The sequence below is a fragment of the Cibotium barometz genome, chromosome 21 (assembly GCF_041138505.1).
Source record: "Cibotium barometz isolate CiBa-2024 chromosome 21, ASM4113850v1, whole genome shotgun sequence".
NCBI lineage: Eukaryota > Viridiplantae > Streptophyta > Polypodiopsida > Cyatheales > Cibotiaceae > Cibotium > Cibotium barometz.
In genome coordinates this window covers 38,095,681-38,239,859 of record NC_141066.1, presented here as the reverse complement: position 1 = coordinate 38,239,859, position 144,179 = coordinate 38,095,681, and the positions used below count along the sequence as shown (strand labels likewise).

General features: G+C 44.3%; 1 protein-coding gene across 4 annotated transcripts; it reads left to right on the top strand.

Moving 5' to 3' along the window:
• The first annotated feature begins 37,527 nt into the window (after positions 1 to 37,527).
• LOC147627158 (uncharacterized) lies at positions 37,528 to 134,412 on the top strand. 4 transcript variants are annotated; one of them, XR_015268448.1, is made up of 3 exons: positions 37,528 to 38,149; positions 38,253 to 38,496; positions 134,052 to 134,412. XR_015268448.1 is itself a non-coding variant. In XM_086815780.1 (3 exons), exon 3 carries the CDS (start codon positions 41,711 to 41,713, stop codon positions 42,347 to 42,349), a length of 639 nt encoding a protein of 212 aa, XP_086671906.1. In that variant the 5' UTR covers positions 37,528 to 38,149; positions 38,253 to 38,496; positions 38,793 to 41,710; the 3' UTR covers positions 42,350 to 47,143. The 4 variants fall into 4 exon arrangements, 1 of the variants encoding a protein (XP_086671906.1); XR_015268447.1 differs by lacking the exon at positions 134,052 to 134,412 and adding an exon at positions 97,253 to 97,668; XR_015268449.1 differs by lacking the exon at positions 134,052 to 134,412 and adding an exon at positions 89,214 to 89,602.
• Positions 134,413 to 144,179: the final 9,767 nt, after the last annotated feature.

Here is a 144,179-nt window from a genome sequence, read left to right as displayed (position 1 = left end):
TGGTAGAAAGTCCTCTTTTTATGCTTTGAATGAATTTATTTTATGCGTAATTTCTATAAAAATTTTGCCATAGCTCCGCTACTATGACTGATAAATCTCAATTTTTTTCTAAGGGATAAAGCTCTTTATTAAAGAAATAATTAGAATGGTCTCTAATTGGATCATCAATCCATAATGGTCTCTAATTGGATCATTAAGAAAACAATTAGAATGGTCTCTAATTGGATCATCAATCCATAATGGTCTCTAATTGGATCATTAAGAAAACAATTAGAATGGTCTCTAATTGGATCATCAATCCATAATGGTCTCTAATTGGATCATTAAGAAAACAATTAGAATGGTCTCTAATTGGGTCATCAATCCATAATGGATTGAATCATCAATGTGCATAAACTAAAAGCATAGCAAAAAGCCATTAATTTGGCCTCAAGCATAGCTTAATCTTGGATTAAGGAAAGGCTTTATGAAAAGCTTCATTTGGATTGAGAATGGGTCATGAGCATGACCATTTCTTGAGTGAGAGAGAGAAATTACATAAAAACCATTAGAATTTAAACATAAATGAAAATTAACTTCAATAGCAATTAAAAAACCATACCAATTAAACTTCTCAAGCTTGAGAGGGGTTGAGAAGAGAGAATCATTGAGAAATCATAGAAAAGATCGAAATTCAATATACTTACCTTATGATTTGCTTGATTCTTTATTCACGGTAGAGGCCCCCAACCAATCAATTGGTTTAGTGTGTTGATGGAGCCACCAATGGGGATTGAAGAAAGAGAGAAGTATCAAAAACTAGTGAATTATTAAAGAATTCACAGTTCTTGGCTTAGGTAGAGTAGAGTGACAATGCCTAAGACACTCTATATTTTGGCTTAGGTGGAGTAGAGTAATAAAGCATAAGAGACTATATATTTTGGCTTAGGTGGAGTAGAGTAACAAAGCATAAGAGACTATATTTTGGCTTAGGTGGAGTAGAGTAACAAAGCATAAGAGACTATATATTTTGGCTTAGGTGGAGTAGAGTAACAAAGCATAAGAGACTATATATTTTGGCTTAGGTGGAGTAGAGTAACAAAGCATAAGAGTATATATTTTGGCTTAGGTGGAGTAGAGTAACAAAGCATAAGAGACTATATATTTTGTAGTAGAGTAACAAAGCATAAGAGACTATGTATTTTGTAGTAGAGTAACAAAGCATAAGAGACTATGTTTTTTTTCAACAAGGGGAGGCTTCTATTTATAGGAAAATTTGAGCTCCTAACCAAACAAACTGATTCTAGAATTTTCCAAGTCGGTTTGGTCACTTTTTGACCATTTTAAGGTCAGTTAAGCTAACTTTTTGGAACTAGACTTGAATGAGGAGAGAGGAGAGATAAAATATCTCAATTTTTATGAGTTTAAAACTCATTCAAGCATGTGAAATATGCACCTCCTTTAAAGAATTCCCCTTCCTTACATATGTGTCAAAATTGTATTGCTCATAGTTTTTTACTAATAAACCTTGTACATTTTCAACTCTTCATCTTATGTGAAATATGCACCTCCTTTAAAGAACTCCTCTTCCTTACATATGTGTCATAGTTTTTTTACTAATAAGCCTTGTACATTTTCAACTCTTCATCTTATGTGAAATATGCACCTCCTTTAAAGAACTCCCCTTCCTTACATATGTGTTTATTTACTAATAAACCTTGTACATTTTCAACTCTTCATCTTATGTGAAATATGCACCTCCTTTAAAGAACTCCTCTTCCTTACATATGAGTTTATTTACTAATAAACCTTGTACATTTTCAACTCTTCATCTTATGTGAGCATTTACTCATTTTTGGGTATCTTCTTTTACAATTTGGATTTATCTCCTCCCTACACATGGATTGATGCTATTGGCCCATAGAAACCTTAATTGGACCATAGTCTAAAGATTTCTGAAAATCTAGGTCCTTAGACTAAGGTTCTTTATACCTATTTCCAATTAATTCCAATTGCACATTGGAAAATTCTTTTTAAATTTCTGTTTCAGGGGAACTCATCTGAATTATAAGAGATATTTTTCTATCCAAAAATATTCAAAATCTAAATATTCTCTCTCTAGAATATTTTTCTCTCTCTAAGCTAAAACAGTTAGAAACAAGATCTTTATATTTCTGAAGAGGGATTGATTACAGGGGAAGATACTAGACATCAAAAAGGGGTTGGGAGAGGAATCTTACAAAGCAAGACAAGGATGGTGTTAAAGGTGACAGGTTGAGAAGGTGATCTACGAGGGCTGGTGTGGACCGCGTAGGTGAAGCCGACAGTGGACAGCGTAGGTGAAGCCGACAGTGGACAGCGTGAGCGGGTGCCAAGTGAAGCAAAGAGACAGGTGTTGTTGCTTGGCTGGTGTGGGCCGCGTAGGTGAAGCCGACAGTGGACAGCGTGAGCAGGTGCCAAGTGAAGCAAAGAGACAGGTGTTGCTGCTTGGCTGGTGGGGCCGCTAGCATTGCAGAGGAAGTGGGTTTGTTGTGAGGCTGACAGAGGATCAGCACAGATAGAGTGAGAGAGAGAGATTTGGGTAGCTGCTGTGCTGGCGACACATATAGAAGTGATGGGCTGCAGAGAGTTGAGGGTTAGCTGGTGGGGCGCCCTCTGAAGAGTGAGTGGCCGGGTTCTTTTTGGTGTGATTTATCTTGGTCTATGGTGCCCCTGTTTTGTGCTGTCTTTCTGGCATGGGTGGTGTGGTGAAGTGTGAGAAGCGTTCCAGTCGGTGGGGGCTGGTGGTGCCTCCGTTGTGTTGAGTTTCCAAGTTTGGGAGGTGAAGGGCTATAGAGGCAGTGGGTCTTTCTTTCTTTTTTTCACCTCACATTCTTCTGGTGCCCCCACCACTGAGGATAGCTCAGGGATTTCTCTTACGAGGGTGTATGCCCCAGAGTAAGAGATTGAAGGAAGGTGTTTTTGTTTTTTCTTGGGATTTGAAGGTGAAGCTTGGGGATTAAAATGATGTCGTATCCAGAGTTTTTTGGTGGGCCTAATGAAGATGTAGCTGATTTTCTGGAAAGGATGGAGGTTGCATGCATAAGCAACCACATCAATGAGTCAGCACAGGTGTTGCGATTGCTGAGCATATGTTTGAAGGGAGATGCAAGGATTTGGTACAGAGCTTATGAGGAGTCGTTAAAGGATGCTGAGCCACGCATTTCTATGACTGAGGATGATTGAAGACTGCACTTTTGAACAGGTTCAAGAAGGTTGAGGATCCAGATAGAGTTTGGCATGAGGTGCAGGGGTTGACACAGGGTGAGTTGGAGCCAATTGATGATTATGTGAAGAAATTCTCTTTGATGTGGGAGACTTTGTGCAGGGCTTTGGGAGATGATCAGGTACCTCCGGACATGATGAAGAAGGATCGTTTTATTGCAGGATTGAAAGGAGGCATTCGCTGGAAGGTTGAATTAAAGAAGCCCAGGTCTTATGAGGATGCAGTGGAGATAGCCAAATCAAAGGATTGGAAATTGCAACGAATGAACCAACTGGGGATGGTTCCAGTGGCAATGAGGCCTGAAATGAGAAGGGTGGAAGCGGTACCGATGAGAACCGTGCTGGAAAGAGTGCAACCAACAGAAGTTCAGGTGATAATGTCATACCACAGGGGACACAGGTGGCACCTACAGCTGTTACAGCTTCTGATGAAAGGCTTCAACAGGACATGAGGCAATGGTGGATTGTATGAAGAATCTGAGTTTGAAGATGATGGAGAACACAGGTGGTGGACGTGGCCGAGGCAGAGGTTATAATCAGGAAGGGGTTGAAGGTCAGACAGGCTATGGAAGTGGCCGTGGTTTTGGCAGGGGTAGACGGTTCATTCCTACATGCTGGAATTGTCACCAATGAATTGAAAACCACATGTTTGAGATGAATCAATGGAATGAATTGAAAACCACATGTTTGAGATGCATCAATGGAATGAATAACCCCGCGTGCCTTCCTTGCAAAACCATCAATGAGAAACACTGAAGCACCTTGTTTTAGACCCTGCAATCCCTGAGAAAATCAAAATCTCAATAAGAAAGACTGAAGCGATGTTTTTGCAGTATTACACAAAACTATAAATGTAACTCAATCTCAACATGAGTTCAGGCTCCAACCAAAGTTTGAATCTCACCTATCAATGCTAATTTGCTAGGAGGCTAGGCTCCATCTAAAGCTTGAGCCTTTGCCTGCATATGCTAGCTTGTTAGTAGGAGGCTCCATGAGGCTCACCATCATATGTTAGTTTGCTAGGAGGCTCCAGTTAAAGTTATTATCCTCACTTGCATCATATATGGCCATTTGATGATGCTTCCAACTGCTTGAGACATTGTTCTTGCATCCATTGTGGCAAATGGAATGAGAAATGTGTCATCAAAGCTTTGTTGAACATGTATTGAAGTACAGATTGTGATAAGCCTCAGCGAATGGGGGGTGATATGTATCCTTTACCCTCTCAGATTCCTAACAGGGCAAATGATTATAGAATTGAAATTAGAGGTGAAGCAGGGACCAGTGGATTGACAAATGAGGAGAAAGGTAAAACTAAGGTGATAGATGTGGTCACCCTTGAGAAGACGAAGGAAACAGAAGCTGATGTGATGCCTTTGGGAAAACGGATGCCACAGGAAAGGGAAAGAAGGGATGTTGCAGGGCCTAGCAAGAAGAAAGGTAAAGTGAAGGAAGGAGGGGATGTAAAGATCAAGCAGAAGCAGAAGTCTCGTAGGAAGTTTCAGGTGACTGATTTTCCACTGGGGGTTGGGCAGGATAGCAACAATTTGCAGGAGGACATGGCTGGAAGGAAAGCTAATATTACTTTTGGGCAATTGATAGAGTTAGCTCCCAAATTGAAGCGTCAGTGGAAAACACTTGAAAACCCGAGAGAGAAGGAGCCTGCCAAAGGGATAGTGACTGTTTTATCTGTTCAGGAGTTGCCTGATATATGTCCTGTGGTGAATGTATGGTACAAAGGGAAGAATCTGGGAGAGGCATACATAGATGGTGGAGCACAAATTTGTGTAATCACATTAGCAGCTGTGGAGAGGCTTGGTCTTAATTTTACTGAAGCGTCTGGATTCCGTATTCGGCTGGCCAATCACCAGAAGGTCAAATGCTTAGGTATGATTAAAGAGTTAGATCTGCAGGCTTTTGATGTAAAGGTGCTTGTGGATTGTCACGTTATGCCTGCAGGAATGGGTGCATTTCCCATCATTTTGGGAAGACCATGGCTGAGAGCGGTGAAGGCTGTTCAAGACTGGAGGAAAGGAGTCATTACTCTGTATGACAGGAGAGGGGATAAAAAGCAGTTTAACATGGATAATCAGAAGCTTGTTCATGTTGAAGAGGAAAGTGAAGCTGATTCGAGTGTTGATGATACGACCAGTAGCACCACTACTAGTGAGGGAACAGAAGACACTTCATCCAGTGAGGAGGATGCAGAGATGGATGCCTTGGTTATTGATGAGGAAGTGCTTAGTGATGAGGTTGCCCAACAAGAAGAGGCCATACAGGAAGAATGCGAGGAGGTACAAGTGAATCATGAGCAAAGGTATGCATGTGATGTGAAAGAGTCTGCTTTAAAGTCTTTGGATAATGAACCTGCGTGGGATGAGTGGGATATAGAAAGTCTGCAGGATGATGAACCTGAGTTGGTGGAGCTGGATGATCTGATGTGCATTAATGTTAAGAAAGCCATGATGAGAATTGATGCTATGAAGGAAGAGAAACACAAGCAGACTATGAATGATGTTGATGCTATGGATGCTGTGATAGATGAATTTCTTATTGGCCTTGATAAAGATGAGTATACAGGGACTGAGGTGGATGCTTTGGCAATGGTGCCTTTTGAAGGGGAGCTTGTTTTGCCTATAGTGGCTAGCTTTGATGGTGATGTTTCTCATGTTAATGGACGAGAAAATGTTATAACACAGCAGGTTTTTCTTGATGAAGCTTTCATCAGTTATTACCCTCAGCAGGAGTTGCTGCACTGGTTTTCAAATATTGGTGTTGACCATATCAGTGATTTTGGGATTGAAATGAGGCAGGATGGTGTGTATGTCAGAAGCTTTGTTTCCAGAAGATCTTATGTTATGATGTGGGATGTGGGATGGCAAACTAAGTCTGTGGAAGATGACGGTGTTTCTTTGATCACATGGAATAGAGATGTGTTGGTTACACTGTATGATGCTCAAAGGATTGATGGAGGGAAACGTGGTCATATGCTTTCTGCTGATCATAAATGATTCAGCAGGCTAGGGGTTGGGCAAAGTATGTCAAGCTAAAATCTGAAAGATGTTTGGGGTCTGTGTACATATGGGATGCGTGGTTTGCGAATAAACTTTGCCCTGAATGCCCTGGCAAATGTACAGAGTGGGTGGTTTTATGGTTGTTTTTACGAGCTGATGGTGATGCTTGCACGTGAAAGTGTTATGGGAACTCCGAATGTGATGATGGTTGGTCAATCTGGGGCTGGTTCTGGATGCGGAGATGGCACTCCATTTTTAGCAAGCATGTGGTGATGATCGGTAGTGCATGGCACCGATGGAATTGGTCATGTTTGGTAAGTGATGATGCTGATGATTATGGTTGTGGGCAGCATTGTTTAGGAAAAGTTGTGGGCGCGGCGTGATGATCCAAAGCATAAGGAAGGAGGGGCTCTTTTAGCATTAGTTGTGGCCATTAGTGAGGCTTTGGGAAAAAAAAATAAAAAATATATATACAATAAATGGTGTGGCCAACTTGAAATAGCCACGTGGGGGTTTTGTGTAGCTGCCAGCACAGAGATCCAGAAAGTTGCGAAGGTCTAGAAGGTGGTGGAGCAAACGAAAGGGAGACCGAGCGAAGGAAGTGACGGCCTCTCTGAAAAAGGGCGCCTGGCGGGTAAGCGTGGAGAGCTGGCTAGAAGATTGCCTTGCAGAGGTGCCTGGATGATCGTGAGTTTGCAGAGGCTGCTGGGTGTGAGGCGCGAAGACAGCTGGCGTGAAGACGTAGGTTGCCGCCTGTGAGATGCAGAGGCTCTCTGTTGGCGCTAGCTAGAGGCGCCCAGGTGATCGAGGGAAGGGAGAGGCGAGCAGAGGAGCCGCCTTGTGAGCAATGGCCTGGAGCGAAGGCAGTGCAGGGTGAGAAGGCTGACGTGGTGAGTAGTCGCCTGGCTGGGCGCTTGTGCAGACAGACACAGAGAGAAGAAGGCCGCCTTGGGTCGAGCTGCTGGGGCTCTAGAGTGCAGCTGCAAGTGCAAGGAGAGGCCACCTTGAAGTGGTAACTGCAGACTGGCGCAAGGGGGTGACTTTGGCGAGAGGAGAGCGTGAAGAGAGCTGGCCGTCGTGTGTACAAGGAAGCAGAGGCTGGCGAGTTTGAGGCTGCTGGTGTAGCGACGGGGAGCTGACTGGAGACGCCGACGTGTTGGTGAAGAGCAAAGAAAGCATGGGTGAGTGCCTTTGAGGTGTTGGCTGCCAGAGTGTGGTCTTGGTGCCTTTAGCAAATCACTATGAGATTAGTGGATTGTGTTGATAGATTGCTACTGTTAACTCTTGACCCAGTGTGGTGGATCAGGTTAATGGATGACAAATTAAAAATCTATAAAATTAAAATCCCCCATGGAGTACTGTTCTCAAAAGGAAATTTCGGTCTAATAGACCATTATTGTGTTAAAGATATGAATGATATGTTCTGAATGAATTGTTATCTGATAATGCAAGTATCTTTATCCCACGATTCTGTGGGGAGCCCACCTATCTAAAGAACCCCAAAATCAGATGAATCAAAAATCGGATTTCAATCATAAATAAAGGGACTTAACAAGATTTTTTGTATTGATAGGAACATGAATCGAGGTCGTCGTGGTAGAAATGATAACCCCCAACTCGATGAGGAAGAGCTCGACTTGGATGTTCGTAAAACTCTTCATAGTTCATAGCCTGGACCTTTCAAGGGTGAAGGGGAAAACTTGGGTGAGGCTGTGGAGAAGTGGATCGAAGCAATGGAAGAGTACTTTGATGTCACCGGGTACAATGAGAAGAGCAAAATGGCTCTTGTAAGGCTGAAGATAGTAGAAACACCCAAAGTGGCATGGAATTCAACTTTAGAAATTCCACCCTTGAACAAGGGAGTGAAATGCTATAACTATCAAGGATTTGGACATCGCAGTATAAATTGTCCAACTCCTTTTGGATAAAGGTTTTCACGATAGGGAAATCAGGGATCAAGATTCCAGACTCCAGCTCCTTCCTTCCAGAGTAATCAGGTTTCTATCCGCCAAAATCAGGGAAATCCCAGAGATAGACCCTCTAACCAACCCGCAGTTTCAAACCAAAGTAATGCAAGACCTCTGCCTCAGAATAGGGGAAGTCAAAGAGAGTTGTTCCCAAATCGATCGTCCACTTTCAAGGCAGTAACACTGGAAAGGATTGAAGAAGAAGAAGATGATGAAAGAGATCATACTCCACCAGTGAGATGAGGACATCTCGCATTTTTTAAGTAGGGTAGGATGTAAGATTCCTCCCCCAGCCCCTCAAGATGTCCAGTTTCTCCCCCTATAATCTATCCCCTTTCCAGAATAATAACAGATCTTGTTTCTATCTGTTTTGGCCTAGAGAGAGAAAATAATCTAGAGAGAGATAATTCAGTTTCTTGATATCTTTGGATGGAAAATATCCCTTCTTATTAAAATGATTTTCCCTGAAACAGAAATTCAAAAAGAACATTCCAGTGTGCAATTGAAATAAATTGAAAATAGGTACAAAGGACCTTAGCCTGAGGGTCCAGATTTTTTGAAAATTTTGGGTTAGGGTTCCTATGGACCAATAAGTAATCCAAATTTAGGGAGGAGATAAATTGAAGAATAAAAGAAAAATCTCCCAAAAATGAGTAAATACTCACATAAGATGAAGAGTAGACTAAGGACAAGGTTTATTAGTTTTAAAAGAATGTATATTTAGAGGAAATGATGTATTTTTGACACCTCAGTGTGGGGAATTCCCCTCATGAAGGAGGCGCCTATTTCACGTGTGGATGAGTTTTAAACTCACAAATAATGAGATATTTTCATCTCTCCTCTCTCCTATTTCAACTAGATCCAAAAAGTGAGCTAAACTGACCCAAAAATGGTAAAGAATTGACCAAATTGATTTGGAAAATTCTAGAATCAGTTTGCTTGGTTAGAGGCTCATTTTTTCCTATAAATAGAAGCCTCCCCCTTTGTAAAATGTCAATAGTGTTTATGCACTGTTACTCGACTCCTCCCCAAAGTCAAATACATTGAATTCAATTGATAATTCAATTGTTTTTGACTAAATGCTCTCCAAAAGAACTGGTGGCCACTCTTGTTGCAAACAAGAGTAGAACCCTCAATCCCTCAAGCCAAAGGAAAGCTTACAAGTTCCCTATAAGCTTAATTCTTACTTATTGTGAATTTTAAATCTATGGTTTTCTTAAATTTTATGGTTTGTAAATGTTTGAATTAAAATCTGATGCTATGCCTTAATGGAAAGGCCACCCCCTTCTCTTCTTTACAGTTCAGCCCTTCTTAATCCTAGAAATTTTAATTAAAAGATTGATTAAACTCTTTTCATTGTTTACTCTCTTGATTTTTAGAAAATGGAGTAGATTAGAGATATTAGATTTCAAATTGGATTAATTCAAGTCATAAATTGAATGTTAAAAAATGGTCAACCATACAAAGGAGGTTATGGCAAATTTTTTTTAAATTTTGTGGAACTAAATTTTATCATTAGGTTATTCTAAAAGAGTAATTCCTTCCGTTTGTGCATTCTAAAAGATTTGTTTTTATTTCAAAAGTGTCATTCCCATTAAAATTGAATTTATGCATAAAAAGATGCATAAAAGACTTATTTTTTTATTTCAAAAGAGTTATTCTCATTAATTTTGATTTTATGCATAGAAAGATGCATAAGGAAATTTATTTTTATTTCAAAAGAGTTATTCTCATTAATTTTGATTTTATGCATAGAAAGATGCATAAAGGAATTTATTTTTATTTCAAAAGAGTTATTCTCATTAATTTTGATTTTTTGCATAGAAAGATACATAAGGAAATTTATTTTTATTCCAAAAGTATTAATTTCATTAAAATTGATTTTATGCATAGAAAAATGCATAAAGGACTTATTTTTATTTTAAAAGTGTTATTCCCACTGAAGTTGATTTTATGCATAAATAGATGCGTAGGCATACCAGCCTAAGTGTATGCCCGTACCAACCTTAGCCATGGGTGTACTAACCTAAGTGTATGGCCGTACCAACCTTAGCCATGGGTGTACTAACCTAAGTGTATGGCCGCACCAACCTAAGCATATGGCCGTACCATTCTTGGGGAAAAAAAGTTACTTTTTTTTTTGCCACGGGCGTACCAACCTAAGCATACACTCATACAAACCTTAGCCATGAGCGTACCATCCTAAGCATATGGCCATACCAACCTAAGCGTATAGATATACCATTCTCGAAAAAAAAATTTAAAAACAAATCTTTAGAGGTGCTTTTGGTCTACCTCCCCGACTCACTAGGGTCATTTTTACACGCATAAAATGCCTCAAAAAGACCACTTTTAACCTTAAGGGTGCATTCACTCGTAAGGCAAAAGTGAGCTAAAACTCCTATTTCAAGCCCACGTGCATGCTTTTCTAAGCTTCCCCGCACACCATGGACACCTTTTGGTCATGGTTTTATGCCCCCAATGCCTCCATTCCATTCGGCAGCACCTCGATCTCAATTACACATTCACATGTGGTCACCATGCCACATATGTTTGGCCGTGTGAGGGCGAAAAGATTTATGAAGAGCCCTCATCTAGTGGGGCCCCTCCATACTTGCACCCCAACGTGGATAGACGCCCCGAGCACACTCACGTACCCTCTTCTTTATCCACCACGAATCTATTCCCACCTCCACCCTTGCATCACCTCCCCTTGTGCCACAACTTAATATTTTGCGCTTAGCACAAGCTCTAGGAAGGGGAGTGTCACAACACTTGCACCCACAAACATCACATACAAAACCTATATGGGTAAAAATTTTCAAACTTCTTTTGAAATTCCTTGGAGTTAAAGACCCCATATACCACATCGAGGTCTTTAACCAAATTTGTCAGGCATTTGAAATTTTTGACAATGAAACCAAAGTCTATCTCCTTGGACTCAGCCTTGAAGGCAAGGCAGTGCAATGGTTCCAATCCTTGGACCCTCAGCACAAACACAATTTCAAAGCAGTGAGAGGCCTTCATACTTGGCTTTGCACCCTACGGGTCTAAATGGAGCCCCATCATGCAGGTGTTCCAATTGGAACAAAAACCCGAGGAAACATTATGCGTCTACATCGCACACATCAAGTACCTTGATTTGCATTGTGAAGAGAGGGAAAAATTGAGTGACAAGCACTTAATGGATCGTTTCCTCTTGGGGTTGAACAATCCAAGGCTACACAGCCACATGTTGGTCAAGGACCCCTCCCTCCACCTTTGATCAGGCTTGCAAATGGACGATCTTTCTCGATGACAACATGCAAGAAAGTTATTCCATGCAATTGGCTACCATGCCAATGACCACCCAAAGCTCGTTTATAACATTACCTTCCTCTCCTCTTGGCCCCCAAACCTTACTGGTGACACCACCCCACACTAACTACTCACACACAGCGCCACCACAACCTTCTCCAGTACCAATCTTTCCATTCCAACCGTTGCCTCTTCAGGCAAACCCTATTTCTCATAGAAAGATCCCAACTAGGTCCATTGCTAAACCTACGGAGCCCATGTGCTTTGCCATCCCCAAGGCACCCCCAACACCTCATCTCCCTTTGTCGGTGCCTCACATGGATCCTAAACCACTTGTGCACACTATAGGTGCACCCACAGAGAAACCACCTCTTCTATGTTTGCTCTGCCATGGACCCCATATAGTGGTTGAATGCCCTCAAAAGAAAAATATACCAATGAAACCACAATGTCATGGTTGTGGACCATTACTTCAAAGATTTCCCTTTGCAATCAATTTCTCACTCCACAGTCGAAGGCATGCCATCCTCAACGTGTTGAGCATTCAACATGGGAAGATTTCAACTCTCCCATTGAATGTCGTCACACGGTTGCAGGCCAAACTGAAGAAGGCCACATCCCAAAAGAAACAACGCTCTAAGAACATTGGCTATGGTGAAGATCGGGTTAGCATCTGCACTGGCTCAACAAAGACCACATCCTCCTCCTCCGAGAGTGATGATCAAGCCAAATTGCCACTCCCCCATGTAGCCCACCACAAACTCACCAAACAAGAAAAACGGCTGGCCACATATCCCAATGCCATCCTTGAGAAGCAACGTCTTCAGGAGGTCCAAGCCCTAGTAGAGCAATATCAGGCTCAACTAGAGCCGCCGCCCGTTTTTTAACCTTTGACCCAATGTCTAAGTGTGCGTCATACCCCATTGCACCTCTAAACTTCCACACCAGGTAAGGCCAATGCCCCCGCTTACACTCAAGGATGAGGAAGATTCATTCACCAACATGATGTTGACAAATGAAAATTTTGTCCCAGATGCGCCTCCTAATCCTCCAGTGCCTATTCCACAAACGGCCCAACCCAAATTCCACGGTCACATTGAACAACTTGATGAGAATAGTGACATAGAGTCTGACAAAGACTCACGTGGTGCCCACACATGAGTTGATGAGGTCTTTTACCCTCCTACCTACGGCACCCAAATCTCGACCTCCACCACTCTCAAATCAAGACCAAATTGAACTTCCCTGTACAATTGTTGGTCCCCCTTACGAATCAAGTCCCCACACCTCAGGAAGCGCCTTCTCATCAATGTGACCTGGCCGGCCACTCAGCCTTTCTTTCCTCCCAAATCCAAATGCCCATTGGCACCTTATTAAAAGATAGTCCAAATTTATGGAATGACATTTGGGATTGTCTCCCTCACCCAAGTGCAAGATGCCAACAAAGCCAACCAAAACCAACCCTAAGTCAAAGCTTCCATGTTGGCTAGTCCCCGACCGCCTATTATGAGCACAAGGCTTCTACGAAGGTAACACTCACCTTTGGCTACCCAAGAACTCCTCTTGTGGTCATCCACCACAACAACTCCCCAGGAAGCCGTGACAAAAGGTCCCACAGCCACGGGTTTGGCAACCCCAAGCACACCAAAGCCAACAACGCTGGGTGCCTACCAATGTGCTCAAATCATAAGGCTTCCATGAAGGTAACACACACTTGTGGGTCTCCCAAAGCCACAATCAAAAGCCTATCCTCCGCGTCGACAACCCAATCATAGCTTAAAGCCTCATCGACAAAAAAGCCAGAAGCCTCAACAACCATGGACATTCACTCGACAGCGTTGGGTGCCCAAATGTCTCTTAGAAGCCCAAGGCTTCCATGATGGCAATTCATCATTTGGCACCCAAGGCATACCCCTTCGTTGTTCACCCAAACCACACCCACCACTCCGATACTACCTGTCCAATTGACAAAGATGGTTTGGCAACCAATGGGCAGGCAAGTCCCCTCCTCCTTGACAAATCCTACGAACTTGCCCACACCCAACCCATGGGCACTCAAAAGCTCAATTTTCCCACCCTTTTCCCCAATGAAGCCTTTCACGAAGCTCCACCCCGCCCTTCAACTTTGTCACCAAACCAAGGCAGTGCTACAAATGGCTGACCTTATCCACCCACTCAAAGATAAACTCAATTTAGGGGTTCTGATCACTAACCACATATATTAAAAAAAACATCTCTTGGTGATTAGGATCTAGGTGATTAGGACCACGGGCACACATTTTTCCCTCGTCCATGCACAACACCTGCAAATCTCACTGGGCTCTATCTTATGCGCACACATGCGCACACACCGCACACATCTTCATCATCAACATCCATCCAAGTACGTCTCTGGATGGGGGGACCATGGTGGGCGCGCAAGCTTGGTCAATGGTACAACCCCCATTGCTTGGATCTTCTTAATCACCCCCATTTCACCCAAATAATTGTGCTTCTCATGACTAATCAATCCTACCCTTAACTTCTTCTTTGGCTCCACCTGTTTGGATTCTCGCCATCATCGACTACCACTTCTATCAACACAGGATCTCAGAGCTCCAATGACAGAAGAAGACAAAGCACAAAAAGAAACAAACAGAACACTGCAACTTGATGACTCAACATCCATGGGAGCCAAGATACCCATCACGATGTCTTGACAAAGATGCTCGAGCTTCATGTACATCGCCATCGACATACATCATCTTGGAGTGCAAACAATCTCCATGCGTGTTGCCTCCTTGTCCCTCCGGAATTCCCCCCTTGCCACTTGCTTACTAACACCATTGTTTTACTAACCCCTCCTTAATAATACCACCTCCCACTTGGATACTGGTCATTAAGTATTCCGTCCTAGTCTACTCATTCAAGTTCTCTGACTCCTCTAATGAGGGTGTCTTGTCTCGCAAAGGCGACAAAAGTAAGAAACCCAAAACATAAAATAAAGAGTACTACTAGGCACATACAAAAAAGCAAACTCATAAGAGCCCATACGACTAGCTAGATATTTAATCACCAGTACTTCACTAACTTCTTTCCATCTTACTAACTCCCCCACCCCCTCTCATTTTCGGAGAGACAAACCAAGTGCGACACTTCCCTGCATGCCTCACCAACCTCTTACCGATCATGAGTTTGCGATCGACTTTAGAAAGGGGAGTATCTTAACCACATATTGGTTAACACATTCCTACAATAACTATATTCGTACACTTATGTAATGGGTGCCAGTACTATATATTGTAAATCCCATTATTTAATGAGGGAAATGCCCTAAATACACTCCCAAGTATTGAGCTTCAATGGAAAGACAAGAGGATCTTGGTTAGTTGGCCAAACCATAGAGAAAATCCTTGTAACTATGTTTGGGCGCCCTAGGTCACTTACTCCCGGGTAGCCTAGTGGGAAAAGACTTGGAACTATACAAGCCAATTCCTCTTGTTTATAACTCATTTTCTCATTTGTGCAATAGAAGTGGAGTGTTCTCTCTCTCCCCCTCTCTTGCAACTCTAATCTAGCATGTATGGTGTGCTTAGGGTTAGGGTTTAGGAGTGATTAGTGCTAATCACTTGTTTTCTCATGCTTCCATCTTGTTTCCTCTCTCCCTCTTGTGTGAGTGATTAGGCTACCAATGATGCGATCCTCTTTTGTGGAGATCCCACACATGATCTTCGCCGAGAGAGCTTGCATCACCCATTGGATTAGAGCAACCCCCTCGGTGTGACAATGAGTGTGGGAGGCCGGTGTGGCGAGCGGCTACGGTGGAGCTCTTGAGCCTTAAGCTCGGCAGATAGGCAACTTCCCACGACTCGTTAGGGTAGGGTTTCATTAACAATTGGTTAGAGGTGGTCGCTTGTTCCATGGATCCTTCCACTTTTCTTAGCACTGGCAACTGTTTGTCGTTGCTTTCCCATATTCAAGGGACTCCATAATGGAATGGTCATGGTGTCAATGCCATCGTTGAGTTGTGCTATCCATTTATCCCATCAGATGATGCATTTGGTGGCGTAAATCCATGATCTTACCAGAATATTTTCCTCTTCCATTGTTCCTGCATGCATAACAAATACCTTCCCCACTAAGGTATTATTTCTAATGGAGATGTTAACATCAAAAAAAATTTCTACCCATTGATGGTCTCTATTCTGATTGACCCTTGAGGGGTGATCTCGGACACTCTAAAAGATCCTAACCCTCGATACTTCAATTTCTTTTTTTTCGGTGCTTCCAACACCATACATGTGAGGACAAGCTTTCCCTTTTCCAGTTCTTTATGTTTTCGGTTATGTTCAAAGCAATGTTTTCTCTATAGTTTCTCGACCATAAGCCCAGGTGATGCAATTAGCCGGGTTTCATCAAGTTTATCTAAGTCAATCAATCTCTCGGCAAGCTAATGCATTTTTTGTGAGCCTTTCTTGTACCGCAATACGTAGCTTGGAACTAAGAATTCCATAGACATTACCGCATTGATGCCATAAGTTAAACAATATTTTTCCACCTTACTACTATTGATATATCCCTCCATTTCTACCCCATCGATCTCTATTTTGACGACCCTTGAGAGGTGATCTCGGACACTCTAAAAGGTCCTAACCCTCGATACTTCAATTTCTTTTTCTTGATGCTTCCAACACCATACATGAGGACAAGCTTCCCCTTTTCCAGTTTTTTATGTTTTAGGTTATGGTCAAACCAATGTTTTCTCCGTAGTTTCTTGACCATAAGCCCATGCGATGCAATTAGCTGGGTTTCATCAAGTTTCTCTCTAAGTCAATCAATCTCTCGGCTAATGCATTTTCTGTGAGCCTTTCTTATACCACAATACGTAGGCTTGGAACTAGGAATTCCATAGGCATTACCGCATCGATGCCATAAGTTAGACGAAAGGTTTATCAATTTTCTCCTTTACACAATAGCTACATAACAATAGCTACATACTCAGGATTCATTTGATACGGTTTTTTCCTGGATGGTCTCGATCCTTTCCTGATCGGGATTGTGTGTTAAACCACGGGTGGTACACCTTTCATTTCCATATACTTCTAAGCAAAACAATCCTTGAACTCTTTTAGGATAGCAATGAGCTCTTCTTATTCAGCAGTCGTTAACAATGTAGACAGGTTTTGGATCCTCCCCTAGCTCTGCAATATCTACCTCCTTAACTTCTACTACTGGCCCATCATAAGACCTAGATTGGCTATCCTCCTTGACTCTTTTGGCCGTCAGTTGGGCCACTTTCCGCTCATCGATGGTGTAGGTTTTGAAATGATCTAACACTGGGTGCAAATCTGGCTCTCGTCATCTTCATCCTCTTTTTGAGTCATCGCCCTCTCGCCAGAGCCTTATTTCATTTTCTTCTTCCTGGCTTAGTGAGTTTAGGTAGATCAGGCTGCTTGAAGAGTAGTTTTCTCTTCTTGTTTTTCTTCCAAGGTGGTCTTACTCAACTCCTCACCCTAGTTTTTAGAGAACTCATCATGCGCCTTAGTGACTTCAAGATATCTTAGCCACTGGGCATTCGTGGGTTTACTTCGGCATTGCATCAAATGATATACCTCTTTTGTTTTTGCCACTTCCTAAGGCGTTAAGTGTTGTTGTTGCGACCATGCGGTCCAAGAACTTCTATGCTTGAGGCTTTATCCTCAATTTCCTCTTCCATGAGTTACATATCCACCATGCGCAATGAGGTAGTGGGAATTGTTCTCGGTTCCACCTACTTTTTTCCTTTGGGAGGCAACACATCTATAGTGGCAACCAAGCACATTCATCCAGTTTTCACTAAAGTCCGAAGGTGGAAGTGATGCATACATCTTGTTCTCTTCCTCTTTCCATGAGTGTTGTTTTGGCAAACTTGTAAGGATGTGGCTCGTTCAGTTGTAACCGAATCATTTCCAAACAATTGCCCTTTCATGGGGTGTACCTTCCATGTATGGAGATCAATCTTCAGAATTTGCGGATCCTTTCTTATATACACTTGGTCTAATGCCCAATCGTGCACCACCTTGGCTTCCCTCATGAAGGGTCTACCCAAGATAATATCATATGAATTTGGTTGGCGTAGAAAGTCCATTATAACAAATGTATGATGGTATCAAAACAAAAAGACCTTAAGCTTAACGTTTTTCACTAACACCATTGGCCTTGAGGATGTTCCATCTACCATCTTAACGATTAAGTCCACTCTTTCTAACTCCTCCCTAGTTTTTCCAACATTGCTTGTAATAATTCTCACACCTGCACCGCCATCTAGGATATAGCAAGTGCTTGTTGGTAGCCGTTATGGTGGATTGGAATTGTGGCATTCATGCCATCGCTCTCATAATACCTCCCCAATTGGGTGATCGATATTTGGATGAATTTGGTTGCTCCCTTTCCTTAGGTTTTTGGTTTTTCCTTGCTAGAGGTGTCTGACTCTCCTCTGTGACGGTCATTGGGTTTATTCTTCCTTCTACCCACTTCTCTCAGGAAGCTAGGCAATAACTGATCATCAATTATCCTTTCCCCCCTGAGTTTGCATCTTGAGTTTAGGTGCTTGAGTCGAGAAACATAATCCCGCATGGATTCATTTTCTTTTTGCTTGATGTTATGGAGTTGAGCGACAAGACTCTATCTATCACCACTTTGAGCAAAGCTTAATATGAACACATTCTTAAGCCGCGTGAAATTGAGCTTATCTTCAGGCTTTAAGGTTCGATACCATTGGTGGGCTTTCCCTTCTAAAGTTAGAGAAAAGGCATGTATCATGTCACATCATTCATCAGCCCACATGTTTCAGCAAAGCTCAATATGAACACATTCTTTAAGTCGCGTGAAATTGAGTTTATCTTTAGGCTTTAAGGTTCGATACCATTGGTGGGCTTTCCCTTCTAAAGTTAGAGAAAAGGCATGTATCATGTCACATCATTCATCAGCCCACATGTTTCACATGTTGACTCAAAGACCTCTATGTGTTGGATTGGGTCCCCATCTCCTAAGAACTTCTGCAAAGTTTTAAAATAACGTGTGGCTTCATCTGAGATGGTCTGGATTCAAGGGTCGTGCCTAGTTCCCTAACCATGCATCTACCCATTTTTGCACCATATTCAACAAATCTGCCCTTGTGGTTGTATTTAGATCTGTGTGGGGATCTGCTCTATAGGTCTCTGAGGAGCTATTCCCCCCTACCTAGACCTTGTCCTCTACCTATGTAAGTCCATCTATCCCCAGTCCGGGTCTATGGCTAGGTCTGGTTAATTCCTCATCAACAAGCTCATCACATTAGCAGCCTTAGCCCGCCATTGTTGAATTAAGAGTTCCACGCTCTGCAAGAATGTGGGATTATTGATCATTTCATTTATCTCCTCTCTTGTGTAGAGCCGATCCTCTCCTCTGGCAGATGCTCTAGGTAAATTGTTCACTACTTCTTGTAATTCAAGGTCTTCCTCAACCTTGGGCTTCTCATTTATGGCTTCTAGGGCTGGTATCCCTCCTTCTGTCATTCCCATCCCCATGTTATCCATGGCTTCTCTAGATGTTTCTATTTCCTTATAACATGGCCATAAAACATATTCAAATGATCAATTCTCCTCTATTCCGCCATCATTCTTCACGTATCGAGCTTTTGCCTTTGTAAGCTCAGAAGCTACAATTGATACTCTACTTCTGCCATCTTTATGTCAACTTCTAATTCCTCAAATGTGGGAAAGAAGATTTAACCCCTCTTGGCAGCATTTTCCTTGTCCTGCCTATCCCTAGGAGTCATTCCACTAACTCTCAAAGGGTTAGTGTTCCTGGGTCCAGACGTTAGGGTTGTATGTGTTAGTAAGTTTGGTTTTGGACCGTGTCCTATGCTCGTTGAATGAACCCTTGCCCATAGATTGAATCTCATCCTCTATACCTGTTTGGAGACCACAGAATCCCCTAGCCATATCGAAGATTCCGCTGGACTTTGTAGGAGAAGCGAGATTCGCTTCCTCTCCAATATTGGAGAACCCTTGCCCACAAATTGAGTCTCATCCTCTATACCGGTTTGGAGACCACAGAATCCCCTGGCCATATCGAAGATTCCGCTGGACTTTGTAGGAGAAGCGAGATTCGCTTCCTCTCCAATATTGGAGAACCCTTGCCCACAGATTGAGTCTCATCCTCTATACCGGTTTGGAGACCACAAAATCCACTGGCCATATCGAAGATTCCGCTGGACTTTTGTAGGAGAAGCGAGATTCGCTTCCTCTCCAATATTGGAGAACCATATCCCTTCTTCCATGGATTCTTCACTACTGGTCTCTGCAGTGGTCAAATTTCTCCAAGCTGTAACACTCAATTGAGTGCTTACCAAGTGACCTGAACCAACAGTTTTCTGGTAGCAAGATCCTGGGTGGTTAGATACAATGTCTTCAAGGGTAGGATCATGTGCAAATAAGTTTTCCTGACCTCAAGTGCATGAGAGAAAAACGTTCAGCAGGTGAACTCACTACAACTCTTTTGCTCGAGTTTTTGTCGGACTAATGTTTCACGTCATGAAACAATAGATTGGGTTTCATGTCGTGACATACTAGACCATGTCTCACATCATGAAATGTATTTCATGCCATGAACAACTTGTGTTTCACGCTTTGAAATTCCTGTTTAGAATTGCATCAACCCGAGTCAGGATAACGACTATAGTGCACTTAAGGCCATCTCTTACCTTTCAACAACCCTTTTCATGTCATGAAATAGCACACTGTGTTTCACATCTTGAAAATACTTTCCCACACTTTTACGAGTTAAGACTTTTTTTTCCTTAAGTCAATTTTGTTAGGATAGGTTGCACTAACTTTAGCAAGGCAATCCCCAGATTTCTAGCGCTAATGGCGGGTAGGATTTCACGTCGTGAAATTCAATAAGTTTCACGTCGTGAAATGCCTTCCTCAACTTCACACATAGTGAAAAGGTGAGAGGTATCTACTGATGAGAGAATCAAGGGTAGCATGAGTGAATATAGGGGTGTGGAAAGATTCTAGGAAAAGGTGCCCCTAGATGTAGGGAGGTGGCACAAATCAAGGAGAAATTAGTGGGATTAGATGCTTGGCATCTTGTGGATGTACAACCTATAAATTGAGGCATTGGCCTAATGAGATATTGCTGGTTTTTGAGTACCCATGCCTACATTATTGTATTAGATTAATTGCTCACTAATCTCATCTTAATCTCATCTTAATCACATGCTAATTATGTTGATTCTTGCATTTGATCCACCATAGCTCATCACATGATTGCAATTTTAAATGGTATCAGAGCCAAGCTTAGAATTTATCCAATTTTTGAGCCTAATTATCTTGCTAATCACCCTATTAATCATAATTAGGAGATAATCATATTTTTAGTATATTTTCAACTATTCTGTGCACCCTCGGCTGGTGGAGGAGCTCCCTCTCCTATCCAACCTTAATAATAGGCTAAAAGCTCCTAGCCTCATCTAGCTACAAGCCCCATGCTCCAGCCCACCTACTCAGCTCGTGGAATCGCCACCTGAAGTCGTCGATTTTCGGTGATTAAGAAGCGTCATTTTTCTAAAGGAGATCTCAGATCTACACTCACTCAAGGTGAATTAGCCTAATTCCTCTTAGCCCCAAGAGTTTTCAAGGGTACTCTACATGCTGGTGATCTCAGATTTGTGAAATTCCTCAAGGAGAAGCGGCATCAAGCTCTGCATCAAATCTGCAAGTGACTTTGGTAAAAGCATGCAATGTTTAGTCAAATCTTTTCTTTCTTGGCTTGATCCTCTACTAGACTAACTGCTATTGATGCCTTTGAAAGGATTTGAGCTCATTTGAACTCTAAGGCACCAGATCTGGCCTCTCCACACACTCTATTTTTTGCACACAAAACAGGGGATTATTTCACAAACGAGTGATTAATCAAAACTAATCATTGCAGTTTGGTGCAATTGATAGTTCAAACTTACCATTGGGTGTCGGATACAGATCCCTATCACTTCAGATTGCAATTCAAAGATGGTTTGATATCCCAACCATTCTCAGTATAGATCAATTACCCTTGGCTTTATGTATTTTTGGTGAATTCATGCTGATAAACTTGTTGTAATCATTAAATATCAGATTGGAGTTGTAAAAGGGTAGACACTGCCCTTGAATTTTGAATTGGATCAAGAGGTAAGACCCCCTTCACATCATTGAGAGATCCCTGCCCCCTCCGCACAACGGATTCGGGGTTACTAGTAGCGGAAGTAGCACTCCTTGCGCGGTGCAGGGTCCTCTCACTTGGGGCCTCGCCCACGGATATCCGGGCAGGAGACTTATCCCTCGGTTCTTCCAAAACCGAACTCGAAAAAACTTCCCTTGCCTGGAAAGCACGTGCGATTCCTCCACGATATTTTTACTCTAATGTAGTCAAGGTCATTACTGACCAAACTGATCAACCGAACCTAAAGTCACTTGGTCAGATCAAGGAAGAAACTTGCACATGGATCATAGAGATCAACGCTTTTTTCCCCATCGAGAGGCACAGCCATTGATTCCTTTTTCCATAGAACAATTACTATCCGGGATTTACTTCATCTAGCGTACTACAACAGAAATTGAGTCTCATTTTATGGATCCATCAGTCCAGCCTAACCCCATCCAGTCCCATGGGTTAGCCAACCGCCTAGCCATTGTAGTGATGGGACCCAATTAAGAATTTGGTTAGGTTTTGTCCCGGGTACCAGGGAAAAGAGTTCCCAGGCCCCCTAGCCAGATGTTCATGCAAACTTAAAGCTAGTCACACCACTTACACACCCAATATGAAATTGCTTTCTTTACAGATTCAGCTATCTTTAAAACAATCATTTAATGAAGCCATAGTATCACTGATCACAATCCTCCAAAATATCCGGTTAAATCTTAATTTCCAATCATTCCTTCATCGGAGTATCTATAGCATCATTGGCAACCAGAACGCTCACCACCTGTCCACTCAGGGGCCTTTTCGATAGTTCCTAACTCATAGTACCCGGCAATATATTCACTTATAAAAAAATTCAAGATGGAATCTCCGTTGAAGATTAGCAAGATCAACCAACAGATCCATATAAAAGAGCCATGGACTCATCCGTTGAGGACTAGCAAAGTCAATCAACCAGATCCATGCCCGGTTTCAGAAAACAACTCTTACTCCTTGTTCCAATATCTTCCATGACGCACGTGTGGGTATCTTCGGTAACCCAGAGCATCCTCCAGGATCCTTCGCAGGTCACCTAGCGCTTCACTCATAGGCCACTTCCAAGCACTGTATGGTCAGCATCCTCTAGGATCCTTCGCAGGTCACCTAGCGCTTCACTCATAGGCCGCTTCCTTGGTCCCTCATCCACCGTACCGGAAGCTCACCATTTAAATCAAACTGAGGCTGGTCAAGACCTCAGTTGGACCTTGCTACGCGAGACGTCCTCCGTTGGCTCTCCGTCAACTATTGCAACTTTATCAGTTAGGTCTCCATGACCTTATTCACAAGACGGTCAAAATGCTTCCCCAGCATTCTTGACATAAAACAGTCATTTACAAACAGGTCACAAATACAGTTTCTATAATGAACTCTCGTCTTTCCACATTGTTCCACATCAATCCATATTACTTAATCCACGTCTAATTCATATGTGTACCTATTCTCATCCAGTCACATCATTTTCCATCTCATCACATCAGATTCATTCACATCACATATCATCCATTCACATCCCATAACATTCATTCACATTCTGATTCACATGACATCACATCTCATTCATTCTCATCCCAATTCACATCACATTACATCTCATCCATTCACTCACATCGACATCACATCCTCACAACACATCCTCATTCATTCTTCCACATACACATCCATATCCACTCTTCCACGTACACATTCACATCCATATCCATTCTTCACATACACATCCGCATTCATACATCCACATCCATTCTTCCACATACACATCCACATTCATTCTTCCACATACACATCTACATTCATTCTTCCACATCCATACATCCACATCCACATCCATACATCTACATCCATATCCACATACACATCCACATCCATACATCTACATCCATATCCACATGCACATCTACATCCATATCCACATCCATACATCCATATCAATATCCACATCCATACATCTACATCCATATCCACATACACATCCACATCCATACATCCACATCCATATCCACATCTATACATCTACATCCATATCCACATACACATCCACATCCATACATGTACATCCACATCCACATCCACATCCATACATCTACATCCATATCCACATACACATCCACATCCATACATCCACATCCATATCCACATCTATACATCCACATCCACATCCATACATCCATATCCATATCCACATCCATACATCTATATCCATATCCATATACACATCCACATCCACATCCATACATCCACATCCACATTCATATCCACATCCATACATCTACATCCATATCCACATACACATCCACATCCATATCCACATCCATACATCTACATCCATATCCACATACACATCCACATCCATATCCACATCCATACATCTACATCCATATCCACATACACATCCACATCCATACATCTACATCCATATCCACATACACATCCACATTCATACATCCACATCCACATCCATACATCCATATCCATATCCACATCCATACATCTACATCCATACATTCACACACATCTACATCCATATCCACATTTATTCATTCTCATACACATGCATACTCTTTCTTTCACATATACATCCGCATTCACATCCAATCACATCCCATACTCATCTTATCGCATCCGTTCTCATTCTATCACATCCCATACACATCTTATCGCATCCCATTTACATATTATCACATCCCATACACATCTTCTCACATCCATTCACATGCTATTCCCATTTAATAGCTTTTTCTAGATTGATACCGATAATAAGACTTTTTCTAAATTTTTGCCAATTGCTTGACCTAATTAAAGATTCTTTTTCTGACAACTATTTCCATATTCCTTCTCAATTCCTCAATTGAATTATATTCAATATTCTTCTTTTGAATAAAAGAATTCATGGGATTTGTAGAAATCAATTCTACCCATATTTTCACTTTTGGTAAATAATCATAAATCGAATTATACTAAAAATTTCTCTTCTTCCCATTTAATTTCTTGGATCCCAGTTACCATGGGAATTCCTCTTTTTGCATTTAATTATTTATATTCCAACGTCACATCCCACCATATATTTATGCAACTCCACTTTAATCTTCATGCATCCATTGCTTTTCTCATGCACTTAATCACCCATACATCTAGTTAACTAACACATCCATGCATGGCTCGAGTCTTCTATTAGTTATTTTAAGCTCAAAAAAGAGGAATAAAATATATTGGCATAAAATTCAAAAATAGAACAATATCAGGCCTGAAAACCACCTTCCAAAATGTATATCAAAAGGCATATCAGGGAAAAGAGGCCATACTAATTGATAGCTAGTTTGATTGAAAGCTAATCTGATTGGTAGCTAGTCTAATTCAAAGCTAATCTAATTGATAGCTAGTCTGATTGAAAGCTAATCTGATTGATAGCTAGTCTGATTGAAATCTAGTCTAATTGAAGTCTAGTCTAATTGAAGTCTTTCTCCGCAATTTGAACTTAGTTCTCTTCATTTTTTGCATCTCTTATAGCATCACTTATTTCCGCCATATTTGCTTCATCTCTTCTTCTTCTTCTCTCGGTCTCTTTTTTCTTCCATCTTAATATTCTGGTAAACTTTGTTAAGCCATGTTTGCTAATCATCGTGATTTCGTTTTGTTTGTTATGTTCTTTAATCTTCCTAACCATGATGTCATTGTTATGGGACTCTACATCTAATGATCTCCGTTGCCTCTAAAATCTCCTTCTGGGTAAAGTGCCTAGCCAGACGGACACATCGTAAGAGAACATACGTGTTACCTCACGATGATGATGATGTTGGCCTACTCTAAATAGAAAGGACAATTTCTCTTGAGGAGTCTCTACAACTTCATCTAGAAGTTGCTCCTCAATCTTGAACAAATCCATCTACAAGAAAGTATTGATGTCATGACTACATAGATGTGTAAAAAAATAGTCAACAAAACAAGACAACTACTCTATAAGGACCCCGAGGCTTGAGGAATTCAATACAATGCGATATGAGGCCAGACTTGTAGTCGCATTGTGTTGATTTCTTAACAAAAGGGCCAATAGTGTATAAATAATCAACATTTAAGAGAAACTAACCTTCAAGAACAATAATAGGACCATGTAGCTTGAGGGATTCAATACAACACGATGTAGGGTCAAAGTTAAAGAGAAATACCACATATCGTGTTGTGCTAATTTCCTATATCAAAAGGGTCAATGATATACAAATAATCAATGATTACAAGAAACTAGCCTTGAAGAACCTAATACCATGTCAAGACGACGGAAGGAATTCAATACAATGCGATGTGAGGCTAGATTGAGAAAGGAATGGCACCTATCGCGTTGCATTGATTTGGACCTGAAACTGTCAATTGTTTTCAAAAAACCAACAGCACACAAGATTTGGATTTGTATGAACACTAGTTGTGCTCATCATCATGCCTCACATGTCTACCATATGTATGCATGCAAAATCATTATTGCTCATGTCATCATCACCTGCTCTCTGTCATCAAGGTCTTCTTTGTGCGTCTTGCCCGTGACATCGTCTTCTCTTTGTCATCAAGGTGGAAGTGACACTGCCTTGGGTAAGTGCTGTCATTGCCTCAAAATGCCTTTTCTCACTGCTCTAATGTGGCATCAATCACTATAGCGTAAGCAGGCATGCTAGCTCAAGAGGTTCCCCTCCTCTTTGAATTGTATTGAATTAATGCACTACAACACGATAGCAGGCCTAGCGCATGAAGGACCCCCCCTTCTCGCGTTGTGTTAAATCCAACAGAAGGACCGATTGATGGTGGACTTTGGGGAGAGCACCATCAAAAGGGTGGCACACGTGGACTCGAGCGCTTAAGCAACAGTTTAGCACAATGCAATGCCATGTGGAATAGAGCCTAGATTTCTATGGAGTAGCCATAGATTCTCTACAAAATGAATGATAGAGTTGGTTAAATGGTCACTCTGCCGAGTTTGTTGTTGTGAACTAGTCGAGCTAGTAAGGTGACTAAATCTCTAAGTGGATGGCTGAGTTTCAAAAACCAAACTGGCTACAGCCGTGTAAGCAATGGATTAAGAAAAACATAGTTAAGTTGGTGTTTAGCACTTGGACCAGACAAGCTCACCATCCTGCGATCAACCGTAAGGTAGGGAAGGTGTTGAAGGTGTTGAAGCCTTCAGAGAGGCAAAGGTTGAGGACGAGGTGAATGCCACGTTGGCATGTCGGCTCAAAGCGCATCAAAGATAGCATCATTGCAGGTCTGGAGAGGCACCAACACCCAAAACAAAAGCACAGCTAGGGCAAGCACATGACGTGGAGCAAGAGCAACCAAAGCAAAGAGATGACGTCGAGGTTTGGAGAGGCGCCGACAGCAAAGAGTAGTGATATCAAGTTACCCTTGGTAACTTGATATCACTTGCCTTAATTTTGATAGATGAGCATAAACAAACTAAATCATTTTGCATACTTACAACTATTTCAAGAAAATTCAATTAAGGCTAAACATCTTTGCCAATCAGTTTGCTTATGTGAGAAGTATGCTTGAAGCAAAGACTCCTTGGTTTGGTTAGTTCTCTCCATTTGTCCATCCATTTGTGAATGATCTCTGCAACTAAACTTTAAGCTTGTGCTCACCTTCAGTGAACCTCTTGTCACAATCACTAATGATATTTTTAGGAAAACCATATAACCTAAATAGTCATTCCACAAACCATCTAGGTTCTTGCATTGGGGTTTGCTAGAAGTGCATGCAACAAATAAGGGTTAGCATTTTTGCATTTACACCCAAATCAAGGTCTGTGTTATTGCATCTCCAACCACTTTTGTGGCAGATTAGGTAGGCAAGACAGCCTCTTCTCATCTCATGGACTCAACATATGAAAAGAACCAAGAACAAAGAGATCAAAGCCTCATGTGAGGATGGCAAAGATCAAAGCCTCCTACCAACAGAGGATGGCAAAGATCGAAGCCTCGTACCAACGAGCATGGCAGAGATCGAAGCATCATCCTGACAAAGGATGGCAAAGATCAAAGCCTAATTCCAAAGCCTAATTCCAACAAAAGATGGAAGGGCAAACTGAAGGAGAAAACAACCAAGGAACTAGAAGTATTGGATACTATGGTTTACGTGGCAACATCGGCCAAGATTACTGCGAAGAGTTCACTTGAAGTGGAAGCTAAGCAGGAGCTAAGCAGGAGGGAGTTTCCAAAGGTGCCAATGAGCTTCCAAGAATAGAAGTGGCTTAAGAGATAGTTTATCCAAGTAAGGAGTCTAGACTAGCAGAGAATCTTGGAATCACCACGGGTTGAAGAACAACCCAAGACCCAAAACCCTTCCCCTCCCCCTTAATTTGTACCTATACATATTATTTACAGGGCACGAGACTCCACCGTCGTCACCCTATCTTGGTTAATATACTGTGTGTGCAACCACCCACATGATGCAGACATGGTATTTGAAGAGACTGTGGGTGTAGGTGGGTTCAGTCGATATTAAGAAGGCACAAAAAACAAAGGTGCAAAAGCGGCGGTCCTAGAGCTGCAGGTCTGAAGGCGACGTGCAACTCATCACATTCACCGAAGGCCATCTCGGGGCTTATACTGATCAAGACCTACAAGATGCCATTTTGAATTTTGTGATCACGGGGCCATGACTCAATCGTCTCCCACCCGGCCTTCTCCCTGCCATGCCCTCATGATCATATGTCACGGGTTATCTTTTGTCGACTTCACCCCTCAATTTGTACTAATTTGTTGCAAGTTACATAGTATAAGATTATTTTAAGTGTAAAATCACTACAATGCGAGGAGGGTACCCCTAACAACTACATGCCAACCTCCTCGTGTTGTGGTGATTTCACACTTAAATAATCTTATAGTATGTAACTTGCAAATTAGTACAAATCGAAGGGGGGGTGCCTCATGTGCTCAATGCATTACAACACGAGTAGGGATAGGGTCACATCAGAGGGAGCCCTTCCTCGCGTTGTAATGCATTGAGCACATAAGGCTTCCCCCCTCGATTTGTACTAATTTGTCGCAAGTTACACGATATAAGATTGTTTTTGGGGTAAAATGACTACAACGAGAGGAGGTTGGCATGCAGTTGTTAGGGGTTCCCTTCTAGCGTTGTATTGATTTTGATTCAATAATATTACAAAGGGATCTGACAATGGCTGGATTGGTAGCCTTAGAATGGCACTTTGCATGTGATTGAGCACCCTATGTAGTTCATCAAGGAGGACAAACGTATGTTGTTTATACCTGTGATACCTCATTGCTCGTATGGTGGGCAGGCAATACTCAAGACCATAGATTTACATGAGGTTCGTATTCGGCCTCGGTAGTGCAGCTATCATGTGGTCAAAGAAGCAACATATCGTTGCTTTATATCTTCTCAAAGAGGTTGGGTGCAGCGGGTGGCTATGTAAACCCATGTCCCCAGCAATACTGCATAGTAGATTTTAAACTTGTATAACGCAGGTCAGTACAATGCAATTTAGGGTGGACGTTCTCGAGTGAAGCCCTACATCGCGTTGTACTGAAGCTCAAAATCCTTTTTCAATTATACATGATTTGCATAGGTAAAGAAGGAAGGAATGACACTCACAATCATTTTTAAAGCATGAAAATGAACATTTTAAGACTAATAAGATTTGAGAACTCATCTTAAAATTGCCTTAGGGTTGGAGACTGTCAATAGATCAGTATCAAGAACTGACAGAGGTTCGATCCCTCTTTGCCAAAATCAACAATTCAACTACCGAGTGTACAGGCACGGGTTGGGTGGAAACTCAAAGGAATTAACAGGGGTTGCACAAGCAGTGGAGCATGTGGTATAATTTGATACAATGCGCAAAACCTTACCAACCCTTGACATATGAACAAGTATGCTTGTCCTTCACAGGAATGGGAACCGATAATCAAACACGGCTGACAAACTGGAAAGACTGCTATAGCTATTGATAAGTTGCACCATTGCAGAGGAGCAAGGAAGAGCAAGAAAATAGTTGTACGAAAAAAAAAGCCAAGAGTGTTTGAAACTCACGCTATAAATAATGCATGTGGGAGTGCATGCATTATCCCACGATGTTTACACATGGCAAGATTACATTGGCAATCACCCACGTTCTTTCACATGAGAGACTCATGTCACTCATGTATTTGATCATCATCATTACATGCCACGTGCACTTAACGCCATTACTTCCGACGTCATCATACGATGTCACACCTACTTAAGGTGGGACCCTTCTATTAAACCCTTAATTGTTGAATTAAGCAGCAAGCTCTTCGTAAACAATAGCTTCTTTTCATTGATTTTCATCGGTGTGATCTGCTCTCCGTCGTCTATGCCATCTCATCTCCTCATGGATGGCATCCTGTTGACGAGTAAGTGTTCATTTCTCAATCTAATGTTTATTTGCACCATGTCTACTTCTTCCTTTTCTATGTGGATTGTCGAGAGATTCCTAACAAAAAACACAGCACTCCAACATCGCTCTCCCTGTAGTATGATCATTATTACAACACGAGGATAGCACACTTGGGCTCTTGTCTTGCGTTGTATTAATTGGTACTAGTACCTGTAAAATAGGTATTTAACATGTGTAGAGTTTCTTTTATTATGAAGTCAGTATAACGTGATATGGCTCAATGTGTTGGAAGTCTTCCCATCACGTTTTAGTGAATTCAATCCAAAATTATTTCCTTGTTGATCGTTTGAGCCTATTTTGCGTTTCTTTAATTATGAATGCAGTACAACAACATAATTTACTGGTTTGAATATGCTATTTTTTTGCATATCGCATTGTATTTGGGCAGATTTTTCATGTTGGAGTTTCCTTTATTGTGACTTCAATACAACGCGATATGGGGGATTCAATGTGTTGGATGTCCTCTTATCGCGTTGCAGTGAATTTTATCCAAAATGTTTTCTTTGTTTGTCGCTTGAGCCTATTTTGTGTGTTGGAGTTCCTTTGATTGTGAATGCAGTATAATGCAATATGGGGGATTCAATGTGTTGGATGTCCTCTTATCGCACTATAGAGAGAATAACAACTACATAGTGTGCTACACTATAGTATAAAGTGGCCGACCACTAGATGGGGGGGGGAACCCGTAGGAAAAAAATGCCCCCGCATAAGCTCATATATACTAGCACTACATAGAGAGATAGCTAACAAATCCCCCATGGAGTGATAGTGTAACAGGGTATGTGGAGACTAGCCCTGTATCAAGCCTAAAGCTTTGTGAAAAGCTTCAAACTTGGGTCGAGGTAGAGCCTTCGTGGTGAAAATGTCTACCACATTGTCCTGAGTAGGACAATATGCAAGATGGACATCCCCTGTTGCAATCCGCTCTCGCACATAATGATAGTGTACCACCTCAATATGCTTCGTGGGAGCATGAAAGACTGGATTGCATGCTACAGCAATAGCAGCTTGAGTGTTAGAAAAGATAGTCGTAGCACCATCCTGAGGTATCATGAGATCATGCAATAATCTGCGTGTCCAAATGCAATCCACTATTGTCGTGAAAGCTGCCCTGTACTCAGCCTCACATGTAGATGTAGCCACAGTGGTTGGGTTGTTTCTTGCTAAGCCAAGAAACACAAGCATCTCCAAGATAAAGGCAATTCCCACTGGTAGAGTGTCATGTGTCATAGTCACCGGCCCAATCCGAATCATTGAAAGCATGCAACTAAAGAAGTCCTACCCCCCTAGAGAAGAACAACCCATGATCCAAGGTATACTTAAGATACTGCATAATCCTCTTCACTGCTTTTTCCAATGCTGCATACTAGTCCGATGCATAAATCTTCTAGTGGCTGAAACTGCACACTGTATGTCTGGGTGTGAAGTTATTGCCAAAAAGATAAGGCAACCAACTGCTGCACAATAGGTATGCACATCAAAAGCATCTGCACCATCATGAAGTGAAAGATGTAAACCCGGCTCCATAGGAGTAGCAATAGGTTTACATGTGTCCATGCCAAAATGCTGAAGAACCTTACGTGCATAAGATCCTTGCGACATGAAAATGCCATCACTAGATTGCTTGAATTGCGTACCCAAGTATGTCTCCAAAAGCCCCATATCTGACATCTCAAAATCAGCATGCAATGTCTCTTTGAACTCTTGTAATGCATCATCATTATTACTAGTCAATAGCAAATCATCCACATAAAGCAAAAATGATGATACTTGCATCCTCAGTATGCCGTACATACAAAGTACTTTCAATTGAAGACTGCACAAAACCTTGCGAAATCAGCCATGAATGGATCTTCTCATACCACACACGAGGAGCTTGCTTCAGCCCATAAAGTGATTTCCTCAAATAGCATACCATGTGCTCCTTTCCTGGTAGCTCAAAACCCACAGGCTGTGTTACATAGATTTCCTCATGCAAGTCACCATTGAGAAATGCAGTCTTTATGTCCAAGTGATGCACTTTCCAACCATTGTGAGCAACCATAGCAACAATACATCGAATGGCAGCATGCCTACTAGTGGGTGCAAAGGTCTCCTTATAGTCTATGCCTTTCTTTTGTGCATAACCCTTTGCGACAAGACGTGCCTTGTATCTATCAACAAAACCATCAAGCTTTCTTTTTGTTTTGAAAACCCACTTCGTGCCAATGGGCTTCTTTCTTGGTGGCAAGTCAACAAGATCCCACGTATGATTCTTATGAATAGAATCAATCTCAAGTTGCATGGCTTCTTTCCAATGCTCACTATTCAAAGCATCTGATACATCATCAGGCTCACAAGGATCCTCAAACTCACATGCATACGCACTAAAGTTTATAAACATCACGACCAAAAGTAGTCCCAGCACGAGTCTTCCTCTCCATAGGAGCATCAAGCTTAGCATCCGCTAAAGTCTTCTGGACCCACTTAGGTAGTCTACGTGCCTCAAGATTCTCTTGCTGCTCCTCACGAACAACATCTTGCACATCCTAAGTAGATGATCTTGAGTAGATGGCACTTGCTGAGACATACTCAAATCATCTTGCCTTGCCTCGCTTGCCATAGGCAAGACAAGCCTTCAAATACATTTGTATCCATAGTATGCTTATGTACATCAAAATCCACAAGAGGATAATGATCATCCTCAACAAAAAAAACATCTCTACTCTCAATGATTTTATGCATCAAAGGATTAAAGAAATGATACCCTTTACTGCCATAAGATAACCAACAAAAATGCACTTGATTGCTTTATCATCAAGCTTTGTACGAAGCTGTGCAGGCATATGTACATAGGCACAAGAGAACCAAAAACTTTCAAATAGTCAACATTTGGCTTATGACCATAATATGCCTCAAAAGGTGTTACAACCTTCAACGCCTTTGTAGGACAACGATTCAAAACATGCGTAGCACAAGCAATGGCTTCCATCCAAAATTGATGCGGAAGATGTTTCCCTTTCAACATACATTCAGCCATTTCCATCAAAGAGCGATTTTTGCGCTCGGCAACACCATTCTGTTGTGGTGTGTATGGCAATGTAACTTGATGCTTTATGCCTTTCAAGTGACAGAAATCTTGCAAAGCATGAGACATATACTCCCCCCCTCTGTCACTTCGTAAGGTGTCAATCTTACATCCACTTTCTAATTCCACACGTGCCACAAATGCTTTAAATACATGCAAGACATCAAATTTCTCTTTCAAAGCATATAACCAAGCAAAGTGTGTGAAATCATCAATGAAAGTACAAAAATATCTAAAGCCTGAGTACGAAGATGTGGTCATTGGCCCACATACATCACTATGAATCAATTGTAGCTTACGAGAAGCTCTCACAGTCCCATCCTTAGGAAACGCAAAGCGATGCATTTTCCCCAAAATACAAGCTTCACATACATATGACTTTGGAGGAGTAATCAAAGGCAAATTAAGCACCATGTCAATCTTTTGCAAAAACTACAAAGCATGAAAACCACAATGTCCAAATTGCTCATGCCATAACTGTGTAATAGTATCCACATGAGAAGAACTAAAAGCCTCATTCTCATCAACAGTATGAGCAACAATGTCATAATGATCCAAAACATACAAACCCTTTTGCATAGAACCTGTTAACAAAAGAGTAGAATCATGATCTTTACGCTGCACAATGCATCTATCATCTTGAAAAGATACATCATAACCTCGAAGTGCAAACATAGAGACCGATAAGAGATTCTTTTTGATTCTCGGCACATAAAGTACATCACCAATCTTAACTTGCAAACCATTAACAGGCAAGAAAGGTCATGAATGAAAATGTGCTTCATTTGATTGGTGAGCCTAGACATCTTTCTATAAGAATATGGCACATTGGAAAGAGATAGCAAGACAAAGCACAATAGAAAATGAAATAGATACACAATGGAGAGAATTTGAAATTCTGATTATACCAAAGAGGTACAAGTGATGATGTTGTCCACCCATGCGCTCTCAAGTAGGCTTAGATAGCGATCTAGATAGACTCTAGATGGAATATGTACGAAGTAGAGAAGGGGATGGATACTAACAAGCATTAGATGCCTTAGCTCATGGCAACCATGTCCATATATATTACTGTAGGTGGTGTGGTAGACACGTATACAATGAGGGCGATTACACTAGATAGACATGGTCACCGCCCACGTATCAAAAACGCGACCCACCGGCCACTGAGACCACCGCCCGGTATCCGAGAGAATATTATAAGAATATTCCTCATACCATCGCCTCGGAGGCTCCCACCTCTGATGAACCCCCACCAAGGGGGTTGCTAGGCCCCTTGGGCCCACCTAGCTAGGGCGATGCCCCGGACCCCAACTAACGCTCGTACCCCTGATCATCTCCTAACCATCATCAATGGTCACAAATAATGACCACATCGGCGTCTAAGTCGGGGTTCCCACTAAAGACATATGCACCATGGCTACTCCTCACAATGGAGGCCTAACAAATGTGCATTATACATCAAAGTGAGATACATGCTGAGAGGCAGGCATTGAGTGTATACTAACACTCCCCCTAAATGTCCACCCAAATATGAACTAGGTTTTTGGCCCAACGCCAAGTCGATGAAGATGCCGAGTGGGCTGGTCCTTCCTAAGAGCCTTGGTGAAGATGTCGGCACAGTTTTGCTTTGTAGAGCAATACTCCAGCTCCACTATCTCATCCTCTATTAGCTCCCACACATAACGATACTGAATCTAAATGTGCTCCATGCGAGCATGAAACATACGGTTCTTGGAGATAGCCATGCAACTTTGATTGTCGCACACCTGAAGACTGTAGTCTCCCTGATCTGAACTCCCATGTCAACCGAGATTCTCCTCAGCCACACTACCTCACATGCAGCAAAGCAAGCTGCCTTCCTTATACTCAGCCTTTGTGGAAGAAAGTGCCATTGTAGGTTGCTTTTTGTTGGTCCAAGAGAAAGCACTGGAACCAAGCGAAAAACAATATCCAAAAACTGATTTCCTAGAATCACAATCTCTTGCCCAATTTGAGTCACAATAACCTGTCAAAGTGTCACCTATGCTATAAGTGATGCCATACTCAAGAGTACCTCTGATGTACCTAAGTACCCTCATCCCTTCCTTCCAATGACTCCCTCGTGGCTTGTTGGAAAACCTGCTCAACACACCAATTGTGAAGCTGATATCAGGTCTAGTGTTAGTGAGAAAAATCAAACTCCCCACCAACTTCCTGTACTTCCTGATGTAAACAAGTGATGAAGAATCCTCTATAGAAAGCTTCATGTTCACTTCCATTGGCGTAGACATAGGCTTGCAGTTTGTCATCCCAAATGCTTTGAGAATCTCCCAAGCATACTTTTGCTGCGAGATGAAGATTTTACCTGACTCTTGCCAGACCTCAATCCCCAAATAGAAATGCATAAGACCCAAGTTTGTTATCTCAAACTCATGGCTCAGCATATCCATTGTCTTCTAGATCATCTCTTCATTCTCACCTGGAATGTTTAAGTCATCTACATACAAGACAACTAAAATAATCTTGCCAAGCGTTTTTAGAACATACAAGTTAGCATCAGAAGCACTTCTTATTATAAACCCAATCTTATTGTAAATTTGTGAGATTGCTACCAGTTGATAATGGATCTGGGGAGGCAATCTACAATGCTGTCCATGCCATGCTCTTAGAGAGTAATCTGGATTTGAAGAAACTAGTTGCATTTGTAACGGATGGTGCCTCAGCAATGACAGGTCATATGACAGGTGTAGTGGCACGGTTTCAAGCATCGGCTTCACGAATTATGGGCGTGCATTGTATTGCCCACCGTGAGGCACTTGCAGCAAAGGATGGTTTTGCATCGAATCCTCATGTGTTTGCTTTTGTTGATAAGGTTGCAAACAAGGTATATGCATGGCTAGGGAAATCAACAAATCGACATGTCGAACTTCGAAACTTGATGCATGAGTATCATATTGCAGACTTGAAAGTTTTACAAATCCATGCAATTCGATGGCTATCTAGAGGCCAAGTAATGGAAAGATTGGTTTCCTTAATGCCTGCTATTTTGGAGCAATGGAGAATGCATGAGAAAAAATGGTACAATTATGCCACAATCTTTCAAGTCCAGTTTATGATGCATTTGCTGGCTGATGTTTTGGTTGAATTGAATAAATTAAATGTAAAATTTCAGAGGGAGAACATGGATGTTACTATGATTGGAGTCTACTTGGATTTGACATTTGAGAAGCTCACTAAAAGGTATATATCTTATGAGGGCCAATTTGGTGCTGGTTCAAAACAACTTACAAAGTTTTTGAACATGTCAAAAGATGGGAATATGTTATATGTTGATTCTAATGGGTTTACTCATAAGCATGTGCTACACTTTGTGCCAGTTCCAAAATTAGCTCCAAAAAAGAAACGAGACAGAGCAGTAAGTGATTCAGAAGAGGAGGATGCAACTCTTGATCTCAATGTACTGCCTCATGATGCTGGAAGTGCAAGTGGTTCCCTCGCTGAATGTATTTGCATTGGAAGGACATTTGTACAAGATGTTTTGAATGCTCTAAATAATAGGTTTCTTGATCTTGGGGTTTTCAACTCGGTCAAGCTATTTAATCCCTCTGCCTATCCTTCAGATGTAATTGAAAGGGATAAAAGGACTGAAGAATGGTTAGAGAGGCTTATTGGCAAGCTTAATGTTGATGATTCAATAATTGACATTAGGAAATGTTTGGGTGAACGGGAGGATTTTGTTGGCATGCTGTACAGGGTTGCTAGGAGTAGAGGTATGCATGATGCTTGGGCAATTTGCAGCAACACAAAGACTTGGTGGGACACATTTCTAGGACTGATGCATTTATGGCAAGCAAGCATAGTAATTCTAGCGACCGAGTACAGCATCATGTGAGCGAGGTTTCTCTCGACAAAATGACATAAAGAGTAGCTTGAGAAGTAGCACGTGTCTGGAGACGCTTGATGCATTGATGTTGTTATCACTTAATGCAAGTGATGCATCACAAGTTTGTTGGAAAGATGTTTTTGATATTTGGTTACAAGGAAAAAAGAGGAGGGCGATGCCATTAGAGTGATTTGTTCACTCAATAGTCAAAGGCCTAATTTTGGCAAGTTGGACATGCAAGGCATCTTGACTGGACAGCATGTAGATTGATTGTTTAATTACATACAGTTTTTTAGTTTTTAAAAAAGCTTTTCATTTTGATAAATTGCTTGCCATTTGAATAACATGATTTTGAAAATTCATGTCATATGAAAAGCAGTTTGAAAAAGTGTATGTCACTTGAAATTTTAAGTAACCCGTCAAATTTAGGCCCTGGTTGTGAATGTTGCAAGGTGTACGAATCCGGAGGATGGCGCGATGGGCGACGTGCGTACCTTAATAAAAGCTGCAGGCTTTTCCAGCATAAAGGGCCAAGATGATTGGAGTTCGATATTGACGCAGGTCAATTTGTCAAGGTCATCGCTCAGCTTTCTCCGTGATTTCTCACACCCAAGCTCGCATTACTCACAGGTCACACCCTAGGAAGGTATTCCAAGAAAAAACAGCCTTGTGAAAGCAAATAGAACCTTGAGTATTGCCGTAGTTAGCGTGCTTGTTTATATAACTTCGTTGCTCGTAGCCCCGCCCACCCTCATCCTCACCTGTCATCATCTGTTAATTATCGAAACCCTCTTGCTGCTCTGCAACTCGACATGGAGCTGACCTCCTCTCTAGTGCCCCCCGAATCATGGCAGGATCGCTTACTCCCATGGCTTCTCCGCAGCCCAAATGCAGTGCCTTGAAGCCATCTTCGACACCTTCATTCCTTCCATCTGCTGTGTCGAAGCCTCTGATACTGACGCTCTGCGAGAGAACAGCGAGGCGTGCTGTAAGAGAAACCAAGATGAACCGCGTGTCTTCTACGAGCTTTCAGCCTCTCAAGCGGGGGTTCCCTCCTATGTAATGCGTTTTATGTGCCCAACTAAGCCGTTTTTTTTCCCCTTTTGCGAAGTAATTAGTGTGACGGGACACATTTTTGTGGGTGTGCTGGCCTCATGTACAGTAAATTGAAGCCTAATCTCCTCCGAGTAGCAAAAGCTGGGTCTTGTGGTTGCTGTCTTCTCGTGTTGGAACATATCTTCCGTGTGGTCGAGGCAGTTTCTGCGGTAAGGCTCCTTTTCTGAGAAGCTTCACTGAGATCCCGTTACCAGAAAGGGAGAAGCTGCTGGTGACAGCCTGGTCGCATAGCCCTTACTCGGGTGTTCAATGCCTTTAAGGTCTTCGCAATTTACAGCTATTACACTAAGGTAAGACTGCAGCTCAGTACCGATGTTCGTTTTTGCAGTTGTTGTTGGGTTATTCTTACTTAACAACTTACGTTGTCGGTGTAGTTGTTGTATATGTTTGTTTGCTAAGTTTGGTAAAATAGGAGACTTTGTACATTAATTTTGTTACCGTAAGAATTGAGATCATTGCAGTACAATTATGTGACCTGAAAACTAAAGAAAGCACCACTTTGTAGAATATTTCTTTACTTTGAAAGCTATCATATATAGGTCCTCTTGTGCTTACTTATCTAGGTGCGATTCTACTAACTTTTTAGTGGACGGAGAGCAAGTGGACAAGCATGGCCTCAACTTGGCATGGAATGCAATTGGGTATTGCAGACCAGATCCATCAACACTTGAGCACAGGAGAGAGACTGAGACAGCAGCAACAAGAAGGCCATTGAAAGGAAGAGTGTTTGATGCGGAATGCAATTGGGTATTGCAGACCAGATCCATCAACACTTGAGCACAGGAGAGAGGCTGAGACAGCAGCAACAAGAAGGCCATTGAAAGGAAGAGTGTTTGATGCGGAATTATTAAGGGCAGGCTTGTTGAGATATCGAGCTCATCTAGTGAGGCGGTGAACACTGATGATCCGCCTTACACCAATGGCATGGTTGGTGAGATCATGTGACAGCCATTCTAGAGACTGGCATAGTTATAGCGCCAGCTCATTTAGTTGGGTTCACACTATAGAGAACCCTAGTATGTATTTGGTTGAGTACCTTTTCATATTGTGTGCACTCTTATCTTTGTATATGGTGTGTTGAGTGTTGTGTGAAGAAGAAGAAGTTTTTCAGCCTCTCACCTTGTGTGCTCTTTTAGGGTTTTGTGAGTGTGTGTGCTTGCAAGAACTCAAGCTCTCTTCTCCCCTGTATCTTTTCATGGTATCAGAGCTTGGTTCATGCTAAGGGCTGAGCTGCAAGCAAGAGAAGCACAGGAAGAAGCGGTACGAGGGTAAGAGCTTCAACTACTCTTCCCTATTTGTATTGGCGACTACACCCTTGTCGGGAGCTCTACGGGAGGCACCGACAAATGATCTCTGATTGAGGAGCTTTCTTTACGGGAGTAAAGCTATAGGACAAGTATACTGTCTTATCGGACTAAATTTTTCGGGTCAAAAACGCGTTTCGGGTGCGTTAGGACCTCTGTTTTTCAGAAAGTAGGTAATTTCGAGCACTGCGACGAGTAAGTCATTGATTCTCTGCAGAACTCTGTTTTAAGAATTGCAAGAAGACAGATTGGTTGTACAGACATTGTGTGTGCTGCAAGGAGGTCAACAGTTGCCATTGGGTGTATGTATGCACATTGAGATCACTGGTTGTGACATTTGAGTGTAGTACAGTACCGTTGCAAAAAATACAGCAGTTTGTGCAGGACAAACCAGAGTGCTGTTCTGGTAATTTTGTGTGTCTGGCAAGATGTCAAATGATGGCATAAACCAGATTGTTGCTGAGAAGCTTAATAAGAATAACTTCCATGCTTGGAGGTTCGGGTTGACAAATTTTCGGATGGGAAACGGTTATTGGGACTACATAGAAGGTGAGCATGAAGAGGCATCGGAGATACCGGAGATCAATCCGATTGATGCAGATGTGAAAGAGTTCAAGGGTTGGAACCAAGGAGCCAGAAAAGTTATGTATTGGCTCTCTATCAGTATACATGACACCATGATTGGGCACATACAGGATGCCAAGTCTCCCAAGGAGACGTGGGACACCTTGGTAAAACTCTATGAAACGAATACCAAGGCTCGAAAGATACAGTTGAAGAATGAACTTCATATTGTGGAGAAAAAGAGTATGTCTGTGAATGACTATGCATTGAAGATCAAGGGTATTGTGTGTGGAATCCCTTGCATCTATTGGCGTTTCAGTAGATGATGATGATAAGGTGGAAGTCTGTTTACGTGGTCTCGGGCCACAATACAAGGTGTTCAAGACGTCTATTCAGACTTCGGAAAACATTCCCAATTTCACAGATTTGGTGTCTATGTTGATTATAGAAGAGAAGAGCTTGGGTGAAGATCAACAGTCTTCACAAAACAAAAACAGTTTAGAGCAACAGGCCTTCTACACAAGTTCAGGAAGAGGATGAGGTAGAGGAAGTCGTGGATGCGGCCAAGGAGGTGGCTGAACAGGTAATCAGAATTATGGCCAGCGGCGGCAGCAACAACAACAATCCCAGAATTCACAACAACAATAACACGCAGGTGGAAGAGGTCAATTTAGAGGCAGGGGGAGTCAAAGAGGTCATGGAAATAGACAAAGGCAGTATAATGATACACGTGGATGCTTTTATTGTGGTAAGCTTGGACATGTGCAGGCAGATTGTTATAAGAAGCAGGCTGACATGCAAAATGGGAAATTGCAGCAAAACAACTATGCATCGTCGAGTAGAAACAATGAGGATAATGAAAGGTTGTTTGTTATGCAGCATTTGAACCCCTTAGTATGCCTGACATTTCTGCAGGGCATTCTCATGTTGATGGAGAGTCTAGTGGCTCAGAGATGAGCTTTGATGAGGATATTGGGATACCAGCTTGAAAACACCTGGTGTAAAGAAGGCTATGGAAGCCATGAATGCAAAGCTGCGAAGATCTGGGAGAGTGAAGAATCCTGTGTAGAGGTTTACCTATGATGGTTATGTGGCACATCACTATGCATACATGGCAAAAGTTGTACAGGTTATAGAGCCCACATGCATTGATGAGGCTGTTGGAAATGTGTGTTGGGAGAAAGCTATGGATGAGGAGATGGATGCACTATATGGAAATGAGACTTGGGATTTAGTGCAATTGCCTAAAGGCAAGAAAGCCATTAGATGCAAGTGGGTGTACAAAGTAAAACATAACAGTGATGGAAGCATAAGCAAGTACAAGGCTAGATTAGTAGCCAAAGGATATGCGCAGACATATGGCATTGATTATGAGGAAACTTTGCCAAGATGGCAACAGTGAGAGTTGTGATAGTAGTGGCTGCGTCAAAGCAGTGGTCTTTAGATCAGTTGGATGTAAAGAATGCATTCTTGCATGGGGATTTACAGGAAGAGGTGTATATGTTACAGCCACCTGGTTATGAGGATGTGAGTAACCCCGAGCATGTTTGCAGGTTGAAGAAAGCTGCAGGTGCTGAATTAGGGTTTTCAGGTGCTGAATTAGGTTTGAGAGAACGGGTTTTCTTTGCTTTTGTACATGGATTTAGATGACCCGGCTGCGGCTGTTGATGGCATGGCTACCAATAGCCTTAACATGGATCTTATTGAGGAGATGATTGAGAAGGATGTGGGTTATGCTTCACATGCCTTGAAGCAACAAAAACGTCAAAGGCTTGATGTTGATGCAAGCTATACTCCGGTGAATGTTGGAGAGAATGCAGAGGAAAGCTCTCAGGTACCTTCTCCGGAGTTTGCACGTTTGCTGCAGATCACTGGTGAGCTTCTGCAAGAATATGTGAAGGTAAATAGCGTGCAAATGGCTGCAATAGATAATGGTGGTGTGGTTGATGTATGCATGGAGACTCCTTTGTTGCTACAACAGCTAGCAGATTTTCATGATCGTGTTGCTATCTTCTTCTTTACTGGGCAATTCCGTTGTTGCCTCGTCTTAGAGCATGGTTGGGCCGCTTGGAATCGCCTGAGGCACTTGAGGAGATTTATGATGGTCCGAGAGGCTTTTATGAAATACTTTTTCGCACTTCGTAAGCCCGTAGGGCAGTCTTGGAGCAGGTGCCACTCTTTTTGGATGGGCAGTTGGTTCATGTGGTTCCGTGGAAGCCTATGGCAGAGTACCAAGATATGGTGCGCCAAGCTTGCCCAGTTTGGGTTGAAGTGAAACAATTCCCACCAATGTTTTGGCGTGTTTTACCAGGTCTCATGTGAGATATCGGTGATGTCTTGGTGGTGCCTCGAATGACATCTAGAAACCGAAATCGTCTATGCATGTTGTGGGATACTAGGAGACCTAGGCCAACACATTTGCGTGTCAATATGGCTGGGCTGCAACCTTTAATGTATGAATTGAGGTGGGATACATTTGCTGGCCACTGTTTCAAATGTGGTGAGATGGGCCACTTTGTCTCCGAATGTCCTAAGAAAGAACAAGTTGTTGCTACCAAGGATATCGTTGATGGGCAGTTGCCCGTGGAAGATGAGCATGATGCTCCTTTACATGATGCCCAGCACATGGATGTACATGTGGATGTTTAGAATGAGGTTGAGTAGTCATGGGTGGAAATACGTGGTAAAAAGACACGATTTGTTGCCTCGCGGGAGGATTTCTCAGATGCTGTTTGGCGGGGGCCTTTGCGTACTCATCAGGGGCCCTTACATACATATGCTCGTCGCCCTTTGGGTTCAGGTGCCCAGCAACAGACCAGGATTGGGAGGCCAACTTTCTCAGGGTACAGGGCCTCTTGGGGTGGATAGAGTAGAACACTATCCTATTAGAAGTCGCCTAACAAAAGAAGCACAACAACAATTGTCTCGTGTTTGGTTCGAAGGGTGAGGTCATCTCGCCATGGGATGGTCATTACTCTTTGGCACGTGCTCGGGAACTCCAAGGGCAGTCTGAGATCACAAATACCATGTCTAAAATGCAATGCTTCAAAAGGTTCGTGATTTGGCAGATTGTCCTGGGCCTAGTACACGGCCTTGTTGATTCCTTTTCTGGGAAGGCTTATGAAAATTGTACAATGGAATGTAAAGGGTATTTCTTCGCGCCAAAAGCAGTTTAGGCTTTGGCGTACAACTTTTTGTCATGGTTGGGATGTTTTGTGTGCAGTTGAACATAAGCAGCATAAGTTGGCTGGCAAAGCCTATGTATATAAGGGGTTTCATGTTTTCTACAACGGACATTCTGCTTCGCAGTCAGGTGTTATGTTTGCTGTTCGTTCGCAGTTTCAGCCTTCTCTTGTGATTCAAGATGTTCATGGGAGATTTCTAGTGATACAGACTTCGCCTACTTCTTTGGCTCAATGGCGCCCGATCTCACTTATGGGTATTATGTATAAAATCTTTACAAAGATTTTTGCCAATCACTTTTGCAGAAGGTGCTTCCTACTCTTATTCATCCATATCAATATGGATTTGTGCATGGCAAGAATATTTTGCATAATATTCTTAATGTTCAAATTGGCATGGATTATGCCAAGGCAAAGAAGCAAGAGATTGTGATGGTGCAGTTGGATCTTGAAAAAGCTTTTGATCATGTGAGCTGGTTTTTCCTTTCTCAGTTAATGACAGCCATGGGCTTTGGTCCCAAAATGGCTAATTTGGTGCATTTACTTGGCTCTGGCTCTATCACGCGGATTATGCTCAATGGAGGACTTTCGGATGGTATTTTTCTCACCCGTTCTCTCCGGCAGGGCTGTCCTCTTAGCCCTCTTTTCTTTGCCATTGCCACTCATTCTATGTTATCTCGCCTAGATGCTATGGCATCGCATGGTGAAGTGGTTGGTTTGCATCTCCCTCATGGCAAGCAATTGGTTGCTCAAGCCCTTGCGGATGACACTTTTATGTTTCTCAGGGCCGAAAAAGCCAATATAGATCGAGCAATGGAAGCTTGGAATAATTTTGCATTGGCTTCTGGGTTGAAAATAAATTCAACAAAATCAGCCCTCATTGTATGCACAGAATTTGATCTTGAGGCATTAGGGTGGCAAGGCCGTGTGGTGCATACAGGAGACATTGTTCGTCATCTTGCGTATCCGGTGGGTGTGGATGTGGACCCCCAAGCACTTCTTGCTTGGATTTCTGCTCGGATCTCGGATAAATTTGTGTATTGGAAAGCTCAAGGGTGGCCTATGCACGTGAGGGTTAAGGTAGCTCAGGTTATTATGCTTAGCATGATTTCCTATTTTTTGCCTTTGCTACCTTGGACGCACAAATCTCTTCTCCGTTTGGTTGCTTCCATTCGGTTTATGCTGTGAAAGAGGCAAGGAAATATTATGGGTCAAACATGGATAGCTTGGAATCACATTACGACGCCCAAAAGAATGGGTGGGGCTGCTTTACTGGATGTCCGCTTGCATATGGTGGCGCGTAGGTGGGCGCTTTTTCAGGATATGTGTTTGCAGGAGCAGCCTTGGGTATTCATGGCTCGTGACTTGATTGAGTTGGAGGGATTGTCACATGGACGGACACGTGTGTAGGCTTCATGGTGGGACATTGTGAATACGGCTCATCCTGTCCGTATTCGCTCATCTCACATTTTATCTCATATTCTCCTTTCTTGGCATGAAGTTCTACTAGTGGCTCGGTGGGATCCTGGTCATGAAAGACTACTTTTGAACTCTTTGCAGTTCGAAACATTTGTGGAGTCGCGTGTCATTGTTTGGCCAGACAGAGATGCTTCACGCATACGACTCAACCGCATGGTCAGGTTAGGCTTGGTTAGAATCCGAGATGCTGTGATACGTGGTCGTGACAGGCCATATTCGTTTCGTCGTATTCGGCAGCACTTTAGGGTTCCTCGGACATTTCAGCCTCTATGGGTTGACATCATGCATGCAGTTGAGCCTTTTACTCCATTGCCTCGGCCATCTGCAGATCAGCCTTGGCTTGATTGGGCACTATGTAAATCTGGTGACTCGATATCACTTTCAGCTAACCAGGTCTATCATAAGCTCGTATCAGAGAAAGATTGGGTTTCAGCCAAGGCCAATAAGGTGTGGGGATTGCACAAGTCTAAATCATGGTGGTAGAAAACTCTTATGCGTGGTTGGCAGTCTAAACTCCCTTACCAAGGTAAGGTTTTCATTTGGAGGATGTTGGTGGGAGGGTTACCTACACGGGATCAGCTCAGCCGTCGTAAAATTACATTGGCTTCTTGCTTCTTCTGTACGACATGCACTAAAACAGTTATGCATCTGTTCATGAGTTGTCCAGTGGCCCGTCAGATTTGGTCTTTTGTCTCTCGCGTTTGGAAGGCAGTAGAGACGTCTACTGTTTCTGCTCATCAGTGGATATTTGGGATTTGTCCTCAAGTCATTACTTCGGACAGTCACCTTGTGATATTCCATTTCCTTAGATGGACAAGACTTTGGCATATTTGGACTACACGGAATGGGTTCATCTTTGATTCCTTGTTTGGAATACATGGGCACATTCTACGTATCCGCGGTTTGCTGCTTTGGCAGTTTTCTTCTCTTCTCTCAGCCCAGCTACTGGATGCAGATGTTATTTTGTTATGGTCTACGGCGGCTCGACTGGCTAATCTTTGATGCTTTTATCTGGGATGCTTATTTGGCTAGGAGGCTTTCTTATTAGTGTATAGGTTTGCATGGTCATGATCCTTTAGAGGATCTTTTGTGGGGTTTTTTTTTTTTTGGGGGCCATAGGTTCTGTGTGAGCCATGTGGCTGATGTACATTTTTACATATAATATAAAACACCATTTCACGAAAAAAAAGAGAGGTGGAGTCAGGTTACAGAGGAAGAGAGAGAGAGAGAGAGTATGTGTCTTATGATAAAATAGGTGCAAATCATATAAAAGCTAAATCAACTAACGTTACATGTTTTATGGACAATGCTACGATGCTGGGGCACTCGATCTACATTTATGAGGGAGTGATCAAGCACTATTTGTACGAGGTACTTCCTTGAGCATATTGTTTAAAGTCTTTAGTTAAATACTTGAGAGTTTGAGACAAATAATCTTTTGGTTCTAGTTTTTGTTCATTTTATAATGTACTTAATAAGCTTTTTGTTACCATGTAAAGCATAAAAGTAACCAATCCAGAAAATTCCCAAATGGTAACTCAAGTTTTGGACTTAGTTTTTTTTTTTTCCGAGAAAAGATCCTTTCATTAGTTATATAAAAAACACCCGTTGGGCTACAAAAAACCCTCTCCTGCTCATAAGAAAGCAGAGCAGAGATCCAATTAAGGCAGCTAGGGAGACTCTCCCTAGGTGCAAAAAAGTACAAATATCAGTACAAAGAACTGAGAGGCTATATCATACACTAGGAGGGGGGAAAAGCCAAACAGGTGGCCTGTAGTGCCAGCGGGGGGAACCCGCGTGTAGGCTATAGAAGGGGCCGCTGCGCCAAGTGGTGTGAAAGGCCTGGCACCGCAAGATCGCCTCATCCGAGTCGCCCCGGATGCGGTCATACTGTCCTCGCAGGGTGTGGATCAACTCCTCCCAAATCCCCCGAACAGTCTCTGCTGGTGGCTCTAGTCTCCCCTCAAAGGCCTCGAAACACCGGGCTCTCCAGGTGAACCAGATGGTGAGGCTGCTGAGGAGCTCCCATCGTAGATCCCTCTCGTGTGTCCAGCCGGCGGATGAGAAATCCGGTGAAGGAACAAGGCGAGGCTGGCCCCCTAATGAATCTGATGGCCTGGCTGTCCTGCTCCGTCTCATATCCCAGAGCAGGCCCTGACGAAGTCGACCAAGCAGCGGCACCCCATGTATACATGCCCTCTGGAGAGAAGGGGGCCAGAATGCGTAGCATCTGCAGCCAAATCTGCTGCGCTTGTGGACAGTCCCATAGGCAGTGTCTCTGTGTCTCCAAAGGGTGGCCGCATCGGACGCAGGCCGCCGGAAGACCACTGTAGACAAGCCAGGTGCCAACTGCAGAGCCCCTGTGGGCGACCAGCCACTGGAAAGTCGAGATCCTGCGTGCCTGTCGATTAGCCCAGAGCCTGGTCCAAATCCTCCAGGAACTCATGTGAGAGTCCTTGTAGCTGCCAATGCTCCGATGCAGCTGGAGAGACCATCCTCCTCGTCGTCAAAATATGTCTCCCCAACCGAACAGTGTACTGGAAAAAGGTGATCTCTGTGGCCTCGGGGGATGCATAAGGATCATGCCACTCGTACTCGCCAGGGTCCCACTGGAGCCGGGCCAAGGGGCGCGCAGCATATGCCCATATGCGCCAATCAGAGTCCACATCTGCAGGGTCTGGATCAATATGCCACTTCCGGGAAGCGGCGGCCACTATCCGTATCCTCTGAAAGATGCTCTCTGCAACCAAAGGCGACTCCGCCTCCACTCTTTGAAGTCTGCCCTCATCCTGGATCTCATAGTAGAGGCATCTACCATCCTCAGTGCAAGCTCTGACAGCAATCAGGATCTCCAATTGTGTAAAGGCTCCCATCCACCGTGGGGCCGCTGGCTCGAGAGGCGTGAACCACTCCTCTGTGAGTGCCTCCTGAATGTCATCCCTCATAATCAGCCCCCCTCTGAAGTGACTCAGCCTCTCCACCTGGATCAGGCCGAGAACCCAGCATATGACCTTGCTCTGTGCGTACCGCTGGGCTCCAGATGAGCGGCTGTCTGGCCCGCTCCTCATCACAAGTAGGAGGTCTTTGAGAAAGCCCCGGTCTCAGCAACTCCCAAGCTCGCAGGATGCTCAAGGCAAATCTGTCCTCCCATCTTCTACTGAGGCGTGTCCTCCTCATCTCTATGAAGATCCATCGTATCTCTGGTGCCCAAGTGCCCCCTGCTGGGGGAGCCCTAGCCTGCAGTCGCTGAAAAAGAAGCTCCTTCCAAGGCTCAGCGCCTGGAAGCAGCCCATGAACAATAAGCTTTGTTACCAATGGTGATTTAAAAAAAAAATCAAATTTATACTATGCCCCCCCTTGTCCACATCTTGCCGAGGCAGCGCGCGTGCGTAGAGAGAAACAGATTTTTTGATCTGCATGTTCAATTGCTGATCAATATCTTAACAAGGAAACAGAGAGTAAAGAACACCCCGACTATAATTTGTTGGAGCGGTGGTGTTGCTAGCCTCTTATGCCATATTGTAGTGTGTTCAAGGACTGGCTCGAAGGTGAAGAGAAGATAAAGAAATATGGGTTCCCTCTTATCTCCCTAACAGTCCATCAGGATCACATTGGCAGGGAAGCACTCGGCTTCGTTCCATTTGTCACAAGAGGTAGTTGATATTTGTACCTATGGTATTTGAAGATGCTCCATCTTGATTCATTGCAAGCCTGGGCATGGTGTTGAACCGACGGGTAAGCACTACACACCTCTACCAGTGAGCGCATCCATTTTCTCGAACTATACAACTGTGAATCATCAAGGATCGGTGGAGCCCATATACAAACAATATAAAAAGGTGGGGGTGAGGATGTGGATGGAGTGCTAAGGCAATATGCATCTCTATATGCTGAAGGGGTAGTACAATCATACAATGCAGAGCTAAGTCTAACTCCATCCAGTGCTATAAGAGGGATATAAGATATCATACATCGCCGATGCTGAGGCTGTGAGTGGTGTGAACATGCATCTTGGATCTGAGCGAAAGCGAGCTAGCCTCTCCTGTATCTCCATCTGGTCTCATCCGAATAGCTGCTATCTCTCGGTGATGGAGTCGGGGTGATCTGTATCCAGTCTGTCTGGGTCTCCTCGTGGCTCTCAGCTCCTCTGCTCTCTGTGTGGTCACCCCATGTGGTACATCAGCTGGCGCTGGCATAGCTCTCTGGAAAAAATCTGTGAGCTGGGACTGTCTCCCACCCCTAGTGGGAGCGGGTGTCTGGAGGAGTCTCTCTCGAGAACTATGGAGCTCTAGTAATAGTCTGCCAAGCTGTCGCTAGTCCGACGCCTCCATCAGCTGATGTAGTGAAGAGTGCTCCGCAAACCATCGTGCATATTTGTCTCGGATCCCCTGGTGGGCTCGACATCTACATACGAAGTGATCCTCAGTCTGCATATCCGCTCGGCTCTAGGGATCCGTGTCGCTCTCCCAGCCTCTATCTCTAGTCGATGTGATGAGACTCGTAGCTGTCCGATAGCAACGCGAGAGCTGTGTGGCATGTATACATCCATATACCGCGGTCGCTGTATAAATCCATCCCCTGTGATGCTCATAAAGTGGTTTCTGTAATATAGCATCTTCGGTGGTAGCGGGCTCTCTGGTGTCGTCCATGTCTCCTGTATGTAGCGCTGCCATATGTCTTGTCTCATCACTGTGTTCCTCTCCTCGAGGGAGAGGTGACCCCGTGGAGCAGACTGATCATACTGAAAAGGTGGCAACCGCTCAATGTCTATCCCATGATGTGAGAACCACTGTAGCATCTGCGCATACCAAGATCCGGTGTGCCCATCCTCGGCTAGCTGTCTGGATGCCTCAAAAGCTCGACGGGATAATCTCTCCGTGGGCATCTCCCTCATCCTGTACATAAAGGAGATCGTCTGAAACAATGCCTCCACAGCCATAGGTGGTGCAGCAAACTCAGCGCGAACAATGTCATGTGGGGTGGATGATTTGCTACGTATCATCCTCGAGAGCATCAAGATCTGTGCTCTCTCCAACTGTACCCATGTGGAGGCTGCAAGCCCTGGTGCCCAAACTGCTGCTGCATACATCAAGGCTGGTGTCACTAATGTATCAAAGAGCCACCCCTTCGTGTGGGGTTCCTGAAAATGTGCATGGTGACACTGACGCTCAAGGCTAGCGAGAGCTGCATACCCCCGGGTCACTCTGTCTCGGACTGCCTGAGCCATGGAGAAGCGTCCAGCTGAGCTAGTGAATGTAATGCCAAGGTAAACATAAGAGCTCACCACCTCGACTAGCCCTCCTGCTAATGTGAGTAGTGTGGCTCTTGACAGCAAGGGAGGTGTGGAAGATCATAACCTTGGTTTTCCCAAGGTTCACTGTGAGACCCTGTTGTACGCAGAAGTCATCAAGAGCCACAAGATGTCTCTGAAGCCCAACCTGTGCGTCGGATACCAAGACAATATCATCAGCATAAAGCATAGTATGGACAGTAATACCTGATAGCTCTACCCCAGAACCTTCTCCCTGTGTGATGTAGTGGACCACCTCATCAATATAGAGCCCAAAAAGCGTGGGGGAGAGAGGGCATCCCTGCTTCACACCAATGGTGCTAGCAAATGTGTCGGACAAGCCTCCTGGACATCGAACTCTCCCAAAGACGTGCTCATATAGCCTGTATATACCCCACATCATGTCCGAGGGTATGCCTAGTGTCTGCAGTCGTCGAAAGAGGCGCTCTCTAGGTACAGTATCAAATGCCTTGCGAAAGTCCACAAAGCAACAATAGAGCCTCTGCTTCCGTGCCTTGGCCTGATCAATCAGGCATCTCAGTGTAAAAATGTGGTCGATGGTCGAGAAGGCCGGTCGGAAGCCTGCCTGTCCTGCTGCTCTCAATCCCATATTCTCTGCATACGTGCTCAGCTCTGCCTCCAAAACTGCCCCGTATAATTTGGCCAATATATGACCAATCATGATAGTCCTGTAGTTCTCGGGGTCAAGTACATTCTCCCGCTTTGTGGATCGGAACAATAGTATGCATCGTCCACTTAGCCGGAAACCCCTCTGACAGAGCTGTGTTAAAAAAGATGAGCGAGAAAGGGTGCCAGTGTATCAATAGCATAGATGAGATGCTCTCCCTGTAGTCCTATATGATCGGTCACCCGCCCATGCTGAAGTCGGCGTATAGCCCTCCTGACCACAATTGGGGTGAAAAAAGTGGATACTGTGGGGCATGGCTCTGTGGGCTGTGGTATAGGGGACTGTGCAGGTACATCATAGAGTTGCTCTGCATATGTCTCCCAGATCCGAGTATCAGTAATCGGTGTGGGAAGACGGGGCTTTCTAAGTCTCCTCCAAGTAGTGGCCACATCACTACTCATAAGCATGTGATGTGTCCGAGTACTCTGAGAGAGAGAGAGAGAGAGAGAGAGAGAGAGAGAGAGAGAGAGAGAGAGAGAGAGAGAGAGAGAGAGAGAGAGAGAGAGAGAGAGAGAAGAAGAAGAAGAAGAAGAAGAAGAAGAAGAAGAAGAAGAATGTATTATCGTCCCCTGGGAGCCGATAAACGGCCCATGGGACTTCCATGAAATTATTACAAAGCTGTAAGAAACATAAAACAAAGCCTCCTCCCTTCATTGGAGGGAAATACAAAGCCTTCTCCCTTCATGGGAGTGATATGGAGCTTGTCGTATGGTCGCATTGTGCTGTAAGGTAGCCATGATGTTTAAGAATCTTGGTGATATAAATGCCTACAGCAGCAAGCTTGGCATGTGTGAGCAGATCCACCGAGTCATGATATCCTTCTAGAATGGTACTAAAGTCCTTTCTTATGTGGTCATATTGTGGGCATGTTAAAAGGACATGTTCCTCCGTCTCCACTGCTCCCAAAGTGCATACTTTGCATAGTCTTTTCTCTTTTGGGATATTGCTCCATGCTCCTTTTTCAATCTCGAGTGTGTGTGACCTAGTCCGGATAAGTGCAAGACCTCTCCTTGCATTGGCGGGAATAGGCATGCTTATGTATTTCTGAGCATTGTCTTCTTCACTTGAGTATGTGACCCAATAGTTTGGGTTGATGTGTGAGCCATAATATTCAAATTTAGCCCTTTTTTCTGATGATTGCCATTTACAGTGGAGTGCTTCCAATAGTGCTTGATGAAATGCCTTCTCATCTACTTCATCTGATGCTGCATTTAGATAGGAGTCTACCTCCCATCTTTGAAACCAGCCGTTGATGTCATGCATCCATCCTGAAGATAGCATCTTGCTTTTGTTTGTTTTCTGAGGTCTTTTACTTGCTAGCAAAGCTTTCTTCGGTAGTCTCCCCATCTGCATGGACTTGACCTTCTTTATGTACTTGAAAACCCTTTGGAGTGCTCGAAGCTCGATGGGTTCAAGCATTAATATAGAGTAAGGTGTAGTGGTTTTCACTCCTAGGTGTCTTCTGAGGAACGCCTTTTGCATCTTCTCAATGTCATTCCATGTTGATGGTGAGATACTTCCACCCCATACCTCTAGGACAGTTTGTACGACATAAGCATCAAATAAGGTACGTCTGATGTGCCATCTCCTGATGTTACTGTTGCTGCAATCATTCTCAAAGCGGTAATATTTCCCCCATCCAGCATCAATCCTTCTTTGTATGCACTGATTCCATCTGTGGTTTGCTGGAATATCAACTCCTAAATATTTAAATGAGTGCACCATTTCAATTTGCTGACCATTGTACATAATATCTGGAGCTTTGGTAGGCTGCAGTGTTTTCACTACCATTATTTTGGTTTTGTCAACATTTATTGCTAGACCACTTTCCTTGCAGAAATTTTGAAGCGTGTGCATCATTCGCTGCATGTTTTCTGCTGTGTATGAGAAGAACACTACATCATCTGCATATAATAGCAGTAATATTGTGTTTTCCAAGAGTTTGGGGCCTTCAATCTGTTCAGCAGATGCTGTTTGCTTGATCATCTCTTCCAGCCTGTCAATGCATAAACCAAACAATGTTGGTGACAACGGGCAGCCCTGTTTAACACCCATGTTGCTGTGGAAAATGGACGACATCCCATTTGTGGCTTTAAGTTGACACACCACCTTCTCATACAATTTATTTACTGCCACTCTCATGTCGTTTGGCACCCCTAAGTGTACCATTCTCTCCCACAAACTATTTCTTGGCACTGTGTCAAATGGTTTCTTGAAGTCTATAAAGCAACAGAAGAGGGGCTTTCCTTGCAAGCGGCTCTCCTCCATGAGAACTCGTATTGTGACCAGATGATCCGCAGTATTGTGGTCTTTTCGGAAACCAGCTTGTCCAATGGCTCTTTTTTTGTGCATTTCTGTCCACAAACTGAGTTTGCTCTCAACTATTGTGCTAAATAGCTTCGCCATAGTGGATCCAACCATTATGGTTCTATAGTTGGTAAGCTGGTTTCGATCTCCTCCTTTATATATAGGTTTAATCCAGTTCTCTTGCCAATCTGGCGGAAAACAATTAACAATTGCATCATTCAATAGGCGGGCAATACATTTTTGTGTGTTCTCTTCTGTCCATTTGATTAGCTCAGCATTGAGGTGTAGTGTATCAGCGGCCTTTCCATTAGCCATTTTCTTTAAACCTTCCTTCACATCTTCTAATGAGAAAAATGCCTCATCATGGAGGTGGACTGTGGTTGTGACCATGGGTGGAGCATGCGGGTGTGTATACAATTTTTTGACATATTGGAGCATTTCATCCTCAGTGAAATCTCCCATTATATCAGTTTTCTTCCCTTCGGTGCCTCTCCATGTACCTCTTGGATTTTTGGCAAATTTAGTTGCATCCTCCCACTCTTTATCCAACAGGTATTTCCTCCTTTTTTTACGGGTGAGTGCGTGAAAATGCCTTTCAGCTTCCCTACGTTCATCACCATTATGCATTTGTTTAAGCTTCAGCCTGGCTTCCTTACATTCTTCATCGAACCATTTATTGTGTGGCAGCCCTTTGGTGCATCTCTTCTTACTCTTTTTGCCCAATAGTGAGTGTGCCGCTGATAGTATAGCTTCTTTTACATCAGTCCAACTCAGCTTGTGTGTGATTCTGAGTGATTTGTCAATGGTTTCAGCATATTCCTTTCTCTTTTTATTGTCCATATTGAAAGACCAATCTGCTGCGGTGAATGTTTCCATTTTTGTCATGCCTGAAATGTTCACTTTGAAATAGAGAGGAGTATGGTCCGACTCTGGGTATTTGGGGCCAATCATATAATCCACCATAGGATGTATAGCATCTAGGGAGACCAAAACATACTCTATCATACTAGATCCTCCACTAGCAAGAAAGCATGTTGGGACCCTTGTGTGTGGGAAAAGACATGTACCATTCATTACTAGCATGCAAAGGCTGTTTACCATACTGATCATTGCTCTGCCATGTGCATTGATCTCTTTGTCTTCTGAATATCGGTGCCATTTGGGATCTATGTCAATTTCCTCCTCTTTATTGTATTCTTGCCATGTGAGCGATTGATATTGGGCTTCTCCAATTCATGCGTTCATGTCACCAACAATCATCACTCTTCCCTTGGAGCTAAACTCCACCACATCAGTGCATAGGTCACCAAATGGATCCGAAGAGTCTATCCCATACCGTGCGTAGTATGGAGACTCCTTGTGTGGTATGTAGCACCCAGCAATATATAATGGTAGTTGATCTCCTTTAATAGTTATCCAAATAAATCGTTTATGTGGATCATCCTTGCATATGCTTATTATGTCTTGTAGGTGTTCCTTATATAGGCATGCAACCCCTCCTTGCCCTCTTGTACCGGCATGTGTTTGGTATAGTGAATGTACTATGTATCCATGCATCTTAGGGATCTTGCGTGCATCTCTTTCCCAAGTCTCTGCTAAGAATGCTACATCTGCATCTTCCAATACATCATTAAGACCTGCCCCTTTATGCCAAGGGAAGCCTCTACAATTCCAAAACATCACTTTGAGGAGTTCTTGGGTCTGATGGGCAGCGTACCCCTATAGGGTTTTGTCCGATTCTTTTGCTTCTTGTCTTGTCTTGCGTGCTTCATAGAACTCACGCCTTTCTTTTTGTTGTTTGGGTGTTCTATCCTCAGTGACAAAATAGGGAGTTCGTTTCAGGTATATCCTGCTGCTGTCCAATATGATTGTCCTTTTCCTCATGTCCATCATTGTGCACACTATTGCACGGTGGTAGTCTTTGTCTTCTCTTTTCTTTCCTACCCGGTGGGCTCCAAAAACAGCCACATCTGGCATTGCAAAGTGCTCAACAAAAAAATCTGTGATATCTTTTGCTAAAGACAGTGGGGATTCAGTCTCTTGCTCCAGGATTCCACGTATCACTCTGTTTTGTGCACGCTTTTCACACTCTCGGCGTTCATTTGCATCAGGTCCTTCTTCAACAAGTGGGTCTATATTGCTGTTCTTCAGCCTGGCTTCATCATTGTTTGTAGCACCATTTTTTTTTTACTGCATTAACCCAGCTGGCTGACTGTGTTATTGGTATTTGCATGCTTTTGCTTTCTATCTTCTCATCTACGATGTGTTGTAACTGCTGGATTTTTTCTGCTTGTATTCTGACAGTCTGATCAAGATTTGCATTTTTATATTCGAGTTCTTGGCACTTGAGTGCTAAACTGCTCAGCTCACTTTGTTGTTGGGCAAGTGTTGCTTGAATAGATGTGAGAAATGTCCACAAACTTCCTTGTGATGGGACAAATGTCGCTGCATTCTCATCTGGCATAACAGGGGCCGTCTCCATTGGCATCATCATATGCATTGGCATTGGGCCTGCACTCAGGCCTGCATTCAAGGGCTGTCCCATAAGCATTGGCATTGAACCTGCACTCGGGCCTGCACTCAAGTGTTGTCCCATAGACATTGTTACTGGTGATTTTTGCATCTCATTGTGTCTTTTCCTGCATATTTTCTGGTGATTTTCTCAGCACAGTCTTGCTCATTATTGGGGTGGAGTGTGAGAAAATTCGTGTGAGGAAATTCCACTCCTATTCGCCCGCTTGTTGAAGTTTTCAGCCAGGTTTGTTTTCAAAGCATTAAAAGATGCAACAGTAAACAGCTTGACAGGGTTACCTTAGTAGGTATGGCTCGAGCAGAAGAGCAAAGAGATCGCGCGACGCTTCAGACTCAAATCGCGACGCGCGCGCGACAGGAAAAAGTAGCAACAGGTATTGCAGTTCGGCTGAAGAGTAGTGGGGACTAAGGGATCCTTACAGTCAGCGGCGCTGGGGTTTTACCCCCCATTCGGAGCTGTTGGCGCGGTCCGAATCGCCATCCGAGTTGAGGTGAGGGAGCTAGCTGGAAGGGGGGGGGAGGGGGGGGGAGGGGGGGAGGTGGCGAGGCATGCAGGAGAGCTCAGCAGAGAGAGAGAGAGAGAGAGAGAGAGAGAGAGCTATTTCTTTCACGAAAAAAAAGAGAGCTATTTCTATGTAGATTAAGTTCTTTGCGTTTTTGCAGAGGATGCTAATTATCATATAATACCTTCTTATGTTCCAAGTAGAGGTTTGAGATTTTGAAAAATAAAAAAAAAAAGTATTTTTTGAGTGCCGTTCCCTCCCCTGTCCCCGTTCCCTACTTATGGCCGTCCCCCGTCCCGTCCCTGTTCCCGTCCCCCCGTCACCGTCCCCCGTCCCTTGTGACTATGAGGAGCTTGCAATGAGTTTAGAAGCAAGCAAGCAGGCGTTTATATGGGTTGTAAGGCGGTCTGCAAACAAGGCAAAAAGGGAGCAGCTGCCTGAGGGCTTTCTAGAGAGGACCGAGCAAGGTTGAGGGCAGCAGGAAAGTTTGCTTTTTTGCACACAAGCAGGAGGAGCTTCGGCCGGTGTATGTGTCTACAGGTTCTGGTTTGCCTTCTCCCATGTCAATCACAGACATGTCTTGCATGAGTCCACCGCCTCTTGCTCCATGCTCTCCTTCAGTAATACCTCCCTATTCTTCCTTACCACCCCTTGTGAAGACAAAGGCCAATTTTAATTGTTGTGGGAATATGTGTGCATGCACCTCTTAAAGCCTTCTCTTGAATGGTTCACCTCTGCGTCTTGGGAACTTGCCTCTTGGAAGCCAAAAGCTGATCTGTATTGCTCATTGTCCACCCCTATGTCTATGTCTTCTAAGCCTGCCCCTCCACTCCAAGCCGTTCCTTGGGTAGCCTCTTAAAGCCTTCTCTTGAATGGTTCACCTCTGTGTCTTGGGAACTTGCCTCTTGGAAGCCAAAAGCTGATCTGTATTGCTCATTGTCCACCCCTATGTCTATGTCTTCTAAGCCTGCCCCTCCACTCCAAGCCGTTCCTCGGGTAGCCTCTTTGGTGTTCTATGCTACAATAAGTTGTTGACAGCTTGATATATAGCTGAAAACACAATGCTTTGGGCTGTACTTTTGGCTGAAAACAGAAAGTTTTCTAGGCTACCTGTGGCACCTTTTGGAAGGTCTAGAAGAGGGTTGATTTGATTTCTTCTTGAAAGCTGAGATTTTTTGGTTCTTTTGGCTGCACATCAGGGGGGCTCCATGAGGACACCTCCCATGCTGATTTGAATTCTTCTTGAAAGCTGAGATTTTTTGGTTCTTTTGGCTGCACATCAGAGGGAATACTTTTAGTGCTTACCCCAAAATGCACACATATAGTGCTTACCCCAAAATGCACACATATATATCCACCCTTAATAAAAAAGAAAAAAGTCAATGGTAAAGGGGAGAGGGATAGCTAGCGACAAGTGTTGCCACCTGTGAGAGTGCGTAGCGGAAGTAGAGGAGCGAGAGCAGGTGCACACCTTGTGGGAACGCTAGCACGAGAGAGAGAGAGAGAGACTCAAACTCCAGCTACCCTTATGGAAACATACAACCATGTCCCTAGTCTCCACCTTAGGTATCCTTATGTAGGTCACTAAGTGGAGGTAGGACAACCACAACCAAAAAATGTAGTGGGAATTAAAAAAGGCGTGGGAAAAATAAGGGTGAACCATAAATGACCGGCCGGACCAAATCTGAATGGAGCAGCCATGCAACCTACATGAAATGCAAAGGGCCGGGACACATACTAGCCATACAATAATGCACTAGGGCGAGGCACCAGTGATGAAAATTCTAACACCCCCTCTCAGCACTGGATGCTGAGACAACACATAGGAGGTGAAGAAGTGAAGCCAAAGTCCGCTGGGAACAGCTTTCGTGAAGATGTCTGCTGCATTCTCTGCTGTAGGAACATACTCCAAAAGTAGCTCTCATGCCAAAACCCGCTCCCGAACATAGTGGTATTGCACCTCAATGTGCTTCGTCCGAGCGTGAAAGATAGGGTTCTTGGCAATAGAAATGCAACTCTGATTGTCGCATGAAAGAAGTGTAGCAGCAGTCTGGGGGAAACATAATTATGCCAGTAATCTTCTAAGCCAAATAGCTTCGCAAGCAGCATAGCAAGCTGCCCTGTACTCTACCTCTGTGGAAGAAAGTGCAACAGTAGGTTGCCGCTTACTGCTCCATGAAATAGGTCCCGAGCCGAGTGTAAAAAACAACTCCAGTAGTAGAGTGCTGAGTGTCGGGGTTGCCGGCCCAATCCGAATCACACCAACCTAGCAAAGTGCAACCCTTGGAGCGACCATAGAACACGCCATAGTCCAAGGTGCCGCTGATATACCTGAGGGTACGTGTGGCACACTGCCAATGTCGCTGACGAGGCTTAGTGGAAAACGAACTCAAAATGGACACAGCAAAGCAGATATTTGGTCTGGAATAAGTAAGCCACACAAAACAGCCTACAAGATTCCTGTACTGTTCCTGATCAAACAGTGGTGACGGGTCATCACTAGATATGTTCTCCCCGGGCTCAAGAGGAGTGCAATAGATCTGCATGAAGTCATCTGGAATCGGTCCAAAAATGGTTTGAGCATACTTCTGCTGCGAAAAGAAGATGCCCTTTGGAGTCTGGTAGATCTCAAATCCAAGAAAATAGTGAAGCAGGCCGAGATCTGTCATCTCAAAGTGGGTCTCCATAGCCTTCATAATGGAAGTAATCCGGCTAGTCCATGAACCTGTGAAGACAAGATCATCCACATAGACAATCACAATGGCCACTGAAGAGCCGTCAGAAACAACATAGCAGTTGGAATCTGAAGAGGTACGCCGTAAGTCCAGCTTCACTAGGAACTGGTCAAGTGTGAGGTACCACTGTCTACCAGCTTGCTTTAGTCCATGTAATGCCTTCCACAATTGATAGACCCAATCCTCCTTGCGTGAGATCCAAAAGCCAGGAGGCTGCTCCACGTATACCTCTTTGTCGAGGTCACCATTCAGAAACGCACTTTTGACATCCATCTGGAAAACAGGCCAACCAAAATTAGCTGCCAAAGATAAAACAGTGCGTATGGTGGTCATACGAGCGGTGGGAGCAAATGTCTCGTCAAAGTCAACGCCTGGGCGCTGTGTGAAGCCCCTAGCAACTAGTCTTGCCTTGTGCTTGTCAAGGGAACCATCGGCTTTGTACTTTGTCTTGAAGAACCATTTTGTAGAGACAACTTTCTGCTTGTTGGGCCTGGGTACCAAAGTGCAGGTATTATTCCGCTCGATAGTGTCCAGCTCCGTATGCATGGCACGCTTCCAGGAATCATGCTGGAGTGCTTCCTCCACCGAGGAAGGCTCAGCTGGAGCATCCTGAATCTGCGTCATGAGGGCGAAGTTCACGAACTGTGCGCCATCAAAGTCCTGCCTCTTCGTCTGGAGGCGTGCAGAACATCGAGGAGCTCCAGGGTCTGACGGTGGTGGTAACTCTGTAATGCCTGAAGAGGATACCGTCAAATACAACCAACCAGGAATGTGCTTCTCCTTTGGTGGTACCGCCACATCCGCAGGAGGGTCCTTAGCATCATCATGATGAGAGTCAGCATCTGAAAGAGCATGATCCGGGGAAACATTTGGCTGTTGTGTAGAAGTCACAGGGGTAGGGGTGGGGGTGGTACTGGAGGGTGTAGCTGATGGAGGAGGTAGTGTAGGAATGACAGGAGGTGCTGCCCCCTCTGAAGATGTAATGAAAGACTCATCGAACACAACATCACGGCTCACCGTCGTGGTCCTGGTGTTTGGATCATAAAGCCGATAGCCGTCAGACTCCGCTGAATAGCCCAGGAAGATGAGCTTCTTCGACTTGAAGTCCAACTTCTGCCGCTTCTCCTTTGGAATGTGTACAAAGGCTGAACACCCAAAGACTCGGAAGTGGGAAACATTGGGCTTGAGCCCATGGTAAGCCTGATAAGGGGTCATGTCAGTCAAAGCATGTGTAGGGGAACGGTTTTGGATGTACACCGTAGTGTTGCAAGCCTCTGCCCAATAGATCCTGGGTAGGGAAGCATGCGCTAGCATCGCTCGTGCCTTCTCCATAATAGTGCGATTCTTCCGCTCGACGACTCCGTTCTGGGAAGGAGTGTAGGGAGTAGTTAGCTGGCGCCGAATGCCTTCTGACTTGCACCACTGTGCAAAGTCCTCTGAGAGAAACTCACCCCCTCTGTCTGAGCGAATGCACTTGACCATCAGGTCCTCCTTTTCGACCATCATCTTCCAATCATGAACATGAGAGAAAACCTCCGACTTGAGTTTAAGGAAATAAACCCAAGTGTACCTGCTAAAATCATCCACAAGCACAAGCATAAAATATGCACCAGAGAATGAGGAAGTGGACATGTGTCCACACAAATCAATGTGAATCAGTGCAAGTGGCTCCGAAGCTCTGTTAGTTGCCTGCTTCGGAAAGGCAACCCTGTGTTGCTTACCCAACTGGCAAGCCTCGCACACGCCCATAGGAGAGCGAAGTGTGGGCAATCCCTCCACGAGAGAATCCCGAGCTGCCTTCTGCAGCTGCTGGTGACAAAGGTGTCCAAATCTCGCATGCCATAGAGAAGAAGATACAGCCTGGCGAGAAAGAAGAGCAGTGAGGTGGAAGAGGGAACCATCGCGCTCACCGCGTGCAAGGATATCACCTGTCGAGGAATCAGAAATGGTAACCTTGCCATCCCCAAAGAGTATAGAAGCTCCTTGAGAGTCCAAACTCGCAACGGAGAGCAAGTTGAAGGCCATGTCCGGAACATATAAGGCCTCCCCTGTGTGGAACTTCGGGTCGGAAGAGCTGCGGAAGAGGTCAATCTGGCCTATGCCAGAAATAGGGATCTCATGGTTGTCACCCATAGTGACGGTCTGCCCATGAGTGGGGGTAAGAGAACTAAACCAGGACTTTTGGGGAGTCATGTGCCTGGTAGCACCACTGTCGACCACCCAAGTGCCTGACTGCAAGGATGCAAGAGCGGTTTCTGCAGTCGCGACAAGTACAGAACCCGCGTGCTTCGTTGAGGAAGATGCAACTGCTGTCGAGGCTGTCGGCTTCTCCTTACCGCCGCTCTCTTCACGCTTCTTCTTTCTGCATTCCGCTTCCTTGTGCCCTGGCTTTTGGCAGTAGAAGCACTCGATGTCCTTGTTCTTCTTCTTCTTCTTCTTCTTCTTCTTGTCTTTCTTCTTGTCTCCCTGAGCAACCAATGCTCCATCGGCATCAACAGCACCACCAGCTCTGAAAGCTGAGTGCCCCTCGATCTGTGTGAGGGAAGGAAGGATCTCGTCCCAGGTAGGGAAGGAGGTACCTCCTGAAGTGAAAAGACTCTGGAAGTAGGGGTCAAAACGAGGTGGAAGCTTGAAAAGTAAGAGGCCAGCCATGCGAGTCGAGGTGATATCGCCACCGGCTGATACAAGGTCGTCCCAGCACTCCCGCATGCGTCGGGTCAACCCATCAAGTGAGTTGAAATTTTTGAACCGGAGGTTGTAAAGCTCCCGTTCAAGGGTGATTTGTCTGGCGAAGGACTTCTCCTCGAACTGATCAAGAATCCGTCTCCATAGGGAATGGGCATGCTCCTCCGTAGATACTTCCTTTGTGATGCGATCTGAGAGGTTCATCATCGGACAGGTGGCTGCTGCAGACAGGTGCGTTTGCTGGAGAGTGCAGGTGGCGGCTGATCTGCTGCTGAAAATGCAGGTGTTGCTGAAAACGCAGGTGCTGCTGCTGCGTGAGTTACACGCTGAATTTTGCAAGCGCTGAAGCTGCAGGCTGCAAACGCAGATTTTCAGCAGAGAAACGCTGAGGTTTTGGTGATGGAGTGTCGCGAGAGCAGGTGCACACCTTGTGGGAACGCTAGCACGAGAGAGAGAGAGAGAGAGAGAGAGAGAGAGACTCAAACTCCAGCTACCCTTATGGAAACCATACAACCATGTCCCTAGCCTCCACCTTAGGTATCCTTATGTAGGTCACTAAGTGTAGGTAGGACAACCACACGACCAAAAATTGTAGGGGGAATTAAAAAGGCATGGGAAAAATAAGGGTGGACCATAAATGACGGGCCGGACCAAATCTGAATGGTCCGGCCATGCAACCTACATGAAATGCAAAGGGTGGCCAGTCCGGGACACATACTAGCCATACAATAATGCACTAGGGCGAGGCACCAGTGATGAGAATTCTAACACCACCCACCCTCTCTCTATCTTCTCCATCCGGGGGGCTAGACTCTCTCTCTCTCTCTCTCTTTGTGTATTTGCTTGGGTTTTCTTTTCTCTTGCTTTTGGAAGTGGATATCACGGGCCGAATATGCCTTTGATTTTCCTTCTTTTTTTGTACTCAAGCTCCTCACCCTAAATATGAGATACCATAGAGACCACTTAATGAGCATCTCAAGGGATGGGTTCTTTTAGAGGCCGAGATACATAGATATATATATGCCACATGGAGCCCATATAGCAATAAGATAGCTTTCTTTCCATGTATTAAATAAACTTCATAAAGATACACTGCTAAACTGGGCAAGGAACATCTCGTGTGCAAGTTATGCAAGAGTCTTCATGGATTGAAGTAGGCACCCAGGCAATGGTATCATAAGTTTGATACATTTATGCACCAAGGATTCAAGAGAAGTGCTGAGGATCCATATCTTTATGTGAAAAAGTGGAGAGACTGACAACTTATTATGTTGATACTTTATGTGGATGACATGTTTATTGTTGGTCATTCCGAGAAGGACATTGCTGACAAGAGATGCTTTTATTTGAATCATGCTTTTGGTTTTTTTATGTCCGCTAGAGACGAGCAACTAGAAGCTCATATACAATTCTTGGAGAGTCAGTCACCATGACCTCTTATTTTCAAAGCAAGCTCCCCGCCCCAGCGTTGTAGCGCCCGCCGCCCCCTGCTCCTCTCCTTCGCGCCCCCCTCCCTTCTTCAGCGCCCCGCCCCCCTCCGCCAGCCTCCGCCCTCTCTTCCCCCCCACCCCCCTTTCGCATTGCTTTCCCCCCCCCCTCTGGGGTTTCTTCTTCACCGCCGCCTTACCCCCCCTTATTTCTGTTTTTTTTTTCCCGCCCTCTCTTCCCCCTCCGCCCTTTGTGTGCAGCTCGGTTCTTGCAGGACTCTCCGCATTCCCTCCGCCTTGGACATAGCTTCAGACTCTGATGGAGGCTCCTCCCGCCCCACCTCAGAGGGACTCTTCCGCAGCCCCCTCGCCCGCCCCTGAGGATACCCCCATCAGGCTTTCTCTTTCGCCAGAAGAGGAAGCGAGCCTCGCCGCGCAGAGGTGGAACGCCTCTAGGCACATTCCACCATCTGCCGTATAGTCGGCACTTGCCGCAGCAGAGGGGAGATCCGGGATCTTCTCCAGGCTCGCCTTCTTGCAGATGTGGGCAAGATCCTGGACGTTCAGTTACTGGGCCGTGGACACTACCAGATCGAGTTCGAGAGCGTGGCCCAGGTCCTAGCCATGAGTCCCCTTGACATCAGGGGCGCTCGGGCATTCTTTAGACCTTGGCAGCATGGCTTTGACCCAGCAGCGGCCGATCAGGGAGAGCGCCTATTTCATGTTACAGTTTGCTTCCCTGGACTCTGCCGTGAGTACCTTCCGCTCCTTTCTAGGCTAGGAGCATTGGTGGGCTCGGTGCTTGAGACTGGCCCCACAGCAGCTTCAGTGGTGGCTAGAGCAGCTGGGCTACCTTCGGTCAGAGTTTTGGTTCCTGACATCTCCTCCCTTCCGAAGGTCATTCAGCTACCTAGGATAGGGGGGGGATGGATTGATCAGAGAGTGGAGTTTTCGGGGCTCCCGAACTAGTGCTTTATCTGCAGGCAGGTCGGCCACATGGCCAAGGCCTGCCCTCGTAGGAGACCCCAACCTTCACTGCAGCAGCAGGCCCCCGGTGGCCCGCCCACAGTTGCGGCTCGGCAGGCAGCCTCCGGGACACCTGCTCAGCCCACAGAGACCTTGGAGTGGCAACTTGGACAGGGGCGCCGTCGAGGGAGACAGCCACAGCAGCACGCCCAGAGACCGATGCAGCAGCAGCCACAGTCTCAGCATCACTGGGTTCCCGTGAGGAACAGCTTTGCTCCCCTCCAAGAGGAGACCCCAGCGCCGACTGAGGACCAGGAGATGCCAGCACCCCCTCCTTCGCCCCCGTCTCCCCCCCCCCCGTCTCCCCCTCCCGCCTCGCTTCCACCTTCGCCTCCTCCCGTTCCCACTCCGGTTTTGGCAGCGGCTCCTTCTCCATGTTGAAATTTGAGCATAATGATGAGCTATGGTGGATCATACACTAGAATCAACATCATTAACAAAGTGATTAGCAAATGATTAAGACGTAATTAGTGAATAATTAGAAAATAGATTAATGTAGGCATGGATACTCAAAAACCAGCAAATTCTCATTAGGGCTATGCCTCAATTTATAGAGTTTACATCAAGCATCAAATCCCATTAATTTCTCCATGATTCACTCCCAGAATATCTCCACCTTTTGTCCGATTCTCTCCACCTCTTCTCTTTTCCCAGAATATCTCCCAGAATATCTCCACACTCCTAAATTCCCTCATGCTACCCATTATTCTCTCCCAGTAGATTCTTCTAACCTTTTTACAGGTTCTTTCACAATTACATCTCCTCTTTTACAGCCTCTATCCAAGAGCTTGTTCCCACACACACCCTATTCACTTGTATATTTCAACACCTCCCCTCAAGTGAATACTCCTAGTACACCTAGACCCTATACCACGTTTGCCTCCCCTTACTTGGTAGTCCGCGACTAGTGTCTACTCCTCCCCTCAAGTTATCTCAGCACACCTGGACCCTGTATCAAGTTTCTTTCTTACTTGACAGTCCGCGACCAGTGCCTCAAGTCCCTAAACTCCATAGTCCTTGACACTCTCTCTCTCTATGTGTCCAAGGCTACTATAAGTGCCCGCGACCTTGACTAAAGTGCTCACACATACATCTACCACGTGGCCTACATCATCGGTGGCTCAGAGGTGGTTTTACTTTATTGGGGCAGGTTACATTGGGTTGTGGGGTCTCTCTCTCTCTCTCTCTCTCTCTCTCAGAGATTTTCACATGGCTCCTCACTCTTTGGAGCCTCACATCTTCTCTTTTCTTCAGTCTTCTTCTCGTGGCAGCATCTCTCCACGCGTCCGTCTCTTCTTTCAGTCTTCTCGGGGCAGCTTCTCTTCTTGTGGCAGCTTCTCTTCTCGTGTCCATGTCTTCCTTTAGATCTTCTTGGTGTGGATCCTCTTCTTGGGAAGAGATATTCTTCTTCTTTCATGGCTGGGGCCATGAGCTCGTCCGTCAGGTCATTTTGCTCCATGTGAGCAACATGTTTCAATGTTTTGCTGACAGTTCTTTTGGGCTTTTTATGTTTATTTTGTATCATTATGCAATGCAAACCCAAATTTATGTGGGAGGTCTTACCTCTTGCCTTATTCTGGACAAGGGCAGTGTCTGTTCCCATTTTTACACTGATGCAATGTGCCCAATACATAATGCGTATAGCATTCATTCTCATGCACATTCCCAATGCAACTCTGGCTATGAATAATCTTGAATTTGAGTGAGATTTACAGGCATTAACCAAGGGTTAAATGCAAAATGATGATTTTCACAATTTTATCAGCACAATTTTTCCAGAAATTACATTAAATCAAGGGTAACCAATTTGTACGGGATGGTTGGAGTATCAAACCAACTCCGATTTGCAATCTGAAGTTATAGGGATCTGTATCAGATACCTAATGGTTAATTTGAACCCTCAATTGCACCAAAATACAGTGATTAGCACTGATTAATCACTGATTAGCAAATTAATGCTCTGTTTTGTGTGCAGAAAACAGAGTATGCGGGGAGCCCAGATCTGGTGCCTTCCACTTCAAATGAGCTCAAATGCTTTCAAAGGCATCAATAGCAATGAGTCTAGTAGAGGATTAAGCCAAGAAACACAAGATTTGACCAAATATTGAAAGCTTAATCTCTGTTTTACCAAAGTCACCTCCAGATTTGATGAAGAGCTTGGATCTCACTGTAGACTTGATGAAACTAAATTCTGTCTTCACCAGCTTGTAGAGCATGCTTGAAAACCCCTTGGGCTAGGAGGAATTGAAGCAATTTGATTTGAGCAAGTCGCAATGGCAAAAATTCCTCAGAAAAACGGCGCCCTTCATTCTGCGAAAATCTACAGTTCTGCGCTGAATTGGCCCACAAGATTCAAGGAGTATGTAGCCCTATGAGTCTACTATAAGTACCTAAAAGGGCTTAGCCTAATGTTATGTGTGCAAGGAGAATGGAGTCCTCCACTGGCTGGGGGTGAAGGGGGAAGTAGAAAACTCACTAAAAAATTGATTTTTTTGCTAATTATCTTACTAATCCTCATTAATTAACTAATGGGCTCATAAACCTAATTGATTCTAGGCATGGCTCTGATACCATGTTGAAATTTGAGCATAATGATGAGCTATGGTGGATCATACACTAGAATCAACATCATTAACAAAGTGATTAGCAAATGATTAAGACGTAATTAGTGAATAATTAGCAAATAGATTAATGTAGGCATGGATACTCAAAAACCAGCAAATTCTCATTAGGGCTATGCCTCAATTTATAGAGTTTACATCAAGCATCAAATCCCATTGATTTCTCCATGATTCACTCCCAGAATATCTCCACCTTTTGCCTGATTCTCTCCACCTCTTCTCTTTTCCCAGAATATCTCCCAAAATATCTCCACACTCCTAAATTCCCTCATGCTACCCATTATTCTCTCCCAGTAGATTCTTCTAACCTTTTCACAGGTTCTTTCACAATTACATCTCCTCTTTTACAGCCTCTATCCAAGAGCTTGTTCCCACACACACCCTATTCACTTGTATATTTCAACACTCCACCCCCTCCTCCTCCCCCCCCCCCCCCCCCCCCCCGCGCGGTCCCCGGGAGGCCCTGGCAGTTCCCTGGCGGTCACCTGCAGTCCGGCGGACACTGAGCACCGACCTTGCTCGAGCACCGCAGAGGAGACCTACCATGCCGATTCGGGCTTCACGAATATCCTCTATCCGCAGTCGGCTGAGTCGTCTCGACACTAGATAGCGCTCGGAGGCTTTTGATTACTCCTTCACACGGCTTTTTGGAGCGGAGGTCCCCATGAGCCAGCACCCATCAGAGTTCATGTAGTGATACCTCCGGCTCGAGGGGAGGAGGCACTTGATTCAGCGGTGGCCTTCCCATTCCCTCTCTGTGGCCCTAGCGACCGAGAGTGGACTCTAGATCTCGCTCTTAGCATTTTGAAGACTCAGGCAGTTGAGTTTTCTCACCATGTGAGCGATCTGGAGGTGACAGACGTGATAGGCCGACTATGGGAGTTGGCTCATTTTCTCTTTGATACCGGGAGTGTGGATGCCTCTGGGATTCGACATTTGGTGGTTCACATAGTGGCAGACTTAGCACGCGACCCTGGATATGTATGCATACACGAGGTTGCTCTGTCTGAGCGGGAGGCAGTCGCCATGGGACACAGCCACTGGCGCCTGATCTGCGATTCTTGTAGCACACCGGGTGGGCAGATTCGTAGCCGCTCGGATTGGGACTATTCTCCATCCAAGCCGCTTGTGAAGGCCCGCCGTACGGCTGAGACAGCCTCCACTTCAGCAGGTCATCCATGAGGATCATCTCATGGAATGTACAGGGCCTTGGCGGCGCACACTATATACGTTATCGTGGTTGCTTGAGGCAGGAGCTTCAGAGATGCCTGGTTGGGGGCAGTATTGATATTCTGATGATGCAGGAGCACCATTTGGGTGAGAGCAGGATTCGGAGATACGGTTCGGTGATGCCTGGTAGATGGGACACATTTTGGTCTGGAGGGTTTGGCCCCTTGGGTGGGCAGGGAGGAGTATGTATGGTCATTGCGGATGTATGGCGGCAGGCCATTGTGGATCGCGGGATCATTGTGCCTTGTAGAGCACAGTATGTCATTCTGAGGATGCATGATGAGCTCTTTGGCGTGCTCAATGTCTATGCGCCCAACCATGCTAGTGCCAGAGCAGAGTTCTGGACCCAGGTTACGGATGCATTGCCAGAGGCCGCACATTGGTGTGTTGGGGGAGACTTCAACATGCTTGAGGACCCGGCCGATAGAGTGGGAGGCAGTCATGTTACAGTGCACGGCACGGAGCTTGCAGCTTGGGAGCGATTTTGCATGACACTGAGGATCACTGATGCATGGCAGCATGAGGCTTTCTCCTGCTCTCAGGACAGTCTTAGTTTCTCTCGATCGGATCGCCGGCAAGGAGGGACTAATCTATCACGGATTGATCGCTTCTATGTGGGCGACAGGTTAGGGGAGCGTGGGGGCTCCGTTGGCATTCTCGCTGGCACCTCTTTTTCAGACCATGCGCCAGTTATTTTGACACTTGAGGAGAGGACACGGGAGACCAGCTTGCAGTTGAGGATCCGAGAGAGGGTACTTACAGATCCTAGTCTCGCTGAGGACATTGAGAGGATATGGCATGATAGCCAGAGCTCTGACCAGGATGCAGCAAGCCAGTGTGCCTAGGGACTCATTGAGCTCAGCTCTTTTTTGCACGCTGCAGCCTTGACACGGCTGGGAGAGACTCGCGAGCGAGAGCGTCGGTTGAGACGTAGCCTTGCTTCGCTTCAGCGCCTTCAGGAGCAGTAGCCTACATGTAAATGGGTGGCGTCCCAGTTGAGCCAGGCACGCCAAGATGTTAGAGAGGCAGAGGAGCAGAGACATGAGTTCTACTATCGTCGCCAGGCCTCTCAGTGGACGCAGCTGGGTGATAGAGTGACTGGGGAGTTTTTTGAGATTACTGGACCTCGCCATGCTCGAGCAGGAGTCTGCCAACTCAGGAAGCAGGACGGATCGGTAGCCATTGAGCTCGGGGAGATCAGAGCCATTGCCGCTGAGTTCTATAGAGACCTGCTTTTAGCGGAGCCAGCCACTGAGGCTCGGGATGCTTGCAGACAGACTGTGTGGGCCCATGTGCAGAGGAGGGTCACAGAACGTATGCGCACAGTTCTGGGTGAGCCTCTTTCAAAGGTTGAGCTTGCTGAGGGCTTGAGGGTCCTTTCGTGCCATAGTTACCCTCGGGAGGACGGATTGACGCCTGCCTTTTTTATGCGCTATTGGGACCTTTTGGGGCCAGGCCTTCGCAGGGGCTTTCAGTATGTTTTGGACATTGGGGTGATGCCACAGAGCTTTTCAGAGGTCTTGATCTTTCTTATCCCCAAGGGGGAGGGAGTATCAGATGATATTCGGCATTGGAGACCGATTACGATCCTCAATACTGTCTACAAGGTCTTAGCAAAGGTCTTGAGTTTGAGGATCCAGCCCTTCCTGGGGGAGTTGATTCATGCTACCCAGACAGGATTCGTCAAGGAGCGCAGTATCCTTGACAACATTTTCACCTTCTGGGAGGCGACGGCCCGAGTTAGATTTCTCGGTGAGGACCTGGTCGTGATGCTTCTCGATTTTGAGAAGGCATACGATAGGGTCGATTGGGGTTTCTTAGAGGGCACTATGCTTCGCCTGAGCTTTGAGCCAGTTTGGATTCGAGGAGTGGCGGCTCTATATTCCACAGCTCGTAGCCAGGTGCTGATGGTAGGAGGACGGGGGCCGAGTTTTAAGTTGACCAGATCAGTCCGTCAGGGGTGTCCTCTCGCCCCTTTTCTTTTTCTCTTCTTTGCTGAGGCTATGAGCATGGATCTGACGGCAGAGGAGGTTGGTTTGACCTGCTCGATGCTGAGTTTGCTGATGACACGGGTTTATTTTTGCATGGCCAGGAGGCCAATCTTCAGCGGGCAGAGCAGTCACTTCAGGTTTTTAGTGCAGCTTCGGGAGCATTGATCAATTGGCGCAAGACAGTGGCCTTTTGGATCAGTAGCGCTCCCACTCCGGCATGGAGCCCAGACCCGGGTTTTAGATGGATTTCTCCTGGCGCAGCAGTGCAATATTTGGGATGCCAGATTGGACTAGATTTGTCACCTAAGCAGCAGATTGCCCCGCTTCTTCTGAGCATTCGGAAGAAGCTTTTGTATTGGAGTACAGCTCGGCTATCCTTGGCTGGGAGGGTGGTGCTGGCAAATCAGGTGCTTTTAGCGACCATGTGGTACATCACGTCTTGCTGGATCTTCTCGAGCTCTTGCATCAGCGAGGTACAGAGGTTGATCAGGAACTTTATTTGGTCTGGGCGGGATGGTCAGCCAACCTGGGCTAAGGTTGCTTGGGCAGTTATTACACTTCCGATGGCTCGGGGGGGTTGGGCATTATAGATCCAGTTGATCAGAGTAGAGCCTTATTGGGAAAGCTTATTGTTCGGGGGCTGCTTCCTGGCGCTGAGCCTTGGAAGGAGCTTCTTTTTCTGCGGCTGTAGGCTAGGGCTCCCCCAGCAGGGGGCACTTGGGCACCCGAGATACGATGGATCTTCATAGAGATGAGGAGGACAGGCCTCAGTAGAGGATGGGAGGACAGATTTGCCTTGAGCATCCTGCGAGCTTGGGAGTTGCTGAGACCGGGACTCTCTCAGAGACCTCCTCCTTGTGATGAGGAGCGGGCCAGACAGCCGCTCATCTGGAGCCTAGCGGTACGCACAGAGCAGGGTCATATGCTGGGTTCATGGCCTCGTCTAGCCTGGGGACCATTGGCGGCAGGCCCAGCACGTAGTTTTGGAGACTGGCAAGCCTTCTGCAGTCTCCCAGAGGAGATCCAGGTGGAGAGGCTGAGTCACTTCAGAGGGGGGCTGATTATGAGGGATGACATTCAGGAGGCACTCACAGAGGAGTGGTTCACGCCTCTCGAGCCAGTGGCCCCACGGTGGATGGGAGCCTTTACACAGTTGGAGGTCCTGATTGTTGTCAGAGCTTGCACTGAGGATGGTAGATGCCTCTACTATGAGATCCAGGATGAGGGCAGACTTCAGAGAGTGGAGGCGGAGTCGCCTTTGGTTGCAGAGTGCATCTTTCAGAGGATACGGGTAGTGGCCGCCGCTTCCCGGAAGTGGCATATTGATCCGGACCCTGCAGATGTGGACTCTGATTGGCGCATATGGGCATATGCAGCGCGTCCCTTGGCCCGGCTACAGGGACTCTCACAGGAGTTCCTGAAGGATTTTTGGACCAGGCTCGGGGCTAGTCGATAGGCACGCAGGATCTTGACTTTCCAGTGGCTGGTCGCCCACAGGGGCTCTGCAGTTGGCACCTCGCTTGTCTACAGTGGTCTTCCGGCGGCCTGCGTCCGATGCGGCCACCCTTTGGAGACACAGAGACATTGCCTCTGGGACTGTCCTCAGGCGTAGCAGATTTGGGTTCGGATGCTGCGCATTCTGGCCCCCCTCTCTCCAGAGGGCATGTATACGTGGGGTGCCGCTGCTTGGTTGACTTCGTCAGGGCCTGCTATGGGCTATGAGACGGAGCAGGACAGCCAGGCCATCAGATTCATTAGGGGCCAGCCTCGCCTTGTTCCTTCACTGGATTTCTCGTCAGCCAGCTGGACACAGGAGAGGGATCTACGATGGGAGCTCCTCAGTAGCCTCACCATCTGGTTCACCTGGAGAGCCCAGTGTTTCAGGGCCTTTGAGGGGAGACGGGAGCCACTAGCAGAGACTGTCCGGGGGATTTGGCAGGAGTTGATCCACACCCTGCGAGGACAGTATGACCGCATCTGGGGCGACTCGGATGAGGCGATCTTGCGGCGCCAGGCCTTTCACACCACTTGGCGCAGCGGCCCCTTCTATACCCTACACGCGGGTTCCCCCCGCTGGCACTACAGGCCACCTGTTTGGCTTTTTCCCCCTCCTATTGTATGATATAGCCCCTCAGTTCTTTGTGCTGCTATTTGTACTTTTCTGCACCTAGGGAGAGTCTCCCTAGCTGCCTTGCTTGGATCTCTGCTCTGTTTTCTTATGAACAGGAGAGAGTCTTTTGTAGCCCTACGGGTGTTTTTTATATAACTAATGAAAGGATCTTTTCTGGGAAAAAAAAGAAAAGTGGAAATGTGTTTGATTCATACAGAAATCACATAAACTTTGTGTTAGGCATTAGTGGCATGGACCTTGAAGGCCTTAGCATGACATTTTTAAGCCTTCCTCCAAAGGAATGGGCAAGGTGAAAGAGCACATTGTATACTAACATGTAGAAATATTACATCTGCGGTACACATGGTTCCACCATTTTCCAAGAGAACCTCGCGAAAGGACACTAGAAGTGAGTCAAAGCGGGCTTTAATACAGAGGCAAAAAGTAGAGGTCTTCGCAAATCCTAGCCGCCTCTCAAACACTTTATCAGACCAAGTAGTCCATATTGTATGACAAAGAAACCTTTGGTTTTGCCTGCTTGTATGATCAGTCTTGTAGATGAGCAACTTGCTTGGTGTACCTATTCAAGCCCTTATCTCGAAGCTACCTGCAAAGGGAGCAATCTTAAAAAGAAGCTTGAATATATGAAGAATTAGTTGAGGAATCAATGATAATCGGTGGAGACGGTGGTCCTTGTCTCTACAGGTCACTTAGGTACTCGAGATTCTTCAAGTGATTCTTCAGATCTTCAAGCTTCTTTTTAAGATTGCTCCCCTTGTCAGGCAGCTTTGAAGTAAGCGCCTGAATAGATACAGCAAGCAAGTTGCTCATCTACAATGAACCTTTGATATTTTTTGCTATGCTCCTAATGGAGCTATTGTTGTGTCACTGAAATATCAAAACTTGTCTTGGGAAGGGTCAATAGCTCTTGCAATTTTTACAAACAAGATATTGTTTAAGTGATTCTTTAGGCCTTCAAGCTTCTTTTTAAGATTGCTCTCCTTGTCAGGCAACTTTGAAGTAAGCGACTGAATAGGTACAGCAAAGGCTTGGGCATGCTAGGCTTCCAGTTGGGACTTGGGCAACCACTACAGGGCATGACCCAACTTGTACTACCCGATGCGCGTTACATGTTCTAGAGTCTGCCCGCCATTGCTTATGGCTATGTGCCACATCTCAGTCCATTTGGAGGGCAATCTCTTTGCAACTGCAACAACATCATTAGCCTATATAGGCAAGGCGTAGCAAGCCTAGCTAGGTGCACTGGGGGACAGGAGGCTACTGGCATGTGTTAGCCCATTCCTAGATAGTGCTAAATACTAAAGCTCTCTATGTTGCCTTATTGCGGGTGTATATTCCCAGTAACGAAGCTTTCCCCTAGGTGCAAGTGTTGCAAACAAGGTAGAAGGCTCAATTCTAAAGGTAGCGTACTGTGAGATTATCATTAAAGGCATTCAATACTTGCAGATTCTAAAGCTTGGAGAATATTTTTGGGAAGAGGCCATTGAAGAGGGAATTGGAGTTATTAAGGGAATGCGGAATGTGGAATGGTGAGATTGGTGATTTCAAGCTGGAGCGGGCTGGAAAAGTTGACACAAGCCACTAAGACGCTGACAATGTTGGCAAGCTAGCTTTGTGCATGGAGAGTGAAGTCGCCTGATTCATTCCAAAGATGTCAAGGCTTACATACCTGTATGTAAGGAATTGTACACGATGCGTGCCCATGCACATGGGTGCACATCTGTGGCTACCCAGTGGTTAAGATTTCCGACCTCATCAACCATCCCGGCCTTGAGTGCCAAGAGGGCCATGCCTTCTTTTGAGAGAGCTGTTGCAAGAGAGCGAGGTTAATCAGGACCAAGGGGGGGTGCTTTGCAAGCATGAGAAGCTGCAACACTAGCTGGCATCTTATTGATTCACAAGGTTGGCAGCTTGGTAAACGTACCCATACTGATTGGGCTCACTGGGATTCTGGTCCTGCATCCTTTTTTAGCTAGTGGCAGGAAACTCTGTATGTTGATGCAGGCTTTATCCTGCAACAGCTGTATGGTTTTGCTCGAGGTGTTTGCCCTCATATTTTGGATTTAGAGGCTACCATTCCACCTACTTGGAACCTCTTGTAGCCTATCCCCAACCATGACTTCTCTGTCGGTTGGTGGGCATATTTTGAAGCAAAATCTTGTTTAATGGCCATGCATGCCTGTTATATTTTGGCAATGGACACTACGGGTCGTCTGAGTTACTCTCACACTACTACCTCCCCCGAGGGAATACATAGGACTCGTCTTCTAGTGGTCGGGGCGTTTGGGGAAGAAATGTATGGTAGACCCAATGATTCAAAGCACGGATATATTGATGTGGAAACTGTGGGTTTGGGAAGGAAACGCTCTCCGTCAGCTGTCTTGGGACCCTAGAGAATTCCGATGGCCCTCTCCACATCGAGTTTGTTAGGCAAGCTTTGTTTGAAAACAAGCAAAGAGGTCAAGGGAAAGAGAGAGAAGAGAGTCCTTCCACGTGAAACCTACGCGCGAGCGAAGATGGTGAAGGCTGATGCGTGGGAATCCTCCTCGCGATGCAGAATTAGGTGCTCCACAACTTGATTCACAAATGAACCCCTACCCTAGTATTTATACTAAGTTTTGTTGAAAGTGGTTTCTCGGCCCTAAAATGAGACCATTCAATTTTGTCCTAAAGTAGTGCATAAGTTATGCACTAAAAACTAATGAAGTTTTGAATGTATACATCACGCACATAAGGCCTGTCTATCTCTCAAAACTACTAGAGATGGTGAATATTTAGACAAAAGAAAATATGGAGTGGTAATGTAGATTCACATTAGTTGTTGTAATCTATAAAATGGGAATCAATATGGGAAAATGCCTAAAACTTCTTATGATTGTAGTCAATGTCTGGAGTCTGTCACTTGGAAAAAAATGTGTAGTGTTCACACATGTGTGCATGCAAATGGTTAATATTAATAGACTTTGGTATCCTAGTGTACTAAAAAAAGCGAAAAGACATGCCATGGATCATGCCGTGTTAAAATGTAACATTGGCAGTGGTTAGTAGGCATAGAGATACATTTGTTGCAGAATTATGAGACACAAAAAAGACACTTGCATATGAGAACTGTTGTAGGAACTATCTATGAAAGATTATATTGATATTTATGATATTTCTTTGATAGCTTCAACAACAGCTCTTTACTAGTAGCTGTTTTTTCGTTTTTGTGTTTCTTTGATTTTGCTCATACATTTTCATACTATGATCTCTTGTTGGCGGTAACATAGATTATGTCTATATATGTATGTGTGTGAGGGAGAGAGAGTATAGGTCATGTCAATGGTAGCATGCACAGGTGTTTGTGTCAATGCTCGATTATTGACACATTCTCTAATTTTGCTAGGATAGTGTGGCCAAGAATATACATAGGTATAGAGAGAGAGAGTATGATCTCTAATAGTTCGTAGATTATGGTTCTATATATATGTGTGTATGTGTGAGAGAGTGTGTCGTGCACACTAGGGATAGGCAGGCTAGACGAGCTAGAGTTGATTCCGTGGGAACATGGGACAGGAAAAGCATACCTTTTCTACATTTCACCTTTTAGGGTCAGTTGTGCTCTTTTTGGCCGGCACCTTTATGCAGAGTCTATATAAAGGTCGCCGGGGGTCATTGTTGCACACACTAGCCAGAGGAGCAATAGAGCGTGGAGCTTGGAGTTAAGCTTCTGCCCGGTGGTATGAGATGCTAGAGGGCATGGCATAGCTTATGGATGCTGCTAGCAAGAGTCCACACGTGAGAGTCTCTTGCTCGAGCTCGGTGGGGATAGGCAGACTGGTAGGTTGTGCCTACGGCTATCATGGTTGGGTGGCGAGTATGCCTACAGTCCATAGATGTGTTGTGTTTCTTGATGTCTTGTAGGTTTCCTTCTTAGAGAGATCCGAGGTTGTCATAGTTGGTATCAGAGCAACTCTGAGAGCAAGATGAAACCCATGAAAGTTTTGAGGTGTGTGTAGAAATCAGTCAAGTGTGAAATGTTACGTTCGTTGTCATATTTCTTATTTCCGAGATCAAGTTGTTATACAATCTGGTTCTAGAACATTGTGGCAAGGTTTTGCAAGCTTCCACTTTCTTTTTTAGGAAGGAGAGGATCATTACACAAGGTTGTGAATCTGATTATGTAATCAATAGAATTATGTTCTGCTTGAGGAGCAAAGTTTTTCAATGGAGAATTGAATGATTGGATGTTGGGGCTGGGTGATTTGAGGCACACAGCTCCGTTAGTTATGCTTAAGCAGCGTACTGGTGATGCTGGGGTAGTGCGGGTGGTTGAACCAATTTGCAGGTTTGCAAAGGGTGGAAGCGAGCAGTTCTCATACCTAGAGGCCTCACGCAGAACGCGTGTTTGGGCTGTGCTTCAGGAAGGCGGGATCATGCAGGGCTGCTAGGACATGCCTGAGTTGCTGACACACATGGCAATGTTGGTCGTGGGGAACGGCAGAACCCAGAGGCAGCCGAAATTAGCGAGCATGGCTAAGGCTGGGGGCATGCAAATCAGGGACTTGGATGATGAGCCATGATTGACACACAGAAAAAAGAGAAAAACTAGCAGCCTATGTTAGGTCTCAAGAGCAGAGAAATACAGCCACACTATAGTGATGGGATGGTATGTTGCTAAGTATAGACCAGCAAGAAGGGCCTGTGCATGACCGCCAATTTTGGAGCCAGCTGAGAGTACGTGTAGCAGTCCCACAGTGTGGGCACTTTGTGTTCATGTAAGGTATGGCAGAGAGTGCGCATAGGAAAAAGCAGTTGTTTCCAGATTTTTGGGGCAGTAGGGAGCAGCAGTAAATGAAGCAGGCGCCAATTTTAGGCGCTTATGCACACTTAAAAAAAAAACCAGAACACCAAGTTTTTTTTTTAAAAAAATAAACTTAATTTTTTAAAAAAAGAGGGAGTCGACTTTTTAGGCTAAAAATAGGGTTTTTCTTTAAAGAAGCAGTGAATGGAGTTTTTTTCAAGGAAAAAAAGTCGAGTAAAAAAAAAAAAAGGAAAACGAGGGAATTATTTCTTGTGCACAGCCAGCCAGCTCCTTGGGGGAAAATGTCGACCAGCTGAGGGCGCTTTTTATTGTACACAGCGTTGCTGGGGACCAACACAGCGCAGCCAGGCTTGGAAAGAAAAAAGACCCATTCACGAGTTTTTCTCTCTCCTCCACCAGTTCTGAGTTTGCCTACTTCCGGACCTTCCCTACGGCGGAACCGCGTTGCCCATGCCACGATGGGCCGAGGGAAACCAAGCGGCGACCAACCATGCCAACGGTGAACTTAGGGGCTTGCCACCAACAGGCAACCACGGGACCTTCCGACGGCCAACCAAGGGAACGCACCGGCAACTCTCCCACCCGACGATGGACCGCAAGTTCTTGCCAACGGGCAACCAAGGGACTGAACGGCGGCCAACCAAGGGATCGCACCGGCGATTCCAAGGGATCGCACCAGCGATTTTTCCACTCGATGGTGGACCGCGGGGACTTGCCGCCGAGGATGACCATCCGGACAGTGTTCCTCATTTTTCGCGGGACTTCCACGAGGCAACTTCACTGGGGTCCCAAGGGGACTCCCTAGGGTCACTTCAAGGGATGTTTTGGCAACGTTCCCACATAGTCTTTCCTAGGCTATGTGCCCGGCTACTCCCAACCTAACCGGCATGCTTTCAAGGGTCTAACCAACTAGTCTTGCCCAAGCATAGTGCCAGGCCTCTTCTGATTCAATCGGCTTGCCTCCAAGGGTCTGCCCACCCTAGTAGGCTTCCAACACACGCTCTACTCGCAGGGCCACAAGGTTGCGCCGGCAACCTCCTGACTTGAGTCCCAACCCGGGGGATCCTTGAGTCTACCTGCTGCTACCACAAGGGGCCACTGCCTCGCATAGACTCGTAGTTGGGTGCTTGCAGCTGTTGAACCCAACCGAGAGGCTGTCACCTTCACGTCCATGAGGCGCGAAAAGAACGAGTGAGTGAAACTCCAATGAGGGAGCGAAACTCCAGCCTAACACAGACAACGACAGATGTTGGCGTACGTTGCAGTGATGTCTGTTGGAAAGTTAATTCCAAAGATTCAAGACGGACAGCTTTTCAAGATAGAAAAGCAAATGTCATTCCAGTGCTGGATGTGACATGATCTTTCCTAGTTTGGAAAGTCTTTCTAGTTTGAAAGGAGAACTGAAGTTCCTTTATTGATGTGTTCCTTTGCGTTTAGATAGCAGTAGTTGAGGAAGCCTTTCCTATTTGGAAAGCAAATACAAAATGAGTTATTGTTGTGTTTCGTCGAGGTCAGACAACAAGAAGTTGGGGTTTTCCCAAGACTGGGTTTTTTTCCCAAAAATCGAGGACAACCACATAGAGACAAAGTAGCCAAATGGTAGATGTTTTTTGAACACTCCTCAGGATAATCATTGCTTGCCTCGATACTAATAGCACTGTTGCTTATCGTATCTATTGGTAGCATGGTTGGTACATAGTTTCACACATAGATCATTTGACAAGATACTTTCTAATGAGGGTTGATTTCGTGATAGGGTTGTTCGCAGGATTATTGGTTTCGACCACCCAACAGTAGAGTATCTCTAGCGTTCCACAGATGACTACTACTTCTGAGTTTTTGAGCTTAGGAGTGAGCTCTTTGAGGAAGAGGAGTATGTCATGTGTGAAGACCTAAACAGGGTTAGGGTTAGGGTTTACAGAAAGAAAACAAGCATGGAAAACCAGCAGGGAGTGAACACGACTGCTGTAGATTTCTCAATGATAGAAAAATGTGAAGTACAAGCTACATGATAGTGACCCCTAAAGGATAAGTGTTCACATGACCGGCCATAAATGTGCCGGGTGGACCAAAACACTTATAAACTGCATATAAGTGAAAATGAACTAAACTGGGGGAAAAAACCTCCACTAACTGAAGTAAAAAGTGCCCCAGTAACCTACTGATGATCACTAGCACTCCTCTGGGTGCATACACAGCATAAAACCCAACAAACCCCCTTGGAGTGATATGTGATCACTGTACATCATCCACCAAAAGGAAACAAATTCAAAGCATTGCGGAATGCTTCAAATTTCGGACGTGGTAATGCCTTGGTGAAGATGTCTGCCACATTCTGATCTGTAGGACAGTAGATCAGACTGATATCTCCTGCCTGGAGTCTCTCCCGAACAAAATGATAGTGAATCTCAATGTGTTTCGTGCGAGCATGAAACACAGGATTCCTGGCCACAGCAATGGCACTCTGACTATCAGTATAGATAGGTGTAGGCTCCTCCACTGAAATATCCATATCAGTCATAAGACGACGCAGCCAAACACACTCAACAGTAGTAGTGTAGGCTGCTCTGTACTCTGCCTCACAAGATGAAGTGGCCACCGTGGTCTGTTTCTTGCTTAGCCAAGAAATGCATGAAGCGCCAAGGAAGAAACAATTCCCACTAGTGGAATGTCTGGTATCAAAATCACCAGCCCAATCTGAATCACTGTAAGCATGTAACTGCATGTCACCCCCCTCTGGATAAAGCAACCCAAGAGACAAGGTACCCTGCAAATAACGGAATACACGCTTCACAGCTTGCCAATGTGACAACCGTGGGCTGTGCATGAATCTGCTCAACTGAGAGACTGCATACTGAATGTCTGGCCTTGTATTACACAAGTATATGAGGCACCCAACAGCCTGAGCATATGTAGTGGCATCAAAGGAAACACTGTCATCTTGTAGTGACAGTTTCATCCCAGGCTCCATAGGAGTACTAATAGGCTTGCAATCCTGAAATTTAAACTTCTCCAGAAGTTTAGCAACATAACGTGATTGCAACAACCCAATGCCTCTGTTATCCTGCACAAACTGTATGCCCAAATAGTAATGTACAAGGCCCAAGTCAGACATGTCAAATGTCTGTTGCAGTATCTCTTTAAATGCTGCAATTTTGTCATCATTTGATCCCATGAGCAAGAGATCATCCACATAAAGACTGATGACCAGCAGATCTGTCTCTTCTTTCTTCACATACAAAGTGGTCTCTGATGGACTGTTCACAAATCCCTGAGTGAGTAGAAAAGCATCTATTTTTGCATACCAAGCTCGTGGAGCTTGTTTCAAACCATACAAGGCCTTTTTCAGCCTGCATACTTTCCCCTCATGACCATGTTCTGCAAATCCCATGGGCTGAAAAACATAAACTTCCTCCTCGAGGTCCCCATGTAGGAATGCAGTCTTTATGTCCAACTGGTGAACAACCCAACCACGATGTGCAGCCAATGCAATGACACACCTAAGTGTCGACATACGGGATGTAGGAGCAAATGTCTCCTCATAATCAATGCCCTTCTTCTGTGCATAGCCCTTTGCAACTAGACGGGCTTTGTACCTGTCAATGGATCCATCTGCATGTCTTTTCAACTTGTAGACCCATTTAGTACCAATGGCTTTCTTGCCTTTGGGCAGATCAACCAAATCCCATGTTTGATTCTTTTTAATAGAATCAATCTCATCCTGCATGGCTTTGTTCCAATGCACATTATCTCGTGCATCCACAAACGAATCAGGCTCATCATCATCCTGTAAACTGGCTGCCATAACCAGATTCAAATCTATGATGTGTGCATGCTCATTGGTCCTTGTCTCCCTACGAGTACGACCAGCAAGAGGACCCTCTAAATGGCTGTCCTGTAGTGTCCTCAAATACCATCTAGGTATATGTCTGACCTGTGGTGCCTGCTGTCCCATATTTGGTTCAGCTTCTGGCTCATTTGGCTGCTGAATTTCTGCACCACCTACATCATTTGCTGGCTGTCCATTACCCTCATGAGTTGGATCACCAACTGTGGAATGAAACTCCATGGGTAGAAGACCTTCAAATACATCATTTTCAGCCTGATTTGCCTCATAACCAGCCATGGATAATTCTGATTTTTCATCAAAAATCACATCCCGGCTGATAAATATCTTCCTGGATAGTGGGTCATATAACCTGTAGCCCTTGCTCTCACGGCTATACCCAACAAAAATGCATTTTGTGGCTTTATCATCAAGCTTCCTCCTCAACTCTTTGGGTATGTGTGCATATGCAAGGCACCCAAAGATACGAAAATGCGATACAGAAGGCTTGCGGCCATGCCAAGCCTCAAAAGGAGTAATAGAAACCAATGCCTTTGTGGGACATCGATTCAAAATATGACAAGCACACATTACTGCTTCCACCCAAAAGATATGTGGTAGTCTTTTTGCCTTTAGCATACATCTGGCCATCTCCATGAGTGACCGATTTTTCCTTTCTGCAACCCCATTCTGCTGTGGAGTGTAAGGAGTAGTATACTGATGTTTTATACCTCTACTCCCAAGAAAAGAATTCAGCACATGTGACATATATTCCCCCCCTCGGTCAGAACGGAGAGTCTTCACCTTGCATCCAGACTCTGTCTCAGCAAGTGCTATAAAGGCCAAAAATGCATCATATACCTGTGATTTCTGTGTCAAAGGATAGACCCAGCATATACGAGAGAAGTCATCAATAAATGTTGCAAAATAAAAGCAACCACCTAATGACTTCGTCTGCATGGGACCACAAAGATCACTGTGTATAAGTTGCAACTTTGCAGTTGCTCTTAGAGCCTGATCACGTGGGAAGGAAAACCTGTGCATTTTTCCCAAAATACATCCTTCACAAATGTGATCTGGAGGCTTCTCCATGAGAGGTAGATCTGTAAACATATTATGTCGCTGCATAAGCATAAGACTACCAAAATTTACATGCCCCATGCGAGCATGCCATAACTCCGCATCAACCATAGCTGGAGTAAGAGTGAATGCATGATAAGCAGACTGATCCACTGGCTGAAATGCATCCAACTCATAAAGTCCATGACATAATGTACCAGTAAGCATCAAGGTCAAGGCATTTGCTTTGTCTCTGACCATGCATTTATCATCGTCAAAGTGGACTTGCATTCCACAATGTGCTAAAGAAGAAATGGACAACAAATTCTTCTTTATCCCTGGTACATATAAGGCATCTGTAAGGCGGAGAATGGAGCCATCAATGGCTGTAAGCTGAATCTCCCCAATGCCACACACTGGATATGAAGCATTGTTGGCACACTGAACAGTCTTGCCAACAGGGGCAGGGCCAACATGACTAAACAAATCCCTGCGAGATGTGATATGCTTTGAGGCACCACTATCAAAATACCAAGTACATGCATGCTCTGTCATACTGAGTGCCTGTGAAGACCAAGAGGCATCATAGCTGCATGTATAGAAACAGTAATCCCTGTCCTCAACAAAAGAAGCAGTCTCTGGAGGAGCTTTAGGAGCATCATTAACAGACATCCCAGCTTCCTTTGCCTTCTCTTTGGCAATCCTCTTCCTACATTCCGTGATGTAGTGACCTGGCTTCTTACAGTAATGACATTTGCCCTTCTTCTTGGGCTGTCCTTCACTTTTCTTGGTATCCTGTGAAGAACCACCATCACCTGAATTTTGATTTGCACTCTTTGGCTGAGATTTCCCTTTCCCCTTTTGACCTGTAGTAAATGCTTGTTCAGCATTTGTGTTCATATTCATATTCTTCCTCATTTGCTCCTCTTGTAGTAAGAGAGCAACAAGTTCCTGATACTTGAGGGGTTCAACAGCATTCCTCATGCTGAGGTTCAAAGAGGTATGGAAAGCCAAGTAAGATCTTGGCAAAGAGTGCAAGATGGTGGACACAAGCTGTGTCTCAGGAATAATCTCATCCACATTGATGAGTTGCTCTCTCAAATCCTGCAGCTTGTTCAAGTGGCTAGACATATCATCTCCTTCATTCATTTTCTGATTTTCCAGCTCTCTTTTCAAAAATGAGATCCTAGCCTCATTACGAGCAGCATACATTTGCTCCAAAGTCACCCATGCATTCTGTGAAGTGCCAGCTGAACGAATATGAGGTATAATGGACCTCTGAACTGACAATGCAATGAGTGACAATGCTTGTGCATCCCTGGCATCCCATGTCTTTTGAGCATTTGTTCTCTGTACAGGCAATGGCTGTCCTGGAGCCTGTACCTGTTGTCCTCGTCCACGAGCACCCCCTTGGGGAGGGGTCTCTGGAGCCAATGGACCTGGACGTGGTTCATCACCACTAACAAAATCCCAAAGACCTTTTGCCACAAGCACATTTTTCAGCATAAAACTCCACAAGGAGTAGTTCGTGCCATCCAATTTGTCTTCCTTAGACAAATATGTGAATACATCACTTTGCTGTTGATTTGCCATTATGCTTTATGCACAATGTTGTACCTGTTTACCAAAAAACCCAAAAGCAAAAACCCTGATAACAACTGTACTCCACTGAATACAGTTTACCCAAATCTGCCTGCACTCTCAATCCTCTGAATGTGCAGCTTAATGCACCAATGACTGAGTAGAGCAGCAAATGGCGTACACAATGCCAAAATGCCCCAAAAATGCCCAAATTTGCTGCACCCAAACTGTGCAAAAATCTGTATATTTTCTTGCTAGAAAATCTGCCTTTTGTGCCTGTATTTTTCTTGATAGAAAAAACTGCTTGTTGTGCCTGTATATTTTTCACAGAGAAAAATAAGACTGCCCAATATTCAAAATATGTAATGCTTACCACTTCTGTATTGTGCAGGTACTCAGCAACTCAGTCGAGGTGCTGTACGGAAGCATGTACGAAAGCAGAATGTTGACGTTGCAGGTTCTGTTCGAGTGTACTGTGCAGGTACGGAGCAGGTACTGTCCTGCGCAGGTTTGTACAGAGGCACAGTCTTCGAAGCAGGTGTCGACTTGCCCAATAGGTGGCGCACAGGTGTCGACTTGCAAGCGAATACCAGCAGGCGGCGACTTGTAGTGTCGACTTGCACAATAGGTGGCGCACAGGTGTCGACTTGCAGGCGAATACCAGCAGGCGGCGACTTGGTGTCGGCGCTTACTGTTCGAAGCTGGTACACGTGTGTAAATGTAGGCGACGCCTTTTGTAATACTTTATTGAAGGCGACGTGCGACTGAATGTACGGGCAGCTTGTGCGCACGGCTGAAGCTGAAGGCGGCGCACAATGGGAGTACGGACAGCAGGCGCACAGCTGTACGGCGTTCAGAAGTACGGGCAGAAGGTACGGGTGCTGTACGGCAGCAGCAACAAAGAAAAACTTGGATGTGTACCGGCAATGAACAAGGGCAAAGCTTCAATGGCTCTGATACCAAATGAAGACCTAAACAGGGTTAGGGTTAGGGTTTACAGAAAGAAAACAAGCATGGAAAACCAGCAGGGAGTGAACACGACTGCTGTAGATTTCTCAATGATAGAAAAATGTGAAGTACAAGCTACATGATAGTGACCCCTAAAGGATAAGTGTTCACATGACCGGCCATAAATGTGCCGGGTGGACCAAAACACTTATAAACTGCATATAAGTGAAAATGAACTAAACTGGGGGAAAAAACCTCCACTAACTGAAGTAAAAAGTGCCCCAGTAACCTACTGATGATCACTAGCACTCCTCTGGGTGCATACACAGCATAAAACCCAACAATGTGCACATTTGGGCTGGAAGAGAATCTGGTCACTACTTTGCTTATCCACATCGTGTTTCTCATACTCATTTGGTACCTTGAACTCATATTGGCAACTCTTTTGTAGACTTCTTACAAGAGTGGGAAAGAGTTTTGCAAATATTGGGAACCTATCGTTGGCACTAATGCGCTCACCAAATCATTCTTCTATTAATTTATTTCTATTTGGGTTTACTTGGAAAGTGAGAAAGAGTTTTGCTAGAAACATTGGAAAGTGGCTTTTGAAAACAATGTTCAACACATTATTCTTCTATAGAGAATTCCGATGGCCCTCTCCACATCGAGTTTGTTGGGCAAGCTTTGTTTGAAAACAAGCAAAGAGGTCAAGGGAAAGAGAGAGAAGAGAGTCCTTCCACGTGGAACCTACGCGCAAGTGAAGATGGTGAAGGTTGATGTGTGGGAATCCTCCTCGCGATGCACGATCAGGTGCTCCACAACTTGATTCACAAATGAACCCCAACCCTAGTATTTATACTAAGTTTTGTAGAAAGTGGTTTCACGGCCCTAAAATGAGACCATTCAAATTTGTCCTAAATTAGTGCATAAGCTATGCACTAAAAACTAATGAAGTTTTGAATGTGTACATCGCGCACATAAGGCTTGTCTATATGCACTCTGACGGCCGCGACCAAACCGGAGTATGAGATGCATATGATTTTTATCTAGATGCCGGCTATGCCAAGTGCCCACTTTTGTGTAATAACACCCGACAAAAGCCTTGTACAATCACCGCCTTGTGAGAGGGTTATAGAATTATGTTCCGCTTGAGGAGCAAAGTTTTTCAATGGAGAATTGAATGATTGGATGTTGGGGCTGGGTGATTTGAGGCACACAACTCCGTTAGTTATGCTTGAGCAGCGTGCTGGTGATGCTGGGGTAGTGCGGGTAGCTGAACCAATTTGCAGGTTTGCAAAGGGTGGAAACGAGCGGTTCTCATACCTAGAGGCCTCGCGCAGAACGCGCGTTTGGGCTGTGCTTCAGGAAGGCGGGATCATGCAGGCCTCCGTACCACATGATATTATCCGTGCAGAGATGGCTGCCCCCCCATTGGTAGTAGAGGCACTCACTCGATCAGTCTCCTTTATACATAGCACTTGGGCTCTCCCTAGAGACAGATATGCTCGCTTAGCCCTGGAGTCTTCACGACAGTTGGCATCACAGGGAGACGGATCATGTTGGTTTGAACAGATGACAGCTTGGTTCCAGTTGCATGGCTTTAGTATGGAAAGGCTACCTCCATTTCAGTACTCCCTGGATGCACCCTCCCTCTCTCTCACACGGGCAGAGATTACCAGACTTATCAGGCAGGACTTGATTCAGCTGGACACTAGGAGGACATGGATACAGCCGACACAGGAGCTTGGTACGAAGATGGCTTTCTATAGAGATCATCTTCTCCAGCTTACGCAGGATGGGTTTGTGATTAGACCCAGCTACATGGATACTTATCTTTCTCATGGGGTACGGTGTGCTATTGGTCAGATGCGCACATCCTCACACCAGCTAGAGATTGAGACTTGCAGATTCAGAGGAGTACTAGCCGAGGCCAGGATTTGTCAGCTATGCCAGATGGAGCCAGAGACAAAGTTACATTACATATGTCACTGTCCAGTATATTATGAGATAGGAGGCCGTTTTCACTGCCTGTTTAGAGAGGGTTTCGGACCACTTTCTAGAGTCATGAGATACCAGGATCAGAGATGCCTCGGATTATACTTGCTGGAGCTTCGTAGACATAGAGAGGGTCTCTTGAGAGGGAGGGGATCAGAGAGGGAGAGACACCTACAAAGGCAGATTACAGACTTCTTTCGACCAAAGATTGAGCAGTCAGGCCAGCAAGCATTGCAGCTAGCCCCAGAGTATAGCCGCACTAGAGGTACACTCATTGATCGGGCTATAGAGCTGGGGCGGTCCAGGCGCCCCAAGATGAGAGGCCCATCTCGACACCGGTGGAGACTACAACAGAGGATCAGGACCATACTAGCACGGCATGGGAGACGTCCAGTCGGAGTACTCACCATGGAGGACATTGAGGATATCCGCCATCGACCGATGAGAGACTTCTTTGGATAGTGATGTGTATGATGCTTACCTTTGTTGCTGGAGTTTTCCTCCCAGATGTTATCCATTAGGAGCTCCTAGTACCGTACTTTTCCTCTTCCTCATAGTTGTTTCAGTTTCAGTTAGTTGTTTAGTTGTTTGTAGCTTTCCTTACACAGACATTGTATCAGATCCACCAATTGTTGTAACCTTTTTGGTCTCATAGGTCATTTTGGCCTTTTGAAGTTGTTAATATATCATTTCATTTCATTTCATTTTCTCTCTCTCTCTCTCTCTCTCTCTCTTATCTACATAACATTGTACACATTTATTATTATCCATAATCTGGCATTCCATTCAAGCCTTGAGCCCTTGACTCTTGAGGGCCAAGGCTTATGGTTTAGCACATAAATACATCTATTTACTATTGTGGAAGTCTCTCTCTCTCTCTCTCTTTCTCTCTCACTCAAGTCCCCTTCTTAAATCTTGATTCTTCACCATGAGGGAAAAGCATGAAGCCTTCAACTTGCATTGCATAGATGTGGAGAGGGATGAGGGGAAATCCAAATCCTATCGGTGGAGATGTAAGTATTGCTCCAAGCAACACACAAGTGGTGCAACAAGGCTTCTTCAACATCTTGCAAAGATTGGGGGACAAGTTGCGCCATGCAAGCAAGTCCCTTAAAGTGTTTCCGACGACATCATAAAGAACATGAGAGGTGCCCCTAGTAGAGCTCCACTGTCATCAATACATGAGGACATCATCATAGAGACATCCTCTCCGGCCGCCTTTGCCCCCGCTTCCGTATGTGCTTCCGCTTCCGCCTCGGGCTCCGGCTCTTCCAAGAGGCCAAGAGCTGAGTCACATGGACTACCAAAGAGGCAAGCCACCCCCACCCTAGCTGAAGCCACGGGTAGTGTGAGTGGGTCACTTTCCTTTCTCAAAGAGAGACAACGCCTTGTCGACGTAGACTCTAGAGATTGCATGCACCATCATTGAGTGCAATTTCTCGTTCAGTGTCTTAGAAAATGACTAATGGAAGAAAATGGTGAGAGCCGTTGCCAATGTGGGTCCATGTGATGGATGGACCGGTGTTGCCTACAACGACATGCGCGCAAGGAAAATAGATGAGGAGAAGGAGAGGATTGATAGGGCTCTCGACCCTATTCGTGCCGCATGGAAGAAGTGTGGGTGCTCCATCCTCTCCGATGGATGGAGTGATAGGAAGAAAAGAGGCATCATCAACATCCTTGTCTCTTGTCCTCTTGGCACCTACTTCTTGCGAGTCGTAGAGACTGGGAAGAAGGGTAGGAAAACCACGGGTAGTTCTATCTACCGTCACATTCGCAAGTAATCATCGAGGTAAATACTAAGAAACCATAGTGCAATAGGTTATTACATGCCCATTGCCTCATGCTATGTGCTAAGTTGCTTACTAAAAATCGATTGTGCAATCGCCAATGTGCATGTAGGTGGGGAGAGAAAATGTGGTGCAAGTCATTACCGACAACGCATCCAATTGTCGTTGCATGGGCCGCCTACTTGAGGCCGAGTTTCCCACCATCGTGTGGACGCCATGTGCCTCACATTGCTTAGAGTTGTTCATGGAGGATGTAGGCAAGCTCAAGTGGGTGAAGAAGGTGACCAAGCAAGCTACATCCATTGTCACTTTCTTCACCACAAAGGTAAAGGTGCTTGCCATGTTTTGGGAGCATAGCACCCTTGAATTGAAGAAGCCGTCGTCCACATGCTTTGCATCCATGTGGCTCCTCTTGGAGTGTTTATTTGATGTGAGGTGGGCACTTCGCCAAAACAGTGGTCTCTACTCTATGGAATGAGTGGAATGAGAAAGACACGGAAGATGCCAAAGCTATGCAACACTTTTGCTTTACAGAAGGAGTTTTGGCGTTCGGTGCGATCCATTGTCATTGCAATGACTCCCTTTTATAGGGTGCTACGCATGATAGACATGGTGGGGTCCACATTTGGGTCTTCTTGTGCACTTTTACAGAGCCACCACCATTGAGTTCACGGCCATTGACGACACTCAGCGCATAGAGATTCTCTGCATTGCAGAGAGGAGATGGAGATGGATGCACAAACCCATACATGGGTTTGCAGCATTGGTTCATTTAGCCTTTGAATCGCCACGGCCATCACATGGACATGGAGCTTCTTACGGACCGTGATTCATACTTGCCCATAGCTTTGCCCATAGAGGAGCACACCACTTTCTTGCAGCAACTCATTAGTTATGATGAATCTTCCACTTGTTGGAGGAGGGATTCACTTGTGAAACCCCTTTTCTGGTGGGAGACTTTTGGGTACATGCTTGACACTCTCCAGCAGCGCTTAGCCTTGAGAGTACTAGCGCAGAATTGCTCTTTGGATGCATGTGAGAGAAACTGGAGTGCCTATTCTCTCATTCACACGAAGCTTCGAATCGCTTGAGCACACAACAGTTAGAGCGGCTAGTGTATTGCCGCACTAACTTACACATGTTGCGCGCAGAGAGGTAAAATTTAAATGATAGATCATGATTCATAAATTGTAAATGGTTTATAAGTCATAGATGATAGTCTCATAGAATATGAAGCATACTAACCAATGAACAACTATGCATGTGAATTGTAATTTGTAGGTGAATTGTGGATGAATTCAAGTTGTAGGTGAATTGTGGATGAATTCAAGTTGTCTGGGGAGACTTTTCGTAGTGTTCATTGGCTTGTTGATTAAGATGAGGAACAGATCTCTACAAGGAGCTTGGCAGTCAGCCAATGTCCGCTCTACTCGTTCATGGGGCATTCGAGTTGGTGGCCGTGCAGTGACTGCTCGCCTTGCCTCTGCGTCGATTACGAGCACCGCAAGCCCTTCATGTTTGCCACATGTCTTTATGAGACGTGAGCGTCCTAGCACCTCACATTCTATTGTGCATGATACCCCCCTCCTATAGAGCGCAAGTTTGATGATGATGGTAACCTCCTTAGTGAGGTTGAGTATGAGCATGATTTGTCCTCAAGCAACGAGTCTTCTTTAGAAAACTCTCTTGACGAGCACTCTAGCCATGGGAATGCTAGTAATGATGATAGTGTTAGCTCATATTAGCGTCTAGGCTCGAGGCATTCTTCCTCTTGAGCCCTTACTACTTACCACTCCTTTTTGTACTTCATCTCTTTCCGTTGTGTATGCTTTGTATATGAATTTCAAGTGATTTGAGTTTATTTGATTGGTTGGCGTAGAATTCTTGAAGTTCCTCGCATTTTGTCAATGTTAGTGTATGTGGTTATGATTATTGACACATTTTATAATTTTGGTAGGATGGTACGATCACGTATTTACGTAGGCTTATAGAGAGAGAGGAGAGCAACAGCCTCTCAGGCATGGCGTGAGTGGCAGCAGACATTGGGTATGTTGAAAGACAATTTGATTTCTTTGTTGAATCCTAGGTTGTTTTAATTATTTTATGTTTTATTTTTGAAGGGGGCGTTGCTCATGCTTGTGTCCCTGCTCGTGCTCGTGTCCCTGCTTCTCTAAATAGACCTGCAGCTGCTTCCATAGTGGTTATTGATTCGGTGACGCCCAGTCCTGTTAGAGGTATGTTTAGTATTTAGACTTCTAAATAGATATTCATTATATAGATACTTATATAAAGTAGGAATTTGTGTGTTGTGAATGTAGACGCATGGCATGTTGATAGGCTATATAGAGCTGTTGTTGATGCTATGAGCATGACTCCTTTCGGTATATCTTTTACACAAACATACATGCATGCAATATTTGATTATAGTCGTTTGTCAAGTTGAGAGAGAGAGAGAGAGAGAGAGAGAGAGAGAGAGAGAGTTTTTGCAAAGTGAGAGCTTTGTGCTTTTGCAAAGGAGGCCCCTCCTCCCTCGCCACCCACGAGCAGTGGCGGTGCCCCCTCCCTCGCCCCCAGCAGAGGAGGCGTCCCCTCCCTTGCCACCTCCCTCGTCCCCAGCAGAGGCGGCATCTCCTCCCTCGTCCCCAGTAGAGGCGGCGTCCCCTCCCTCTCCACGAGTAGAGGAGGCAGAGGAGGCCCCCTCCCTCTCTCCCCACTAGCAGAGGAGGATCCCCCTCTACCAGCAGAGACGCTTGGTTAAGAATTTTTTTGGATAGAGGCGCTTGGTAAGTAGATTAGTAAGCTAAGATTTTTTTTGGATTGAGGTTAAGGTAATGTTAACATTTTATTTTTTTTCCAGGTGGTGGTTTTGAAGGCATTGAAAGTATGGATGAGAGAGAGAGAGAGAAAGAAAGAAAGAAAGAAAGATATATTAACGTCTACGAGAGGTCAAAGTCGGCGTGTGAGACAAAAAATAATACAACTGTGTTGCCTTGGTTGGAAGGCCAGTATGTATTGTCTTGGTCTCATAGGTCATTTTGGCTTTTTGAGGACAATAATATGACATTTCATCTCTCTCTCTCTCTCTCTCTCTCTCTCTCTCTCATCTATACCTTCAATGCCTTCAAAACCACTACTTGGAAAAATAATAAAATATTAACATTACCTTAACCTCAATCCAAAAAAATTCTTAGCTTACTAATCTATTTACCAAGCGCCTCTATCCAAAAAAATTCTTAGCTTGCTAATCTACTTACCAAGCGCCTCTGCTGGTGGCGAGGGAGGAGAGTCCTTCTCTGCTAGTGGGGAGAGAGGGGGAGCCTCCTCTGCCTCCTCTACTGGTGGCGAGGGAGGGGCCGTCGCCTCTACTGGGGACGAGGGAGGGGGTGCCGCCTCTGCTGGGGACGAGGGAGATGGCGAGGTAGGGGGCGCCGTCTCTGCTGGGGGCGAGGGAGGCAGCGCCGCCTCTGCTGGTGGCGAGGGAGGGGGGCCTCCTCTGCAAAAGCACAAAGCTCTCACTTTGCAAAAACTCTCTCTCTCTCTCTCTCTCTCTCTCTCTCTCTTAACTTGACAAACGACTATAATCAAATATTGCATGCATGTATGTTTGTGTAAAAGATTTACCGAAAGGAGTCATGCTCATAGCATCAACAACAGCTCTATATAGCCTATCAACATGCCTTGCGTCTGCATTCACAACACACAAATTCCTACTTTATATAAGCATCTATAAAATGAATATATATTTAGAAGTCTAAATACTAAACATACCTCTAACAGGACTGGGTGTCACCAAATCAATAACCACTATGGAAGCAGCCTGCAGGTCTATTTGGAGAAGCAGGGACACGAGCACGAGCAGGGACACAAGCATGAGCAACGCTCCCTATAAAAATAAAACATAAAATAATTAAAACAACCTAGGATTCAACAAAGAAATCAAATTGTCTTTCAACATACCCCATGTCTGTTGCTACCACTCACGCCATGCCTGAGAGGCTGCTGCTCTCCTCTCTCTCTCTAAGCCTACGTAAATACGTGGTCGCACCATCCTACCAAAATTATAAAATGTGTCAATAATCATAACCACATACACTAACATTGACAAAATGCGAGGGACTCAAAGAAATCTACGCTAACCAATTAAATAAACTCAAATCACTTGAAATTCATATACAAAGCATACACAACGGAAAGAGATGAAGTACAAAAAGGAGTGGTAAGTAGTAAGGGCTCAAGAGAAAGAATGCCTCGAGCCTAGAGGCTAATATGGGCTAACACTATCATCATCACTAGCACTCCCATGGCTAGAGTGCTCGTCAAGAGAGTTTTCTAAAGAAGACTCGTTGCTTGAGGCCAAATCATGCTCATGCTCAACCTCACTAAGGAGGTTATCATCATCATCAAACTCGCGCTCTCTAGAAGGGGGGGTATGATGCACAATAGAATGTGAGGTGCTAGGACGCTCACGTCTCATAAAGACACGTGGCAAAGATGAAGGGCTTGCAGTGCTCGTAATCGATAGAGAGGCAAGGCGAGCAGTCACTGCACGGCCACCTACTCGACGAGTAGAGCGGACATTGGCTGACTACCAAGCTCCTTGTAGAGATCTGTTCCTCATCCTCATCAACAAATGAACACTACGAAAAGTCTCCCCAGACAACTTGAATTCATCCACAATTCATCTACAACTTGAATTCATCCACAATTCACCTACAAATTACAATTCACATGCATAGTTGTTTATTGGTTAGTATGCTTCATATTCTATGAGACTATCATCTATGACTTATAAACCATTTACAATTTATGAATCATGATCTATCATTTAAATTTTACCTCTCTAGCAATATCCATGCTATGCATAGCGCACAACATGTGTAAGTTAGTGCGGCAATACACTAGCCGCTCTAACTGTTGTGTGCTCAAGCGATTCGAAGCTTCGTGTGAATGAGAGAATAGGCACTCCAGTTTCTCTCACATGCATCCAAAGAGCAATTCTGCGCTAGGACTCTCAAGGCTAAGCGCTGCTGGAGAGTGTTAAGCATGTACCCAAAAGTCTCCCACTAGAAAAGGGGTTTCACAAGTGAATCCCTCCTCCAACAAGTGGGAGATTCATCATAACTAATGAGTTGCTACAAGAAAGTGGTGTGCTCCTCTATGGGCAAAGCTATGGGCAAGTATGAATCACGATCCATAAGAAGAAGCTCCATGTCCGTGTGATGGCCGACGATTCGAAGGCTAAATGAACCAATGCTGCAAACCCATGTATGGGTTTGTGCATCCATCTCCATCTCCTCTTTGCAATGGTAAGAATCTCTATGCGCTGAGTGTCGTCAATGGCAGTGCAAGCCCGCAACTCAATGGTAGTGGCTCTGTAAAAGTGCACAAGAAGACCCAATGTGGACCCCTCCATGTCTATCATGCGTAGCACCCTATAAAAGGGAGTCATTGCAATGACAATGGATCGCACCGAATGCCAAAACTCCTTCTGTAAAGCAAAAGCGTTGCATAGCTTTGGCATCGTCCGTGTCTTTCTCATCCCACTCATTCCATAGAGTAGAGACCACTGTTTTGGCGAAGTGCCGACCTCACATCAAATAGACGCTCCAAGAGGAGCCACATGTATGCAAAGCATGTGGACGACGGCTTCTTCAATTCAAGGATGCTATGCTCCCAAAACATGGCAAGCACCTTTACGTTTGTGGTGAAGAAAGTGACAATGGATGTAGCTTGCTTGGTCACCTTCTTCACCCACTTGAGCTTGCCTACATCCTCCATGAACAACTCTAAGCAATGTGAGGTACATGGCTTCCACACGATGGTGGGAAACTCGGCCTCAAGTAGGCGGCCCATGCAACGACAATTGGATGCGTTGTCGGTAATGACTTGCACCACATTTTCTCTCCCCACCTACATGCACATTGGCGATTGCACAATCGATTTTTAGTAAGCAACTTAGCACATAGCATGAGGCAATGGGCATGTAATAACCTATTGCACTATGGTTTTTTAGTATTTACCTCGATGATTACTTGTGAATGTGACGGTAGATAGAACTACACGTTGTTTTCCTACCCTTCTTCCCAGTCTCTACGACTCGCAAGAAGTAGGTGCCAAGAGGACAAGAGACAAGGATGTTGATGATGTCTCTTTTCTTCCTATCACTCCATCCATCGGAGAGGATGGAGCACCCACACTTCTTCCATGCGGCACAAATATGGTCAAGAGCCCTATTAATCCTCTCCTTCTCCTCATCTATTTTCCTTGCGCGCATGTCGTTGTAGGCAACACCGGTCCATCCATCACATGGACCCACATTGGCAACGGCTCTCACCATTTTCTTCCATTGGTCATTTTCTAAGACACTGAACGAGAAATTGCACTCAATGATGGTGCATGCAATCTCTAGAGTCTACGTCGACAAGGCGTTGTCTCTCTTTGAGAAAGGAAAGTGACCCACTCACACTACCCATGGCTTCACCTAGGGTGGGGGTGGCTTGCCTCTTTGGTGGCCCATGTGACTCAGCTCTTGGCCTCTTGGAAGAGCCGGAGCCCGAGGCGGAAGCGGAAGCACATACGGAAGTGGGGGCAAAGGCGGCCGGAGAGGATGTCTCTATGATGATGTCCTCATGTATTGATGACAGTGGAGCTCTACTAGGGGCACCTCTCATGTTCTTTATGATGTCGTCGGAGGGACTTGCTTGCATGGCGCAACTTGTCTCCCAATCTTTGCAAGATGTTAAAGAAGCCTTGTTGCACCACTTGTGTGTTGCTTGGAGCAATACTTACATCTCCACCGATAGGATTTGGATTTCCCCTCATCCCTCTCCACATCTATGCAATGCAAGTTGAAGGCTTCATGCTTTTCCTTCATGGTGAAGAATCAAGATTTAAGAAGGGGACTTGAGAGAGAGAGAGAGAGAGAGAGAGAGACTTTCACAATAGTAAATAGATGTATTTATGTGCTAAACCATAAGCCTTGGCCCTCAAGAGTCAAGGGCTCAAGGCTTGAATGGAATGCCAGATTATGGATAATAATAAATGTGTACAATGTTATGTAGATAAGAGAGAGAGAGAGAGAGAGAGAGAGAGAGAGAGAGAGTCTTGAGTTGAAAGGCTAGAGCCTAGAGAGTAGATAGTAGAGGGTTGAAGGTTAAGAGACTCAAGAGTAAGAGAGAACTCATTGCTCAAGACTCTAGGTGAGAGAGAGTCTCAAGGCTATGGCACATTCTAAGAGAGTGAGAGGGATCCTCAAGGATGATAGAGAGAGAGAGCACTCAAGAATTCATGCTTGAGCAAAAGATGGCTCAAGGATGCCTCATTTATCTAGGCTATTATCATGGCCATGGCAAGGTCTTGTGGTATGGGCAAGCCTCAAGGCCCCAACAGCTCTAAATGGTCCTAAAACAGCTGTACAATGCTCCAAACGGCTCTCTCTGCCGCTCTATCGGCCTAGGAAAAGATTTGTATCCTGTCGTTTTTTTGACTGTTGGATCGTACGGAACCGTATACCGTACCATACGCATCGTACGGAACCGTACGAATAGGTTAGTGCGGCGTACGACTGCAACAAAGGTGTATCTTTTCATATTCCCACCTTTCTAGGTCGTGGATTCCCTACCCAAGGATGTTAAGGGGTATAAATACCATAGTCACATGGGACGGGGAACGTGGACGGGCACGGGCATGGGGGCAAGGACAGGGTTGGGTTCAGAGACGGGGAACGGAAAAAGGGAGGGAATGGGGATTGGGAGGGGGGGGTGTGGGACAGGGTGGAATGGGGAGGGGGACTTAAAAACAAAAGACCATCGAAACAAATCACGAATTGATGAGCAAAGAAGGCAAAGGCAAATACTACTATCAAATAAATGTGGAGACTCGATACAAAATACCAAATGGAGACTCGAGGTCTCAATACAAAAAGCCTAAAGGCTAAAAGATAGATCATAGCACTGATACTAGATAGCAATGAGCGTGAATGAGATCATGAGACTCTAGGAGTCTAGACTCTAGACTCTAGAGCCTACAACATGAGATGTGGTGGCCTCATGATCATGACTTGCAGCGTGACCACTCTCGAGATATGCTCTGTTGATGCCTGCTCGATCTGTTCATGTCCCTCCTCTTGTTCCATCTCCCATTCGGTGAAGGGATCTGCCTTTGCAATTGCACCCTCACAAAGCATTCATAAGTTTGCACTGAAAAAGGCAAGATCATTCGCCCTTTCTACTCCAAGATGATTTCTCTTCTTTGAAGCAACATGGCTGTAAGAACTCCAAAGTTGCTTCAAACAAGAGGAGCTAACCGCCTGGCTAAGAATGCATACGACCAGCTGCGGAAGCTCAGGGCAATCTAAGCCAAAATCCTCCCACCATAAAGCACTCCCAACCTTGTACCTGTCTTCCTGTGCATCTGCACAACCAAATGTGCCACGGAAGGATCTGTAGCTAGAAAGTTGGTCTCTGATTTTGTGCCTAGTACTTGCATCTGGCACTAAGCGCTCTAAGATGTGCCTCCAACCATCATTGACCTTGCTGTCACTCTCTTGTCCGCACCCCTAAAACTTTGGGTCCACCATGTATATTGCTCCATGCAAAGGAGAGGAATAGGAGCCCCATCTCATTACATAAGGAACGGATCTCCTTATACCTATCCGCATCGGGCTCTAGCTCCTGTAACTTCTCTATCATCCTGTCCATAGCCTCATACACTTTCCCAATGCATGGTTGCATTGCATCCATGACCCGCAATAAGTGGATATCGGCTTTACCATCGCATCAATGCGCTTCACCTCATCCCAAAAAGTGGTGTCCTTTGCAAGCTCTCTGTAAAAAGTGGTGCCCTCTGCAAGCTCTCTGCTCGAACTTTATGAGCTAAATGACCTTAACTAGGTCTGGGAATAGACACGATCGGTGTACACAATAAATGACGACTTCCTTGACTAGGGTCCTAGTTGAAGCATCTGTCTAAACCCGTGAAATCTCGAAAACTCAACTTGTTTTTCCCATAACCAAAATTGTGGTTAAATAATGAATTTCTAAACGTGAAAATTCTTGTGGTTTGTACGTGTTCAGCTCCTTGTATGCAAGTAACATGCTAGAATGACATGTAACACCTGTACTGCTAAACAAATATTGGAACATCATTTGTATTTCAACAACAAAAATACACAATTGTGTTTAATTAAATCTTGCATGAATTCTATATGCATACCCAAACATATATGATTAACATGCTAATTAAAACACGTGTAACTTTTAACTGCTGTGAAATATAAGATCGGTTCCAAAATTGAGTGAATCTTGAAGTACTAATTTTTTTGTATTTACTGTGATTTCTCATAGACAGGTACGTTCGGATTCTCAACTAGGAATGCGGGAAAGAAATGTCGCGGGTTGGAAGTAGCCAAACTCATAACTGGTGGAGGAGAGAGAAAAAATCGTGAATGGGTCCTTTTTTTTTCCAAGCCTGGTTGCGTTGTGTTGGTCCCCAGCAACGCTGTGCATAATAAAAAGCGCCCTCAGCTGGTTGACATTTTCCCCCAAGGGACTGGCTAGCTGCGCACAAGAAAAAATTCCCTCGTTTTCCTTTTTTTTTTGGGAAAAAAAACTCGGCTTTTTTTCCTTGAAAAAACTCCATTTGCCGCTTTTTTTAAACCCTTATTTTAGCCTAAAAAGTCGACTCTCTCTTTTTTGAAAAAACAAAACTTTACTTTTTTTATAAAAAAAACTTGGTGTTCTGGGTTTTTTTTTAAAGCATGCATAAGGGCCTAAAATTGGTGTCTGCTTCATTACTGCTGCTCCCTACTGCCCCAAAAATCTGAAAACAGCTGCTTTTTCCTATGCGCACTCTGCCATACCTTACATGAACGCAAAGTGCCCACACTGTGGGACTGCTGCACGTACTCTCAGCTGGCTCCAAAATTGGCGGTCATGTACAGCCCCTTCTTGTTGATCTATACTCAGCAGCATATCATCCCATCACTATAGTGTGGCTGTATTTCTCTGCTCTTGAGACCCAGCATAGGCTGCTAGTTTTTCTCCTTTTTCTGTGTGCCAATCATGGTTCATCATCCAAGTCCCTGACTTGTGTGCCCCCAGCCTTAGCCATTCTCGCTAACTTCGGCTGCCTCTGGGTTCTACCGTTCCCCATGACCAACGTTGCCATGTGTGTCAGTAACTCAGGAATGTCCCAGCAGCCCTACATGATCCCGCCTTCCTGAAGCACAGCCCAAACGCGCGTTCTGCGCAAGGCCTCTAGGTATGAGAATTGCTCGTTTCGACCCTTTGCAAACCTGCAAATTGGTTCAGCTACCCGCACTACCCTAGCATCACCAGTACGCTGCTCAAGCATAACTAATGGAGTTGTGTGCCTCAAATCACCCAGCCCCAACATCCAATCATTCAATTCTCCATTGAAAAACTTTGCTCCTCAAGCGGAACATAATTCTATAACCCTCTCACAAGGCGGTGATTGTACAAGGCTTTTGTCGGGTGTTATTACACGAAAGTGGGCACTTGGCATAGCCGGCATCTAGATAAAAATCATATGCATCTCATACTCCGGTTTGGTTGCGGCCGTCAGAGTGCATATAGACAGGCCTTATGTGCGCGATGTACACATTCAAAACTTCATTAGTTTTTAGTGCATAGCTTATGCACTAATTTAGAACAAATTTGAATGGTCTCATTTTAGGGCCGAGAAACCACTTTCCACAAAACTTAGTATAAATACTAGGGTTGGGGTTCATTTGTGAATCAAGTTGTGGAGCACCTGATCGTGCATCGCGAGGAGGATTCCCACACATCAGCCTTCACCATCTTCACTTGCGCGTAGGTTTCACGTGGAAGGACTCTCTTCTCTCTCTTTCCCTTGACCTCTTTGTTTGTTTTCAAACAAAGCTTGCCCAACAAACTCGATGTGGAGAGGGCCATCGTAATTCTCTATAGAAGAATAATGTGTTGAACATTGTTTTCAAAAGCCACTTTCCAATGTTTGTAGCAAAACTCTTACTTACTTTCCAAGTAAACCCAAATAGAAATAAATTAATAGAAAAATGATTTGGTGAGTGCATTAGTGTCAACGATAGGTTCCCAATATTTGCAAAACTCTTTCCCACTCTTGTAAGAAGTCTACAAAAGAGTCTTGCCAATATGAGTTCAAGGTACCAAATGAGTATGAGAAACACGATGTGGATAAGCAAAGTAGTGACCAGATTCTCTTCCAACCCAAATGTGCACATGACATACTCCTCTTCCTCAAAGAGCTCACTCCTAAGCTCAAAAACTCAGAAGTAGTAGTCATCTGTGGAACGCTAGAGATACTCTACTGTTGGGTGGTCGAAACCAATAATCCTGCGAACAATCCTATCACGAAATCAACCCTAATTAGAAAGTATCTTGTCAAATCATCTATGTGTGAAACTATGTACTAACCATGCTACCAATAGATACGATAAGCAACAGTGCTATTAGTATCGGGGCAAGCAATGATTGTCCTGAGGAGTGTTCAAAAAACATCTACCATTTGGCTACTTTGTCTCTATGTGGTTGTCCTCCATTTTTGGGAAAAAAACCCAATCTTGGAAAAACCCCAACTTCTTGTTGTCTGACCTCGATGAAACACAACAATAACTCATTTTGTATTTGCTTTCCAAATAGGAAAGGCTTCCTCAACTACTGCTATCTAAACGCAAGGGAACACATCAGTAAAGGAACTTCAGTTCTCCTTTCAAACTAGAAAGACTTTCCAAACTAGGAAAGATCATGTCACATCCAGCACTGGAATGACATTTGCTTTTCTATCTTGAAAAGCTGTCCGTCTTGAATCTTTGGAATTAACTTTCCAACAGACATCACTGCAACGTACGCCAACATCTGTCGCTGTCTGTGTTAGGCTGGAGTTTCGCTCCCTCATTGGAGTTTCACTCACTCGTTTTTTTCATGCCTCATGGACGTGAAGGTGACAGCCTCTCGGTTGGGTTCAACAGTTGCAAGCACCCAACTACGAGTCTATGCGAGGCAGTGGCCCCTTGCGGTAGCAGCAGGTAGACTCAAGGATCCTCCGGGTTGGGACTCAAGTCAGGAGGTTGCCGGCGCAACCTTATGGCCCTGCGAGTAGAGCGTGCGTTGGAAGCCTTCTAGGGTGGGCAGACCCTTGGAGGCAAGCCGATTGAGTTAGAAGAGGCCTGGCACTATGCTTGGGCAAGACTAGTTGGTTAGACCCTTGAAAGCATGCCGGTTAGGTTGGGAGTAGCTGGGCACATAGCCTAGAAAAGACTATGTGGGAACGTTGCCAAAACGTCCCTCGAAGTGACCCTAGGGAGTCCCCTTGGAACCCCAGTGAAGTTGCCTCGTGGAAGTCCCGCGAAAGATGAGGAACACTGTCCGGATGGTCGTCCTCGGCGGCAAGTCCCCGCGGTCCACCATCGAGTGGGAAAATCGCCGGTGCGATCCCTTGGAATCGCCGGTGCGATCTCTTGGTTGGTCGCCATTCAGTCCCTTGGTTGCCTGTTGGCAAGACCCTACAGGCAGGCCAGCTGCCCTAGCCACCACTGAAGCTGTTGTGGGGCTAGTCTCAAGCACCGAGCCCACCAATGCTCCTATCCTAGAAAGGAGCGGAAGGTACTCGTGGCGGAGTCCAGGGAAGCAAAATGTGACATGGAATAGGCGCTCTCCCTGCTCGGCCGTTGCTGGGTCGAAGCCATGCTGCCAAGGTCTGAAGAAGGCCCGAGCGCCCCTGATGTCAAGGGGACTCATGGCTAGGACCTGGGCCACGCTCTGGGCTGTCTCGAACTCAATTTGGTAATGCCCGCGGCCCAGTAGCTGAACGTCCAGGATCTTGCCGACATCTGGTGCATAGATGTGTGGAATAGCAGTGCTAGAACCCCTTGTGGATAGTGTCTCTCTATCTATGTTTTTTTAATTGGTTTCCCTTGGCCCATCGTGGCATGGGCAGCGCGGTTCCACCGTAGGGAAGGTCCGGAAGTAGCCAAACTCAGAACTGGTGGAGCAGAGAGAAACTCGTGAATGGGTCTTTTTTCTTTCCAAGCTTGGCTGCGCTGTGTTGGTCCCTAGCAACGCTGTGCATAATAAAAGCGCCCTCAGCTGGTCGACATTTTCCCCCAAGGGGCTGGCTGGTTGTGCACAGGAAAAAATTCCCTCGTTTTCCTTTTTTTTATTTTTTATTTTTTAAACTCGGCTTTTTTTCCTTGAAAAAAACTCCATTCACTATTTTTTTAAAAAAAACCCTATTTTTAGCCTAAAAAGTCGACTCTCTTTTTTGAAAAAATAAAGTTTACTTTTTTTTAAAAAAAACTTGGTGTTCTGGTTTTTTTTTTGAAGCGTGCATAAGGGCCTAAAATTGGCTCCTGCTTCATTTACTGCTGCTCCCTATTGCCCCAAAAATCTGGAAACAACTGCTTTTTCCTATGCGCACTCTTTGCCATACCTTACATGAACACAAAGTGCCCACACTGTGGGACTGCTGCACGTACTCTCAGCTGGCTCCAAAATTGGTGGTCATGCACAGCTCCTTCTTGCTGGTCTATACTTAGCAACATACCATCCCATCACTATAGTGTGGCTGTATTTCTCTGCTCTTGAGACCCAACATAGGCTGCTAGTTTTTCTCTTTTTTCTGTGTGTCAATCATGGCTCATCATCCAAGTCCCTGATTTGCATGCCCCCAGCCTTAGCCATGCTCGCTAATTTCGGCTGCCTCTGGGTTCTGCCGTTCCCCACGACCAACATTGCCATGTGTGTCAGCAACTCAGGCATGTCCTAGCAGCCCTGCATGATCCCGCCTTCCTGAAGCACAGCCCAAACACGCGTTCTGCGCGAGGCCTCTAGGTATGAGAACTGCTCGCTTCCACCCTTTGCAAACCTGCAAATTGGTTCAACCACCCGCACTACCCCAGCATCACCAGTATGCTGCTTAAGCATAACTAACGGAGCTGTGTGCCTCAAATCACCCAGCTCCAACATCCAATCATTCAATTCTCCATTGAAAAACTTTGCTCCTCAAGCAGAACATAATTCTATTGATTACATAATCAGATTCACAACCTTGTGTAATGGTCCTCTCCTTCCTAAAAAAGAAAGGGAAAGCTTGCAAAACCTTGCCACAATGTTCTGGAACCAGATTGTATAACAACTTGATCTGGGAAATAAGAAATATGACAACGAACGTAACATTTCATACTTGACTGATTTCTACACACACCTCAAAACTTTCATGGGTTTCATCTTGCTCTCAGAGTTGCTCTGATACCAACTATGACAACCTCGGATCTCTCTAAGAAGGAAACCTGCAAGACATCAAGAAACACAACACATCTATGGGCTGTAGGCATACTCGCCACCCAACCATGATAGCCGTAGGCACAACCTACCAGTCTGGCTATCCCCACCGAGCTCGAGCTAGAGACTCTTCACGTGTGGACTCTTGCTAGGAGCATCCATAAGCTATGCCATGCCCTCTAGCGTCTCATACCACCGGGCAGAAGCCTAACTCTAAGCTCCACGCTCTACTGCTCCTCTGGCTAGTGTGTGCAACAATGATCCCCGGTGACCTTTATATAGACTCTGCATAAAGGTGCCGGCCAAAAATAGCACAACTGACCCTAAAAGGTGAAATGTAGAAAAGGTATGCTTTTCCTGTCCCATGTTCCCACGGAATCAACTCTAGCTCGTCTAGCCTGCCTATCCCTAGTGTGCACAACACATTCTCTCTCTCTCTCACACACACATATATATAGAACCATAATCTACGAACTATTAGAGATCATACTCTCTCTCTCTCTATACCTATGTATATTCTTGGCCACACTATCCTAGCAAAATTAGAGAATGTGTCAATAATCGAGCATTGACGCAAACACCTGTGCATGCTACCATTGACATGACCTATATACTCTCTCTCCCTCACACACATACATATATAGACATAATCTATGTTACCACCAACAAGATATCATAGTATGAAAATGTATGATCAAAATCAAAGAAACACAAAAACGAAAAAACAGCTACTAGTAAAGAGCTGTTGTTGAAGCTATCAAAGAAATATCATAAATATCAGTATAATCTTTCATAGATAGTTCCTACAACAATTCTCATATGCAAGTGTCTTTTTTGTGTCTCATAATTCTGCAACAAATGTATCTCTATGCCTACTAACCACTGCCAATGTTACATTTTAACACGGCATGATCCATGGCATGTCTTTTCGCTTTTTTTAGTACACTAGGATACCAAAGTCTATTAATATTAACCATTTGCATGCACACGTGTGAACACTACACATTTTTGCCCAAGTGACAGACTCCAACATGGGCAAGAGTTTATGGTGGGAGGCACTCAAAGAAGCAGCAAGGTCCACATTAAGTTGAGTACCTAGCAATGCTAGAGGTAGGATACATGTCACATATTGACTCAATGGATGTGGGCAATGAAGAGGAGGGCTTATGTGATTAGTTGATGTCAAGAATAGGTACAGGTAGCAAAGCTATACGGATCCAATCATTGATGGGAGGCTTATCCTCATTGCAAATAGGTTATGTATAAATGCAAAAAGAGGGTGATGTATAAATAATCCAAAAAGAGGGTGGACTTAGCACAAAAATTATGCATGCTAGATAGCCTTTTTCTTGTCAAGCAACCCATAAAGAAACCTACTACAATCATAGGAAGTGTTAGGCATTTTCCCATATTGATTCCCATTTTATAGATTACAACAACTAATGTGAATCTACATTACCACTCCATATTTTCTTTTGTCTAAATATTCACCGTCTCTAGTAGTTTTGAGAGATAGACAGGCCTTATGTGCGCGATGTACACATTCAAAACCTCATTAGTTTTTAGTGCATAACTTATGCACTAATTTAGGACAAAATTGAATGGTCTCATTTTAGGGCGGAGAAACCACTTTCCACAAAACTTAGTATAAATACTAGGGTAGGGGTTCATTTGTGAATCAAGTTGTGGAGCACCTGATTCTGCATCGCGAGGAGGATTCCCACGCATCAGCCTTCACCATCTTCACTCGCACGTAGGTTTCACGTGGAAGGACTCTCTTCTCTCTCTTTCCCTTGACCTCTTTGCTTGTTTTCAAACAAAGCTTGCCTAACAAACTCGATGTGGAGAGGGCCATCGGAATTCTCTAGGGTCCCAAGACAGCTGATGGAGAGCTTTTCCTTCCCAAACCCACAGTTTCCACATCAATATATTGGTGCTTTGAATCATTGGGTCTACCATACATTTCTTCCCCAAACGCCCCGACCACTAGAATACGAGTCCTATGTATTTCCTCGGGGGGAGGTAGTAGTGTGAGAGTAACTCAGACGACCCGTAGTGTCCATTGCCAAATTTAAGAGGCATGCATGGCCATTAAACAAGATTCTGCTTCAAAATATGCCCACCAACCGACAGAGAAGTCATGGTTGGGGATAGGCTACAAGAGGTTCCAAGTAGGTGGAATGGCAGCCTCTAATTCCAAAATACGAGGGCAAACACCTCGAGCAAAACCATACAGCTGTTGCTGGATAAAGCCTGCATCAACATACAGAGTTTCCTGCCACTAGCTAAAAAAGGATGCAGGACCAGAATCCCAGTGAGCCCAATTAGTATGGGTACGTTTACCAAGCTGCCAACCTTGTGAATCAATAAGATGCCAGCTAGTGTTGCAGCTTCTCATGCTTGCAAAGCACCCCCCCTTGGTCCTGATTAACCTCGCTTCTCTTGCAACAGCTCTCTCAAAAGAAGGCATGGCCCTCTTGGCACTCAAGGCCGGGATGGTTGATGAGGTCGGAAATCTTAACCACTGGGTAGCCACAGATGTGCACCCATGTGCATGGGCACGCATCGTGTACAATTCCTTACATACAGGTATGTAAGCCTTGACATCTTTGGAATGAATCAGGCGACTTCACTCTCCATGCACAAAGCTAGCTTGCCAACATTGTCAGCGTCTTAGTGGCTTGTGTCAACTTTTCCAGCCCGCTCCAGCTTGAAATCACCAATCTCACCATTCCACATTCCGCATTCCCTTAACAACTCCAATTCGCTCTTCAATGGCGGCCTCTTCCCAAAAATATTCTCCAAGCTTTAGAATCTGCAAGTGTTGAATGCCTCTAATGATAATCTCACGGTACGCTACCTTTAGAATTGAGCCTTCTACCTTGTTTACAACACTTGCACCACGTAGGGAAAAGCTTCGTTACTGGGAATATACACCCGCAATAAGGCAACATAGAGAGCTTTAGTATTTAGCACTATCTAGGAATGAGCTAACACATGTATGTAGCCTCCAGTGCACCTAGCTAGGCTTGCTACGCCTTGCCTATATAGGCTAATGATGTTGTTGCAGTTTGCATAGTGCATTACTTGGTTTGATAGCCTTCTTCCCACCTAGTTGGGCCAAAGCAACTATAAAACGCGTTTTTTATATATTAGACACGATGGGACTTTTTTTTTAAAATAAAAAAACGTTATTTTTATTTAAAAAAAACATCAAAAAATTTTTTTTTTTCACAAAAAAAATAAATAACATCCTAAAAAAATAAAAAGCGTCCTAAAAAATAAAAAACGTACTAAAAATAAAAAACATGATTTGGCAAAAAAGTTGTCTTTTTACAAAACTATTGTGTGCACACACACACATTTAAACAAACAAACAAACATACATACATACATACATACATACATACATACATACATACATACATAGAGAGAGAGAGAGAGAGAGAGAGAGAGAGAGAGAGAGAGAGAGAGAGAGAGAGAGAGAGAGAGAGAGAGAGAGAGAGAGAGAGATTTTATTAACGTCTTCGAAAAGATCGAACTCGGCCTATGAGACAAATCGGAGTACCTGTATGGGGTATCCTCTGTCATCCCAACAAAATGAAAAAGTACTGAATAAAAAAGCTGAATCTGGGTGTGCAGGGGATGGAGCTCTACTGCTAGGAGAATGCAAAGCTATATGCATGGAGTATACAATCATGATATGCAACCTAGCTAGGTCCATCCTGTACCATACTGGGGGTATAAAATGGTATACATCAGTGAAGGGGGTGTCCACAGCTCCCTGAAGAACATGCCTGGGTGTGCTCTGAAGCGAGCCAGTCGCTCCGCACCCTCTCTGTGAAACTGAGCTCTGATCTCTGTCATCTCTCTTTGGTATAGGCGTGGTGTCCGAAAGCCAGGTGTCCTCTGTCTCCTGCGGGCTCTAAGTGTCTCTGCTCTCTGGAGAGTAATTCCCTGCCGTGTAGGGGCTGGGAGGGGTATGGATCTCTGAAAAAATGTAGTAATCTGTGTCTGTCGCCCCCCCTCTGGAGCTGTCTGAGCCTGTAATAATGTCTCTCTGTGGCGCTGTATGTCTAGAATGTATCTCCCCAGTATGCGCTGGTCTGCTGCCTCATAGGTCTGGCGTAGGGAATGTGGCTCTCTGAATAAAATGGGATATCTCTCTCTGATGGCTGCATATGCTCTGCATCTGCATACATAATGCTCCTCACTCTCCACCTCCTCTCTGCACAATTTGCATACCCTCTCCTCTCGGGGGATCCGTGCTGCTCTGCCAGTCTCAATCTCCAATCGGTGTGATGAAACTCTGAGCTGACCAATAGCCACTCGGGAGCCGTGTGGTAAAAAGCCCTCCATGTATCTAGGCCTCTCTATAAATCCATCATCAGTGATACTCATGAAGTGATCTCTGTAGTATAGCATCTTTGGTGGAAGAGGCTGTGTAGGCGATATCCATGTCTCTCGTGTATAGAGCTGCCATAGATCCTGTCTCAATACTCTGTTCCTCTCACTATGAGAGAGACGGATATGTGGTGCATCCCTGTCATACTGGAATGGTGGTAGATGATCCATGTCTAGGCCATGCTGTGAGAACCAATGTGTGACCTATGCATACCATGATCCTCTGTCTCCTGCCTCAGCCAACTGTCTAGATGCCTGAAAAGCTCTGTATGATAATCTGTCCTGTGGCATCTCTCTGAATCTGTCTAGCAGGCATATAGTCTGAAATATGGCCTCTACCATCATAGGAGGCACATCAAACTCTGCTCGGATAATGTCATGAGGTACTGACGGTTTGCTGCGTATCATGCGTGCCATCATGAGGGCCTGTGGTCTCTCTATCTGTGTCCACCAATGGGTAGCAAGGTACTACTGCTCCATACATCAATGCTGGTGTGACTAATGTGTCAAATAGCCACCCCTTCGTCTGGGGCTCCTGAAAATGTGCCTGGTGGCACTGTCTCTCTAGCATAGCCAATGCTGCATATCCCCGTGTCAATCTAGCTCTGGCTGCTGAACCCATGGTAAAAAGTGTGGCTGCTGCAGAGAAGGTAACCCCTAGGTACATGTATGATGTCACCACCTCCACCTGGCATCCTGCGAGAGTGAATGTCAGCTGACTCCTGCCCTGTCTCGATGTATGAAAGACCATAACCTTGGTTTTCCCAAGGTTCACAGTAAGACCCCTCTGTGTGTAGAAATCATGGAGTGCATGTAGATGCTGCTGTAGACCACCTGGGGACTCAGACACTAATACAATATCATCAGCATAGAGCATAATATGTACTGAGGTGCCTGCTAAATCAACTCCATCTCCGCCTCCCCATGTAATGAAGTCAGTCACCTCATCAATGTATAACCCAAATAGCGTGGGGGAAAGTGGGCATCCTTGCTTCACACCAATGGTGCTAGCAATAGTCTCGGACATACCTCCTGGACATCTGACTCGCCCAAAAACCTGCTCATATAATGCATAGATGCCCCATGTCATATCTGCTGGTATGCCAAGAGACTGCAGGCGCTGAAAGAGCCTCTCTCGTACGCTTTCTCTTCCTCACTCTGGCCTGATCAATCATACATCTCAAAATGAATACATGGTCAGTGGTAGAGAAAGCTCTCCTGAAGCCTGCCTGCCCTGATGAGCGTAAACCTGCTCGCTCAGCATATAAGCTAAGCTCTTGCTCCAGCACTGCACCATAGAGTTTGGCTAGCACGTGGCCAACCATAACCGTCCTGTAGTTGCTCGGATCGAGCATATTCCCTGTTTTGTGAATCGGCACAATGGTGTGCATCGTCCACTCCGCAGGCAAACCCTCTGCTAGTGCCCTGTTAAACAGGTGTGCAAGAAAAGGAGCTAAAGAATCTACTGCATATATGAGATGCTCACCCTGCAGGCCCATATGGTTGGCGGTCCGTCCATGCTGTAGGCGGCGGATAGCTTCATGTACCATCGAGCAGGTAAAGAAGCTAGCTATGGTAGGTCGAGGCTCCTGTGTAACTGAGGTATAGGTGGCTGCTGTGGGGCATGGTATAGACCCTCTGCATATGTGTGCCATGTCTGTGGGTCTGCAATAGGTGTCGGGGTCCGGGGCTCTCTGAAGTGCCGCCATGAGACAGGGCTATCTCTACTCATGAAGAAATGAAAGATCTCTAGCTCCTGTATCTCTGCGAAGGCCCGCCTTTTGCGGCGAGTAAGTCTCCTCATCTCTCTCCTCGACTCTTGCTCTGTGATGGCTCCCAAGGCTCTCTATATGCGGAGCCGTGAGTATAGGGCTCTGCACTCGTCATCATACCATTTGTTCTGGGGCATAGTCCCAGGTCTCGCAGGCTCTCCTGAGTGTACACGATGTGGGAAGCTCTGTAGTGCAGCCGTGTGTAGGAGTGATGCGAGCTGGGCTGTAATGGTATCCATAGATGCCAGGGGATCCATGAGTAGGAGCCCATCCTCTACTCTGCCAGTGTATATGTCTGCCATGTCATGTGTGAAGTAGATGGTAGTGTGTGGCGTCGGTATGTGGGGGGCTGGTGATCCGGCTAGTGAAAATGCCAAGTATGTATGATCTGCCCCAATAGGACGAGGTGGAATGGAGAATGAGGTGACAAGCTGTGATGCCTCCAAAGACCCCATAATGTAGTCTACCACCGTGCCTCCGGTCCGTGTATGACCCCCATGTGGGAAGCATGTCAGCCCTCCTGATCCCGGCCACTGTAGCATCCCGTTATAAATAACGAGACGATGCCTGGCTCCCAACTCTAGTAAGTGGTCCCCATAATGTGCTCTGTCTGGTCCAGTGTCCTCTGATGCCCGACTAGCCCCTATCTCCTCTGGATCCACAGGGTGGAGGATCTCTAGTGTCCTCTGATGCCCGACTAGCCCCTATCTCCTCTGGATCCACAGGGTGGAGGATCTCCATGTCATCATAGTCATACACCTCACACTGTCTGCTCTGTGTGGGCATTGAAGTCGCCCGTAAGAAATACTTCCCCTAGTGTAGAATAATGCATAATCTCCTCTGACAGACAAGTGTATGGCGAGGCTCCTGTCTCCTCCTCCTGTGGCATGTCCTCTGTAATGACATAGGAGGATCTTGATGGAGAAAAGTAACATAGAGCTATGTATATAACCCTGTCCTGTGAGAGCTGTAAACTGATCCACATGTATCTGGCCTCTGGATCCTGTGCTACCACTCTCAGTCTCCCCTGTAGCTCCCGTCTGAATAGGACTGCTACTCCCCCCGACCCTCTCGAGGTACCTTGGCTTGTGGTCCTCCTGTATGCTGACTCTCACTGGAATCCCTCTACTCGAGGTAGCCCTCTCTCTGGGCTCTGATGTGTCTCTGTCAGTAGTATGATGTCTCTCCCCACCATAACATGCTCCAGTCGTCTAGGCTGCACCCATAGTGAACCATTACAGTTCCATACTGCTATGTGTATCTCTGTCAGTGGCCTGGTCTGTGTCCCATAGGCCCCAAACCGCTAATCCATGGGCCGGCCATCAATGATGACCCGTACCATCTCGATAGAAGGCCTTCTTGCCTTCTCTCCTCGCGTGTAAGACTCGTGGCATGCAAGTTCTCCTATGCTCAAGCTGCATCCTCGTGAGATCATCATCCAAGAAAATAGGAGCTCCCTCTAAACCCCGTAGTATGACCCTCTTCCTCATGAAGGTGACCCTCTCCGTCTCTCCTGCAAACTGTAGGATGAGGGCTCGCTTGCGTGTTGAGTCTTTCCCGGCTCTCCATGCTTTGGTGAAGGGGAGAGGGTGCTCTTCCTTGTAGCCGAGCTTCATGCATAGAAGCTGTCCATCTTTCTCGGGAGTGGAGTCGGGTGTCTCGGCTATACCTGTGACTCGAATGTTGAGGCGGCGGGCATGCCTCATCTTCTCCTCCTCAATGGTGGTGTGAATGATTTGGTTTTCTTCCCTTTGAGTCTCCTCCCTCACTTCTTTACGGATGTTCTTCTTCACCACCTCGACCCATCCTGACTGCTTGGCTTCGAGCTTTCCCTCCATGTCCTTTGTGATCTCCTTGGAGATCTCTTCTTTGATGGCCGTGAGAGTGTTGTCATTGATCTCCCCTTCTTCCTTCTCAGCATTCTTGACGGCTACCATTTCCACTTGCAATGCACTCACCTCCTCCTTGAGTGCCGTGTTCTCTTGTTCGAGATTCCTGACCCGTGCTTTGAGAGCTATGATGTGCCTGTGTAGTTTGTTTTCCACCTCATTGAGGTTGGAATCGGATGTCTTCTTGTTCTCCTTGATTAGTGCCTTCATTGCCATCTCGAGGGCCTCGACGAGTTTCTCTTGGAGACTCGGGGTCATTCCTTCAAATCACTCTGCAGTCCTTCCCACAGGCAGGGAGGAGAGAGAGAGAGAGAGAGTTATGTTGCTGCCTTGGGGGCCTGAGCAATGGTGGGTTGGGAAAAGCGTGGGGGGGCGGGGGGGCACAACTAAGGCGCAATGGCGAACTGGCGGGCAGAGGCGAACTGGCGAGGGAGCAGACCTAAGGCGAACTGTTGGGCAGAGAGGCGAAAGGGGGCAGAGGCGAAATGGCGAACTGGGCAGACCAGAGGCGAAATGGTGGGCAGAGGCGAACTGGCGAGGGGGCAGACCTAAGGCGAACTGGTGGGCGGAGAGGCGAAAGGGGGCAGAGGCGAAATGGCGAACTGGCGGGCAGAGGCGAACTGGGCAGACCAGAGGCGAAATGGTGGGCACAGGCGAACTGGCGAGGGGGCACACCTAAGGGGAACTGGAGAGAGAGAGAGAGAGAGAGAGAGAGAGAGAGAGAGCACACACACACACACACACACATACATATATATATATATATATACATATATATATATATACATATATATATATATATATATATACATATATATATATATATATATAGACACACACACACACACACACACACACACACACTTTTTTTTTTTGGTAATATCCAGTGCAGTATATTTATATGCTCAGAAGCTTACAAGGTGGGAAGTCTCCGAAATGGAGAGTATCCCCAATGTCAGAAACATAAACAGAAAAGCTCTATGCAAGAAGCATCCATATCACCCTCATGATAGGCATCATATAAGGATTGCCGCAATGAGGCTCGGAAGGATTCATATGACTGATGATTCTGCTGACCCCAAGTATGCCAAATTATGCTCACTCCAAATTGTCCAAAGGGCCCAATATCTCACCCAAGAAAGAAAAAGTGAGTATTGAGACAAAGACCGCATAAATCTGCCAAAAAGCCAGAAATGTTTCCCGAAGCTATGACTCGGGAAACGGAGCCAAAGAAAGTCTGAAATTCTCCTGAGGAGGATCCTGGAACAAGGGCAGTGCTAGAGTAAATGAGGAACAGTCTCCAAGGGAGCTTGACATCTTAGACATGTAGATGGTGCAATGTGTCGTTTAGCTAGTGTGACCCCCATTGACAATGTGCCTGTCAAACATCTCCAAAGAAAAAGTCTTTGTTTCAATGGCATTTTACACTTCCACAACATCCGGAGATTCTTCCGCCACCACGAGAGGGGCTTCCTTATGTGCCACAGAGAATTAGCATATTGCTGAATCCATGGGGCAGGCTGAAGAAGGCTGTAGGTTTTGATGGAGGTCAAGGCAGGAAGAGAAATAGGATGGGAGTGTGTAGTAGATGGCTGCAATTGCCAATCCATAAGCCTGTCTGTATCAGCCATAGGTGGAATAGGTAGAAAGGGACATAATAAATCAGCAATTTTCTTCCATATAGACCTATGATGCATTCCCAATGCATATGAAGCAGTGGCCTGAGGAAAGGATAAGACATATCCCCGATCATCTACCACATCATGTATGTACCTTATTCCCAATTTCATAAGATTGTATGCCCGAACAGGTTCCTGTAAAGCAAGTGGAATGTCAAAGATGGCACTCCAATGAATACTTTCTTTCCTCATGGAGTTTGTCCCCAAACAATTATCAGGAGCCCATTTGACCTTAGAGAGAACTTGTTTCCAATCAAGTATCAGAGCAGTAGAGAAAGGACAACCAGGTATCCTCCCTACAAATCTCCCAGTGACAACCTCCCAATGATCCGTAATCCAATGACCATAAGCACAAGTCCTCATGTTGACACACATGGATGCTAACATACAAGTCCATGGCTGTTGTTGGCGGAAGAAAGTATGCAACATAGTGGCCTTCCTTGCAAGCACATGATATCTTATATTGAGAACATTAAGCCCACCATGCATCCTTGGGGAGCACACCATTTCCATCTTCATCAGTCTCAATGCTTTGACAGCAGTTTTAGTCTTCCATAGAATCTCCATAGCTTGGGACATAAAAGCTGAAATATCCCTGGAGGACCAATGCAGTAAAGGCAAATAGAATTGAACATAGGACATGACAATTGATTGTACTATTCTGAGCCTGACATGAAGAGGCCAAGTAGAAATCTTCCAATATTCCAGTTTATGTTGAAGGCTTTGGAAAATCCATTTTATCCTAAAGCCACTCTCTTTTTTGTATCCACTCTCTATTTCTAGCGCATGTTGCGCATACGAGCCGTGGCGTATGCCATAGAGTTTTTGGTTTGTTATCCATATATGATGTGCCTCTTTTACTCATCTTTACTCTAATGGCATTATTGTATGATGTATCATTTGTTGTTCAAATTAAACTATCCCTTGTTGGTCTCGAGGGACGCAGGAGGCTAGATTTGCCGAAAAACTAGGGGGTGATACTCGCGATGTATGAGAAAACTGCAACACGACTCTGAGGATCATCCCATCTAGCAGAAGCAGGAATCATTTCCAAAGATCCTCTGGAGTAGCCGGAGCTCGAGAGCATAAGAACTGGATCATCATCCTCCCCCTCAAAAAACAGATGTGGGCCTGGTAATGGCCTAGTAATGGAGCCAAGAGACAGCACCCCACATAACAAAACCCTCCTGCGCTCCTGGTCTATAAAGCAGCAAAGAGATTGCCCTCCAAATGGACTGAGATGTGGCACATAGCCATAAGCAATGGCGGGCAGACTCTAGAACATGTAACGAGCATCGGGTAGTACAAGTTGGGTCATGCCCTGTAGTGGTTGCCCAAGTCCCAACTGGAAGCCCAGCATGCCCAAGCGTTTGCTGTACCTATTCAGTCGCTTACTTCAAAGTTGCCTGACAAGGAGAGCAATCTGCTTGAAGGTCTAAAGAATCACTTAAACAATATCTTGTTTGTAAATATTGCAAGAGCTATTGACCCTTCCCAAGACAAGTTTTGATGTTTCAGTGACACAACAATAGCTCCATTAGGAGCATAGCAAAAAATATCAAAGGTTCATTAACTAATTCTTCAGATATTCAAGCTTCTTTTTAAGATTGCTCCCTTGTCAGGTAGCTTCAAGATAAGGGCTTGAATAGGTACACCAAGCAAGTTGCTCATCTACAAGACTGATCATACAAGGAGGCAAAACCAAAGGTTTCTTTGTCATACAATATGGACTACTTGGTCTGATAAAGTGTTTGAGAGGCGGCTAGGATTTGCGAAGACCTCTACTTTTTGCCTCTGTATTAAAGCTTCCTTTGACTCACTTCTAGTGTCCTTTCGCGAGGTTCTCTTGGAAAATGGTGGAACCATGTATACGGCAGATGTAATATTTCTACATGTTAGTATACAATGTGCTCTTTCACCTTGCCCATTCCTTTGGAGGAAGGCTTAAAAATGTCATGCTGAGGCCTTGAAGGTCCATACCACTAATGCCTAACACAGTTTATGTGATTTCTGTATGAATCAAACACATTTCCACTTAGCTAAACAAATTTCAAGAACAACCAGTGTGAGTCATTTTACCATGCAATAGGTAGCTCAGGAGCTTGCTTTGAAAATAAGAGGTCATGGTAACTGACTCTCCAAGAATTGTATATGAGCTTCTAGTTGCTCGTCTCTAGCAGACATAAAAAAACCAAAAGCATGATTCAAATAAAAGCATCTCGTCAGCAATGTCCTTCTCGGAATGACCAACAATAAACATGTCATCCACATAAAGTATCAACATAATAAGTTGTCGGTCTCTCCACTTTTTCACATAAAGATATGGATCCTCAGCACTTCTCTTGAATCCTTGGTGCATAAATGTATCAAACTTATGATACCATTGCCTGGGTGCCTGCTTCAATCCATGAAGACTCTTGCATAACTTGCACACGAGATGTTCCTTGCCCAGTTTAGCAGTGTATCTTTATGAAGTTTATTTAATACATGGAAAGAAAGCTATCTTATTGCTATATGGGCTCCATGTGGCATATATATATCCATGTATCTCGGCCTCTAAAAGAACCCATCCCTTGAGATGCTCATTAAGTGGTCTCTATGGTATCTCATATTTAGGGTGAGGAGCTTGAGTACAAAAAAAAAGAAAAATCAAAGGCATATTCGGCCCGTGATATCCACTTCCAAAAGCAAGAGAAAAGAAAACTATCCATCTCTGTAGCCTACTCCCAAGCAAATACACAAAGAGAGAGAGAGAGAGAGAGTGAGAGAGAGAAAGAAAGAAAGATTTTATTAACATCTTCCAAAAGACCGAACTCGGCCTGTGAGACAAATTGGTGTACCTGTATGGGGTATCCTCTATCATCCCAACAAAATGAAAAAGTACTGAACTAAAAAGCTGAATCTGGGTGTGCAATAAGTACAATGAGTGGTGGAGGGGATGGAGCTCTACTACTAGGAGAATGCAAAGCTATATGCATGGAGTATACAATCATGATATGCAACCTAGCTAGCTCCATCCTATACCATACTGGGGGTATAAAATGGTATACATCAATGAAGGGGGTGTCCACAGCTCCCTGAAGAACATGCCTGGGTGTGCTTTGAAGCGAGCCAATGTTGGGGTAAAGGCATTATGCCCACCCTTATAGTGTGTACAAGCCCATAAGTTATAGTACATAGTGCACTTAGTACATTAAACCCAACAACCTCCCACTTAAAGGCAAAGTGCCCTTAAGTAAAGGAAAAGAAAAAATCAGCATGTACATGATAATATACAAGGCCATATCAAGGCTGAAACTGGCCTCATCCAATGCCCATCAAGTGTCTGCAATGAGCAAACCGCTCCGGAGGCAAACTCTTTGTCAACAGATCAGCCGGGTTGTCATCCGTATGAATCTTAACAAGCTGAATTTGCTTGTTCTCTATCACGTCTCTGATGAAGTGATACTTCACATCCACATGCTTCGTCTTTGCATGAAAGACAGGGTTCTTTACCAATTGGATGGCACTCTGACTGTCACAATGCAACAATGGAATATCCCCTGTATAGCCCAAATCAACCACTAACCGAGATAGCCATAATGCCTCCTTGCAAGCCTCTGTGGCTGCAATATACTCGGCCTCTGTAGTAGATAAGGCTGTGCACTTCTGCATCCTGGATATCCATGACACAGCACCTCCTGTGAATGTAAACACATAACCGGTAGTAGACTTCCGGTTATCTGGATGACCGGCATAATCCGAATCCGTGTAACCATGCACTAATGCATCCTGTTTGCCAAAACATATGCACATATCCTGTGTGCCCTTCAGGTATCTCATGACACCTTTCACTGCTTCCCAATGCTTCTTGCCAGGGTTGGCCATGTATCTAGAAACCACTCCCACTGCAAATGCAATGTCCGGCCTAGTAGCAACCATGGCATACATGAGACTGCCACAAGCTGAAGCATACGGAATCTTGGCCATATCAGCCCTGCCACTATCTGACTGTGGGCTGTCCATAGCACTGAGTTTCACATATGGAGGCAAAGGAGTACTAGTCTTCTTCCCCCTGTCCATATTGAACCTCTGCAAAACTTTGCCAATGTATTCTTTCTGAGACAAATACAACACATGCTGATTTCTGTCCCGAAGTATCCGCATACCCAAAATGTGATTTGCATCACCCAAATTCTTCATATCAAAGGTTTGATGCAGCCTCTTCTTCAAGGTATCCATCTCCTTACGAGATTTCCCGGCAATCAACATATCATCAACATACAAGATGAGGATCAATAGACTGCCATCCAAAGCTTTCTTGGTGTATAAGCAGTGATCTATGTCACTTCTCCTGAAATCCTGGGATTTCATGAATGTATCAAATTTATGATACCATTCCCTTGGTGCCTGTTTGAGCCCATAAAGACTTTTTTTTAGCTTGCATACAAGCTTCTCCTTTCCACTTACTGCATAACCCTCTGGTTGTTGCATATATATCTCCTCATGGAGATCACCATGAAGAAAAGCAGTCTTCACATCCATCTGAATCAAGTCCAGATCATCATGTGCAACCAAAGCTAACACAGCTCTAAGTGTGGTCATTTTGACCACTGGAGAGAAGATCTCATCAAAGTCCACACCATATTCCTGCTTGAAGCCCTTAGCCACTAACCTGGCTTTGTATCTTGGCTTTGCATCAGGTGCAACTTTGAGCCTGTAAACCCACTTGCAAGGCAAAACCTTCTTGCCTGCAGGTAAATGCACCAACTTCCATGTTCCATTTTTGTGCAGAGAATCCATCTCTGACTTCATGGCACGCTCCCATAGAGCTTTGTCTGCCCTTTGTAAAGCCTCCTTATAACATGAGGGCTCCCCACAGTCAGTAAGCATCAAGTAGTCAACCCCTGGAACAAACCTGTCAGGGGCTCTGGAGGGTCTTGTGGACCTCCGTACCCAATGACCATCATTTGCAGGTTGCTGTCCAGCCTGCATATCACCTATTGGTGGCTCCTGTTCCATGCCATAAGGCTGAAAAATCATGCCCGGTATCTCCTCTAACTGTGGTATATCCATAGGGATATCTTCTGCCATCTCTGGCTGTCCATTTGGACCATTTTCAGCACCATTTAAGGGCTGGTTTTGCTGCTGTAATGGCTGATTTACAGCCCTTGGTTGTTGTCCATGATGTCCATCATCATCAAAGATGACTCTGCCAGGCTCCTGTTGCCTTGCAGGCTCCTTATACATGCATGTTTCATCAAAAAAGACATCATTGCTGCGTATAATCTTTCTATTCACGGGATCCCAAAGTCTATACCCCATTTCACCTCTGTCACCATGTCCTAGGAATATGCATTTGTGAGACTTAGGATCAAGTTTGGTGCGCATTTCCCTGCGTATGTGCACGTACGCAACGCAACCAAACACTCTCAAGTGCTTGTATGACGGAGGCTTTCCTGTCCATACTTCCTCTGGCACTTTCCCACCAAGCCTCGTGTTAGGTGACCTGTTTATAAGATGAACGGCTGTCATAACAGCTTCAGCCCAAAAACCATGAGGTAACGCAGCATGTGACAACATAGAACGGACCTTCTCTTGTATGGTCCTGTTCATCCTCTCTGCTGTCCCGTTTTGTGGAGGATCATAAGGAGTAGAGAGCTCCCTCTTGATGCCTTTAGCATCACAAAAGTCCTGAAACTGTTTGGACATATACTCTCCACCATTGTCGGAACGCAAAGCCTTCAGTGTTTTGCCAGCTTGATTCTCAACATGAGCAACAAACTTCTGAAACACTGAGAATGTATCACTCTTCAAACGAAGAGGATAGACCCACACCTTGCGTGTGGCTTCATCAATAAAAGACACAAAATATTTTGCCCCTCCCAAAGAAAGCTGAGGCATCTTACATACATATGTATGCACAAGCTCTAACTGAGCATCTTTCTGTCCAAGAGCTTTCTTGTGGGGGCACTGGACTTGCCTGCCATATATACAATGCTCACAAAACTGAAAACTTGAAAACTTTAGAGAAGGCAAGTAACCCAAACGAGACAATTGCTCCATTCCCTTGACACTCATGTGTCCCAACCGGCTATGCCACAGAGATTTCCGGTAGCTCGGTTGCATTTACATTAGCATGGTGACAAACACCTGCATGCATGAAGTAAAGAGTGTCCACCTTAGAGCCTCTGGCAACAACCAGTGAGCCCTTACTAATCTTCCACTTTCCACGACCAAATGTGGTAACATAATCAGCATCATCAAGCTGTCCAGTAGAAAGCAGATTCTTCTTGATCTCAGGCACATGCCTGACATCATGGAGCATAAGCTGTGAGCCATCTGAAAACACAAGCCTCACATCACCTCTGCCAAGAATCTTGCATGCATGGTTATCACCCAAATAAACCACTCCTTCATTGCCAGCAGTATACCTGACAAACAAGTCTCTGCAACCTGTGACATGAAAGGAGGCACCTGAATCAATGATCCATGAGTGCATACCATGACCACCTGTAAGAAGTGAATGGGCATCAAGTGAAGACGTAAATAGGACCTCATCCTCACTGTCACCTGCATGTGACACATTGATTTCTTCAATCTTGACTCCACTTTTGCCCTTTGGCTTTACATTTTTGGCTTCATCTTTGTCTTTGTCTTTGCCTTTTCCCTTTTCCTTTTGATCATTTTTCCATTTGTAGCATTGCTTTTTGATGTGTCCCTTCTTGCCACAATAATGGCATTCCAAGTCCTTTTTGGAGCGAGACTTGCTCCTTCCCCGTTCTTGGCTTTTTCCCCTTTGCTGGGATCTCCCACGTGCATTCATTGCATTGGACTTTCCAACAGAGTTGTTTTTCCTGTTCATCTCTTCTTGAAGAAGAGCACCCTCAACATCTGCATATGACAGCATAGCATTCGAATTGCTAGTGGCTGTCCTGAATGTGTCCCAACTCTCTGGCAAAGTGCATAAGAGAAAAGTGGCTTTGAACTCATCGTCCATTGCCAACTTTTGATTAATAACTTGGCTGACAATACCATTAAACTCATTTAGATGGGCTGCCATAGACGCCCCTTCCTTCATCTGAAGACCTATGAGTTTCTTCAACCAATACACTTTGCTTGAGGCACTTTGTTGGGCATACAAGTCCTGCAATCTCTGCCACATTCCCCAAGCTGTCTTCTCTTCACGAATGCTGAAAAGTAAAGAGTCTGACACAGACAACATGATAGTAGATCTTGCCAGCTCATCCATATCTTCCCACTCTTCAGCAGTAAGAGAAGCGGACATTACACCTCTTTCTTTGATAGGCTTGTGCTGCTTCTTCTGGAGCAACACATTATAGCACTGGGTTTGCCAAATAGCATAGTTATGTGAGCCTTCAAGCTTCTTGATGTGAAGCAATGAAGAGCTCTCACCTGTGGTTGCCATAGCAATATGCAACCTGTCAATGCCTGACTCCCTGCAAAATGTGCAAACACTGCACCAAAGGCACACAAAGTGCTCACAATTGTTCTCCCAAGCTTTATCTCCCACTACGGAAGCACAAATGCAACTTTTCTCCCACTGTATGTGATGAAATCACCAAAATCTGGTTGCTGCAGATTTAGGACAGCACCTTAAATGTGCTCTGTTCCCCTTCCAAAGTACTGTACAGCAGTACTAAGTGCTCACCAATGATGTACCAAACCTGTACCGGCAAGTACTACAGCAGCTGAAATTGAGATTTTTGCTCACTCAAATCAATGTGCAGCCATGCCAAAACTTGTACAAAGCTGTACCAAATCTGTACCAGCAGGTACAGTAGCAATAAATGCTCTCCTGGCTGTCCAAATAAGTGAAAATCAGACTTTTACAGTCCCGAATACTGCATACAACAGTTCCGAACAGAAATTGGGCAAAAGCCCCTTGACTGCAAGCTGATTTCTGAGGATTCAAGGCATAAATGTCTTGCCTGTTGCTTTGCCAAGCTTAACAAGCATAAAATCTTGAAAAGCCCCTTGATTTAAGATCAATTGCTGATCATACATGGTACATTGACGCACATGAAGGCATCCAGAGTCTTCACAGTGATTCCCCCAGGCCACATATACATCCAATACATGAAAGCCCCTTGATTTATAGGCACATTGAGTGCTTGTAAGGCATCAACACATTATCCACAGCATCAAATCCGATTGCCTGCATGCAAATCAATCCAATCGGCACAAAAGCCCCTTCATTTGCACTGCAATTTGCTGCAATTTTGCCCGAATGTGCGATTTCTCACATCATACAGCATGTATGAATGCTTAATTGCACAATTACATCAAAAGCCCCAAATTTCGACATCCAATTTCCTGCAAATTGATCCTGATTGTGACCAATGTCACCCAATTTTGCCAATTTTGCTCAAAAATTGAGCAATTCGGCACCTGACCTGCTCAATTGATGATTGTACCTGCTCAATTGCAAATTGGACATGCAAATTCCAAAAAATTGAAGCAAATACCTCAGGTAATTTGTGATTTTCTCTGAGATTTGCAGGCTGAATTTCTTTGTGTTGATGCTGTTGCAGAAAATCTGATGCTGTTGCAGAAGGGGGGTGATGAAGCTGCTGTAGCTGTAGTTGTAGCTGATGTACGGATGGTTGGCTGCTATGAAGCGCTGGCTGACGTGGAGCGAAGCGATGGACGCCCCGTACCCGTCTGCCTTTCTTCTTCGCTCGCCTGTTGTATTGACGCCCGCCTGCCTAGTGAATAGCACTACACGCGACGGGCCTTCCTCTCACGAGTCGGCGTCTCAACAGCTTCGCTTTGTGTGGGCTGACCCGATTTCGCCTAGCCACTCGTCGTGTCGAGCTCGCCCTCGCCTGCGTGTCTTACTCGTAGACGTGTTCGCCTGCCTTCGCCTAGCGCAGGTAGCCAAGGTTGAATGCGCTAGCCTCCTCGCTACCTCAGCTTCTGTTGGGGTATGCGCCTGGTTCTGGTCCGCAGCCAGTTACGTGTCCGCCTGCCTGCTGCGACTAGTTCATCGCCTGTGGTGTGCTACGCGTAGCTCTGCCACGTCAACACTTAGTCGTCCTGCTTCAGCTGACACCTGCAACACCCAGAGTTAGCCAACAGCAGGTTTCACCTCTGTAGCTCTGATACCAGTTGAATGGGAGAGATTTAGGGTTAGGTTTTCATGTGTGGGAGACATACACAGAGAAGCAGGGAGAGAGAGAGAGAGAGTTGTGGGGATAAGTCAACTCATCAAGATGAGTGTGTGACTCCCCTATCACACATGTACTAAGTGCACTATGTGTACTTAGTACACATAGTGCACTTAGTACATGTGTGGGAGACATACACAGAGAAGCAGGGAGAGAAATGAAATGAAATGAAATGTTATATTAACGTCTTCAAAAGGCCATAATGACCTATGAGACCAAAAGTTACATCATGGTGGATCTGATACAATGTCTGGATAAAAAAAAACCCAGAAAATGAAAAATAAAGATGATACTACTGGCACCTAGAAAATGAAACTGGAACTGGAATATAGTGAGGGGAGGGTACGCTATGGAGGTGAGTGGAATATAGTGAGGGGATAGAGAGAGAGAGTTGTGGGGATAAGTCAACTCATCAAGATGAGTGTGTGACTCCCCTATCACACATGTACTAGTGCAATAGTACATGTGTGATAGGGGAGTCACACACTCATCTTGATGAGTTGACTCATCCCCACAACTCTCTCTCTCTCTCTCCCTACTTCTCTGTGTATGTCTCCCACACATGAAAACCTAACCCTAAATCTCTCCCATTCAGCCAATCGCTCCGCACCCTCTCTGTGAAACTGAGCTCTGATCTCTGTCATCTCTCTCTGGCATAGGCGTGGTGTTAGAATTTTCATCACTGGTGCCTCGCCCTAGTGCATTATTGTATGGCTAGTATGTGTCCCGGACTGGCCACCCTTTGCATTTCATGTAGGTTGCATGGCCGGACCATTTAGATTTCGTCCGGCCGGTCATTTATGGTCCACCCTTATTTTTCCCATGCCTTTTTTAATTCCCCCTACATTTTTTGGTCGTGTGGTTGTCCTACCTACACTTAGTGACCTACATAAGGATACCTAAGGTGGAGGCTAGGGACATGGTTGTATGGTTTCCATAAGGGTAGCTGGAGTTTGAGTCTCTCTCTCTCTCTCTCTCTTGTGCTAGCGTTCCCACAAGGTGTGCACCTACTCTCGCGACACTCTCCTCTACTTTCGCTACGCACTCTCACATGGTATCAGTGGCCAGGTTACAAGGGCTGCAGCTGGAGTTCATTTTCTGCGCGTGAACATCACCAAAACCTCAGCGTTTCTCTGTTGAAAATCTGCATTTGCAGCCTGCAGCTTCAGCGCTTGCAAAATTCAGTGTGTAACTCACGCAGTAGCAGCACCTGCGTTTTCAGCAACACCTGCATTTTCAGCAGCACCTGCGTTTTCAGCAGCAGATTAGCCGCCACCTGCACTCTCCAGCAAACGCACCTGTCTGCAGCAGCCACCTGTCCGAGCTCAGCACCAAGCGCACACCCGACATGTCGACTCCGTCCACGAAGCAGAAAGGGCAGCAGCAGCAGGCTCAAGCCCAGAAGGCGGTCGTCTCCTCGACTGCGACTTCGACACCTCCCTCTTCCTCTGCGACCACGTCGGCATTGGTCAACGCCACATCCAACAATTATCCTCTCACCCAGTTTGCGGAGGAGAAGAAGTTGGATTTGCACAACTACTCAGTTTGGAGAACCAGAGTGAAAACCATCATCTCGTACCATAGGCTCTGGGATTGGTTGAATGATTTCACCAATTCGGCAACCCAACCATCCCTCCCCACTGCTACTCAGGATCAGATCGTCGAGTGGGTCGACCGGGACATCAGAGTCTTCACCTTTCTCATGATGAACCTCTCAGATCGCATCACAAAGGAAGTATCTACGGAGGAGCATGCCCATTCCCTATGGAGACGGATTCTTGATCAGTTCGAGGAGAAGTCCTTCGCCAGACAAATCACCCTTGAACGGGAGCTTTACAACCTCCGGTTCAAAAATTTCAACTCACTTGATGGGTTGACCCGACGCATGCGGGAGCGCTGGGACGACCTTGTATCAGCCGGTGGCGATAGCACCTCGACTCGCATGGCTGGCCTCTTACTTTTCAAGCTTCCACCTCGTTTTGACCCCTATTTCCAGAGTCTTTTGACTTCAGGACGTACCTCCTTCCCTACCTGGGACGAGATCCTTCCTTCCCTCACACAGATTGAGGGGCACTCAGCTTTCAGAGCTGGTGGTGCTGTTGATGCCGATGGAGCATTGGTTGCTCAGGGAGACAAGAAGAAAGACAAGAAGAAGAAGAAGAAGAAGAACAAGGACATTGAGTGCTTCTACTGCCAAAAGCCAGGGCACAAGGAAGCGGAATGCAGAAAGAAGAAGCGTGAAGAGAGCGGCGGCAAGGAGAAGCCGACAGCCTCGACAGCAGTTGCATCTTCCTCAACGAAGCACGTGGGTTCTGTACTTGTCGCGACTACAGAAACCGCTCTTGCATCCTTGCAGTCAGGCACTTGGGTGGTCGACAGTGGTGCTACCAGGCACACGACTCCCCAAAAGTCCTGGTTTAGTTCTCTTACCCCCACTCATGGGCAGACCGTCACTATGGGTGACAACCATGAGATCCCTGTTTGTGGCATAGGCCAGATTGACCTCTTCCACAGCTCTTCCGACCCGAAGTTTCACACAGGGGAGGCCTTATATGTTCCGGACATGGCCTTCAACTTGCTCTCCGTTGCGAGTTTGGACTCTCAAGGAGCTTTTGTACTCTTTGGGGATGGCAAGGTTACCATTTCTGATTCCTCGACAGGCGATATCCTTGCACACGGTGAGCGCGACGGTTCCCTCTTCCACCTCACTACTCTTCTTTCTCGCCAGGCTGTGTCTTCTTCTCTATGGCATGCGAGATTTGGACACCTTTGTCACCAGCAGCTGTAGAAGGCAGCTCGGGATTCTCTCGTGGAGGGATTGCCCACACTTCGCTCTCCTACGGGCGTATGCGAGGCTTGCCAGTTGGGTAAGCAACACAAGGTTGCCTTTCCGAAGCAGGCAATAACAGAGCTTCGGAGCCACTTGCACTGATTCACATTGATTTGTGTGGACACATGTCCACTTCCTCATTCTCTCGTGCATATTTTATGCTTGTGCTTGTGGATGATTTTAGCAGGTACACTTGGGTTTATTTCCTTAAACTCAAGTCGGAGGTTTTCTCTCATGTTCATGATTGGAAGACGATGGTTGGCTAGTATGTGTCTTGGCCCTTTGCATTTCATGTAGGTTGCATGGCTGGACCATTCAGATTTGGTCCGGTCGGTCATTTATGGTTCACCCTTATTTTTCCCACGCCTTTTTTAATTCCCCCTACATTTTTTGGTCGTGTGGTTGTCCTACCTCCACTTAGTGACCTACATAAGGATACCTAAGGTGGAGGCTAGGGACATGGTTGTATGTTTCCAGAAGGGTAGCTGGACTTTCTTTTCTAATTTTTGTTTCAAGGAAAACCATTTTAGATACTAGGAGGATTTTTATATCCAAAAATATCTCAATTTTGGATTACCTCCCTCTAGACATTTTCTCCATGCCAAAACAGGGTAAAACAGGATCTTTCTTTTATTTCAGAGAGGGGAATAATTATAAGATCAAAAGGGGAGGTTCTTACACCTATACACCTCAAAAGCTGGTGGGAGGAATCTTACATCCTACCCCACTTAAAAAATGCGAGATGTCCTCATCTCGCCTAGAGGACAACTCCTTTCCTTAAGATCCAACTGATTCTGGGGTTCCTTATAGTCTGGGGGCTTGTAGCTCCTGATCCCAGACCTTGCTAAGTCTGGCCTTTGTTGTTTTTATCATTGTTGCTTTGGAATCGTACAAAAGAGACTCAAGAGCAGTTAATTATCTTATCATTGTAAATATTTTGTTATATCTTTTATGTAATGAAATGATACGAATAAGTTTTAATTACAAGTCTGTATTAAGCAAAAATGTTTACAACACTTCAAAATGTTATAAATTTTGCATACAAAATTTCGAGACACTAAATCCAAATTCTTCCTTCTCGTCTTCTTGATGATCTCCATGCCGCATGACGTGTTGGTCCTATTCTAGCTTTCCACTTCAGTGATCTTCTCATTTTGGCTGATTTCGTGCTGCCTTTGCTAAATCACTCGTACGAGCCTTTTCCAACCATTGATAGTTTTCGCCCAAAAGTATATCTGTAGAACCAATTGAATATTTCTTTGAGGTAATTTGTATACGAGTCTTTCCTCCTCCATGTCGGGTTGTTTTTGAAATATACTCCTCTAGCTCGGTAGTGAGATTTTTCCATTCCTTGGATGCTCACATGTCAAGAGAACCATATTCATTCATGAATTATGAACCATGTGCATACAAAATGTGCTGCAAAAGAAAACACAACCAATTCATAAGCTATACTTTATACCTTATAATCATTTCAAATTGATGAGTAGAAAGAAACTCGTTTATCATGTAATGCGTAATGTTGGTATCACCCCATGTATCGACCATGGCTTTTGTAAAATTTTGAAGGTCTTCTTGAAATTTTTGGTGCTCCTCTACAGTCGTCTTGCTTTTTGCTCATTATATTAATCATCTTATTGAAGTCTGACCAAAATTTCTCATGTAGAACTACAAGGCTTGGATTGGTATAGTCAAATGTTGTGCATTTACACAAATCCTTCCACAAGTCCCAAGACTTTGAGTTCTTTACTTTTTTTGGCCTCTCTAGAAAATGTCTTGCCTTATATCCACTCATTGACACATGTTGGGCCACTTTATGATTAATGCCAGAGGTCTTCTTGTTAACAGTAATTTGCACATTGCCGCCATGGCATCCAATTGAGTTCAATAGTTTCTCTACTTTTTGAAGAGCTTCATGTTGTCTTTTCTTGCCTTGTATAGTAAATGCATAATCAACGTGACACTTGAGTAGACGATCAAACACACGCATGAATGCATGCAAAGTATAAAAGTGGACATTCTTGAGTTCGAATGGAATTACAGGATTCCATTCGGGGTCTCTCAAATGCCTATTTGGCTCAGCTAGCATGTTAGCAGACAAGACACCACCAACCCCATTGCCAGCATTATCATCCACTGTGTCATTCTCATCATCTTGATTCTCTAGATTCCTCTTCCTTTCTACCTTCTATTTCTTTTCTCTCACCATTCTCATGCACCATGGACAAGGATTTGGGGTGTTAGCACCTTGTGGACACCCAAGAAGGCACTTTATTGTCTTCAAGTCACCTTCTAAATGCCAGTCTATTGTATAAGTTCCCTTACCCTCCACTTCTATTTTTTTCCCTTGAATTTGTGCTTTAATGACATTGGTAATCCATGATATCCTATCAAACATCTGAGCCAGCACTTCATGTGTCTCCTTTGGTACTTCAAATGCCCCAAGCCACCATATCTCTCTCTCAGATTGGACACTAAACCCTCTCCCTTTGGTACTTCAAATGCCCCAAGCCACCATATCTCTCTCTCAGATTGGACACTAAACCCTCTCCCTATTGCTCGTCTGATTGTCTGGGTTTTCATTAGAACCTTCCAAAGGTAACTCAGTCTCCTTAGTCATGTTGATCTCACTCTTTGCATATGCCATTGTCTCATTCATAAGTGTGATACTCATTCGTTTTAATCTCTTACCTTTTACAATCTGACACTCATCCACTTTCAACACAAAACTTACCTTGTCACCTTGCATGACAAACAAAACTAGATAAGTTTTAGTACTTGAAAGATTTTTTTTAAGTTTTTAAGTTTGCAAAGAATGTAAAAAATTACTTACATTATTTAGGCAGTCCATAGAATAAGATCATAGCTCTCTGAAGATGTTGTAAATCAATAAATATGTTGTTGAACTCATTGTAGGGATACATAATCTTATCATTTGTGCTTCGTTTTTTTTCCCAAGCTCCAATGGTTAATATGCAATAGTACTCTCCAATTTTACGTTGCACATCATCATTGCATGTCCTCTTTGCTAATCTTATCTTTCTGGGGACATGAAAAATATTCCTTGTGATGCCTTGCTTGTGGAGTGTATCTTTTAGTAATTTATGGAGGGCTTCATATCCTTTTGTGCTAATGCCTCGCATGCCTTCTGAACCTTCTCAATGCTTAGAAGATTGGTAATGTCATCCATTATCTCATTTGCGAGTACCTGTCATATCTTCTTGTGGCGTGGGTCTCGAATAATGGAAAGAATGTCACGCCTCCTCACACAACTACGTAATATTTCTCCAAAATCTTGAGGACCATTATCAACACATGCTTCTTTCAAAAAGTTCCTATCACAAACTAATAAAGATTACCAAAAAAAGATTAATCTATTGCTTATAATAACCACAACAACAAAAAATTCCTTAATCAAAAAATAAAAAAACAAACCTTGCTGCATGGATTCTTTGCTTGTGAGCACCACCACCAACTATGAGTTTTTGAATGTTATTGATTGTCCTCTTTCGCTCTCTTACTCCCATGGGGGTGCTCTTCATGTGAGAGATTGTATCTTGTAGCTTCATAACGTGAGCCTCTTTCTCTTTGTCTCTTTTCTCTAGCTCTACAATATTATTTTGTGCATCTTGTAGTGTATGTTGTGTACTACTCAAAGTGCTTTGTAAGCTTTGTGTTTGTGAGTGGAGGAATTGGACTCTCCATGCATCGCTCATGCTTAACCTTCTACAATATCCAAGTAGCCCATTCTCACCCTCTCCAACAAACTAGATGGGATGCCAAAGAAGCATATGCACATGCATTTATTGCCCTCTCTTGCAAACGAGAAGTTATTCCTCACATCCAATTCTATTGCTCTACTAAGAAAGAGTACATGGGATGTCCTTGCCTCTCTATATTTCATCCACAATGAAGCTCGAGTTGTCTACCTTCGAAAAAAGCTTGACTTGGAGCATTTGACAGAGGGTGAATCCATGGATGCATTTCTGACCCGTGTGTCAAGGATCTACGGGAACAATTGATCAATATTGATGAGGTTATTTTGGATAGTTCTCTTATCTCTAATATTCTTAATGGCATACTTGAATCATATCAGGGATGTACTACCACACTCCACCTCCTGATAAAGGGCAATTCAGAATTGTATACTTTTATTCAATTGGTGGCCCTCTTGCTTTAGGAAGAGAAGGCTCATTCCAATCGGAACAATATGCTTGCTTCCGATCAGGCATTTGCTACCTCCCATCGTGGGAAAGGCAAATCTAGGGCTCCACCTCATGCTAAGCCTAAGGGCAAAGCATCCGCCCAGCCAGATAACCCTGAGCCCAAATAGGAGCCTCCTCAAAAGAAGAAGAGATGTAATTACTGTCAAAAACTTGGTCATGTTTTAGAGAGCTGTTGGAAGCGTAAGGAAAGTGAGAAGAAGAAGAAGCAACAAGGACTTGCTGCCACTATAGGAGGTGACAATGTATAGGAAGTAAATTTTGCACATGATGGCTATGCATTGACAGTAATATGCAGTGATCTACCTGCCTCTTGTCTATCCTTGGAAGATGCTAACTGGTACTTTGATTCTAGCACCACTAAGAACATTACTTCGTGCAAGCAGCTATTTTCTACCTTGAGAGATGCTTCGTTAGGTGGAACAATTGTGTGCTAACAATGCATCCTATGCCACCAAAGGCATTGGCAATGTGGAATTGACTTCATACTCTGGGGATCCTTATACTCTTACTGACACCTTGTATGCACCCAGAATCTGCAAGATTCTCATTCTTGTCTCAGCACTTGCCAAAGTTGGCTTGAAGATTCAATTTTCTGATCATTGTTGTTCCATTCACGATAGAATTGATTTTGATGCGCTTCTCTTATCTGTGGTACATTACACAATGGCATATATAGGCTTGATATGTATGACAATAGTATTGATTCTCATGTAGATGCCTTAACTGTTTCCACGCCATAGATTCAGCATGACATTAAGCTTTGGCATGATTGGTTTGGTCATTTGAAATTTTTATCTTTTTTGCGGTTACAACGTCAAGCTATGGTTCATGAGCTACCGCCTATGTAGCTCCCCTACAAGCATGTATGCGAGGGATGTATATTGGGAAAGATGCATCGTCAATCCTTTTTGAAAGATATCATTGTCCATGCCACTTGCCCATTACAGCCAGTGCACAGTGATCTTTGTGGGTGGTTCTATGTGGGCTCACTCTTTCGGTGGGCATTTGTATTTCATGACTTTCATTGATGACTACACATGTTTCTACTGGGTGTATGGTCTAAAAGTTAAGCTGGATGCCTTCTCAGCTTTCCGTTAGTTTCTTCCTCTTTCTAAAAATGCTTGTAATTATGAGCTGCTGACATTGGGTACCGATAGAGGGGGGGAATATTTATCAAATGAGATTGTTGCTTCCATGTTGTTCCATGGCATTTCTCATTAGTGTACTACTCCTTATACACCCATAGCAGAATGGTGTGGTTGAACATCGGAATCGTGAACACTCATTGAAATGGCCAGATGTATGCTCAAAAGCAAGGATCTGCCTTCTAGATTTTGGCTTAAAGTGGTCATTTGTGCCAATTATGTAATGATCTGTTGTCCAATTAAGGCTTTGAAATCTATGATAGCTTATAAAGCTTGGAATGGAAAATTTTTAATTATTACTCATATGTGTATATTCGACTGTCTGGCTTATGTGCATGTACCAGCACATCACAGACATAAGCTTAAAGAAAAGGCTTTGAAATGTATCTTTGTGGGGTATAGCAGTGAGAGAAAAGGATATCGATCATATGTTCCATCCAATTGGAAGTTGATTGTATCGAGAGATGTCGTCATTGAACATAGGCCAATCTGGTAGATGGATTTACCAAAGCCCCTTTCCTGGGAGAAGTTTGAAGCTTTTCGACAAGCTCTAAACTTATTACCTCTACCAGGGTAGTTTGCTACACTCTATATCCGTTCACGCCATTCACTTCAAGGGAGTTTGTTAATCTTTTACCTCCAAGAAGTTCAAGTGTGAACAGAGCTGATCACGGGCACTTTTTACCCTATGATGGCAGAGGTTTTCTCCCATGAGAACACACCCTTAGTGTGTTAATAGCCACGTCAGCACTAGTGCTAGAGCTACAAGAGTTGTACTCCACTTACTCATTATCTCATTTGAGTACATTCCAGCTATCATTGCTATCATCTCTGTCACTCTCTGAGCTTGTGTGCATGTTTTGTCTGTGAGTTTGTGTAGAGCATCTTCTTTCACATCCAACACAAACAACATATACAAAAGGCTATATACAAAGCTAAAAATCGACCCACAACTATAGGTATCAATGCCTAGGCCAATTAGATGAAGACAATGTTATCATTCATGGAGGTCACTCTATATAATTTTAATTACTTTAAAATTGTTTCTTTTTTAAGAGAATATTATGAAGATGAGAAGAAAAGGCACCTCCTTCCTCATGAGGGGAGGTGTCAAAACTCAGTTTTTTTACTATTTTATTTGGTCCTTAGTCCACTCTTCATCTTATGTGAACATTTACTCATTTTTGGGGAGTTTTTCTTTTATTCTTCAATTTATCTCCTCCCTACATTTAAATTAATCTTATTGGTCCATTGGAACCTTAATCTAAAACTTTCAAAAAATCTGGATCCTTAGGCTAAGGTCAGCTAAGGTCTTTTGTGTACATTATAATTTATTTCTAATGCACCTTAGGAATTTCTTTTTGAACTTCTGTTTTGGGAGAATTTATTTTAATAAGAAGGGATATTTTTTCATCCAAAAATATCTAAAAACTGAATTACCTCTCTCTAGAATATTTTCTCTCTCTAGGCCAAAACAGGTAGTAGAAACAAGATCTTTTATTATTCTGAAGAGGGGATTGATTACAGGGGAAGAAACTGGACATCTTGAGGGGCTGGGGAGGAATCTTACATTCTCTTCCACTTAAAAAACGCGAGATGTCCTCATCTCGCAAAAATTGAGGGTAATCCCACAATAGTTCGGCTTCTCTCCCAGGTGGCGTCTTCAAAAGGATAGAACTTCCATTTGACTAATAATTCTCTCAGAATTCTGTTTCTGAGAACCTTCTCTTGAACATCAAGGATTTCTTCAGGTTGGAGTTCCATCTGCTCTTGGGTTGAAGAAGTTAAGAGTTCATCATTAAGCACATGATTCGGGCTCGGTACATACTTCTTAAGTAGGCTGACATGAAATACATTATGTACTTTGAGATGAGGAGGCAGAAGAAGTTTATAGGCTTAGTTACCTATTTTCTTTGTAATCAGATATGGCCCACATAATCTGGGGGATAATTTCTTGTACTTCCCAAGAGATAGAGAACTTCTTTTGGGGCATACTCGAATGAAGACCATATCTGCTTCTTCGAATTTTCTGTCTGACCTCTTCTTATCTGCATACTGCTTCTGTCTATCTTGGGCAGCTTTTATATCCTTGTGGATTGACTGCATCTGCTGCTCCATGTCGTCAAGCATCTGTCTAGACATCTCAACCCTAATCAATGGGTCGGAGCAAGTTAATGGTGTTAAGCAGTCTTGTCCATATGCTTTGTGCAGATAGCTTAGACACTTCTTGGATTTCCTGCCACAGCATGACCAAAGTATATCTTCGATTACTTGGTTCACCTTTTGTTTGTTGACCATCGGTCTCGGGGTGGTAAGTTGTGCTGAGATCCAAGAAAGTTCCTACTGCTTCGAAGAATGCAGTCCAAAATCTTGACGTGAACTTGGGATCTCGATCACTTATTATTTTCCTAGGTAGGCCATGCAATCTGAAGATTTCCTTGAGGAACACTCTGGCCACATCCACTGCAGTGTAGGTTTCTTTTACTGGAATCAGATGGGCAACTTTGATTAGTCTGTCAACTACCACGAAGATGGACTTGTAACCTGATTGCACTGAAGGTAGTCCAGTAATAAAATCCATACTGATACATTCCCACTTCATCTAGGGGATGTCTAATGGATGTAACTTTCCAGGCATTTTTACTCTCTCGGCTTTGACTTTCTGACATATCAGGCATTGACGTACATGATTAAGTATATCCTTTTTTAGTCCAGGCCAAAAGAAGCTTTTCTTTACAGACATGTAGGTCTTGATGAAACCTGGATGGCCTGCTATGAGGCAATCATGTGCTTCATTCAGAATTTGACTCTTAGTTCTCTCATCATTGGGAATGCATAGCCTGCTATTATAATATATAATTCCTTCATCCAAGTTGTACCCTTGAACTCGGTGGTTCAACTCCTGAGGAGTTTTGCTTTCCTGCATAAGTAGGGTAGCAATAGGGCCAAGAATCTATCCTGCATGATCTTCTCTCTTGCTTCAATAATCAATGGATTTGACACCACTGTGATTGCAAGCAAGGAGACTTTTCTGCTGAGGGCATCTGCTACCACATTTTCTTTGCCTGGGCGGTACTTGATTTCAAAATCAAATTCCTGCAAGGTCTGCATCCACCTTCTTTGGCGCATGTTGAGATCCTTCTGAGTGAAGATCCACTTTAAGCTCTGATGATCTGTCATCAAAGTGAATCTTTGACCCAATAGGTAATGTCTCCACAACTTCAGGGCATAGACTACTGAAAGTAGCTCTAGATCGTTGGACAGCATAATTTCTCTCATGCGTTTTGAGTTTTCGGGATTCATAGGCCACTGCATGACCTTCTTGCATGAGCGCACCTCCCAGGGCAAAACCACTGGCATCAGTTACTACCTCAAAGGGTAGAGAGAAATTTGGCAACTTCAGAATGGGATTGGTTACCAAGGCGGTCTTCAGTTTATCAAAGCGCTCTGACACGTGGCACACCATTGAAACGGTATTCTTCTTGAGAAGATTAGTCAGGGGGGAAGCTATGAGAGCATACTTAGGTATAAAAATTCTAGTTAATCTGTTGGAAATAAGTGCACACTAGGTGTACTCTTTTCCTAGTCTAGTATAAACTTTTGTCTTGAGTCGTGTGTCTGCCATGTGGCATCTTATTTGTCCCACATATCAGCGTGGCTACTATCTCTTATACTACACACCTATATATTGTGGGTGTCACATCATAAGAAGTATCTAGCTTGTGTCTTGTCTACACTCATCTCAAGGTATCTCTATGCTTTGTGTCTCCTTCTAGTCTTGCTCTCATTTCAGTTTCAGTTTCAGCTTTGTCTCTACCCCATTTCTCCTACATGGTATCAGAGCAGGTTTATCCTGGCTCCCCTCATCCTTGCCTCAAGCTTCAGTTCACTTCAACCTGCTTCAACTCGCCTCAGCTCTTTGCTTCTACTTCAGCTCTCTTCACCTCATCCTCAACGTTTCTTAGCTCGTGGTGACTCTACTTCACCCCGACAACTATCTTCAGTTCATGGCAGCTCATATTCAGCTTCAAAGTGTGGTGCAATTCCTCATGACAGCTCATCTTTAGCTTGTGGCTTTCAAGCTTCAGCTCCGCGTCATTCTACATCAGCTTGCCCCGTCAGTTTTGGGCCTCATCTCATGGCATCCTTAGGGCGATTTCAGTCAGCTTGTCATCGCCTTCATTTGCTGCTCCCTTTCTTCATGAAGCAGCCCGCATACATTCAGATTTTTGTTGCCTCAATTCCAGCAACTTGTCCACTCATTTCATGGCTGCACAACTCCATGGATATACCTCACCTATGGTCAGAATCAGCTCGACACTTTGCTACAGTTCTGAATCCTCATTGGATCATGTTATGCTGCTGTTTTCTCACATGGGACAGCCCCTTCATCTTTTTATCAGGCTGCTTCTGGTTCTGCAAATTTCAAGGTATGGATGCTCTTCGTTTAACAATCCTTAGCCTAGCCCTAATGCCCACTTACTTTCACGACTAGCAAGTTCTTCATGCTTCATGGATTACTTTCAGCATTCATGGTTTACCCCTCTGGAGGATAGACTGTCAAAGATATGGTTTTGAAAGAATATGACCCATGTTATTTGAATAATAATCATGGTCATTTAAATTTATATATTTTTTATGATGCCTATTTCTCATCATGAATACGTTAGGATTGATTGATGTGATGTCAATTGATTGTTACTACTGACGTGGTTTATGTTTATGAGTTTAGGTGATGAGGTGTGCAAGGGTACCGATTTAGGTGTCGCACGGATGGTGGATTGAGTCATGGCGTGTGGACAGATCTCACAATATTTTGTGGCTGTATTATGGCATTTGATATTATTTTGACATTAGTGTGATGTGTGTGTGCACGCGTCAATTTATTGTACAGTGTGCGTACGAGCATTTGTTGATTTATTTTGTAATGTGCATATGTGCACAAGTTAGATTATTGTATTAGAAAAAATAGTGCAAACCTTAGAAGGTTTGAGGACAAAGGTTAATTGAGGACCAAGGCTAAAATTGAGGACAAAGGTTAATTGAGGACAAAGGTAAATTGAGGACAAAGGCTAATTAAATGGCAAAGTCTAAATATGGATGTATACTTTATTTTTGGCTTAAAGCCTGCTTTTTGGAATATATAAAAATACCCACGCGAGAAGAAGCCACTCACGTTGGGGGGGGAAGATTGCACCCAGTCTTGTGTTGCCTTGTGTTGATGGTGATGTATTTCTTTCTCTTATCTTATGTTTTGTTATATGCTTTAATTTTTCAATTTAATTCAAGTAATTGTTTTGATATTTGATTTAATTTTTATGAGTCTTTTGATTATTTCCTTCGAGAAAATTAAAGGTCCGGTTGCAGTGGTATCAGAGCTTTGGTGTAATTTAATTTTCTTGGAGGCGGTCAAAAGAGGTGAAAGAGACAAAAACAGAGGTGAATTTTGGTAGATTTTGGTAAATTTTCTTGAATTTTAATTGAAGAAGAATACGTTTAGGGATTTTTCTTTATGGATGAAATAAAGGTTGTTTTTAACCATTGGCTAATAAATCTCCATCAAGCTATTGCCCAAAGGATAAAATAAAGGTGGTAAACCATTCTCAGAAACCATGAAACCTCTCTCAAAATTGAAAAGCGGTTTTGCTAAATTCTTGACCTCTTTGTGATCTGTCTGTATGGATGGGTTTCAAAATTGATAGCCAATCCAGCTTAGCTTTCCAATTGCTAAATCATTAAGGGAGGAAGCAATCTATAATAGACGGTTGAGAAATATTCAAGAGTCTTTCAAAAAAATTACTTTGTTTTGTTTTATTTTCTTTTTCCTTCTCCTCTGTGCTGCGCTGGGCGCAAGCTTAAAGATATATATATATATATATATATATATATATATATATATAATTTTCAATCTCTCTCTCCCTCCTTCGTATCCGGCAGCGGTAGCGGCAGCGCGCTTCGCGCTTCTATCTTCATCCGGCTGTGCGAAACCCAGGAGGCATAGAAGTTTTTCTTTTATTTTTATTTTTCTCCTTCTCTTCATCCGGCCGGCGGCGCCCACAGCTGCGAATTTAGGAATTTTCAGATAATTAATGCTTAAAAGCTTTGTTATTACAAAGCTTATTTTATCTAAAAACTTTATAAGTTACAATGTTTATTTTTTATTTTTATTAGATGCTGAATTTTCTTTAGTGGGCTGCTTTCTAACGATTGGCGTTGGGCATTGGCAAGCTTTAATAGTAAAGCTTTCATAATTTTTTTAAATAAATTTAATAAGTTTAATATTAAAAGCTTTATGAGATAAAGCTTAGTATAAAGTTTTGATTTTTTTTTAAAGGAGACCATATCTATAAATTACTCTTCTCTAAATTTGGGTTAGCTGAGCTCTTCTCTAAATTTAGGTTAGTTGAGTTGAAGTTTCGAGCTGAGAAATGCTTGAAAAAGCTTTTATTATAAAGCTTTGTTAAGTTTTTCAAATAAGCTTTCAAAATAGCTTAAAGCTTAACAAATGAGATTAGTAAAATATTTTACAAAAGAAAATATTTTTTGACTATTTTCATCATATTTTACGGAAAAGAATCTCATGTGCATATAGTTAGTTGGGATTTCTTTTACAGATTTTTAGAATTTACCTCAAGAGAAATTTTGAGAGTTGTCGAATTCTTGTGAGTAATGTTGTTTTCTAAATTCTCATGAAGTACGAATAATATAAACAGCTTGTTAGTGAAGATATCATTCAAATGTTGCTTTAACTTATGGGTAGTTTTCTAATTTTAAAGAGTACATGGATTAATTCTTGAATTTTTTTTTTATGCATATTGTGTATTGAGCTAACTTGGCAGGATTCTCATCTAGTTCGACATTCCATATGAGATAAGAAATCCTATCTTTTTCCTTGTTTTTAATTTTTTTTTCAATTCCTTTTAATTGTCAATAAAAGGGTGAATACCTGCACCATCGTACTATTCAGGAACAGCTTGACACCGAAGAGGTTAACGGGCTCGACACATTAACCAAAGGTGGAGATATGTGTTAAAAATTATTTATTGTATACAATTTCTTGTTTGCTTTTGTATCTGTTTTCTGAATATTCTTTTCTTCTAGACCTAGTTAGAAAACTTTAGCTCCTAAAAAGAAATTTAGATACAGTGACCTAATTAGAAAGATCAAGACAAGATTAGCAAAAGTTATCTTCAAGATCTAGTTGCCCAAATTCAAGTAAAAGTGATTGCTAGACATCTCATACAAGATTAAGACCAATTTGAAGATTCAAGAACCAAGTTTCTCTAGTCTTTGATTCAAGTTATCAATTGCTTCACCCATCGAATTTAGTGATGATGAGAAAGTAAAGAAATAGCTCTCAAGTGACTAGAAACCAAGTTAAAGTTGTATACCAATCACAATTACGAAGTTTATACCAATTCAAGTAAAGTTTTATTTAAATTTTCAAGTGTTCTAGTTTAAGATCTATCCGAGTACAAGATTCTTTCAAGTAAAGATTTGTCTAAATTTTCAAGTGTTCTAGTTTAAGATCTATCCAAGTACAAGATTCTTTCTAGACCAAGAATTGCTCTAAGTCAAAGATATATTCAACCACAAGATTTACACCCCTTAAGAATAAGATTTATTCAAGAATTACAATTATGATTAATTAAAGACTAATCTCTCAATTTTTGTCAATTCAAGTATTTTTAATCTAAGCCAAGATTAATTACTAGTATATCAAGTTCTTGCTATCAACTAAGGCACAAGATGTCCATCTTTATTCAAGTTCTGATTTCAAGTTTAAGATTAAGCTTAAGATCAAGATCCCCTTTAGATTTCACAAGTAAGATTTACAAATTCAAGAATTATATACCTATTCAAAGATTATAATTTTTGAATTTAGTTAGACAAGTACAAGATTAAGATCAAGTACAAGATTAAGATCAAAGACAAGTACAAGATTATAATTTTTGAATTTAGTTAGACAATTACAAGATTAAGAATAACATCAAAAACAAATCTCGAGAATTCATCAAGATTAAGATCAAAAACAAATCCTGAGAATTTAGTTAGACAATTACAAGATTAAGATTAAGAACAAATCCTCAGAATTCATCAAGTTGACAGTAATGTAAGTGATTATTTTTCAATCTTAAGTTGATAAGAATTTTCATTTCGACCTAATTTATTTTTGGAATAAGACTTGTAGTCTAATTTTGAGGATAGAGAAAAGTTATGTCGGAATGAAAGTTTCAGAGGGAATTAGCTACTCCGTCTCAAACTTCTATTCTTAAGGTAGTGTCGTATGGAATTAATCTATGGTATGGGACATTAGATTGGTTTTACATATCTACCCCAGACGTATCTATGTCTTCTATCTTTCACCAGCGAGTGTTTGTATGTGAAAGGTACCTATGTGGTATGGGACACTTAGATCCCTTTTACATGCGTTCATTTGTTTGGTTTTATTTTCAGAAATTGTTTGATGTGATGATCTTGTCCTCCACTTATACCATAAAGCCATCCACTCATTGATTGTACAACTGAGGACAATTGATTCCCAACAGGGAGGACTGTTATGACCCATGTTATTTGAATAATAATCATGGTCATTTCAATTTATATATTTTTTATGATGCCTATTTCTCATCATGAACACGTTAGGATTGATTGATGTGATGTCAATTGATTGTTACTACTGACGTGGTTTATGTTTATGAGTTTAGGTGATGAGGTGTGCAAGGGTACCGATTTAGGTGTTGCACAGTGCGAGGGTACCGATTTAGGTGTCGCACGGATGGTGGATTGAGTCATGGCGTGTGGACAGATCTCACAATATTTTATGGCTGTATTATGGCATTTGATATTATTTTGGCATCAGTGTGATGTGTGTGTGTGCACGCGTCAATTTATTGTACAGTGTGCATACGAGCATTTGTTGATTTATTTTGTAATGTGCATATGTGCACAAGTTAGATTATTATATTAGAAAAAATAGTGCAAACCTTAGAAGGTTTGAGGACAAAGGTTAATTGAGGACCAAGGCTAAAATTGAGGACAAAGGTTAATTGAGGACAAAGGTAAATTGAGGACAAAGGCTAATTAAATGGCAAAGTCCAAATATGGATGTATACTTTATTTTTGGCTTAAAGCCTGCTTTTTGGAATATATAAAAATACCCACGCGAGAAGAAGCCACTCACGTTGGGGGGGGAAGATTGCACCCAGTCTTGTGTTGCCTTGTGTTGATGGTGATGTATTTCTTTCTCTTATCTTATGTTTTGTTATATGCTTTAATTTTTCAATTTAATTCAAGTAATTGTTTTGATATTTGATTTAATTTTTATGAGTCTTTTGATTATTTCCTTCAAGAAAATTAAAGGTCCGGTTGCAGGGAAGACCTGCTCAAGCTGGAGTAATCAAATCAGGATATCTAGATGTAATTTTCAGTCTTCTACTTTCAAAAAAAACTCAAAATATAAAAATTTAATTTTCAGTTTTCATGGGATTAGACACTGCCCTTGCATTTCAGCAAGTGGTAAGACCTTCCCTTCATCTATCTGTCTCTCATGTACAGGATTAGACACTGCCAAACATGGTAAGACCTTCCCATCTCTCTCATATTTGTCTATGCTTTCATGCTATCTACCACCATTGATCACCAATGATGTAGATCATGGGGTAATGTCATGTCTATTTGTCTACATGGACTTATCTTTGTCCCTATCCAAGAGGCACCCCTGCATTACCCACTCTAGCAGGAGGATTGCCCTTGAGGAGGGATTATCTGTCAAGGTCCATCTCTCTGTCTATCTACAATCAGTCAGTCTCTCTGTCTATGTGTCTATCTTGTGTGATCTTACAGTCAGATGTCTCTGACACTCTGTCTATCAGTCTATATGCCTCTCTTTTTTTGTGGATTAGCTACCCACATTCTCTTGGCATTTTCTGTCTATGTCCCCATTTATCTTCTATCTGTCAGACTCTCTCATGTCTATCTGACAGTCTCTCTCTCTGTGGGACCACTCTACTGGCTGATTGCCTCTCTCTCTGTCTGTCTATTTGTCTATCAATCTGACTATGTCTTGTTTTAGATCCATCTTGTCCCTACCCTTGTGGACCCATATGAGGATATCACTTGAGGAGGGGTGGATCTTTTCTATCTTGTCTTCTATCTTGTCTTTTAGTCTTGGTCTTGTCTTGTCTGTCTTTCAGTCTTGTCTTTTGTCTTCCTCCTAGTGTCCACTTAAGAAGGGTGTTGGAAATAAGTGCACACTAGGTGTACTCTTTTCCTAGTCTAGTATAAACTTTTGTCTTAAGTCCTGTGTGTCTGCCATGTGGCATCTTATTTGTCCCACATATCAGCATGGCTACTATCTCTTGTACTACACACCTATATACTGTGGGTGTCACATCATAAGAAGTATCTAGCTTGTGTCTTGTCTACACTCATCTCTCAAGGTATCTCTATGCTTTGTGTCTCCTTCTAGTCTTGCTCTCATTTCAGTTTCAGTTTCAGCTTTGTCTCTACCCCATTTCTCCTACATAATCCCAAGAATCCTCTGACTTTTTTCATTGTCTTAGGTTCAGGCCAATCTATGACTACTTGGACTTTTGCGGAATCTGGAGAAATTCTGTCTTTGGATACCAGAAAGCCCAAGTATTCAACATGGTCGACAGAGAAAGTGCATTTGCTCTTTTTTGCAAAGAGTTGGTGCTTCCTTAGAATCTCAAGAACTTTATTACAGACGTGAGCTTCATGGTCAGCTGTATTCTCTGAGTAAATCAGAATATCATCAACAAAGAAAACAAGAAAAAAATCATCCAAGTATTCTCTGAGAATGTCCTGCATTAGGCGATTGAATGTAGCTGGGGCATTTGTCAATCCAAATGGTATGACAGTAAATTCATAGTACCCATAGTGAGTATTGATGGCTGGCTGTCTTCGGGATATCTTGCTCATTAATCTTGATCTGGTACATTAATCTTGATTTGGTAATACCCTGATTTGAGATCTATCTTTGTGAAGATCTGGGCTCCATTTAGTCTGTCCAGAAGCTCATCAATTCTGGGGATAGGATACTTATTCTTAACTGTCAGCTGCTGTGAGTGTGTGATTGAGACCTCTGTAATCCACACAGAGTCTTAACGTTCCATCCTTCTTTTTTTGAAAGAGAACTGGTGCTCCCCAAGGTGAAACACTGGGTCTTACAAACCCTTGTTCTAACAGCAGCTGCCTAGGCTGTTCCTTGAGTTCAATGGCTTCAGGGACTGGCATTTTGTATGTGCGCTGGGCTACTGGCTGATCTGGGGTTCAATTCTATCTCATGATCTACTTCCCAAATCGGAGGCATCTCAGTTAGCTCTGCTGGGAATAAATCATCATACTTAACTATTCTAGTTCTTTAGCCTTTAACTTTGTGTCTACTAGATTCATTTTGACAACATAAATGAGCTTCTTTCTAAGTCCTTTTAGTAACCTAGAAGCTTTTACGAATTGCAGATCTGGGGATCCGAAAATTCCAGTTCCTTGAACTTTGTTCCCGTGAAGGTCATGGAAGGAAATGGTTCCATTGTGACAGTGAATGTCAGCTTGATTTTTGTGGAGCCAATCCATTTCAAGGATTCCGTCGAAAACTCCCAAACGTAAGACTCTGAACTGACAGTCAGTTACATTTCCATATAGATTGAACTGAATATGATCCGTCTCATGGTGAGTGAAAAGAATCTTCCGATTGGCCAATTCAACTTGCATAGGTTTCCCTGATTTCTGTTCTAAGACTAGCTTACGCAAGCATCCTGGGGAAAAAAACGAATGAGTACTACCTGAATCAATCAAAAGCTTAAATGGCTTACCCTTATACTCAGCTAGAGTATGGATGATAGAGAATTGACGATTTGGCCCTTGGTTTTCAATTGCGGCATAAATCTGACCTCTTTCCTCTTCCACTACTTCTGCTATCGTAACTGCTCTGGCTGCTGCTGTAGATTGGGGCAGAACTCTTTCTCTTTAGTTACCCCAGTTCTAGGAGGGAGTTCTGAGACTACTCTGAACAGAGGTAGATGGTTGAGCTGGAGTCCTCCTGGGATTGCCCTAATTTTGGCAAGACAGATCCTGATTTGATTGATACGAAGGGGCTGGTCTCTGCACTCTGGGTCCTTGACTTCCCTATCCTCTCTTGGCATGACAGGAGTCGGGAAGTCTTTAAGCTGGTGACCAAAACCCTGACACCCAAAACACCTGTTCTCACTTCTAAGCTCATCCCTTTGAATCCTTGAAAGAGGTGGGGCTCCTAGAAAGTGTTTTGAGGGAAGGGTCTTCCTTCACTTCAGAATCTACCAGCATCTTGGTTTTGATTAGGGCCTTGCTGCCTCTTTGGGGGTGGAAAGTTTGAAGCACTTCCTGGGGTTTGAAAGTTTGAGGGTGCAGGCTTCAGTGGGACCTTAACAACAAATGCTTTGGCAAAGTCCTTTGCCATTTTGACAGCTTCGGCCATTGAGATTGGTTTGGCATTTTTCACTAATGTGTCCAATGGCTCATTCATCCCTCGAATGAATCTGGTCGTCAACTGCTTTTCATCCAAAAGTGGAGAATATTTGAGGAGAAGGGCAAATGCCTGATGGTATTCTTCAATTGTCTGGCTATCTTGCTTCAATTCCAAGAACTCATTCATTTTGGTTTCCAGGAAGCCCGAAGGACAGAACCTCTTCCCGAGGTAAGCTTTAAGATCTAACCAGGTCGTCTGGGTATTTCGGTCGAGACGGTTTGTCTCGCAATGGTTCCTCCAAGCGACCCTAGCCGTTTCCACAATTTCAATCTGGTGAGAGTCATCTTGCTCCTCTCGTTATAGCGGGTTACATCAAAATACTCTTCCGTTGCCTCAATCCATTTTTTCACTACTTCTCCTAAATGTTCCCCTTCACCCTTGAAGGGACCAGGTTGGGATCGATGCAGGGCTTTACGAACGTCCGGATCTAACTCTTCATCATCAGTAAGAGGATTCGACTGCCTAGCATGGGCCGCACGCCTTATGATTCTGACAAAATGTAATATTTTTATCAACTTAACTTTGTTAACAGATTTATGATTGTTTAATTTTTGAGATTTATTTCTTAAACAAATAAATATTCCATCATAATTCTTAAAAACAAGATTCACTCTGATAAATCTTTTGCAAAACATCATTTATTATCAAAAGTTTTTGATATATACATAGAGCGTCTCGGCTCTAAAAGTCACCTCCTCAATCGCATACGCATAAAAAGGCAATACTATGATGGAGACATGCTATGATATACACGATTCATCATTGATAATGGTGCTGTAATTCTCCTCCTAGGAATAAAGCAGCTAAGAAGTCTAAAAATACGGCAAGAAATTCTAAAATTTCGAGGTGAATGATTATAGAGTTGTACATAATGAATAACTCCTAGCCTTATCAAGATCATGGCTAGCAAGATATTATGTCTGAGTCTCTGATGTTGATTGGTATTGATGTTAATACTTCGCCCTCCAGAGAACCACATATACTGACGTTGCTCTACTGGATCAGGAAAGTATAGATTCTCAAAGTGACGAGCGAGTCTCACTCTACTTTCTCGGGTTGTAGCGGAGTTGATGAGATTTTCAAAGGCAAAGGCAATTATATCCTAACTCTGAGAGAGTCCAGCAATGCTAGATAGATTTGGGGTATCCATCTAAAAATCCAGTTCAATTTATGAAGTTCATTTCAACATAATCTTAACAAGTGAAAACATTATTTCTCAGATTTACTTTAAAATTTTAGGCAATTTCTCTGCTGTTTCGTAAGTTTACAACAACAGCGCTCTGATACCAGCTGTGAGACCCCTCTGTCCCCTCCGCGCACCGGATTCCCGGTTGCTAGCAGTGGAAGTAGCTTCCTCTTGCACGGGGCAGGGTTTCCCACTCGGAGCCTCGCCCTCAAATGTCCAGACACGAGACTAATCTGGTGGTCATTCTGAAACCGAAACCGGGAAAATTTTCCTTGCCCAAAAAACGGGGACGATTTCACCTTTTGAATTTTCGCTTTTTCCTAACTGAAATCAGGCACAGCCATTGATCTAATCATATGAGAAAATCAACGCTTTTTTCCTAACCAAAATCAAGCACGACCGTTGATCTACTCATTTGAGAAATTCTTCAGGGTTTTATTTAACTACTCGAATTCTGAGCGTATTCCTATTATTTCAATTTAATTATGAAAACTCCACTGATTCCAACCTAAGCGTATTCCTATTATTTCAATTTAATTATGAAAACTCCACTGATTTCATCGGCCCATGGGTTAGCCACCACCCTACCACTGGAGAATCGGTAGAACTAGACAATTACTCACCCACCTATAATTGAATGCCTTTCTTAACTTTTGCTTTCGAATACAGATATGCACACACTCCTCTTTAAAACTTTAACATATAAAATAATCCATTGACAAATAGTTATTGGTTACAGATATCATGACTCAAAATTTCCATCCAGTCCCTTGTTTCTCAAAAAATAGTATCACTTTGGACTCTCCGTTGAGACCCACTGGTCAACAACGAGGTCCAGTAACAGATTACAATAATCATTTCGTCCAACATACATATCTTCCACGACATACGCATGGGTGTCCTAGGCACCGCGAGCCCGTGCATCGCCTAGTCAGAACCCTCCAGGATCCTCCTTAGATGTCCTAGCACTTCACTCAGGGACCGCTTCGTCAGCTCTCGCCCATCGTACCGGAGGCACACCATTTTTCAACCATACCGAGGTTGGTCAGGCTTTGCCGCGTGAGCCGTCCCCCTTTGAACACTCCCCACCAGCTGTTGCAACAACCAAACTTCCCTTAGAAAAACATATGCCAAATGCTCCCTCC

Bases quoted from the DNA above. Each gene is read 5' to 3' on its own strand.
- LOC147627158 (XM_086815780.1), top strand. From the start codon at position 41,711: ATGGATTTAGATGACCCGGCTGCGGCTGTTGATGGCATGGCTACCAAT.